The sequence below is a fragment of the Athene noctua genome, chromosome 11 (assembly GCF_965140245.1).
Source record: "Athene noctua chromosome 11, bAthNoc1.hap1.1, whole genome shotgun sequence".
In the NCBI taxonomy this organism is placed as follows: domain Eukaryota; kingdom Metazoa; phylum Chordata; class Aves; order Strigiformes; family Strigidae; genus Athene; species Athene noctua.
Genome location: NC_134047.1, coordinates 25,281,413 through 25,394,243, shown reverse-complemented (window position 1 = coordinate 25,394,243; position 112,831 = coordinate 25,281,413). Strand labels below are relative to the sequence as shown.

The 112,831-nt window shown below is 42.7% G+C and overlaps 3 protein-coding genes across 8 annotated transcripts; 2 read left to right on the top strand and 1 right to left on the bottom strand.

Moving 5' to 3' along the window:
• Positions 1–10,153: 10,153 nt before the first annotated feature.
• ZC3H12B (zinc finger CCCH-type containing 12B) lies at positions 10,154–45,692 on the top strand. 5 transcript variants are annotated; one of them, XM_074915410.1, is made up of 6 exons: positions 10,154–10,502; positions 30,529–31,303; positions 34,822–34,961; positions 35,676–35,910; positions 36,005–36,111; positions 36,683–45,692. In XM_074915410.1, the coding sequence occupies exons 2-6, from the start codon at positions 30,693–30,695 to the stop codon at positions 38,101–38,103; spliced, it is 2,514 nt and encodes an 837-aa protein (XP_074771511.1). In that variant the 5' UTR covers positions 10,154–10,502; positions 30,529–30,692; the 3' UTR covers positions 38,104–45,692. The 5 variants fall into 5 exon arrangements, with proteins under 5 accessions (XP_074771511.1, XP_074771513.1, XP_074771516.1 ...); XM_074915412.1 differs by lacking the exon at positions 10,154–10,502 and adding an exon at positions 10,767–10,837; XM_074915415.1 differs by lacking the exon at positions 10,154–10,502 and adding an exon at positions 10,895–10,978.
• A 153-nt stretch (positions 45,693–45,845) lies between these two features.
• LAS1L (LAS1 like ribosome biogenesis factor) lies at positions 45,846–77,415 on the bottom strand. The gene is made up of 13 exons (XM_074915416.1): positions 77,213–77,415; positions 76,460–76,585; positions 76,202–76,271; positions 74,946–75,027; positions 73,780–73,971; positions 71,832–71,878; positions 70,593–70,702; positions 64,447–64,532; positions 63,254–63,469; positions 61,937–62,072; positions 60,977–61,356; positions 60,080–60,221; positions 45,846–46,259 (listed from the first exon to the last, which is right to left on the bottom strand). Exons 1-13 carry the CDS (start codon positions 77,407–77,409, stop codon positions 46,169–46,171), a joined length of 1,875 nt encoding a protein of 624 aa, XP_074771517.1. The 5' UTR covers positions 77,410–77,415; the 3' UTR covers positions 45,846–46,168.
• Positions 77,416–79,906: 2,491 nt separating this feature from the next.
• LOC141964533 (voltage-gated potassium channel KCNC1-like) lies at positions 79,907–86,265 on the top strand. Of its 2 annotated transcripts, none has more exons than XM_074915069.1 (3): positions 79,907–80,356; positions 82,040–82,531; positions 83,135–86,265. In XM_074915069.1, exons 2-3 carry the CDS (start codon positions 82,040–82,042, stop codon positions 83,936–83,938), a joined length of 1,296 nt encoding a protein of 431 aa, XP_074771170.1. In that variant the 5' UTR covers positions 79,907–80,356; the 3' UTR covers positions 83,939–86,265. The 2 variants fall into 2 exon arrangements, with proteins under 2 accessions (XP_074771170.1, XP_074771169.1); XM_074915068.1 differs by having other exon boundaries at positions 79,908–80,356; positions 81,994–82,531.
• Positions 86,266–112,831: the final 26,566 nt, after the last annotated feature.

Here is a 112,831-nt window from a genome sequence, read left to right as displayed (position 1 = left end):
ACTGAATGTAAATAAAACTGTTGGATTGAGGGAAGTGACCATTTGTCTTTCTACGGACATTCTAGCCAAAAATATCAGAGCACTTCACAGAGATTGATGAATAGACTCACTGTCTTTCCTCAGCCAGGTAATTCTTTTCATTCAGCTTCTGTAATGCACTAAGTACTATGTTTTAAGTTATGAAAAAAACCTGTTGTATCTCAATACTTTGGAACGTCTCTTCCAGGCTCTGTCCTAAGGGACCCACAGTGTAAATTCATGATCCTTCACCTGTTTGCTGGGGTTTATCAGCTCTGATGATCATGCTGGGCTGAACGGTCAGCACATTCAAATGAATGTTAAGCTCGAGGTCTAGGCAGTCAGTAGGGAAATCAGATTATGAAACATAAACTTCTGTGTGTTACAAATGCACAAAGAGCAGTACCGTAGTCTTAGCGAATATAGTGGACCACTCATCAAGTCAGTAGTGTGAGGCTGATGAGAACAGGTCAATTATTCTGGAATATATTACATAAATGGAATATGGAAGGCACTGGAAGTACTTAACCTCTGCTCAGCACTGATCAAATTTGCTGGTGGTTGGTCTGGGGCTCTGAAAAGGAGGTGAAAAATAAAAATAGACAGAATGCAGAGAAGAGCAATGAAAATAGTAAGAGTTTTGGGGAATTTGGCTGAATGCAAGACAGTGTGGCCATATTTATATGGCATGTAGTAGATCTGCTTGAGTTAGGGCTTATGGTTGCAGAACTGAATGCCTTGAGCCAATTGTATCTACAGCTGCAGACTGAAGGGCAAGTGGTCCCCCTCATGTATGAATATCTGTGCCTGGAAAGCTAACAAACTGCAGTATGAGGTAATAAGCAGACAGTGTGAGCCGTCGGGGTGTTGTGCTCTGGCTCCAGCACTAAGCAAATAGGATGGTATAGATGTAGCTCATAATAATAATAATAGCCTTTCAGTGTGAAAAAGGTATTAGAGGAGCCATCAGAGCAAATAATCTGCTAGGTCAGCTGAGAAGGAAGTCTAAAAAGTAATCTATTTCCTGAGTAATAGAGAAAGTTTAGGACAGGTTTCAGTAAAATGTCCAACTACAGAGTGCTTCACTGGGAAGGGTCGTCTGGGAGGTGGAAGAGTCTCCATATTGCTTTTAAGAACTACTTAGGTAAAGGTGTCTTCATACTAATCCAGCTTCTGGAGCTTCTTGCTTTGAGGTAGGGGTTTTGAGCTGATCGGGGTTGAGCTATCCTTACAAATGGTAACACAGCCCGCCACTACAGTGACCTAGTCCTGCTTCTTCAGTGACCCCTTAACATGGCCAGGGGCCTGGGGACTGGATGAACTGCAACACATGAGCATGAATTTAAGTGTCTGCATTAGGTTCTCGGGTCAGAGAGTGCACTCTTGAGAAGGCTGAAAAATGAAAGAGTGTGGCCTGGCAGAGGAGGACCTCTCACCAGGAGTCACTGAGAATGAAAAAGGGTAGGCAACCAGGAGGGCTTGTCTGGAGAAGGGATGGGGCCTGAGTCTGGAGTGGCAGCTGGGAGGAAGGCAGGCAAACAGATCTGAAAATAAAGCTAATTTGGAATTTTTGTCCACTCAAGGCTTCAAAGGGGGAACTTCTAATTCTCTGTAAATATTTCTAGTCCCGTTCATTTATTTTAAAGAAACTGAGGTGTGTTCTCATTCAGTTGCTGATGCATTTATATCAAATCTTGACCATAACTTTCCCATTTATTGCCATGATAAGGAATCGGTCTTCTCTTGTGCACTCAGCTGAGCTAAAACTAACACTGCAATAAAAATATCACTTGCTACCTTTGGAAATTACATGCATGGTCTAAAACAAATACAGAAAACCTACTGAGAAACCAGGCACAAAAATGAAAGCAAAAAAAGAAAACCACTAAATGTTCTGTGTAACAAAAGAGTTTTAGGCCTGTAGAAGGGAATGTGACAGGCTAGCATTCCCTCTGCCTTCTCTGGAGTTCTTCTTAAGAAGGAAGAAAAGTCTTAAATTCCTGAATTCTGATACCAGGCCAGACTCCAAAGAACTTTTGCTAGCATATACCTTCTCTGCCCTGCCCTCTTTTCCCGATCATGATGTTTAAGCGAATGTTTTGTAACTGAGGTGCAAATGTTTATCAGTGAGATTTTGTTTTTCTTACACAAATTATACTGAGTGATCAGTGTAATGTGATGCAGATCAGACCCTCTCCCAGGCAGTGTGAGAAGTTGAAACTCCCCAGAGATGCAGTTTGGCCCTTTTTTTTTCTGCTTTCACTGATCATTGGAAATGAACGATTCAGGAAATCAGGTCAGCCATAAAAACTCTTCAGCACTTGAGGATGACATAAGAACCAATGCACTGCAGCTTTCTGCTCAGTTTTTTCCCCAATAAGAATAGCTTGAATAATCTTTCAAAATGGTTTTAATACCTAGTGAAGTAAACAGGAATTTGGAATGAATGCAGACTCCAGTATCAGACCCCCATTTATTTAAAAAATTGGGTGTTTTAATAACAAAAAATGATTCGTTTTCATTAAGCACAGGGAAGCAGGGTTTGGGGGTTTTCCCCTTTGGTTTACCTGTGTTCTCCAACATGCTTTTTTCTATTCTCACGTTCTCTGTGGCAGTCTGTTTTCTCTAAGTGCTTTTACTGCTGCTTGTATTTACTGATGGTGTTCCTTGTGCTGCTTTGGAACAGGAACCCCATTTTTGTATACACCTGTAAAGTAATATAAATTTGCATGAGATTATGAAGCCAGCATAAATCTCAGAAACTAATGCCGTGTATTGCTGCAATACTTGGTAACTGAACTCACATAGTCCTACGTAAAATGGCTGGTTCTGAGCTAAAATCTGTCTCGGAAACTCTTCGCATGCCACAGCCTGCAGCATTTCACATGGAAGATTTGCACAGTATAATGGGCTTCGAGGTCTTTGGAATCACCCTTACTAATTTTCTACCCATACGGGTTTTTTTTCAGGGAAGTTGTAAACTGAAGCTGTGGAGAGGCTTAGATGAGGGTGATGGAGTTGGAAGAAATAAAAAAGACAGAAAATAGGCTTCAGAGCTGAGCTGCTGTGACTGAGGTTTTCCCGTAGTCTGATGCAGGGAAGTTCCTAATGGCTGAAGTAAACAGCTCCGAACTGAGATTCCTGAATAGCCACAATTAGGGAAAATAGCTGAATTGTTTTTTATATGTCTTGCCTTTCACTCTCTTAACCATAATAAAGATAAATCCCTTGATGGATTGCTTTGGACTAGCCACTGAAGCACCTGAGTTGATACAGGATGTGAAACAAACCGCATTCTCTCAAGGATTAATAGTGGATAGTTTGATTACTTTTTTACACTTCATTGGTAATCTGGTATTTGATTTTTGAGAAATGTTTTTCATGACAGTAGCAGTATCAGCTCTGAGACAATGAGAGTTGTAGGCAGTTGGTATCTGAACAGTGAGATCTTCCCCGTCATGAATTTCATCACATTAGTGTCTGCAGTCTTAAACTATGGAGCAGGCTCCCTTCAAAATTAACACTGTAGAAATCCAAGGACAAATGCTGGTGGTTCCTGTTCAAAAAAATTTACCTATATATAAGGCAAGAACTAAGAAGAGAGAATGAAGGAAAAAAGATTAGGGCACTGGACATCGTAAGAAGCAGTGGCTGAGGCTCACCTAATGCCTGAGCAAGTGGCAGTAGTGATCAAACATTCCCCATCACACAAAAAATTATTAGTGTTGATAATCTATTTATCACTAATTGTTAGTCAAAGAGAGTTAAGAACTCTGATGACTTGCACAAAACATCTACCTTCTTTTTCCATCAATTCCACTAGACAATAAATTAAGAAATAACTTGAAGGTTTCAAGCATTATAAAAATTATTTCAGGGTCTCTTATGAATCTTCCAAGTAATGATTTTGAGGATTTATCTGTATTATACAAATCCAAGTTTTGCAATTGCACCCTTGCTGACATGGCAGAAGACATGTCTCTGGAACAGATAATGAATACACTGTGGTTGTGAATGGGGACGTGCTTTAGTTTTCCGAATTATTTAAGGACATGGTGCCGTGTTCTTCAATTAAAGAAAAAAGAAGATGAAGGAAAATGGTGATAGGCATCAGCATCCTTTTCATCATCTCACAGCTTTTGTAAAGAAATTAGAACATACAAGTTCTGATCCTGATGTAATTTGAGTCAATTGCAAACTTGCTGCCTTAAAAATTGAAGCCTAGGATTGAGCCCTAAGTGAGCTGTGTGCTCAGAGGGGGCAGGCTTCTTTGATGCATGATTTAAACAGATGAACTAATTGATTTGAGGGGGTAGGAGACAAGTTAGCTACAGTGGGCCAGTGAATCTTGTTGCTAGGACACTGAGGGAGTGAGAGAAGGCAGGTGTGAAGATAAAGAGAGGAAAAGAAGGGAAGTCCCCTCTAACAGGAGTGATGAGAATCCCAGCCAACATTTGCAATGTTTATCCTGTTTTTGATTTCTGATTTTACAGGCTAAACTGAATGGTCAAGGACAGAAAATGAAAATGCAGATGTTCTACTTGTTACTTTACTCTGCTTTGAACAACATAACACAAAGTGTTATGAAATATTTGGAAGTTCTTAGACAGGAAGTTAGCCTACCCACAAGCATTAGCAATTATTTTTCTCTCCATGTTTAAAAAAAGGACAGAAAATACTACATCTGCATATTTCAAAGTACTTCAAAGTACATTATATGGATTTAGGAATACTTTTAATGATGTAATATAGATGTAGAGATGTTCTTAATGTTATATAAACAACAACTGAGGAACAATTCCTATCACTTTTCTTCCTTACCTCTGGGATGGAATCTTCCAGTCTACTCCTTCATTGCTAAAATTCAGATCACTTGTCTGTTTGGGCTGTTCTTGGATGATCTTTTGAGGTCCCTTCCAACCTGGGTTATTCTGTGATTCTAATACTTCACCCCCTGTACTGGGTGTGCATGGCCAGGTGTTGGTAGTAGGGAGGCTACAGGGGTGGCTTCTGTGAGAAGATGCCAGGAGCTTCCCCCATGTCAGACAGAGTCAATGCCAGATGGCTCCAAGACAGACCTGCCGCTGGCCAAGGACAAGCCCATCAGTGACAGTGGTAGTGCCTCTTGAATAACGTATTTAATAAGAGGGAAAAACTGCTGTGCAGCAGCAGCCAGAGAGAGAGGAGTGAGAATACGTGAGAGCAACAGCCCTGCAGACACCAAGGCCAGTGAAGGAGGAGGAGGTGCTCCAGGCGCTGGAGCAGAGACTCCCTGCAGCCCGTGGTGAAGAACACGGTGAGAGGGCAGGCTGTGCCCTGCAGTCCATGGAGGTCCACAGTGGAGAAGATACCCACCTGCAGGGTGTGGAGGAACCCATGCCAGAGCAGGTGGATGCGCCCTGAAGGAAGTGTTGGACAGTTGGACTAGATGATCATTGTAGGGGTTATGGAAATGATGCATGTCAGCCACCATAACAGGGTTCGACTCCAGGTTTCTGCATAAGCTGAGAGATTTCTTTATGAAAGTGCTATTTTTGTTACTAGCACTGCAGCTTGAGCTGGGTGCCTCTGAAGAGGGACCCTGAACAAAGAAATCCCTAGGCAATTTACACCCTTACAATCTAAGTTCCCCACCCCTCACATGATAGTTTCAACCAATAGTAATATTAATGTCTGGGGTCTTCTTGTTTTTTTATTGGTTTGATTTGTTTGCTGTTTTGTTACTAAGTGGTTGCTACGTGGTCATCTTCTTATATGATAGCACATCCTCTTAGGTTGGTTTTGGCCAGTTCTGTCGTTCACTATTTGGCATGTTGTAATATGGTTGTTACAGTTTATATACCACAATCTATAGGCTTTGTCTACTCTAGCTATTAATGTTTAAGTTACTACCTCTAAGTTTCAGCTTTTTCTACCTCAGGTCCCTTCCAACTGAAAATGTTCTGTTCTATTATTCGATGCTGTGCTGTGCTGTGCTGTGCTGTGCTGTGTGTGCTATTCTATTAAGCTGTCGCCCTGTGGGAAGCCCGCGCTGGAGCAGGCTCCTGGCAGGACCTGTGGCCCCATGGAGAGGAGCCCACACTGGAGCAGATTTTCTGGCAGGACCTGTGGCTCTGTGGAAGACCCACGCTGGAGCAGTCTGTTCTGGAAAGACTGCACTCTGTGGAAAGGACCCACACGGGAGCAGTTCATGAAGAACTGCAGCCTGTGGGAAGGACCCACGCTGGAGAATTCCGTGGAGGACTGTCTCCTGTAGGAGTGATCCCATGCTGGAGCAGGGGAAGAGTGAGAGGAGGAAAGAGCAGCAGAGACAACGTGTGATGAACTGACCATAACCCCCATTCCCCATCCCTCTGCACCACTCAGGGGGAGGAGGTAGAGAAGTTGGCAGTGAAGTTGAGCCCAGGAAAAAAGGGAGGGGTGAGGAGAAGGTGATTTGTTATTTCTCATTATTTGCTCTGATTTAGAGTGGTAATAAAGTAAATTAATTTCCCCAAGTCGAGTCTTGTTTTCCCTGCAATGGTAACTGGTGAGTGGTCTCGTTGTCCTTCTCTTGACCCATGAGCCTTTCATCATAGTTTTCACCCCCTATCCAGTTGAGGAGGGAGAGTGATAGAGCGGCTTGGTGGGCACCTGGCAGCCAGCCCAGGTCAACCCACCACACCCATCAGAACATTATTGGAGCATATTTAAGACAGTCTCTTGGGCCTAGCAGGTCCCTGCAAGCCTTTCCCCTTCATTTCCCCAGAAAAATGAGACTTTCAAGGTTTTTATATAGCTTCATTTTTGTTTTACTTGTACAATGCATATCTATTTGTATAAAAGCAAGGTCAAAGAAGTACCACTTGTGCTCAATATGCATAAGGGTTAAAAGCCAGCTAGGTATGAGGTGTGTTAAGTCTCATATGAAGTAATTAAAAATATATGAATACAAACTTGATCATTTGTACAAAATTACAAATAATTAGGTGTGCAGAATAACAAGGGGAAGAAACAATACTTAAAAGCATTTAGAAGAAATGAAGGCTTGAGGTGAACTGTATTTCATGTCTGTAGGTAGATTGCCATTGCTTTCAGCAGGTTTTAAAACAGACTCTAGATGAAATAGTAGTCTTCTGGAGCATGCAGTTAGCTTGAGCTCAGCACCCACAGGAAATCAGCGCCTGCTTTGGGAACGTTGTGCTTCTCTCAGTTGTGGAGTCAGCATGTCTATTTTCTAGTGCTCTCTTCCCTCTGCTGCCTTTGAAGTACTGTGAATCTTTGCTGTTTGTATCCTCTCAACTCTCTGTAGTTTTGGTAACTCAGTGGCATTTTTTCTCCCCACCATTGAAGAATATAGTCCTTTATATGCTGCTTCTGCTGTTGCTGTCAAATTTCTGTATAATTGTTCAGTGTAACTTTCAGCAAAGTGACAGAGGAAGAAGAGGGAAGTATGTACTATCAGCTGAGGTAACAAGGTGAGGAAAAGGCACAATGTACCCTGGAGAGATGGGGTCAGTATTCTGATAGATGTGTACACTGAGATCCCTAGTTTCCAGAGGTTAAAATCTTTTTCCAGACTGCAAAGTCAAGAATCAGTACATCATAAGGTAGAGCAGCAGGCCAGGGGTCTGCACATTGGGATTGCTCTTTCAGCTCTGGTGCTAATAATTGCAGTTCAAGCACATTCAAATCGGTAGCATTCAGCTTCTGCTTCATGGCTTTGGTCAAGTGTCCATGTTTCACTTTCCCCTGTATACAGAATGGGTCTGACAGTTCTTTATATGATCTGAAATCACTGCACGGATGTTTAATGTCTATTCTGCTGCTATTTATAAAATTTGATATGTGGGATCTAAATAACAATCAGTTTTTCCCAGCATGCAGATTAGATTTTTCAAAAAGAGCTGAGGGACTTAATCATGAAACTGCCATTGAAAAAAGATCTTTCAGCTGACCCTGAAAAATTCAACCTTGTTTCTATTTGATCCTTTCTAAACTGAAAACTAATAGGCAGATACATTTCAAAACAAGTTGCAGTATTATGCAGGATTAAATCAATGCTAAAATACTCCCCTACTCCATTGAGCACAGGATTGAATTTTGTTGGATGAAAAAAACCTAGCCGCTTCCATTTAACAGTCTTAATATCAGTCCACACAGCCTTATCATTGTGACAACAAATCCGGTACAGAACAATTCCAACTGCACAAATTATTTTTCTTGCCCCCCCTAGGTAATCACCCCGTCTAGGGCAATCAATTCTACAAAACTGGATGTAATGATGAAAATTTTTCTTTCTTTGCTCAGTATATGCTAGATTTAACACGTTGATGTATAATTTTTTCCTCTTTAATTTCTTCACTATTTTCTTTGTTGTTGTTGTTGTTGTTTTAAAATCTGGATGTAGAAGAAATGACCCTAACAAAAGTATGCTGATGTTTCATTTGGACATTTCTTCACTATTATTTACAGAAAACGTGCCATGTTATAAAGAACGCCCTGATATAACAATCTATCATCAGAGTTTATTTAAAATAAGTCAGTATGACATAGTAATTTGTAGAATAAAAGTGACATGTATAGTAAGTAATACTGTATATTTTGTCAACTTCTGCAATTTTTTCATCAGAGTATCTGAAGCATCTTTACAGACAAATATCAGCAAGTCAAAGCAGCCAATCTGTATGATTTCTTTCTTTCAGATGGTAAAACTTTAGGTTTTAGTAACGTTTAGTATTTCATAAGGTTGCCCAGCTGGCAAGGCATGTGAAAATTCGTAAGCATTGACATTAAAATATCTCGAGCACTGAGCACAGTTCAGGCCCCACCATTCAAGGACCTGAAGGTGCTTGAAGGCGTCCAGGGGAGGGCAGAGCAGCTGGGGGTGGGGGGGCTGGAAGGCAGGTCCTGTGAGGAGCAGCTGAGGACTCCGGGTTTGCCTCGTTTGGAGAAAAGGAGGCTGAGGGGCCACCTCATCCCTCTCTGCAGCTTCCTGAGAGGGGGACGGGGAGAGGGAGGTGCTGAGCTCTGCTCCCTGGGATCCAGGGCCAGGACGCCTGGGAATGGCCCAGAGCTGCCTCAGAGGAGGTTCAGACTTGGCATGAGGAGACATTTCCTTACCCAGAGGGTGGTCAAAGCCTGGAACAGGCTTCCTGGAGAGGTGGTCGGTGCCCCCAGCCTGTCAGGGTTTAAGAGGCATTTGGACAATGCCCTTAATACGCTTCAACCTTTGGTCAGCTCTGAAGGGGTCAGGCAGAGGGACCGGATGGCCGTTGTAGGTCCTGTCCAACTGAACTAATCTGTTATAAAAAAATGTGTGCAACATGTTTTATGAAACAAATGGCATTCACAGAAATATTAAAGACTAATGGAGAAGAGCCCCCAGTAAAATACAAAACAGGCCTGAACCTTGGCTGAGGTAGTGCTTGAGGTGCTTGTGGTACAAGTCACCCTGAATATGATGGGTAGTGATGTGGTCAAGCCAAAGCATCAGAAAATTAATGGGTCAAAATGGTGTATCCCAAATTGTGAAAATTTGCTTTAAATACCCGAGTTTTTAAAATGGAAGTTTTGGTATCCTGTTGGGGTTTTGAGCCTTCAAAATGTACTCGAGTCACACGTGCAGGATTTTTTCTTACAACCAGGCCACCCCAGTTGTACCTGCCCACTTAATCTTTTAAGGGAAAGCTGGTGCTGGTTTCGGGGAGCTTTGGGAAGCCGGAGGCAGGCATCAGCAACACGAGCCTGGTAGGAGGCAACTACATGCCAGCCCTCAGCTGTGAAGAGCATCTAGTCTTTAAATGTCAGATTTATGCAAAGCCGGCAGTATTTGCCGGTTTGGGGTTAATCCCTCCACGCACACCATGTGTAAGAGCATCCCGGCGGGCTGGGGGCGCAAGTACCTGTGTACGTTAACCCCCGCCCATTCCCAGGCTGGGCCCAAACGAGCCCCCGTTCAGGCCCGTCCCCAGGCCCGGCACAGCCGCCGGAACGCGCCGTTCCCGCCGCCGCCCCCCGCGCGCGCGCACCGGGGGGGGGGGGGGGGAGGGGAACGTGCCGGGACGGGAGGGCGCGCGCCGCCGCGCGCAGGCTGCGCGTGCGCTGCCCCCGGGAGCGCGCGGGGCGCCGCCAGGAGCCGGCCGCCTGCAGCAGCGGGGGCCGCGCGCGGTTGCTAGGCGACGGCGCCCGGGCAGCGGCGCTGGCCCGGCTGAGGCGCAGGCAGGGATGAGGCGCAGGCAGCGGCCCCCGGGCTCCTGCGGGCGCTGAGCCCCGCTCCACGCCGCCCCCTTCCTCCGCGGCCCGGCCCGGCCTCGCTCCCCCCCACGCTCGTCCTCCTCCTCCTCCTCCTCTCCCCTCGCTCCGGCCTGCCCTTCCCCCTCCATGCGGCGGGAGCGCCCGGAGTGGGGCCCGTGCCGCGGCCGCGCCGAGCCCCGCCGCCCCGAGCCCCGCCGCCTCCGGGTCCCGCAAGCAGCCGCGGGCGGTGTCTGCAGCGACAACAGCAGGTGAGGCCCCGTCTGGGGAAAGGGGGTGCTGGGCGGGGGGGGGGGGGGGTCGCGCCCCGGCGGCTCTGGAGCCCGTTCCGGCCCCGCGGCCCGGCGGGGGGCGCTGCGCGCGGGGCGAGGCCGGCCGGGCGCCCCCTGCCGCCCCGGCGCGCCCTCTCGGGGCGCGGCCTCCTCCTGCCGCCGGCCCCGCCGCCTCTCCCGGCCGCTGCCCCGGGGCCGCCCGCGCCGCCCTGCGCCACCGGGGCGGGACCGGGGTCGGCTGCTCGCTCTCCGCCTCCCCTCCGCAGCGCGGGCGCGGCCCTCGGCGTGCTGCGGCCCGGCCCGGCCCGGCTCAGGTGCTGCCGGGCGCGGGGCCCTGCCGCCGGCGCCGTGCCCGCGGGAGCGCGCTGAGGCCCGGGGGCTGGTGCGGGCGGCGTAGGAAGGGCCGGGCCGCGGGGTGCGGGGCCGGGGAAGCCGGCGGGCGTCGTGTGGTGGCGGTGGGTGCCGGGCGGGGGTGCGAAGGCTGCGCGAGCGCGCTGAGGTGGTGCTCGGTGTCGGGGCGTGGGAAGGGGAGACAGAAACTTGCATTAACGAAAGCAGGTGGCGAGATAGGGAAATGACTTTTGTAGAGGGTACCTGATGGTCACTGCTCGCATCCTTCCATTTTGCTTCCTAGTGCAAATGTGAATAAGTAACTAGGCACTCACTGCAGTACACGTGAGCTTTGAGATACTTTCTCTGATCAGTTAATTAAAAAATGTTATTTTGCGTAATGTTCTAATTTTCTAATTGTTCTTTAATCCTTTGGAGATTATATTTCACAAGAGCTGTATGTCTTCTTCGCAAGTTAGGCAAACAGTAAAATTGAATCAAAAGCTATATTGTGTCTTAAATTAATAAATGTGAATCTAAATTAGTGCAGGTTTACTGAGATACGTGTGATTATTTTTTTTGTTGTTAATCTTGCGATGTGTGTCAGTGATTAGTATATATTGTCATAAATGAAAAGTAGGAATAGAAAGAAAATTGAAATACTGGTCGTTTATGAACTTCCATTATGCTTATCAGTAGTTTTGAGTGCCTGGCAGTGTGCAACGTTCCAGATCCATCTCATTTCTTATGCTTGGTGTGTTTGTTGATTAAAATGGATGTGTCTGTCAAGGTGTCATTTTTGTATAGGCGGTATCCTTTATTGATGAGATACATCTTTTGCTTGCCACATGTTATAGATAGACTATGGTACATAGAACTGAAAGGTGTATTTCAAAAATGTAGCAATGCCGCTTATGAAATTATCTTTGCTTCTTGCTGGAAAAATGGGTTAGTAGGAATGTCAAGGTCATCCTCAAATTTAGAACAATTTAACTGCCATTGGAATATGTCGTTTCTTCTTCGTGGTTCTGTGTTTTCCATATATTGATCCTGTGGCTGTTGACATTTTCTGGTCCTGTGATGTGTTTGTCTTTTAAAATGATCTCATGATAAGCGAGTTTTAACAGAAGCAATCTGTAAAGCTTCCAAAGTCACTTGCATTTGAATGACCTCTTTAAGATGTATTTAAAAATAAAAGAAAATCACTATTCAGACAGAATGGAAACAAAAGGTGTTAAGAGGGTGAGTGGATACCAGTGACATTTTATATGCAGATGCACTAGTATGAAAGTAAATCAGCTGTGAATGAGGCAAGTTCTCTCTTTCTGTTCTTTGATCTTTCTGGATGCCTTTTCCAATGCAAATTACTCCATTGTAGACATCTACTGGTTTTGACTTTCTTAGCCACTTTACAGTTTGCAGCTGAAATGTCATTTTGTTAAACACTTATAATTCTACTATAGATCTGTGAATAATAGAAATAAAACAAATTGCTTCTGTCACTGGCACTCTGTTACTGTTTACATCAAGAGCAGAAGCATTGGAGCTTTTAGGAGTAATAAAGGCAGCAGGTAAATTATGGAAGCAGGGCTTGGAAAGGTTAAGAAATGTAATCTGTAAACTCAGGAGAAGTTTCCATGTGTTGCCACAATATAAGTTAGTTTGATATATTGCTTTGTCTATCTCGTAATGTAAAAAATAAATAAATAAATAAATAAATTAAAAAAAAAATATATATATAAATGGCTGTAATGCTCCCTAGACCTCACACACATCCCTGAGAATGCGATCCTCTTTTGATCATGGAATATTCTAGACATAAAGGTCTTTGAAGAGCCATAGTGTACATAGCTGGACAAATATATATTTTTAGATGTAAAAACTTTTCTGTAAGTTTATTGTAAAAGGCTATGGGGGGGGGCATTATAAAATAGAGTATGTTTGAGTAATAGAGTATGTTTGAGTGGTATTTTGAATATTCTTTACATTTGTTAATGTGCTTTTTTTTAATTTCCTGAGAATTGTCACTTTTTGTTGATAAGCTGTATTTGATACAGTATATTAATCATGGGACAAATAATTCATCTGGAAGTAAGAATACCATGACCACCTTTACAGAGCTAGGCTTTCTGATGCCATGATATGTAGTATTGTGTTTGATATATTTCAGATTTAGGAAACCTATTTGGAAGCACAGACCTAAGCGGTATAGCATTTCCTAAGATGAAGTTTTATTCTTCTGAAGTGAACACTTTGTTCATGAGATTTGCCATAATAAGAAAAACTCTTCTTTAACTGGCAGTTTTGAATCAAATATATACATTCTTTCTATATTTAAACAAGTACTTCAGCTAAGTGTCTCTGAGTTTTAAAAGTAGCTATTGTATTTCATTTTCTTACATGAGTTATTTTTGACATTGCTTGGTAGCAAAGCACATTGATTCACCATGTCAAAATAAAACCTAGGCTTTCCATGGTTTGTTGTGGGCCTCTTATAGAATTCCACTAGGATATCATAGTGCAGTATAACTGAAGCCTTTTACAAATGCTAGTGTAAGCCAAGGAGCTTGTTGGTTACATAGCTGAAATATGAGTTCCACATTCAGTCCATCTGGAGAGTCCCCTCATCAAAATGAATATCTGTTCTGATAATCTAAGTCAACTTCAATTTCAGTTGGAGTGGAATGCCTCTGGAGAGGAATGCTATAGCAAGGACAGGGTAGCAACCGTAGGCTAAAGCCAGACGTTGCAACTAATTATTTTTAGTGAGGACATTCACAAGAAATTTAACATATATGCTTCATTAATGAGCCTGCAGATGCCTCAGCCAAATCATGTGGTCAAAACTAAGTCTGAGAATTTTAAACTAAAAACCATGTGCAATTTCCCCCTCTGACACTCCCTCTGTTTGGTTTGTTGGGGTTTTTTTTTGACATCAAACATTAATTTCAGACTCTTTGCCAAGTTTTTCCCTTTTCTGATTTCTAGGTTGTCCTGGTTTAAAAAGCGAACAAAACCCCATCCCTTGAAACAAAATAACCCGTCACACCAAAAACCCTTCCTCTCTCAGGCCTAGCTCATATATAGATTTACCTTTAGAAAGGAAGAGATGAAGCTGCTGGAGCATGGGGATGTGCTGTTTTCATTTTCCAAAGCAAAGCAGTAGGCTTTTTCTCTTGTTTTCTTGAAGGTGACTTTCCAGATTCTTCACCTTGAAAATGAGAAATGTTGTCATGATGAGAAAGAAGGATTCTTAGAATAAGAGAATAGTTAGTTTGGATTGGTCTTCAGAAGGTCACCTAGTTCAACACTGTGCTCAAAGCAGACTTGATTAATAATGGACTGACTTTGTTTTTTGCAAAAGCGAAGTAACAAGTGTGAAAATGTAAAGTCACGAGATGGTTTTAAACTCCTCTTGCTGCTCTGATACTGTTTGATGCTTACTGAGCAAGGTGCCTCTCTGCTTCTGGCATTTTTTAGTAGCTTCTAAGGTGGTCAGTTTATCAGAAAGTGTATGTCCTAACAGCTGAGTACATCCTGAAAGTTGGTTAACTCCATACACAAATCATATATCCTAAGAAACGCTAAAATGACACTTCCTCTATTTATAATTACTGTAACGACCATGTCCATCCTGTCCCTTTGAATTCGTACTTAGGAGTGTGACAAAATGAATGAAGTTTGAGGTAAGATGTTTAAATTCTATATTTTGCATTTCCCTTCAGTTCACACTTGATTTGTAGTTGACTCCTGCACAAGTGATTTGAAGTCCTCTATTTATGTGACATGCTAGACATGGCTTGCTTTTATGTATAGTCTAATACTGATATCAGGCATCGTTTGAAGATTTACTGCAGTTAATTTGAAGTACCTCAAACATTGATGCTGTGTTGTAGTTTCGTAGTACAATTTTTTGGTTTAACCAAACTCCACAATATGCTTCCTGCCAGGTTTTCTATTCTATAAAATTGTTTCTGTTTTATGTTTTGAATTAAATCCTATAGTCATTGCCAAGCAGTATTATTTCTTTGCAAGTTTAGGCTTGGTAAAACCTATAGATTTGGGCCTGGGGATTTATCACATATTTGCACAGCAAAGAATGCATTGTTTTATTTAATGTTCCCAATCTACTGTGATCTTAGTGTTTAAGAGGTTTTATTTTGGATTTTCAGAAGTGGCCATGGTTTTGCAAACTTCTAGCTAATTGAAATTCTTTTAGTCATTTCCCTGTTGTCTCTTAATGGGATCATGTTTTGCTTTTCCTGGCATTGTCTGAAATGGTCTCTAGGTTGATTTCTGAATCATTTATGAAAGGTTAGCTGTAGAAAAGTGCCACAAGATGTTCGGTCATACTCATTAAACTTGTCAGACAGTCCTGCAGGGCAGATACCTAATGTCTGTCATATACAATAGTACAGTTTGAGCAGTTAGAAAAATGAAGTTCTGAGCACCTTCTTTGTCTTTTCTGATGCAGCAAAGTGCTGTGCTTGTCTGTTTAGTGTCTTGCTTGTTATGGGGAGGTTGAGCATAATAGCATAGTAACTCAGTACCGTTTCTGCTAAACTGAACAAGGAACTTTTTTCATCAAGGTCAGCCAAAAAAAGATTGGTAACTGTGTAACCTGATGGAACTCAGTGGCAGATATGGGAAGTCTTTTGGGGTTTTTTTGAAGTCTTGATCACTAGAATTGGTGTAGTATTTAATCTAATTTTGCTCAAATAAAAAGACCACAAAAAGGCAGAGTTGTGCTCATTAACTTTCACAGCCTGGAAAGTAAGTAATGGTTCTTGGATGTAATTTAGCTGAATGTCTTGGTATTGCTGAATGACACTGCCGCTCTCTGATGCCTTGTTCAGTTGTCCACCCAAACACCAGTCCCTTTCCAGCTGGCATGTGTGCAGGGAGAGTCATGGACGAGTAGGTTCCTAGCTTAGGAGTTTTGTTTAAGAGTCTATTGCAAGATTGCTTGAATCTAGGTTTTCATACTCCCAGATATTCTCATCAGATTTGAAAATAAGTTGATCTGCTAGCTCAGTGGCTTGCCTTACATCATTGGCAGTGACCCTGAATTTCTGTAGTTCTTGCACAGCATTCATAATTTGTTTTAAACTGAGCCAACGGTGGTAAAGGGATTTCAGGGATGGTGGACTAGAAGTTGGTGAGGAAGAACAACTGTGTGACTTTGAGATTTCGCAGCATTTGGGAAGGAAGAACTCTATTTCACTTTTCTAAATTGGTCTGTGAAATGTATCAAGTGATACACTGACAGATTAAGAAGTTGTGTATATGTATGGGTGTATCTATCTATGTTTGTGTGTATGTGTATGGTGGGTTTTTTTCCATCACTGTCCGGTGTAAACAGGACACAGGTAGTCACAAAAAGATACAGAAGATCAGAAAGGTAAAGTTTAGTGGTATTTCTAAAGTAATTGCTAGTGCTATAGATTCTGGTGTGTGGATTTCTAAAATTCAGTCCTCTGCACAGCTGAACCGCTTCTACCATTACAAGAGTTCCCTCAGCATTTGTTAAGAAAGAATATCCCCTTCAAGGCTGGGTGATGATGATGATTACATTCATCTTAACTGGTGAGTCAGTGCTGAAAATCTTCCTTTGCTTTTTGCCTCTGTAACAGAAGTGTGCTAAGTCACATTCCTCATTGTTCTCCTTCAAAGGTGGTTAAGGGAGGGAGAGAGACAGATGCAGAAACAAAAATGGCAAATTTGCTTTTCTTTTAAGATACTACATCTGAATTGACTCAGAAAGGAGGAGGCTTCTAAATATAAGTTATTACTATCCATAGCCAGCAGGCTGTTTCTCAGCTGTGGCTTTGTTATTAATTCTAAGGACAAAGGTGTTCACTGCTGGTGTTACCTGCTTGTACTTTACTTTAGACTTAATATATATCAGTGTTTTATTTCAGAGAAGTCATAACGAGTAGAAAAAGTAAAATATTTTTCTTGATGTTGTTCTGAGTTTGGCTTGATAAAAGGCTATACAATATTAGGCCTTAGATTTGTGTAAATTTAAGGTTTCTCCATCAAAATGACAGTGTTGAAACTTCCTATTAATGTGTTGAGACTGACATTGCATAGTAAGGTAAGAAAAAAAAATCCATTAAGCTGAATCAAAATGCTGTCATTTATATGGCTCATTATCAAGGGACTAAAATCTGTGATTTGCCATTTTAATGCTTCTGTTAAAAATGCTATTTGACTTAGTGCCTACTCTGGGAATACTGATTATATGTGTCTCTAGATGTATAAATGAGCTGTAGATCTGTGCTCAGGTCTTTAGTTTTGACCAGCTCTTCTAGAACGGAGAAGCGAGTTGGTTTAATTTATTAGATTAAAAAGTACAAGAAGTGTTTGAACATGTGTTCATTTTAAGTATCTTAAAATAAGAGTATTCCTTTTAAATGAGGAAGATTCCTTGTTCCTCAGTGAGCTATAAGTACTATAAGTGGCTAATGCCAGATATTTGCATCAAAAGCACAGCTGCTTTTGTCTTGGTTAAAGACTGATACAGTTGTTTTCCTTCGCGGAGTGACTTGTATATATTTTGGACTTTTTGTGGAAGTTGTATCAGAATATATATGCTATACATCTATCTGTCAATTAGTTGATGCTTATATGAGTGTTGCTTGCTAAGTACAACAGCTCTTAGGACAGTCTTAATAAGACTATGTAAAATACAGTTTTAAAAGGTATAAAAGGGCAGAACTTTTTATTCCAGTTCCTGCTAGATAAATTCAGAGTGCTTGGTCATGTGATCTTCTTGACATTATCGAGAGGTGCACTTGAAACTGTGACTACAAATTATGAATATTGTATTTTCGCAAAAGCATCACGTGTTGGAGTTTAATTTCAAAATGGCCATCTTAAATAGGAAAATTATCTGCAAAGCCTATTTTATCCTGTTTTCCTACAGTCTTGCAACACTTGACACAGTAAATGAAAATGAAACATGCTAAGCTACCTCATTTGTTACATGCTGAAAATAATTCATTCTAAGGTTCAAAAAATAAATTGATGAAAGTGATTAATTCCTGTTGAATTGCAACAGATGTATTATTATGGTATGTGTGTGTAAACTGTAATGTATTCCGGTTATCTCTGTTTAAAATAATGATAAATATGGAAATCTAGTAGTTCAAAGTGTAAAAACACACAGACAAAATGTTACAAATCACTAATCCTTTTTCTTAAGGACAAGAGATAATTGCACATAATGTCACACAGGGCAACTCTTTCAGTTATTCTTTAATCCATTCCAAAATACTCAAATGTTAATTTTAGAATATTTTCTGCTTTTATTCAGTTGTGAATCTGTCCCAGCAGATGTGTACCACCTAACTGTATAATTAGAATGAGAAAAAGCTACCATTTTTATTTGTGACTCACATACTTTGTCAGCTTTAAGTGCTTCTTTCTTAATAGATAAAATAGTTCACTATCACAGAAAATATTCAAAGCAGTAATGTGTAATATCTGTGCCACTCCTGAAATAAGAATACAGCAAGAAGGTTGTGTCTTTAATGCCATGAAAACACCAATGTTTAGTTGTGTCATTTTTTTCACGAGCACTGTAGAAGTGCAATTTTCAAAATTAAAGACTAATCCAAAGTCCAGTTCCATCTGTGCATCTTGAGCTGCTCTTTGTCTATGTCCTCTGACAATAACAGCTGCCTAATAAATACTGTTTTGTCACATTCCTGAAAACCTGTGCAGTGCATTTCAGGGTTGGTGTTTTTTGTGCTGCAGGCCCAAATTGTCTTTAAAACGACAATTAGTCATATGTTGGGGAAGTTTTTAAAGATCGCCAAAAGTTCTCTGAGAACCTGTCGGTAGTGTAACCACTAGTCTGTGCTGTGGCACACCGCAGTGTTGCAGATCCTGTTGGATGTAGTGTCTCAGAATACTGAATAATTTTTAAAAATACTTCTCATTCTCTTTGTCTCTACTCATATTGTTTCCCTGGTTTTAGACCGTAATTGGTATGTGTGTAGCCAGGAAGTTGTCAGCGTTTATGTTAGTAGGCTTATACACCGTCTACACACTGATCATGAGGTGTAGTTGTAGTAGGTATATAGTATACCTGTTGTTTAGTTGTGAAGGGGCTGGAAGGGATTTCATTCATTCACGTGTTGTACAATAAGTAACCTGGGATCGTGGTAGGTTTACACAGTCTGTGTGGAAGTCCATGTTGTTATGATTTTGTTGCTCTTTGTGCCTGAGCTAGCTACATGAAAATTAGGTTATATGTCTTTGTGTACTTAAGTCAGTTTCTGATGATGTAGAAATAGCCACAGTACTCAAAAACTTGGCTGTTGTTTAGAACAGCCTTCTTCCAGAAAGGCGCCTCTTCTGTATGCCTGTCTTACAGGGAGGGATCTATACAGAGGAGCATGATAAAAATAGTTAGCGAAACGAAGAGAGATACTAGGACATCAAAATTCATGCTGAAGCCATGGAGGGAATAACTGATTTTTTAAAATAAAAAATATGCCAGGTTTTTTAATTCTTGTGAACGTGTTTATTTGACAGTTTAACAGATACAAAAGGAGAAATTTGCGATATTTATTCCTCACTGTGCATATGGAACTCCACTAGATGTTACTATTTCATGTGTTGCTATTCAGTTAGATTTATTTTTTTCCTTGGAGTGTTACCAAAAAAAAAATAATCATTAACTACATGTACCTCAAAAATACACAAGGGCAAGCAAACAATCTTCCCCCTCCTTAAAATAAATGCTATGGTATTGTTGTCATATGTATTTATTATCTGGGTGAGAGAAACGTTTGAGAAAGTACTTGGGGTTTTTGGGTTTTGTTAATGTATCTTGCATTTTATATCTGCAATGATAGAAAACAAGTAAAGCTGCTTAGAAGTTGATGAAAAATTGATGAAAGGAGTTAATGAAATACTTTTAGTTTCAGGATTCTTCCTCGTAATAGATGTGTGCATCATATAATTGCCCCTTTGAGGGGTATGGCTCAGAGCACACTGAGGTGGTGGAAAGATAGTGTCATAAGGGACCAAAAGAAGTTGTTAGAGCCATTCTTTCTCCCGTCTTCTTTGATTCTGTTGGTCCTGCTGAGGTGAACAGTCTTTGAATAGAGTATGTCTAGCACCAGCTCTTTAATAGTCATTGTAATTCAAATAGTAATTGTTAAATAATTCCCAAGTATATTTCATAAATATTACAGTACTTAGCAGACCTTTTCCTCTGTTTCAATACCAGCAAAATTAAATAGATGCTTTCAGTTTGGTCCTTTATGAACAAAATATAGATAATTTTGCCTCACTCTCTTCTCTGAATCACATTATCAATTCTACTAGTCAGTCGTGACTGTGCTGAAAGAGGTGTTTAGTAAGAAAACTTGGTTGCTTAGCAATGCATGTCATGAGAATTAAAATTTTAAAGCTGCAGTATATATATTTCTGAGTTATAATACCTTCAAATCAGGAATTGGTAATAGCTTTATTTTCTCTCCTTAAGTGTGTGTTCATGTTTGGCTGTCTTTGGAGAGAATGTAAGTTATACTGAATAAACACTAAAATTTCAGCAATACAATGTTACTGTTTCTGGTCTGTGAGATGAGCTTTTATTCTATCTTTGAGAAAATTTTGAGGCATGGTGACTCACTTCTCAATTTTGTAGTTATCAGCAAAATCAAGTGTTACTAATTATTTGTGTTTTTTAATGTTTGTTCTGGTTTTCCTTGTAAGTATATATTTTTTTCTTAAATTACTCCTGTGTGATAAACTCCTTAATGCATCTATACTGACTCTAAAAAGTGTACTGTATAAGCAATAACAACAAAAAAGTGGAAAATTATCTGCAATGATAGTTCTGTAAACTTATTATTGGTGCTTTTTTCCAGTAACTTTTTTTCTGTGCATATAAAGGCAAAGTGAGCATAAAAGCAAAGAGATAATAGAGAATTCTCAGTGGATCACCTATTGCTTCCAGAAATAGAGCTCAGCTAAGATATCCCTGACTTTGCCTGAAAGCTGTAATTTTGTTCTACGTGAGGCACGAATTGCTTGTGCTAGATTAAGTGTAATCCAGAGTTCACTCTTGTACTATTCAGTCTGACACTACCTGATAGAGACAGACTGTGTTTGCAGGCTGACTTTGTATGCAGTTGAGTTTATCACTTTTTGTCTCTTCACTTTATCCTCCTCTTCCCATCCTTCTTCCTTCTGTAAAGGGTTCCAGAGTCTCATCATTGTCTCCTTTCAGTCTTTATTCTATACCATGTTACTGGGAAGTTAAATCAAATGGCTTGAACTGTTTATTTGCTTCAAAAATTTCTCATCTACAGATCTTCTCTCCTTTTGCTCAGCCTTCTGGCTTGAATAGAATTTTACAATTCCCCCTAAACGTTCAGCTTCTGATTTCAACTGAAAATGGCTGAAATGCTGCTTTCATTTCTTCTGGACATGTGGGCCTGAAATTTAGGAGTCCTCTTAGAGTTGGCTATTTTCTTAGAGCCATGCAGCCAGACTACTTTCTGAGATTTCTCAGATGGGGAGATTGAGTCTTCTGTTTCTGTTAATCCACCAAAACATTTATCCAGGCTCTCGCTTCATACTGAGATCCTTTACTAAGCTGCTTATTTTGATGTGTATGTGTATGTTTGCACATGTGCATATTAAATGTATAATTTCTTTCCACTTTCCCCTTTAAAACCTCTCCATAAACTCCCTTAGTGTGCCCACAAAGTACTACCTTCTAAAGGTGTCTGAACGAACAGTAAACTGAAACATTACCAAAATGTTTCTGATATTCCAGTTATCACTTAAGTCATTCATAGCCTGTCATCATAATTCTAGATTGTATTTTCTTTTGGGCAGGGACTATAGAGTTAGAATCCCTAGGTACAGTTGTACTATCACTGCTAGATAACGTAAATCGAAAAGAAAAGAAATTCATTATTGTGAGTACTCTGCAAGATGACGTGTTTGAATTTCTGAGAAGTGCAGTGTGGAAAATGAAAAAAATTATACTGTTGCAGCTTTGAGTTTTTTTAGTCTAAATGCTAGTGAGTTAACTGCATACATATGTTGCTACTGTCTGGAAGTTCTCCTGCACATGTGGCGCTGATAATGGTTGTTTTTACATGTATCAAAGAAATTATGAACTTTGTCACTTAAAGTGGAAAGCAGGAGGAAGATTGATTGCCAGGAGTTGTTTTCATATGAATGTAGAAAATGTGAACTACCAAATCATCTTTCATTTAAAAAAACCCCCATATATATATATATATTTTTTTTTTTTGCATGTACTTTCTTTTAGAATATATGCATACAAATTATGCATATTATGTACAGGCTATCACTTCAAAGTTTGGATATTATCTTCATCTCTTTTATTGTAGAAAAATTTAGTGGTGACTTTGCTGATTCAAAAAATGAATCATGTGGGACCTGATGCAATTGTTAGAAAATAAGTTGAATATATATGTCTCTACCTGTTTCCTTTACAAAATGTGGAACTTTGCAGGTTTAAGTGCACCACATGTGTGCTTTGTACAGTTGCTAGTAACAAAGGCTTGTAGCTCAGAAACAAAGGTACATTAATTCAGATGTTAAGTTCTTTGCAATGTATTTTTGTGTTTTGTACTTTATTAAATAATTTTTTAGAAGAATTTAAAGGCAAAATTACAATATTTGGACAAAACGTGGTATTTAAGTTGAGAGAAATGTGTAATATTGAAGTAAGACTTACCATTTACATTGCAGTTCTTAAATATTAATAGTATCTAGCTTTTGCTGTTTGAACCTTTTCTAACCTTTTGTTTATGATGCTAGAATATTTGATTGTCCTTCAGCTGTATGGAAAACATTCTAACAAATACTTGCAACAAATTACTTAGCTCAAGTAGTGAAAATGTAGATATTTATATACACATAATAAAAAAAGCATCTGGCCTGAAATGTTTGAAATAAACTGTTACAGTGTGTGATAAAAGGCTCGTCTCCACCACTGCAAAGGAGGATGGGGTCACAATGACAGGCAAGGGATCCCCACCCAGCAAGGCAGTCAGAGGAATGGTGGCCCAGCACAGACTTCTCTGGGGGCTGTCATAGGAGAGCCATCAGCTCTGCACTCTGGAGGCGACACCCATCACAATGAGTTGACTAAGGGTTGAGGCTGTCTGGACCATCTCGGAGACTGAACGGGTGTGGGGCACAGTTGAGGGGTGCAAGGAAGGAGCATTTTGTGATTGCATCCAGCTTGCGAAGTCTGGGGAGGAACCAAACACATTGTAGGGGTCAGGGGAGAGAATGGACATTTCAAGATGATTTGTGAAGGAACCGCCATGGGAAAATAGAGAGATAAGGGGATAAAAGGGAAAGGTTGCCTGCAAAGGGCTTGGTGATCAGTATGCTTGTCTGGCTGTGTTATGAACCTGGCCAGCACACTGTCCTGTCTTCACAATAAACTGTTTTTGTAGGTTAGGGGCTCTCTAGGGACCTGTGTGTCTGTGGTGCAAGCAAGTGGAGGATATGCACGTTGGTGCATGACTGCTAGCAAATATCAAGCTGAACTAGCTGGCAAGATGTTTAAGTGGCTAGGAAGCCTCCTGTATGTGTGTATCTCTGGAGTGAGACAACAGGAAGAGTTGGCTACCAGAGGGAGCAGCAGGTCCAGGCCGACTGCTGGAGAGACTGTAAGGTCTGGGGGTCGACCGAGAGTGCTGGTTCTGTCTGTGGAGGATGTAACGGGAGGCTGAGAGAGACAGAGGTTCCACCAACATCGCTGATGGTTTCAGCTTTGGCTAGTGGCAGGTCTCTCTTGGAGCTGACTGAGACTGGCTTTGTCCGACATGGGGGCAGCTCCTGGTCTCTTCTCACAGAAGCCACCCCTGCAGCTCCCCCACTACTGAAATCTTGCCACGTAAACTCAATGCATATGTATGTATGTCTGTCCCGATAACGGACCTTCCTCTTTATCAGCAGAGGGAGAAGATGAGGCCATTGGTAGTGCTGGTTCTTGTGTGAGTGCTGAGTGTTTGTGTACGTCTGTGTGGCTGGCCGTGTGTGTGTGTGTGTGACACCTGGGATGACATGTGCAGCCTTGCTAATGGCTGCAGCTGGGGCTGTGCAGCTGCTCAGGGTTTCCTGAACACAAACCATAGTTATTTGGTGCAGTATGTGGCATGTATTTGACAAGTGATACTTAAGAATCTGTAAGTGGTGTACGAAGCAGGAAACAATGCTAGCAACTATAAATGGGGTTTAAATTCTTTATTAGGTTAGGCTTCAATGGCAACAGATACAAACAGTGAAGCAACAACCTCACTTTAGTTGAAGAGGTAGTGAGGGGAAGACAAGACAAGCTACCCATGAAAGCTTAATAAAATACCCAAAACTTGCTCAAAAATGAGTTAGAAATTGTAAGAACAGTAAAGACCAGGATTTGGATTTGACTTAATGTCAAGATAAAATGTTAATCTTCTATCTGCTTAACACCATTTCACCTTTCCTGTGAGAAGGTGTAAAGAGCAGTAGCCACAACTCTTCCTTGGGCCCTTCTTTTATTTGAGGTAGCAAGATAGAATCTGGTCAGTATCTCATTCTTTATTTCCTGGTAGCAGCAAGCTTCTCTTAAAGGAGCTTCGTAAGTTCTTATGTTTTTTAATCAGCAACTTCTTTAGTTTCACTGTTGCAAAAGAAAGAGTTGTACAGTTGAGATAGGTGGTGAATTGAAGTCACTGAGCTTAAATGCTTTGAACATACAGAAAATGCATTTTTCCCTGATAAGCCCGCATAATAGATTACTTCTTTATTCGAAGGAGAACCATGTGGTCTACTAAGAAGGAATAATATACTGAATGCTTGCCACACTGTAGGTGGAGAGGTAAGGATAGGAAGTAGAGGTACTTAACTGAAGTCAGAAATAAACTGAGACCAAATATGTTTTCAGACATAAAGTGGTACAGAGCAGAGACCTCAGCTTTCCAGGCACAGGGCATCTGAGCCTTTAGAGAGTGGTGGTACTGATTGATGGTATTGACAAAGGCAGTGACTGACAGGCTTTTTAGATCAAAATATTGACTGACTGAAAAGAGATACTACCTGTTCTGGGCTCCAGAACAAGATTGTAGATTTATTTTAAAAAAACATGACTTGAGGACAAGTAGTAGTCAGTGTCTGTAGCTATGCCTTTTCTCACTGTTTAGAGCTGGCTTGCTCAGGGACAAGGGTGTGGATTGTAGTCTGTGAACACACATAGTAAATCTGTAGTCATAACCATTGAGCTATAGGTTGTTCCAGAGCTTGCAGTAGGGTATAGATTGGACTCTTCAGGGCTGTGAAGACATGAGGGAGGAGACCATAGGTGCTGTTTTTGTAGCTGAAGGGTGGTATTACAAGTCTAATCTCTAATCTGAAGGGTGTCAAGAAAGGTGCTGTGTTAAAGTAGTGGTAGTAGCTGCTGCTGCTTTTTCTCTTGCTCAGTTCTTCATTCTACTATGTTTGCTGGCCTAGGAACACAATGGTTCTTCCTTCCTAGGTTCCTTCTCTCCATGGTCAGTGGGAAAACTTGGTCCTGTGCTGTAATTTTGTTGTTGGTTTTTGTTTGTTTTGGTGCTCCTGACCCAACAATGAGATGACCCTCATTGTTTGAGAATCTTAACCTTATGCATGTGGGAACAAGTCCTACAATGTCGTAACTCTGTGGATGCAGCGGAAGAGTTAAGTTGCACACATGGCGTGACTAGCTAAAGGTGGAGAGGTTTCAGGGCAAGCTGACTTGTTTCCTAGGAGCTCTTTGTATGGAAGTGTACAGGGTTGTAGAGAGAGGCTATGTAGACTGCCTGCCTCATCAACATGGCAGTTGATGCTAAAACAGGTTATCTAAACTATTTGGCAAAAATGGCCTTTTCAGAAATTGACTTTGTGTGCTGGATGTTTGAAGAAAATGGGAAAAACCTCCTTACTTTTCCAGAAGTTACAATGTCTTTTTTTGTGGAAGGTTTGTGATATATCTTGGTAGAAGTGACTACAGTTGGTACAGACAGCACCTTTTGACTTTCAGTGCTTCCCTCACAAGATCCTAGATGGATATGAAGAGAGGATTTTTATAAAATGCTGTGATTTATTTTTTAAATAGTTTGAAGATAACTAGAAATTAATTTCTTTTTTAGCAGATTTTTCATTTCCCATCTCAAGTATTTGAAAGATAATGGTCATCATTATGTCAGAGACCAAATGTTTTCCACTGCTATGCAAGGGAGGGGTGAGACAGCTAAAATTTCCCTAGTTAGTGGCTTTCAACCGAAGGCTGAAAGAAATTAAAAAAAAGGCAAGAAACTCCAAGATGAATCATAGAAGTGGGTGTTTCCATAGAGTGAGCTTTCATAATAGGTCCACCAATCTATCACTAGCAATCAAAGAATAGTAAACGACAGCATAACAACTGGCAGAGAGCAGTCCTAGATACACAGTACTGCTTCCTAACATGGATTGTTTCTGTATCTGAGCTGCTTCCTTTGTAAGCATGACAGAAGTGAGTATGCCAGCAGCAGTGATAGTAGTTGTTCTTAAGATTAAGGTTCCTTGTTTATATTTTAAATAATTTTTGATTTCACAATTATTCAGATCTGACTATAATAAAACTATATTTTTGTTAAAATAAGGTCTTACTTTCAGGGAAGGACAAATTAAATGTACGATAAATTGCTTATATGGTGTTAAATAACAGAAAATAGACATATGCATGTGGAATTGTGACAGTGCAACAAAATGGTGAAGTCAGTTCATATGCAGATAAGATATATTGTTTTCCAGCTAAGAAAGAGGGAAAGAAATTAAGAGCAAAACTTGTATAGTTGTCATTTACAAAAAAAAAAAAAAAGTGTTGAAAATCTAAATGTGGAAGTAGTAGTGATACTTTTAACCAAATTATTTTGTTACTGTAAAAAAAAAAAAAAAAAGTCTCTTTGAGTCAGGTTGATTTAATTTCCAGTTGGGAAAGAACATATTATGCTTGTAGTGTAAATTAATACTTGTTTGTAAGATAATGTAAATTTGGTCCTCTTATAGTTGGTTTAAATGGTTTACTTCTGGAAGATAATTTGCTGAAATAAAACCAAAGGAGAAGTTAACGGTAAATTTGAAAACCTAAACAACCTCCTTTCTCTTCATCATACTTTCAAAGCTCTTTCCAGTTCTGAGAGAACCTATGGGTGATCATTCTTATGAGATTTTTCACTGGCAAAGGTTTTAGGAGTATTTACTAGAGGTGGAAAAACAGGCATAAGTTTAACAAAAGCCAAAACCATTCTTGTGACATTATGCTTAAAGAAATGATGACAACTTGAGAAAAAGAATGGAGATCTTTAAACTTGGATCAACAGAATTACGCCATTCTTTGTCTGGTGCCAAAACAGTACAGCGTCGTAAATTTGAAAAAGTGAGTCTTACTGCAGATATTGTAAAGTGTTCCTTAGTGCAGTAGTATTTTGTAAGATGAGGGTGCAGTGTGTTGATAACTTTTTAATATTTTTAACTTTTTAATCTTCTTTTATAATAATTTTTATATCCTTTGTTTTAGTTTTGCAAGGTACAAGATTATACATGAGACCTAATTATCATCCATTCCAGATTAAGATGATTAATAAGTCTATGTTGGCAAGTACTTCGGTTGTAAATATACTGCTGTTAGTGCTATGTGAGAGAAAATCACCTCAGATGAAAATAAGAGAGTACTATAATAATAATAATGATATCTAAGTATTTAGAGGGATACTCTTTGAATGGATAGCATTAAAGAACAACCTAGTCTCAGTCTAATCTAAACCTAACTAATAAACACTGGAATTTCCATTCTAATGAAAATAAACATTTTTTATTCCATATTGCGTAAAGGACTTAGAATCTGGTGGTTCTTCATTAAAAAATAGCGTTGGTTGACTCAAAGCTTGGCCTTTTAGGTTTTTTTTAGATAAGCGATTAGCAGTTTTTTTTAATTAACTGGATTTCCGAAGCAAACTAGGCTTTTGACCAGCCCTCTCTGCATGCATGTTTGTGTTTGCATGTATGTGCATCACAAAAAGAGCATAAACAAGTGAGAGTCATTACATCTGGCACTGTTTGGAGTAATTTTGAGACCATTAATGTTACTACTGGCCAAGCTAGCCACCTTTGCTATGTGCTTTTCTTGCTTACTTAAGAACCACCCAGTTGTAGTGGAAAATCTTGCTGTTCATATTCATCAAAGAAATTTTCACTCAGACTGTGCTTCATATGATATGGGAACTAGGACTGTATTTTAGAATATTCTATTTTTTTCTTCTAAACCATTTTTTCCCATTGTACAGTTAATGATGGGAATAATTCCTTCTTAGCCACTCTTGAGAGGCCACAAGTGAATTGAACAGAATATGAAAGATCTTTATCCCCAAAGCAAACAAAGAGTGCAAATAAATAAAATTTCAGTCCAAGATTTTTACCCAGTATTGCTCATTTGTAAATGTACATATTCTTAAAATACCTACCTTTAGTAGGTAGGTAGGTACTTTCCACTGTCACTGGAAAGGCAGATTGAAGTTCGTTGTATTCTGGATATATACCTGCCATCTCCACCAGTATGTAAATATATAACTAAAGAGCACAAATTAGAGTGCAGTCTTGTAGAATGTTACTGTTTGGCCTCTTCAAAGTAATTAGATAGTACTGTGTAAATGTTTCATGGATTAATAATCTTTGTTTCACTTTGAGACAATTTTAGGGTTTTCTTGTTGTTATTGGGCCAATAGATGACCTGTCTTAGAGATCCTTTGATATTTTAATGGTTTTGATTATCAAATTTTACCACTCTTCCAGACCTGTTCTCTGAAATACTCTGATAGGCAACAGAAAACCACCATTTAATGTAGGGAAACAGTCAAGCAAGAAAGCTTTACCAGTGATGTATCAGGGGCTATGATTTTCAGCATCTTATGACCTAAAAATGAAGGGATACAAAACCTCAGACTGAATAAGCTTTGACTTATGTGCACACTGGTGGTTCTTTCATTTTTCTTCAGTGGTTTATAATGCAGAGTAAAATGTCCATACTGTTTTTTAGGAAACAAAAAAAAGCAGATCAGTTTTTCTTTTTAAAGACAGTTTTAATATGTAAGATTTTGGTTTTATGTTTATTATATTTGTTTTACATCACTAAATTAATATATCCATGCATATCAGCATTTCCATTATTATTCTCTTGATTTCAGTATCTACCAAACTTCATTCTGTGTTTAAAGTTTCTTTTTAGGAAGAAAATTAAGTAAATAATATAATAAACAATGTCAGAGATGCTCTTTTTGTGGCTACACTAGACACAACTTTTCCCCCAAGACAGATTCCAATACTTATTTTAGTACCTAGATTTGGCATTACTGTACATCAAGGGAGTTACACTGCTCTACATTAAGGGAGTATTTTTCCTATTATTTGCTGTTTTTGTAGACCACAGTAAATGGAATAAGAGACACTGTGGTCTCTTGGAGAGATAGTAATCTGATTTTTAAAAAGATTTTGAATCCAAGTGTATTTGATAATGTCCTGTATATAAATAATTCATATACTTGGTTGAGAGCTTATGGTGTTTTGAGGAAAATGTTGTCTTCTTTTAATGCTTGCTCATAAACTGAAGGAGTGGAAGAGACATGAGAGGAGGTGAAAAAGGTGCATGAAAGAGAGATAAATTTATTCTTAGTTACAATAGTGACCAACACCCCACCCCCCCAAATGTTATGCTTGCTTTTTTTTTTTTTTTTTAAAGTGAGACTTGCAGCTTTCTGAAAGTAGGCCTCTAGCTAATTACTTTGGTAATCCAATTTTCTCCAGTTACCTGCATTTATATCTAGGTCTCAGCTTACCACTTTATCTAAAACTTGCATTGCTGTAGATGCAATTCCTTTTTAAGAACTATTTTTCAAAGGCTCAGTTCAGCCCTTCACAGGTCACTTGAATCTTCTGGTTTGTCAGACCTCTCACTAGAATTCCTTGTACAGTTTTTCTTCTGGTATAGGACAAGAATTGTGAGTGTCTATCCTGACTTTCTGACAAAATGCAGTAATATCTACCCTTGATTATGGAATTTTCAGCACAGTAGGTACAGTAAACAGAGCACAAAATGATGGTCATATAGAACCTGCGTGCATCTTGTTATTGACCTTTACGTGTCCAGCAGCCAGCTTGCAGCAAACTTAACTTGTTGGTTCTGATAGTAACTTGCCCTTACTGAAAGAGGCTGAAATATTTGTGTTAAATTTTGTGCATACTGGAACTCCATACAGTTGTTCCTGATGTAGACAGGCTGTTCCTGCAGTAGAAGGCTGTAAAGATGTGTTTCTAGTGAAAGTGGTGGGGTCACCCTTTTCTGTTTTATTATCTTTAAATATTACTAAGATACTCCATTAATTCCAGCTGTAAGTTTATTGTGTGGGAAGTGTAATTTTGTGTGTGTGTATGTGTGTGTAGAGTAGCTGGGGGAGGGAAAGAGTTTAATTTGTGATTAAGGAGGCAACATAATTATATGCTTTATAATGTTCAATTTTTACACAGAAATGTGAATGACTAGGGACCTCTACTGACTTGTAAACACAATCATTGTAGTTGAGTATTTTGCAGAATTTGTCAAAAGCTAATTTTTTTTTTTTTTCCCCCAAAGGAACTTCATGTTGGTGTTGTTTATGCCAGAACATAGTAAGCAAGGCAAATTAACTCCAGCCTCGTGTAAACTCTTAATTGGCCAACACGATGCAACTGAGCATGAATTCCAGGTGGCTTTGGAAATGAAAGAGAACTGAGCTCTCTGGCTGGAAGCTGAACGTGATGACAGCCTGGTCTATGGTAGGGAAGCTGAAAATGGCGAAGAGGCACTCCAGAGAAGACAGAAATGTGGAACAAGATGCTGGGGAATGCAGTGCTGAATCTGAGGAATGGACGAGCTCAGAAAGTGAACCTGAGCAACCATACTTGAGAAGCAGCTGTAGCAACACTCAGTGGAGAGAAAAGGAGGTTTCCACTAAACCACATCGGCCACTCTGTCGGTCCCCTTGTTTGGATCGCCCAAGTTTTTCACAGAGCAGTATCACACAAGACGTGAAGCTAGACGAATGCAAAACAAATTTGGACAAGGAATACCAAGCTAAAATGGATTTTGCTTTAAAGCTTGGGTATGCAGGAGATCAGATCCAGGCTGTACTGAATAAATTGGGAGCAGATGCGCTCATCAATGATGTTCTGGCAGAGCTTGTGAGACTTGGCAACAAAAGTGAATCGGAGGGACAAAGCAGTGCCAGCAGTACCACTAGTACTCTGGTGCCAAGAGGCCCTTGCCCAAAGGAAATAGCAAGCCCTGAATTGTCACTTGAAGACGAAGTTGTTGACAACAGTGATAACTTGAGGCCAATTGTCATTGATGGAAGCAATGTGGCTATGAGGTGGGTCTCTCTGTCAAGACATTTGAAAAGGATAAATCACTAAAATACGAGAAAAATCAGTACTGATGGCAAAGTAATTTTAAGTCATGTAGTATATTTACACTGATAATACATCCATTTTTATGCACTCTTCAGTCCACGCTTTTAATTATGCCCTTACTCCCTTATATGTAATCTGTGTTCTAATTCACCTCCCCACTTTTCAAACCAAGTTCTCCCCTCGAATCTTTTGTTTGAGCAATCTAGCTGTAGTGTGCTTTTGTGTGGATGGGTTTAATTTTTTTGTCCTTGAACAATGTTGAAAATTATTTTTCTTTAATGCCCCGAGGCAACCAGAAAGGGGAGGAAAACCTGGTTCTTTCCAAAATGCCATGCAGTGTATGCTGATGATAAGTAGTGGACTTGAGGGTATTTGAGCTCCTGCTGATCAAGGCTGCTCAGAATTTAAAGCAATTTAGCTGTGTCAGGACAGGGATAGGCATGAGCTGAACTTGCTGACTCACAGCTGTGGTGCTTGTAGTTTCAGACATGTGCACTTGTCTGCTTGGGTCAACACTAGCTCAGGAGTTATCTGTCCTGTGCCACTTCTGAGCATGTCTGTAGAGTACACAGTTCAGCTAGCCAATGGTTTGTTTATCATTGAGAAAATATGATTTTCTATGAGGGAGTTCTTTAAACAGTCTGTTGAGTGTTGAGTGGATACGAAGATTTCTTCAGGTAGTGTTTGCACACTAGATTTCCTTTGGTATCATCTTTCTGCTCTGAAAGAAATTTGTGACTGGAATGATTTTTATTTTTTTTTCAATGTATTAAGAAAATTCAGATTTTTGTAGGTGTATTGAGGACTCTTGAGTTTTGAAATACATAAACCCACCCAAATCCTGTAAGAATATTTTATATACAGGATTTTCCAGTGCCGAGTTGTGATTACATCAATCCAAAAGCTGTGTCTCTAAAGCAACATCACCAATACCGGATTTAACTTTTTTCTTTCGTTTTTTTCTGTGCCTGTTCAATTTGCAGTCTCTGTACTGCTGGAGTTACTTCTGAGTGTAATGTTGTAGCAACTGGAGAAAAGTGTGTGTGTGTACTCTTACTGTTGCATAGCTTAGAACTGATGCTCTATTTATATAATTGTAGAATATCTCAAGGTGGAAGGGACCCCTAAGGATCATTGAGTCTAACTCATAAAATGCATATGCATTTGAAAATTTTAAAGGATATAAAAATCTGAAATGTACAAAAATCTAAAGAAAAATGCTTTAGCAACATCGTGACTTCTGTATTCGTTATGTTGAACGGATTTGGATTACACTGGTGATCCATAGGCCTTAGTTTTACAGATGGTCTTAGATCTGTCTGCCTTTGGTCTCTGTCAGTGTTGCTTTATGTAGCATTTTGAGCCAGGGAAGAGCATGCACCTTGCAGTAATGTGTGAAGTTGGTCAATAATAACAACAACACTGAAGTAAAATTTTGAAAAATGATCCATAGAATAATGCTAAAGACAAGTGTAGTAAGATGCAAATTTCTTTAATTATGCAGCATCTGCTCTACAGGCTGGGAACATCTGAAAAGTGCAAGGGTTATACACTTCTCATACTTAAAAATGCTGCGGTTATTGATGATACAAATGAAGGCCTTGCCTATATGGTAAAAGGTGTATGTTGTAAGTGAAAGGTGATATATATATGGAAAATGGAACCATTTCAATTTTCAGTGTTTAAATTTTCTTGAAGTAAAGAGTTTTGCGGGATGCTCCACGGAGCTAACAGCTTGGAACAGGATGGTGCAGCAGCTGGATGCCACTTTGTGGACAGTCGGATGCCAGCTGCTCTGAGTCATGGGAGGAGTACCTCGCAGCTCTGTGAAGCCTCCTTGATTACAGCTGGCTGCACGGACTGCCCCAGCGCTCCAGGGCTGCTATATCAGACCCCTCTCCTGTGTTTTTGCCCAACACTGCTGCCCTTGTGGGTTTTTTTCTAGTAGGGAGTGTCCCTGGGGTGTGTGGCCAGGAGGCCCTGCAGTGTCCTGTAACCCTCCCTGACCTGGCCACTCACCCCCTCTTCTGTGGTGAGGATTCCACTCCTCAGTACAGAATACTGAGGTGATTCAGTTAGCACCTTCTGCAATGGATGGAATGATTCGGAGAATTTAATAGATTTTCTTCAAAAATAGAGAAGTGTCTTTAGAAATAGTGACTGGTAGGTGCCAAACTAACGGGGCAGCATTACTTATATCACAGCTGATGAAAAATTGCAGCTGTGTTGAGAAAGGGGGGGGAAAAATTGTATCAACAAATTTTGAAGAGTCTGTATCAAGGAGCATGGCATTAGCCTACTAGTCTACCCTTTTCAAATGGAATTTTGGAAGCAGTTCACTTGCTAGCCACACCGAAATGTAACAAAAGTTGGTTTTCATTGTTTTTTGGTGTTTATTTAGTAAGAAAGGCAGACCATTTTTTCCCCTCAAGTAGTTACAATATTAACTGAAAAGAACCAGAACCCTTAGTTTTTTATTATTCGGTTATATGGTGTAGCAGTAATATATGCACTCAGTTTTTCAGACAGAGAAAATGTTGGCTTGAGTCTAAATATGAAATCCAGCCATACTGCAAAGATCTGTGTCTCTCTCTTACCTGTGTAGTTGAACTGCTAAAGTTATTATAATTGAATGTCATCTTTTTCTCCTATGTACGTCCTTATCTATTATTCAGGAGTTCCTAAACTACTTCCTGAGAGGATTTAAAACCCGATTCTTTAGTTTACTCTATGTTTAGCAAATCAAGATAGGTGCACCCATGAGGTAGACTGAGTAAGATACATAATTAAGGTTCTCCTTCTCTAAGGAATTTTTTTTTTCCTTTGCAGAAATTTCTTAGGCCATTTTAAAAGTTAATCTGAATTGTGTGCTGGTTTATAGACTCCTCTGTGTTTCAGCAAACAAATTTTTGATGGGGGTGGGGCTTATACAACTTTGAGAGTTTTTTCCTTCCCTTAAAAGAGTCCTAATAAATAATAATATAATAAAAATGCAAAACATAAGTATTAGAGAAACACATTCTTTAATCTAGATGTTTAAAAGCACCTGTCACCCATGACAGACAGCACTGTTAGTTCATTTCTTTTTTCATTATCAATAACATTTTATGGTAATATTTAAGGTAAGCTCAGTTTGTTGGGGAAAATGGTATTTTTCATTAGCTCAGCTTATCAAATGAAGAAGTGGAAAAACTTCATGTTTACTTGGTTTTGATTTTGGGATAGTGAAATTTCACCATCTCTACAGTTTTAAGTAGCACTGTCGCTGTAATCTGATGGCTGAATAGTTCTAGGCAATTGTCTCTTTCCAGTTATGCAAACTGGTCTAATAAAAAGATTTATATATCTTTACAGACTTTGTCTTCTTAGACCATGGCAGCTTTGGAAGGAAAAAAAACCAAACACCACCACAAACAAAACCTAAAACCAAATATAAATTTTGTTCTTGCTGTTTCTAAAACTTTTGCATGTTCTTCAGCCATGGGAATAAAGAAGGATTTTCCTGTCGGGGAATTCAACTAGCTGTTGATTGGTTCCTGGAAAAAGGACATAAAGATATCACTGTGTTTGTACCTGCATGGAGAAAAGAACAGTCTCGACCTGATGCACCAATTACAGGTGACGGATAAAGATTTTCTTTGACCCCTTGGTTAAAAAGAAAAAGAAGTATTGCACCAAGACACAACCATGTCATCTTTCTGATGGGTGTTACATACTGGGCTGTGGATGTGATGTTGCATGCTCACTTGTGAACACAAGAATTCCACTAGTGAGGAAACAAGCATATAAGTATGCACCTGTAAACAGTGCTGGTTTTTTGTAACATTACACTGTCAGCAGTTCTGAGAATTAGTTGTCTTAACTTTCCCATTAGCAAACATTGTCAAGCATGTTGGAATGGATTCTTAGTTGCTGTGCAAGTATAAAATAAGTAGTGTCAAGGCCAGGGACTCATTTAGTAGGATTATCCTGAACACTGAAGAGGCAGCATGTGTTCTGACCCATAGTACTTTTGTTTTAGTCCAGGCTAACAAGGTGGCTACTGTTAATGCAGTAACAGCTGAGTTCTTGACATGTTCAAAAAGGTTGAGTAAAGGTATTTGGTTGTTGGCAGAGGAGAAGAGTGGCTATGAAGCTTAAATATTATTTACCCAGTGCTTTGAAACCTCAGAAGTAAAATGGCGTTCTGCATTTCAGTATTTTTTCATGATAATGAGGATTGTATATGAACATAATGACAAAATACTTTGTCAGAAAAGAGGGCAAGAAGTTTGATATTTCAAAGGCTGCATTTCTTTCTTTTAAAACTGCTCAACTAAAATTATTTTACAGATCAAGAAATCTTACGTAAATTGGAGAAAGAAAAGATTCTTGTTTTCACCCCATCTCGAAGAGTTCAGGGAAGAAGAGTAGTTTGCTATGATGATCGATTCATAGTAAAACTTGCTTTTGACTCAGATGGCATCATTGTATCAAACGACAACTATCGGGATCTTCAAAATGAAAAACCAGAATGGAAGAAGTTCATAGAGGAGCGGCTGCTGATGTATTCTTTTGTGAATGACAAGTATGGGTTTTTTTCCTTCAAAAGCAAGGGAATTTGTTAACTCAGAATCCTCAGTAAAAAACTGAAATTAACAATTTAATTTCTCTCCCCTTAGATTTATGCCTCCTGATGATCCTTTAGGACGCCATGGTCCAAGCCTTGAAAATTTCTTAAGGAAAAGGCCAGTTATTCCTGAACATAAGAAACAACCGTGTCCTTATGGTAAGTGCTTAAGTCAGCTTGATTTGTTGTATCCAAAGGTAGGTGAAGCAAGCAATTAATTAACATTTTGTCATTATTGGGGGGGGGGGAGGGAAGAGCAGCCATTTTTTGTGTTGCCATCCAATCACTATAGTCCATTTTTATACCCTTCATACACATACTAATAAAAACAATATAGCAGAAAATTAAGGATTACCAGATTACCTTGTGGATAACACAGCTTTTGCTGTTTTCTTGTGGTTTGTCTTCCAGGAAGGAGGTTCGTAACTATACAAACTGTTGTATGCATTCATAACTATACAAGCATGTTGTCAGTACTGAAATCATGAGCCAGTAGGAAGAGAGATGCTGTGTCTTGCCCTTGGCGCAGTGATATATGTGGATACAGGTGGCAGAGTCTGTGGCTGCCTGTATATACAATATATATATATATATAATTATTCCTTAGGGGGCTAATATAGAAATATTATTACTGAGAAGTGGTGAAAGATAGATATAAAGAAAAAAAGATAGCAGCTGGTGGTGTCGATTAGTTTTTGGTTTATTTAACCTGAAAATACTTTTCTTCCAGGTAAAAAGTGCACCTATGGGCACAAATGTAAATATTACCACCCAGAACGGGCAAACCAGCCTCAAAGGTCAGTAGCGGATGAGCTTCGAATAAGTGCCAAATTATCTGCTGTGAAAACTATGAGTGAGGGAGCCTTGGCCAAATGTGGTACAGGGCCATCCAGCTCCAAAGGAGAAATCAGTTCTGAAGTGAAACGCGTTGCCCCAAAACGTCAGTCAGATCCAAGCATTAGAGCAGTAGCTGTGGAGCCTGAGGAAAAGTTATCAGTAGCCCGGAAGTCCGAGGCCAGCTCTGTCCCGTCTCTGGTTTCTGCATTAAGTGTACCAACGCTCCCTCCACCAAAAAGCCATGCAGCTGGTGCATTAAATACGCGTTCTGCAAGCAGTCCGGTGCCAGGTTCCTCACAGTTCATGCATCAGAAATCCTCACTGGAACATATGTCCAGTGTGCAATATCCTCCTATACTAGTCACCAATAGCCATGGCACCTCAGTTAGCTATACCGACCAGTATCCCAAATATGAATCCTTGGGGGACCATGGCTATTATTCCTTACTCAGTGATTTCTCCAACTTGAGCATAAGTAGTATCCGTAACACAGATTATTATGGGGCTGATATGGACCAGGGGATGTATTCTAGAAACTCAAGCCCCTGTCCTGACAGTTGCTTAAGCCATACAAGTAATGATTCTTATTCCTCTTACAATGACTTGTATCTGGGTGTAGCAGATGCCAGTCCAGAAGACAATGTGAAGATGCACAGACTGCCATCGCAAAATCGTCTTCAGCCTTTTTCCCATGGTTACCATGAAGCCTTAAATAGAGTTCAGAGTTACGGACCCGAAGAGCCTAAGCAAGCCCTTCGCAAACAGTCAGTTTCCCACTTAGGCCTACATGCCCAGCATCCAGTTGTTGGAGCACGGTCCAGTTGTCCAGGAGAATACCCTGTGCCTCAAAACGTTCATCCGTCAACTGCACAACCAAGCCGTGCCTTGGTCATGACAAGAATGGACAGCATTTCTGACTCACGGCTTTATGAAAGTAACCCTACAAGGCAGAGAAGACCACCTCTCTGCCGAGAGCAGCATGCTAGTTGGGATCCACTACCGTGTGCATCAGACTCCTACACCTACCACTCGTATCCACTGAGTAACAGCCTCATGCAGCCATGTTACGAGCCTGTAATGGTGAGAAGCATGCCTGAGAAGATGGAGCAGCTCTGGAGGAATCCCTGGATTGGGATATGTGGTGAGCCACGGGAACCTCATATCATCCCAGAACATCAGTATCAAACATACAAGAACCTCTGCAATATTTTCCCTCCGAGCATTGTCCTTTCTGTGATGGAAAAGAATCCCCACATGACAGATGCACAACAGCTGGCAGCTATGATTGTTGCCAAATTAAGAACAGGGCGTTAAAACATTACAGCCTCTTTTGGATAAATGGAGCTATATAGTGTATAGGACCTGGAGGAAAACTTAGATGAAGGAGGAAGGGGCCAATCTATTGTAAATATTTTCTACTAAGATAGTAGAAAATTCTGTACACAGTAGCAATCATATATATATATATATATATATATATGCGCTGAGGCACTATATAAGAGTTGATTGTATTGTAAATTTTAAGATTTTAAATATAGGGATTTTTAATAGTATTTTATAGGAAATGCATACCTTGCTGCATGGATAGCTCATTAAGAACTACAATATGTCACGTTCAGTGTCTCAAAGCTGTTACTACAAAGTTATTGTTAGCAATTATATTGCATGTATTAGCGTACACTTCCAATTTGCTTATAAATGCCTAATCGGCCTTTAAAAGTATGCTCTATACACACCCAGGTGACTTTCAGGGTTTCAGCTTTGTCATTCGACACTGCCTACTGGCATATTAAACACTGAAGGAAAAGTGAACTTGACAGAAATTAAAATACTCAGTTTGTAAAAGGAAGAACTGATTTCAGCTTTTCAATATCAGTATTGTTGTTGGTACTTAAATTTCAGAACTGTTCCCCAAGAGTTTGAGTATCTATTACATTGTCCAATACACTGGCTCAATCCAACAGAAGCCAAATACTTTTATTAAATTAGGACCAAAACATTGAGGAGTGTGAAGGCGTGAGCGCCGTTCAATAAACTAAAAGTAGTGTAACCGTAGCTTCTCTCTTCAGAATTGCCTCTCACCTGTGCAGTGAATAGCTGCTGGCCCGGATGACTAGACAAGCTGCAAGTAAATTGTCAGTTTTATGTAAACTGGATTACTCGACCTGAAGCAGCAGAAGCTGGATGTTAACATGGCAGTTCATCAGCAAGTAACTACAGCCCTTCCTCTGGGGGCGAGGATGGTGTTGGCACGAGCCTAACGCGCAGGATGGCTGCACAGGATCAAGTCGAGGAGGGGGTGGAGGGGAAAGGCTGCTTCTTGAACAGAGATGCTACGGTTTGGGTTTGTGGCAAAGCTGGCCCGGTTTTTGCTCTTCAGATCCACGCAAAGGTGTGCATTTGCCTCATGAAGGCTTTTAGAGTTCCTGTTTCAACAGGTGAGATAATTTTGTGTGGCATTGTTTGCGCAACTGATACCTTGCTCAGGGTGGGAACTTTGTAGCTAAATGTCTCCGAAAGAGGCGTTTATTGTTTTTTAAGCTGCACTGACTGGACGCCCTTTTTTGAATCCATTGTATATTGCAACATTCCGAACCATTACTAACTCGATAAGTCTCGAGCTAGGACTTGTTGACTTCTACTGTAGTTTTTTTCATGAAAGTTGAGAAGGCCTGGTTTATGGCCTTTTGTTTCTTCATGAGAAGGTGTGACACTGCCTAAATGTTTCTTACTGTGAAACACACGGAACGTGAGGCTGCAGTCAGGGTTGTTTCTGGTGTTTTGATAATGGCTTGCATGCTGCTTTCTAGTTATCTGTCTGTCTGAGGAACAAAGTTAATATAATTTCCTCCACTTGTGTTACTGTAATGGTTGGTTTGATTCAGAATATCTTGTGGGCTCTTTATCATGTGCAAAATACGGTCCCGTCACATTAAAAAAACCCCCAAACCAAACCAACAACAAACCACAATTACAGGTGCAACTACAGTTAATTTACTGATATTTGATAGTTCTATCATTTCAGACAGGATAAACATTCTTGTGTAGGATAGGTAACACAGATAATGACCATGTCATTATGCATTTAAAATTAATGAGCTTGAAGATGATTCTGTATTTACTTGGTGTTTAAAAATAACGTTTTAATTAGCTGGCTATCATCTCTGTTAATGGGGGGGAAAAAAAAATCTTCAGCCATTTTGTAATAGTCAGGGAAAATAGATTTAACTCTTGACCAGTTTTCAAAAACATTTCTTACTAACCAGCATTTTATATTTTTAATTTGCAATTAATTCTTATTCTCTTCTCTTGCATGGAATAAGCAGCTGAGAGCAATGCCTCAAATAACCAGAAATGACCTTTTGTTTGTTGATACAAATTGTATCTCTTTTTCTTGATTGTATAAAAACTGTATAAAAAAAATAAATCTCTAGATTAACTTCAGTATTACATTTTCACCACAATGTTTGTGACACCATGTGTCACAGGGAAGTAGCCCATGAGTAATTATGGATCTTTTTTATTTAAAATGGGCACTCGTAGTTTATAGACAAACAAGGACAACTTTTCAAAACCAGTTTATTATGTGCACAGATACTGTGTGTACACCTCAAAGCATCACATGGTTATCTTCAGTCTATTTATGAAGCAGATACATTCTTGCACTAAACTTTATGTAAAAATGTTGCTGTTAACTCATCTGCATGTGTTTAAAATCTAACAGTATAATAGCTATAGACCCTGCTTTATTCTTAATGGATTAATTTATAAATTATTTAGGTATAAAATGAAGTTTATTGTACACTCATGTTTTCCATCTTGCATGGAATTAAATATTTGTATGTAGAAAAATGTCTGTTCCCTTTTTCTCCAATTATAAAGATAAGCTATTTTAAGAGAGGCTTAGTAGGTGTTTTTGATGTTTTCTAACATGGAAAACTGAGCAGAAATTTCTGTATGAAGTGTTGGGTGGTTTATGGAGATAACTCATTTTTGTAGGATTTGTCTAGTCATTTTAATTTTCACTAACTTTTGTCTTACTGATAGAACACTTCCTTTTTAAGCAATGGGAATGCTGCGCCAATGCAAACCCGGCATACTATTTCCCTAAGGCACTTTGAAGGCACATTGTCCTTTTTTAAAGAAGCTATTAGCATCTATCATGCACAGATGTTACAGAACAGGCAGTGTAGCCTTGTGGAAATAACTTGCAAATTTTGTGCTTGTTTAGTCCTCATTAGAGGTAACGAAACTTTTGTATGTGATGTAGTCTTTCCTAATCAACTACTTTAAGTGATAATTCACTCATCCACATCTGTTCTCAGATACGTTTTACAAGCCAATTCAAAACACTGACATGTTCATCTTCAGCGCATAAGCTTATATTTCTTCTTACATGGAAGAGTTATCTTATGAACACCTGATCATAACTGTCTATACTGTAAATATGACTTTGTATAAATGCTCTTTTTGAGAGCATGGTATTTAAATGTTTTTAAAACTGTAAGAGAACAGTTCTAGAAACTATATTTTAATAAAATCCATGAAATTACAATTCTAGAAGAGAAAAAAAGTGGGAAGGTAAAATCCTGGCCCCCTGCAATCAGCAGGAGTTAAGCAGTAAATGTTAGTGCTTTACTGGGGCCAGAGCATTCTCTGGGAGTTCCGATTTAATGATCTTTCATATTTAGCTATATTGCTTTCACATAATTTGTCACTTAAAAGTGTATAACAAATTCATGAATCAAAAAATAAATGCTTTATGGGATGTCAGTCTAAGTTATTTAACATTTTTTGTAAGAATTACATGTTAGTAAGATACTAAATTGTACATATAGATGATTTCACTATTGTTAGTCCTGTTGTTGTACTGAGCTGCAGTAGGTGGCTTTATTCATTTGTAGAATTAAACATTACTGTTTAATTGTTGTAAACTTTTATAAATCTCTTTGGGTTTTTTTGGTTGACCCAAATATAATGTAAGTCTTAATGACAAAATGAGTGAAAATGGATGTTAAACCAGTATGTGGTATTCGTAAATCTCTGTAGTAATAAGCGTGCACTGCTCTAGCTGCTGCTGCATGTAATTCATTCACTAGCATGAGTCTGTTTAGCTTTTGTAAAAATGCTTTAACTGTAAACTTAAAATAGAAGGTGTGGGTATGGTTGCTTAGAACAAGCAGAAGGATCCTCATTAAAAAAACCCAAACCAAACAAAACCATCTATGTAGGTGAGTTCCCCCCTACATACTTTTAATGCCAGTTTGCCTCAAATTGTGAATTTTGGCATTTTCAAGTCAGAATGTGCAAAGAAACTGTCCAGATAATTCAGTTAAAAAACACTTGGTGACATGCATGTATACCAAAGCACAAACAGGAACATTTCAAGGGATGCATTTTGACTACTGCAGTTTTTAAAACTCCATGCTCAAGAGAAGGAATAAGCATAATTTCTGTGAGACTTTGCTCCACAGACTTGAAATATCACTTTGACTTGCCTGAAGTTTACCTGAAGTATTAGCACTGCAGGGCTCAGGTCACTGGATCTGTCACTGTTACTTCTGTGGCGAGTCCTCAGCTTTAGTACTCCTCGTATGCACCCAGGGCCTGTCTGTGTGACACAGCCCTCACTAACTCTATTGCAACCTTTCAACTGGAAAAATACAAGTGCACCATCACTTCAATTATTCTCATGCCAGTGGTGGCTTAGCTTTTGGAGAGCCATTATACAACAGCTATGATTTTGGTCTGTGGTATTTGAAGTTTGTAAATGTATTAAAAGAATGAAGAGAAGAATCTAAAAGAAATATAGGCTACTACCTACCTGTTCCCCCCCTGCTCTCTGTAAAAGGTTTGCACAATTATTTAATAATATGAAACATGTTATACTTTATATATATCTAAAAATTTGCTTATTTAATAAAACTGAGAGCCATTGGATTATTTGTTTCTAGCTTTTTATTTTGTAACTCTCTTTAGGCAAGAGCCCCCAACAGCTGTTTTGTCCAAAGCAACTTGTAGTCTGTCCAAATTATTTCTCAGTAGTTTTAGCTGATTTACTGAAAAATACCCAGATTCTGAAATCATACATAATTTTCCATCTGTGCTTAAATCTGTGAAGGAACAGGAAAAAGAGTTTTACTTTTCTTTAACAAGCAGATGAAGAAGTCCTGTTTAAGTCCTGCTGTCTTGTCATAACAACACCCTCTGTCAAGCTCTATTACACAGATTTTCTTTTGCTATTTAAACACTCATTTCCCTTACTAGGGGGGAGGTGATAGTGTCATTTATTACCACTGCTTTAAACTGTTGGGGGTGGGGTGGGACACACACACACACTAAAGCAAACAAAAGGAAAATGATACACAAAGATCATGTCTGTCCAGATTTGCCTGAACATCTCACCATTACCATGTTTGCTCTCTCGAGGGCCAGGAACCAGGTGATTCAGAGGACAGCACAAACCCAATCAAAAGCAATAAAATATCTGTATTACTAAGGTGCCTTTTCCTAATCCCAGGCCCTTTGTGCTTACATCCTCAAGTACACCACTCCTGAAAACGAGTAGTAATTAGATTCCACAGGATGTTCTTACTGTTCCAGTTTTCTCCCCAAAACTGTAACCCCAGCTGAGTCCTTATCAGAGTAGCTGCCTTTGGGAATGAGAAAACAGAATATTGAAGACTTGAATAGCCAGGAGCAATTTATCCTAACTGGTTCCACTACTCTGTCCAGTTACTTGAAAGACATTCAAGAAGTGGAGAAAGCCAAAAGGGGTCACAGGCCACAGAAGCTACGCACCCAGGCCTGAACTCCCTCAGCAACTCCTGTTTGCGTGACTTACTCCATAGAGTCCCAGCTTCTACCTCCAATCCTTCCGTTAGTTTCCCCAGGCATTAAAAAAGTCTGTCTGAAGACAATAATTTACAGGGAGAAAGCAGTCTCAACAAGTCCTGCCCAATGCAAAGGAAAAATCAAGTGATTTAGGGTTACATCAATATTGCCTCTCCTATCCCTACTCAGAATATGCTTCTAGCAAAGAAAGTAATTAGTCAAGTAAACTTTTACCAAAGGGGGAAAAAAAAAAATCTCACGTAGCACAGTATTTGGCCAGCATCACCCCTTTCCTTTTTGAACTGTTATGTCTGCACTGACAGACCTCAGAAGTACCAAATAGAATAGCTCTTTACTTACTTGCTTTGCAAGTCATTTGAACTGGCTGGCTTTAAACATTAAGGTTATCTATGCATTTATTATGTATTACTCGTAGTAACATTGTCAATTGCCAGGTACTTGGAAAAGTAGCCACAAAACTGTTACTCCTGTGAATTATTCAGATCAAAGACCAAGTCTCATAATCCTGAACAGAGCGATACATAATTGTCTACGTTTTACACTTAAATTGTTTTAGTAAAAGCTCTTTCTTCACTTTTTAAAAAATCAAAGCATCTATGTTTCTTTTCTCCAGCCATTCCCAACTTCTCCCCCCCCCCTCCTTCCTTGTTTCAAGCCTGCTTCCCTGCCCCCAGTAACACTTTGGTTAAACTTCATATCATTACTACGGCTTCTCCTCAAGTCTTGGTTTTGTTTTTTTTTTTTAAGCATCTGGCAGTTTTGTGCTTTTCTACATCATCCACAGCACTAGATTTAACTATTTTATTTGACTCTGCAGTTAGATCAAAGACCAGGATTTTCACCCCGTAATTCAGTGGATGGGTTAATGGCAGATAGGCAGGGCAGTAACTACAGCTGACAAAGAAGCTACAGTAGCATGTAATTTTACCAAGTAAACCTTTACCAAAGTGAAAAAGGTGACGTAGAGCACAGTATTTTCCAGCATCACACTTTGGTTTTTGTTCTTGTTTGCACTGATAGACCTCAGAAGTACCAAATAATAATTTAAGTAATTTTACATTCTGTGAAATTCAGTAATAACAAATCCTCTTCACTCAAACTTTCCTTAATAAGCTTGAAGAACTGCTGGGTAAAAGGAGAAATTTCTAAAGATACTAGAAAGAGGAAGGGTTTACATGAAAAATCCCTCCTAACAGAGAAGTTTGTTTTCTTTTGCATTAGCACTGCTTGTTTTAGAGAAGGAAATGTACACGGTATCTTCAGTTTTACACAACTTTTGGCTCTCTGGTAGAGGGTAACTGCAGTAGAACAGGATGACAAAAAGTCAGAACTAAGAAATAATACTGACACCATTGACACTGACCTAACCCTTTACCTGAGAGCCAGCCCAAAGCATCCAAGTCGTTGTTCTAAACTTGCAGTTCAATCCTATCCAATGCTCTGCTGAAGTCGTATGTCCCTTTGTGTATCTTTCTACAGAACATCAGCACGTAACACCAGCAGCAGTTCTACAGAACTAAGAAGATTCCATTTCACAATGCTGCACTGACATGTTCCTGTTTCTGTTTAGTTTGTATATAGTGCAAATTGTTACTGACCTGGAGAAAGGCTCTGTCTTACCCTCTAGTAGATATACTCCCACAAATTCTTACTGGAGAGTCCTGCAATAAATATATGCTTAAACTCTTTCGACAGGTAATTGCAGAAGCCTCTAAGTTCCAAAAATCTTCAATACAGGTAAAGAAAACAATTTAGGAAAAAGGAGCTGGAAGTGCTTTTTCTCAACAACCTTCCAACAAGGTACCCAGGACCATTTCTACAGTAATTGCACTAGCTCTCAGCAGAGACCACAGTATTAGCTACCAACCTCAGCAAAATCCTGAATATCATCAAGCAGAAAACTTTAATTTAAGAGACAGTAGTGGCCTCAAGATTATGACTTGGAAGAAAACTGAGAAAATAAATTTTTGAGGATATTTAAGCACTACAGTGCATTCAGCCACGCTGTAACTAGGCTTAACCCCTGAAGCTTCCTGTGAATCCTAGCTAGATGAAAATTGTAGCAGTCTCTTCCTGGCAAAATCATGCAGAGTCACACAGGACTGTCACCGCAACAGGAAAAGCTCAAGAGTCTGGCCAGTGGGGACCAGAGGACACCTTCCAGAATACCTGAGTGAAAAAGCAAAAACAGGATCCAGAAATAAGGTTTCCCTTCGGCTGGTTGTATTTATTAACCACAAAAAAAATAATCAAGGAACACCGCGGGATTCCGAAGTACTCTCACTGTATTTGGCAAACATCAACTAGAGCTAAATGTTCCTGATAGTGGTTAAGCAAGACAATGGTTTACTACACATGGAACTTAAAAAACACCACCTTTATAAAATATTGATTTTACATGGTAAAAATCAGTAAACCTTCACAAACAAACAAGCAAAAATCCTAGAGTGGCTACTTCCCTATCACCATTACTAGTTCTTCCGTGCCACTTATCTTGTGCGATACAGAAAGCTGCAGAGCTGTCCTAGAAAAGTTGAAGGCCACTTTTTATCTTATGGAAGTCATTCTGGGTCCATAACAATCCTCCTGTCACAGGAATATTCAATTCTGCAGAGCTGCAAGAGGAAGAGAAATAAAGCACATAAGCACTGAGCTGATTTAGAAGCTCCCATCACCAAAATAATTTTGATAGCACTTTAAACTTGGTAACAAGTTTTATTTCCAACACAAAATCTTGTTTCTCATTTTTAGCTCTCAACATTTAGCTGCTGCATTGTCCTTAGATTTTAATGAGTTTGTTCAAGATAGGCAACAGTCCTGAGGTGCCAAAGCACAGGCCAAAGGAAAGGTCACCAGCTACTAACAACTGTGAGGGAGACATGACTTCAGAAATAACCACATGACAATTTTAATTTGAACCCTCATCTGTCCTGTGCAGCTAGGAAGACAGGTTCATTGGGTTAAATGCTAACACAGCACATAGTCAACATGAAAATGGTCTGTCACAAGTTACAAATGGTTCATTGCCTCTTCACTCTGCACACCAAAACCAGCCCTTCCTATGGCTTTGCAAAGAAGTGCAGAAGCTAGTGCATTTACAGAGAGTTTAAAGGAAGTTTTTTGGTGAAGCACAGCATACTCAGTAATTTCTAATTTTAGAAGGAGACTCATTCTAACAGGCGTAAAATCCCTTTTCATTGCAGAAGTTACCCTGTTAGGGCTGAGTCCCAGGAGATCCCCCAAATAATGACCCATTTACATGACTCGCTAACACAGAGGAACATGTTTTATGCAGTGCACTTAAGGCACTGTCAAACACAAGGCTCAAAGAACAGCTGGAGAACATCTGTAAATCTTTCCCTACCCAAAGGTTTACTATGTGAAGGAACATAAATCACTACCATGTCGTGAAGCAGGTCAGATATGGATTTGTTTTACAATTTCTACTCATTTTATGAGAATGGTGAAGTTATCAATAAAACAAATCTTAAAAGGGAAAGTCTGGTTGTCTTGTACATGTTTTTTACTTTCTCTATTCCTTATGCCCGAGGAGAGCTCATGCAATCCTAGCTACCACTAGCATCCTCTAGGATCATAATACATTCCCTGCCTACTCACTGTCTTTACCCTTCAGCACATATTAACCATCCCTCTCACCTACCTGCTTATGCAACTCATCCTTAGGACGACAGAGTCCAGTCACTATCCATGACCATCAAATGATGAATCCCATTTCTGAAATGTCAGTGCAACTGCTCAATGCAATCCCTAAAGCAATTGCATGTCTGCAACTCCACCCTCACAAAACTCTCCAAGTGGTCGTCATTTGCCAAATTCGCCCCTGCTGTCAAATAAAACTGACACTGGGAGTAAACAAAAAGCACATATGCTTATCACAAAAAACAAAATGTCTGCCTGAGGATGACAGCAGCTATTCAGAGCTTCAGAGGCTGCCACAGCAACACTAAACACACTCTGACAACACACATATGCCAGGAAACCCACCAAAGAACAGTCTTTTGGGACCAGGGAGGAGGGTACTGCAAGCTCTTCCAAAGAATCCGAGCATCGCAGGAACTTATGTCTCACGTTAAAACAAACCCAAAAACCTCTGATAACAGTAAATAATCTCTGCAAACAAGACTGAGATGTTTGGAAAGATTCATACAGCAACTTCAAGCTCTACACCAAAAAACTCAATGCCTTTCCCAGGTGTTCAGTACTGGAATAACTGGCTAATAACTGGCAGATGATGTACTCAGAGCTCCTAAGAGACAGATAATTTCTCCTTTAAGGTCAAAACACTTCCTAGACACTCCTTGTTCAGATGAAACACTTCCAGGGGCCTTGCAGACAAAGCCAACACAGAAACATCACAGCTATCACACCCGGTGTAATGACCGACAGTCTTCCTCTGGCTTTTGGAAACTGTCCTGAATTCAGCTTGCTAACGGGATAATTTTTCCTTGTGATGTATATTCCTCATCATTCATGACTTCACAGACAGGGGCTCAGGGGACAGACACTGACATCATTCTCTGCCTTAACTGTACTGCAGGAAGGTTGCCAAGAGCAGGCTCATCACCACAGATCGACTGCCAGAGTACTGCCACCAGAGTAACACAACTTTATTACTTGGGACACATGGGAGAAAGTGCCTTTTCTGTAATCAGAGCTACTCTGTCACCCAGCCACTTGCCTGTCACTAAAATTCACTGCTTTGTGTTGGATTCAGCTCTCTTTGAACTATTTTGCTTCTCTGAGATTCAGGCCTCTGGACAAGTCAGAACCTTTCTGATGCCACGTGGCCCCTGGCAAACAGAGAAGCTTATGTGCAAGAGAAATGAAGAATGAACAAGCTGCCGTTGTAACACTGATGAAACTTGGATTGTTGCCAGGCACAGCTACAGGAATGAATCAGGTTCTGCTCCTTTTTATTTGTGGTAACAACAGGTTTTTCTCATGTTTCTTTCTGAGCTTTTTTTCCTTGGCCTCCTGCCAGGCTGTGATCCTAGTGGCAGAAACTGTCTGCCCCTTTCACCCACACAAAGAGATACAGAAAACTGTTACTTTTGGCCTGGTGTGTGCTTTTTCATTTTCTACATGGGTATTTCCCAGTAAGACAAGTCGCATGACACACTGTTCAAAAACCAGCAAACTTGAAGCAGTACATGAGGAGAAAAAGAAAACTGTATATAAAATATAAATGAAACCCTTGCAATTGCTCCTCTCTGCCCCTTAGGCCACAGGGAAAGCAATTACTGGGGACAGAGGGGAAAGCAACACCTGCTGGCTTTTTCAGAGCCTGCACAATGAAGCACTGAAATCTCTTTATCTGGCTTGCAACTTTTTAGTCTGCAGTCAAAATACAATCAGTCCTCACCATGACTAAATCATATTTCAAAATGCAGTCCAGGCATCTTCCTCTAAAGGAACCCAGTGCTACTGGTAAGGGAATAAAACATTAGTTGGTCAATTAGTTTGATCTAGACCATTGCAGAATTTGATACGCCAACAGGAGAAACAGACTTTCCTTTTGACAAAGTATTTGCTGCTTGTGACCCCTTGCCGAAATGGTTTACTGGCAGGCCTAGAGAGAACTCTCAGCCAGAGATGAGGGGACAGCATAATACTTGCTAACCTATGAGAACTCTACCATTTAATGAAAATAAAAAATACTTAAAGACTTTTTTTTTCCCCACAGTCAATCACAGATCAAAAGATGTTCAATTCTGAAGCCAATAAAGAAATAATCAGTCTTTCAAAAATGAGGAAAAAAAAAAAGAGACTTATCTGTTTCTTTTGCAGGGTATGAAAGACTTCAAATACTGTTAAGGTGAACAGAAGTTGCACAATGAAATCAAATCCACAACCTAAACACTCCCACGTTTGCACTCTGAGTAACCAGAACTAGGTGCTTCAGCAGACAGCACAAAAACAAGCAGAAAAATAGAATATGTATTACAAAGTTGCTTTTTCCTAATCCCAGCCCCTTTGTGATTAACTCCTGAAAAAAAGTACTAACTACATTTCACAGGTTAGTCTTACTATTCCTACAAATACCTCAAATTCGTTTTCATTTTGGATAAAGTTACATGTGGAAGCTTCTTTTCAGTTAGTTTTTAAATTATTTCTAAAACTACTTCAGCAGTTTATTACTAATTTTCACTGAGGAAGTAGGAAGAGAAGTGAGCAGAGATATTTTCACAGAATCATTAAGGCTGGAAGAAATCTCTTAAGACTGTCTAGTCCGATCCTCCTGCTGGGGTCATCTGGAACAGGCTGCCCAGGCCCACATCCAGCCAGGTGCTGACCGACTCCAAGGACAGAGACTCCACAGCCTCTCTGGGCCATTTATTCCAGTATTAACTACCTTTAAATTCAGAGTGACCAAGCTCAAACAATCTGCTGGCAGCTATGTCTTGTATGCCCTTCTTCTTAAGGATAAGAAATGTCACCTTTGTGTGCTCACTCCTGCTCTTTGAGGATGCTGCTTTCTGTAATGCAACTCTGCCCCAGGCCTTTCTACTACAGCAGTGAGACTGAATTTCTAGAAAACAAATCCAGCTACACCAGGTCACTGCATACTTCCCATGTCATGATATTATTTTTACTCTTTTTTTAAAAAAATAAACAAATTGAGATGGTTCTTTTCTTTCATTGAAAGTTGTTCTCAGTGCCTACCACTAGCAGTGATCTTGAACAGTTTAAGCCTTTAAGCCAAGTGAGAGCCATTCCATGCCTGTGAGTAGTTTAAATTGTGTTCAGTGCTGCTGCATCGATGGATTTATTCACACTGATTTGCATCATCCAACTGCTCAGTTTTAAGAGAAGGGGGTAAAAAAAAAAGAAATATATCTCATGCAGCAACATTTAAGACACTGCTTCTAATTGAAATGCATTAATTCGACATCTTCAGCTAAATGCCCTTCCTTCTGTTTCAACACCACAGTTCTCAATAGTACTGGGAAACCACGAGGCAAACAGTATCAAGCAGTATCAGAGATTATCTACCTTAAGAAGCAAAGTATGTCACACCACTGGAATGTGTGCAGATAACCAAATTCAACTGCAAATACAGTCTTAAAACACACCAGACTAGGGAAGAACAGACAAACTGGTCATCCTGAATCCCTCTGCAACAGACAATGCATTTCCAGAATTTTATCTTCCACTTTACCTTTAAGCTGCCTCCATATTTCCTCTGCTCCCTTGCTGTCTTCTTGGATTCCAACTATCTCCTCCTGTCATTTTCTAATAAATCCAGGAACGTCCCTCTTTCCTCAAAAAGGGGTGAAGCCTTCTCCAAAGGAAAAAAACCCACATGCTTCCATGCCGGTAAGGCCCTAACAGCTCTGTTGTGGTAGCACAACCAACTTTTGCTGTGCACCACAACACTACTTGTTTGAAAAGACTGTATTAAATCTGTAACAGTACAGAACAGGGTAGGCAAAAACACTGCTGTGGGCTCAAAGGAATGCAGATGTCAGAGAATGTTTTGAGCCTAATCTCAGTTTGTTTGCTAGTTTAGGACAGACAGAGCTTAAAGTCAAAACCAAAACTTTCTTGCTTGATAGAAGACAACCCAGGGCAGATAGAGCTGAGTCAGCAGAAGTAATAAGGAGGAATGAACCTTTTACTCACCAATTCAATCCTATTTTCCTAGTATAGAAATCACTGAGACTGCCATGCTAAACCTTGACAGCATTAGTGAGAGATTCTTTACTCTGGCCTCTATTTCCAACATTCAAAAGCAGGCTAGAGCCATATTTTCCCTTGAAAAGAGCACAGGTCTCCCAGATTCTGTTGTAACTACTCCAGCTCACTCTCCATCCCCATCTCTGGCAACAGGGGAACACAGGTTTGTCAGTGAGAAATGGTTTGTCATCTTTCCCCGTGCCTCTTCATGCCTAAATAAATACAATATGAGGAAACATGCCTCCAGACATCAGACCATGCTCCTTTCCCACATGTTTGCTTCTTCTCCAATAGCAAAAGCAGTTAACAACAATAAATAAAAATTAATCCATCTTCTGGATTTGCCAGTGGGTTCTGATCCTCTTTCTTGTCTTTCAGACTAGAAACACTCTTTGAACCAGCACTGCCCTGAATAGCTTTACAGTCATGACACCACTGGTGCCTTAAGGCACTTCAGTACCTTCCTGCCACAAACAGGCTCAGCATATCAGCATAGAAGCCAAGGAGGTACAAACGAGAAGAACGATTTGAAGCAAAGTCTCAGGTTCCTTCCAGTCAACAAGGTCTTACATGATTCTTGTGTAAGTGACAAGAGCAATTTTAAGTCTTGTCACTGCTGTTATTAAAAATTAGGTCTCTTCAAAGATGACAGTAGCAAATTCTGATTAAAGCAAGTTTCAAAACTATTTACAAATTTGTAGAAGCAATTAATGACATACCTCTATAGCAATTTCACCATTGAACATATGTTGAAATTGTTTCATATTAAAACATGAAGAAAAGGCATGCAGCAATCTATGCAAAGACTATTTTCAAGACCATATGAAAACAACAGCCTACAGTTGAGTAGAAACCAGTGTGACGTTTGGTATTTTTAAGTCTCCAGGATACTACTTTTCCAGCATACTTCTGCTATGCTTGGTCTTAGCTGCTACCATGTTCCACCCAAGATGTGGCTGAACTTTGGGGTTAGCAAGATGATTCCTTAAGCACCTGCTTTGTAATAGTTTTGGTTCTCTCTGCAGTGAGAGTTCAAGAAGTACAAGCAATTCTGTGCTACACAGACCAGCAACACACTCTGCAGGTCTGCAATGCAGCAGTTAGTGGGGACTCATTCTGCTTCTGTAACATAATCATGAGGCACTGCACTGCAGCAGAAATCAGCTCTTAGGCGATTTCTTCAGGAAGGCAGCTACATCACATACATCACTTTCCCTCTTCTTTTATTTCCATGCTATATGAAGAGAACCGAGTACTGTAGGTAAAAAGTGAATGATTCCCTCAACCTTAACTGCAAGATATTTACTGGTGGCTCAGGCTTCCCCTCCCTTCTTTAAAGCAAGGTTTCTAAACTGGCTTTAAACTGGTTTCACTGATGACTAGTTCCATGGCAACATCAGTACAAGCCTCTCTGCAAAGTGCCACCACAGAAATTCCACCCTTGCCCCCAGGACAGGCATTGCAGAAACAGTCTAATTCTCTCCAGGACAATGTATTACTTTGCACTATAAAATGAAATGGCAGCTTCCTTCTAACCTTAAAACTATGAACAATCTATCTACACCAAGCACTGTCCTGAATTCCTTCATGTCACTGCCTATTTTTTCATATCCTTGCAAGCACTGAATAACTAAGCACTACGTACAAGAAAAGCACCAAAGAAACTGGAAAAAACAGGTATTTCCAGCTGTCCATCTGCAGATACCAAGAGGAGTGGCTTGGCACACATGAGAATTTATGATGCAAATTAGGTCTCCCTCTTCCAGAAACAGAGGAGCTGTGTGCTTTGGCAAACATTTCCGTTCTGTTACTGGCAGCTTATTCTCCAAGTCAGGGTAGGGGCCACAGTCAAGTGTGCAGACAAGTACTACCCTGAAGATAACCCGCATTGTTCTGAGGTTCTTGCCTCTGCTACGTATCTTCAGCATAATTTCCCATTACACAAGTATGGTATAGAGCAGAAATTCCTCAAAATTTATATACTTCAGCAAAGCCTTGAGCCCAAGAACCTCTTGGAAATCTTCAGCTGGCTGGCAGACAGCTTTTTCTGTCCTACAACAATATATCTGCTCTTTTGTATACAGACAGGTTGACCTAGCATTTCTCCATAGCCATGTCTGTTCTGTATGCTTCTTTTCACATACCCAGAAGCAAGGATCCCTTATTTCTAATTTGTAAGTAATGGAATCATAAGCAAGTTCTAGAAAGTAAAACCTAGAGATCATTACCTAAAGTATGGATAAGTAACAACTCGCCTGCAGAAAATCACTGAACACTACATTCCAAATAACAGCTTACAAATAAAGAAAATGGTTCATTTGTAACTATGAGATTCCATTTCAGTATCTAATTAGCAGTATAAATATTTTTCTCATTTTACTTTAAGACTAGAGTGACTCTAAAGCTATGCATTTTTTTTTAACCTGCATGTTGCAGGTTGTTTATGACCAAGTAGAAATCTGACTTTCCAATGCTTTTTACAGCACAGAGGGGAGAAAAATACCCCTGACAATTTCATTATGAGAGAAGCCTTTTAAGAAAACAGCCATACGATTTTCCTAGACTATTAACATTCAGGGAGAAGAGAGGATGAATGCATCCTAGGAGAACTGCCAAAGCGTGCATCATGCTGTTAGGGTCCAGATTTGGCTGCACATTGGCTCTACCACGTAAAAGTGTTTGCACTGGCTGAGACCAAAGCTCTGAGCTGCCCGTCTCCAACTATGTGCAAAAGCAGATGCCTAAGTAAGCACACAAGCACAGAAGAGCAGAACCATGTTCCCAATTACCCTCCCACCTGCCAGCAGTTTGTGAGTCAGAAACCTGCTGAGCCAAAGGTCAGCCTTGTGTTTCGATGCTTGTTAATGTGTGGGTGTTTGTTTTGTGTTTGTTTTTTTTTCTTAAGATCCTTTAAATGTCTTTGCAGACTATTCCAGCAAGAATCTCAAAGCACTTTCACAAACATCATAACTTGCAGAAGTACAGCTCCAGCTTCCATGTTAATGACTCTGTGATGCAAAAATCCTAACAAGTTTTACCTCCCCAAACTCTTTCCTACTACTACCCTTATGTGCCCTCCAAATCCACATAATTAGATGACACTTATTCTGAAGTCACAAGAGGTGATATTAAGTCAGGGACAGACTAGGAGCTTTACCAAGTCACCATTTAATCCTAACACTCAACCACTGCTTGCCAGTGCTGTGAAGCTGCCGAGACTTGAACTACTTCCCATGACTCAGTGCAACAACTGAGCATCACAAAAGCAGCTACAAGTGTCAGGGTTCAATAAGAAGCAGAAAGGAACATAACACTGAGCGTACAGCAGGACCAGGTGGTTGCTTGCTTCATGGTTCTGCTTTCTAGTTGTCAGGAACTACCATGGAAACCTAAACCCTGAGGACTTTTTCTTGTTGGAACACAACAAAAATACACTGGAAGCACTGTCTAGAAAACATCTCCAGCTGCTACCACCCACTGCTGAGCCTTTCTTACGAAGGGCTAGCAAGCAAAACTTGTAATGGTAGTAGGAAGAAAGGTTTAGTGGGGATTAAATGAAAGCAGCCAAAACCAAAGCAAAAGCAATGAGAAGACGCTTAATTACCTTGCTGATGACAAAGCAGTAGAAACTGCAAGGTGTTTTGCCAGTGGCAGGAGCAGCTAGCAGTATACTGATGGCAGACTTTTGAGAAATTCGGGATATGGGAGAACGTTGTCATGGTGATAAATCTCAACTCTTCCCCTTCCCTGTGAGAGTACAGGAGCATATTGCCACTGTTGGCACTGGTGCTCAATGCAACAAATAACTACTACCTGCTCACTCTCACCACCACAGATGCTGGAAGCTGCAACAGAATGACTGCTGGTACAGGAGGGAAAAGGAGGCAAAGCAGATGGAGCTGGGAGACCAGTAAAAGAACGAGCAGATCATCTCTCCAGCCACCTGCGACTAGAGGATTAGAGGCAAAAGAAATAGACACAGGTTACCGAAGATCCCAAACCACTGCTGTTACCACATAACGTGTGGAATAAAAGCAACAAGGATAAAATACAGGTAAGCACACCAGCTGCAAAAATTGAGCAGCACCATAGCGATAGTTTCTGCTTGCTATTTTCTCTCCAAAAATACTTTATTGTGGATTTTTTTCCTCTTCTGATGGTCTTTTGCTCTACCCCTCCTGATACCAAGCTTAGCCTGTTGATAAGAGGAATCTGGCAAGGATGGAGTCTGTATAATCTCACCTAGGCTCCCTTTCCCAAGGAAGGTTCGACCAGCTGATCTTTCGAGGTCCTTTCCAGCCTGAGCTATTCTATGACATCATGTTACCTGGAATGTAACAATGATGCACATAGATGACTCATATTCCATGATATTTTGACCAAACTTTTCTATTCTTAATTCTAGTCTAAATTTTATTTAACACAGATGTTTGCACACTCAGAGTAAAGCTGTCAATAATCACACTTCAATAGTAGTATTCACTTTTAACTCCTGCTGACACTAGCAAAAATTTTGTTAATCTCCAAACCAAAATGACAAAAAAAAGAGTAATTTTAGTAAATGTTTATTAACAAATAAATTGAGTAATATGTGCTGTGGATTTTCAGACAACAGACTTCAGTAGGGCCAAGTTCTAGCTCCCCTAAATCTAAATCAGCGGTATGATATAAAGCTTATATCTAAGGGAATTCCTTTGCTTGTAGAGCAGGACCTGGAATCATTAGGTGATTTTTAATTCCCATTACTCTAGAAACCACTCCAAGAAATATACTGGGATTACAGAACACCTGAAGCCTACAAGTCACAAAGGGCACATGCTACAGCTGGTTTCAAGGAGCAGCTTACAAACAAGCCGGAGCAGTGAATCACACTACTCCATGTACACCTCATTACAGCCTCTGTAATGATGATTCCAACTACCACGCTGTGAGAGACGAGAAACCAGGCCTGTGAGAAACTAAGACAAACAACGTGGGAAAGCAAAAGTTGAGGCTGATTGAAGAAATGCCTCAAACACTCGCAAGACAAAACTCTGAGTCCCAGGGTGCATTCTGTGGAGGCCGAAGCTGATAATGCTGCCCGATGTAGCTGGGGGAGAGAGCCCTGTGGAGACAGGACGGCTCTGCCCTGGGGCACCTGGGCAAATTTCAAGGGCCATGTGTCCGGTGAATGAACTTTGCTTCATTATCCACAAAATGCATATTAAAGTTGACACCCCTCAATATGCTAACGAGGGCTGTCATGATCATGCTAATGACATCATCCCATGGAACACCTTACCCCTCCCTGTACACGGGATACGTAGCTCTGTGGGTCGACCTAGGGGATGGACCCAAGGAAAATGGGTATAAATCAAAGGGGGGAAGAAAGGACTCGCTCTCTGTCTCTCTGCCCCTCTCCCTGCCCCCCCCCGACCGTCTGGAGAAAGCAGTGAAGCGAAGAAGACAAATGCCAGCGAAGAAGACGGCCGCCTCCTGGAACCCTCGCCGGCGGGATCAGCGCAGGAACCCAGACCGGTGATCTGTATTCCCCCATTCTCTCTATCTCCCTCTTTTAGTTTTTCTATTAAGAAATGCAAAGCATATTACATTGCTCGCCACAACTTGCTCTGTACTTAGCCAATTTTCGTCTGTTCAATTAGTACATTGTAGGTAGTTAATAAATGGTTGAACTTGGAGACTTGTTGTCCACTCCAATTGGGGATTTGCGAATCTGAGTCACTTGTCCCCCTCGTCGGAGCGGGACGTGACACACGCACAGAAAAATCAACTAAGCCCATAAAGATCAGATTAAAAAACTCCACCCATCTCTTGTTAGACCCTGCTGGCTAGATGCCAAATGGTGCTGATTACTTCAGCCAATTAGAATTCTGCTCTAGGTCCTTATTATCAGTGGTCTCACATACCTAAACATCAAGTCAAACAGCTTTATGTTTAAAGTCTCTGAGATCAAGTGTTCTATCAAATGTGAGTCTACAAATGAGGGTGTCAGGGCTCTGTAGACTAGAAGCAGATATGCAGATTCCAGGAAACATTGATTCATGGCTGGCTGACATCAAAGGGCCCTTCTGCAGAATCAAAAGGGGTTTCTTTGCACCTAGTAAAGACTCACTTAACTTTTGGGAATGAGAAACTATCAGTAGACAAATAGTTACCTGCTCTCCTCACAGTCCGAGAGAAAATTCATGCTGTGCTCAAAGCATAGGTCTTGTCAGTGATCAATATCATTCAAGAGTACTCAAAAAGGGTAATCTATTTAACTTCTCAATATAGAGACAGACAGGTTTTGTTCTGCCACTCGTAGAAGTGTTGGAACCAAGGACTTCATTTCAGTATTTGGACCATTAGAAAGAGAAGCAGTAGGAAAGGATAGTTTCTTTTTTATTACCTAGCAATCTCTGAGATGCTAATTTTACATTTTGATTGGATAAATCAAGCAGAAACAAAACCCTCTCAGGAGGCCTGAACTGACAAAAGAGCAGACTAGTCCCGGGAAAGATGACCAGAAGGATGGAGGAGAGTGGAAATCTTGCTCTTTGGAAGGTCTGGAACTGGAAGCTAATCTGAGGACAGCTCTGAATATGCGAAAATATGAATACGTGCAAGAGTTCTTCCCAATGCAACACCCAAGGCTGCATGACTGTTACTGTTGTTCACATTTTCTGGAAGCTACTAGATTGGGCCCATCAACTACAGGGAAAGAAGCACTGACTGTAAAGTTATCCTATGAAGTGTTTAAGAAAGTAACTGCCATGTATGTATATTCTGAAGTGTTCTTTGGACTAAATACATAAACCTATCTTCTGTTGATGAAACTGATTTGACAGCTTTACAGCATTCAAGCTCCTCTGACTTCAAAGGGTAAAATAATGACCCTATTAAAATGTCTTCAGTGGGGTGGTTTAACTGGGTAAGTTTCATTTAGTAATAGAGGTGACCTATCTAAAGTTTTAGAGAATGCTACCATTATTTCCATGACAACCTGTCTTTCTTTACTGAGGTCAAATCTGCAGCTTAAATTACTAGCTGCAGCTCTGAAAAGGTCACTGAGCAATGCCAACATACTGTGGCTGAGGATCAGAGCCCTAGTTAATAGAGACAGTCTTCAAGCCTGCTGAGGCTGTGCTAATAACTTCCAAACTGCTAAACAGCAGTCTCTCATAATCCTTGCAATGGTTTCTTTTAGAAAGAGTAGGAGGAATGAAGATGGTAAGATTATAAACTGGCTTTCTCAAAGGATACCATGGAAATCATATATTTGATTGCCAATTATGCCACTGTATTTAACTTTCAGATAGTGCAAAAGACCCAAGGAGTGAAAAACAAAGGTACACTCCCAGAGAGGAATGGGAACAGCAGCAATTACAAATAGCAGCTCTCAGACTCGATGACAGGAAAAGACAGGTGACAAATGCAGAGAGGTAACTGTTGAGTATATTCTTTCAGCTTTGAAGGATGACAGCTAGATCTTCATGGAGTAACTTTGGATGATAGTGGTGAGTTGTCACAGCAATACAGGCAGCAGTAACTTCTGTCAGATTGCGTCCATCAATAATCACAGAATCATCTGTGTTGGAAAAGCCCCTGCAGCTCCTCCAGGCCAACCATGACCCTCACCCTGACCGTTCCCAACTCCCCCAGATCCCTCAGCGCTGGCTCAGCCCGACTCTTCAACCCCTCCAGGGATCCCGGGGACTCCCCCCTGCCCTGGGCAGCCCATTCCAACGCCCAACAGCCCCTTCTGCACAGAAATCCTTCCTCAGAGCCAGCCTGACCCTGCCCTGGGCAGCTTGAGGCCATTCCCTCGGGGCCTGGCGCTGGGGCCTTGGTTCAAGAGACTGTCAGACTAGTAAAGCATACTGTCAGACTAACACAGTACAAACAAGCAGGAAGAGCTTCCTGTTGTGGTGGAGGAAGGTGAGGAGAAGAGAGGTTGTCTCATGCTGAGTTAACCATAGGATGAATGACCAAGACTGCAGTGGCATAGACCTTACTCAGGAAGTACATACACTATAGTCTCCATTTCACACATACAGAAGAGACACGTTTGCATTCGCTGATGTGAAACTCTCAGCATATTCACCACCCCAGTTACGTACAGCCAATTCCTTCCTCAGGTGTTAGGAAATAATCTGCAGTCAACCACCTCCTGCGGCTACTTTCTTTCCTCATCTCCAAGCTTTCCCACTAATGCAAATCAAAGAGCTTCAGCAATCCACTGTGCATTTTCAAATGACGACTCTTTCCTACACAAGATTAGCTAGTCTGGGAACTGATGCCAGGGGAGGCCAAACGACTTCCAAAGGCTTCTAGTCCCGAACACTTTAATTGGACAGTTCTTCCCATTAAGGTTATTCATCCCAGTGTATCGCCAGGCAGATCCTGCACCAGCTTTCAGTAGCTTTGTTTTAAAAGTTTACACTTTCAGACTAGTAACTTTAAGGGAGTAACAGACTGTCTCTTACTAACAGCATCAGGCAACACTGAAAGTTAGCACAGTCTGAGAGCAGACCGTTACATTATTACACCAGCACTGCAAAGGTCCTTCCAGACACGCACATTACTGGAAAAATTGGTGAAAAGTGCAGTTAGTAGATATTAGAGATAGGTACTTGGGTCAAACTACTTAGAAGTAAAAAGGAAACCTCATTTTTAATTTTTTACATCATACAGTACAAGGCAGAGAGAGACAAACGCACTTTGTGGTTCAGGGCAAAGTCCTGTCCACAGAACTTACTTTGTGTTGGGAGACTTCCACTCATCTCTCACTGGCTGATCAAGCAGGGACATCATGGAATAATTATCCAACATGAGACCATCAGGGTCATCTGTCTGACCTGGGAGTTTCCCAAGAGGAAAGTCTTTCCATCGTACTTCATCTGGGTAAAAACAGTACACAAACAAGAAGTCTGCAACAGTGGGGTACAAGAGTTCCTCGTCTTCTAATGGCTGCTCTTCTTCCTTTAAATATCACTTTGCCTTCAACTCCTCTCCACCAGCCTCCTCCTCCTGTCTTCAAGTCCTTCCATACATCACTCATCCAAAAATCTCAGCTACAGAACCCTCCACCCCAGCAAGAAAACACAGCTACCATAATAAAGATAACAAAATACTGGATATATAATTTATTCCCTCTAAAAACCCTTGCCTTTCTGTTTTCTTTTGCTTGCCACCATGTCATAACAGTAATTTTTCTGGAACACAGAACTTACGAGCATGTGACTGGTGCTTTCCAGCACAGCCAAACTGTGCTCTTAAATACCCCCAAGTCTGACAAACAGAAGTCCAAGAAACATTCATATTTTCTTTGCCACTCACAGCTGGCATATATCTGCTGTCCCATCAGCCGAATACACTGAACTTTTAAACATTTTGGAAAAGCCTGACAAAAAAATTTCATGGGGCAGTAACAATATGCTCCTGGAAAAAACACTCAGAGTATTTTAAGAATTTAAGAGAGATAATTCCTGCAGATGACAGAAGACTGGAAAAAAACAGTTTTCAGTGATTTGGCATTTAGATGATTCTGAAGCACACTTTAATTCTGGCCAGGCCCAGAGGGTTGAGATGCCTCTGCATTTCAATTAACATTTGCCAGTGATGAAGACTATCTTTCAGAAAGTCATTTTTTTACCTGCAGTGATCTGCCAGGCAGACCCTTGCAGTGCTGCCCTCTTCTCAGCAATAGCCACCATGTTCCCAGAATGAGTAAGTCCTTCCAAAGGATTTGTTTCAGTTACCATCTCTTCTTCCTCTTCCTCCACCTCCTCTACACCATCATCTCTCTCCAGCACATCATCTTGTTTCTCTACAGTTTGCCCTTGATTTTTAACCTGATTTTCTTGCCTGGCCCTCCACTGTAAGCTCTCTATAGTGTAAACTGGCTGTTCACTGCAGTCTGAAGAGAGTCCTGGACTGGACAAAGGGCCACCTCCTTCTGTGTAAACAGAAGCAAGATAGAGAAGATTCTTCCGTGAAGAACGTGGCAAGCGAGGTCTCATGATTGTGAGAATCCTAGAAAAGAAAAAGGCAATGTAAGTCTTAAAAAACAAAAAAGATTCCAGACCAAGGCTTATTAAGCTGAGCAGCCTTTTAAGTGTGAGCTTCCTCTAGAACAGCTCACTCCTATATCTTCTCTAACAGGCAAATCTGATTATTCCCTGGTGGGTGGATGGTGGAATACTCCCTCGAGATTAAAATTAAGGACCTGGCATACTTCTAACTGAATTCTTGTTTTGTTGTTTTCATGGGAAGGTTACCACCTGTGCTAAATTGGTAACACCTGTATAAGCAATTACACCTCTGCTACCAAGTCACTTTTCTTCTGATCAGGTTACCACTTGAATATCTCCTCAGATAATATCTGCTTTCATTTTGAAGGTGCAATGCTTTTAAGTTCTTCTTCTCTTTGTAGAATCAATGGGGAGATCAGCAGCAACAAGCAGGGCTTTACATGTACCTGCCACAATTTCTACTGGATGTAAAGGGAGGGAAGGGAACGTGGCTATAGCTCAGCATGTCACAAGGGAGCTGGCCTCTGGGGGTACAGAGCACCGTTTGCTGTCCCTCTTCTAGGTCACGAGATCAAACTTACAGCTGAAGAAGGTGTGGGGTTGCCCAGCAGGGAGCTTCCAAGCAGTTATCGGTTAGTCTTATCCACTGCAAAGGAACTTTATGGAGGAACAGCTCCTTCACAGACACCTGTTTGTTACAGTGCTGCCTTTTCTTCCCTTCAAAGGAGATAATGAAAACAACAAGGTGCTTAAAACTCATTAAAAATACGTCCTTCATCCTTTTGTATTTTTACTGGAACACTCAAATAAGTTGGCATTCCAATCCACGTCCAAGACCAGTTGTACTGACCAAATACATCAAGGTTGTTACCAGGGTCTTGCCAACGCACTGTGACCACAGACGTTCCCAAGCTGGTTCTGTACATGCCATCCCAGACAGGAAAGCCATAAGATGTGTTTGTATAGTACTGTCCCAAATAAATGCAGTGTACTGCTTCTGGGACCTGAGATCATTCCAGACAACACTGCAGTGAGCAGACTGGGAGCTACTACCATTCAGGGATCTTGGTACACAGTAGATATGCTCAGCACTGACTGAAAGCATCAAACATTAACTCACGACTGCCACAGATACTGGCAAAACCTTGATGCAGACTGAGCCAGACTGGCAGAGGACAGAAGAGGTGGCAGAATTAACCAGCTGGAAACCTCCTCGGGGACCACCATATCGCAGTATAAAAGTCCTGTTGACAAAATTCCTGTGACATGCTTCGAATAATTAAAACTCATCTGTGCCCCTGTCTCTGGAGTGAAACATGCAGTTTGACAATGTAAACAGTTCTACAGAGTTAGGAACGGAAAACAAAATATTACTTACTACTTTTGTGTAAATTCAGAAGGCAAGAAAATCCTGTGATAGGATTAAAAAAGGACAGCAAGAGTGCCTAAGTATTTTGTAAAGGCAGGCTTCTGGGAAAAAACTGGGAACAGGGAACTTGTAACAGGTTGCATGTAACATCTTTATTTGTTATCTGCCACCGTTCTTTCCTGCAAGTACTAATATCTGGAAAAAATAGCACTTAAGGGCCTGATCTTTCATGGGAGGGATTGACTTCTATTTTGAGGAGGCTGCAGCAGAATTGCCATAACAATTTCAATTTTTTGATAAGAAATGCATGACATACATAAGCTGCAGGTTGAAAAGTGTAAAAAATGTAACAATATAAGCTCTATGTTCACATGACAAAATGTAATAAGTACGTTACTACACTTTCCATCTGAAGGTCACACCACTTTTTTTGCAATAGCACAGAAAAGACTGTTAGGTTTGTTTGGTGTTTTGTTTTTTGTTTTGTTTTGTTTTTTTTTTTACACACAGAAGTTCCACACATACTCACCAGCGTTTACTTTAGCAATGCCAGTCAGCATCTCAGAAATCCAGTTGATCAAAAACTGAGGCCGGAGTTCTGTAGAGTCAGAACATTCCTTCAACTCCATAAACATTTTCTCAATTAGGATCTGTGTAAAACTTCGGGAAAGGAGGCCTGTCAGTAAAGGCTGCCAAAAGCAGTAAAATGTCTGAGGAATTTTGAACTGCCATACCTCTTTATTTGCTGCAGGAAGAAAAAAAAATAGAGAAGCAAAAAATCACTGTTTTGTAATTTTCTGTGAACCACAGGTGTGACACTTGTTGCAAATTGAAGTAGTTTGTTCTGAGATCACTGGTTCCAGGGTATTTCATGGGATCCTCACTGAACCTGGAACTATTATTTTCTTATGCTAGGGAAGTAAAATAAGCAGCAAATTGGTAATTAACACAAAAGCTCAATGAAAACAAAAAATACAAGGCCTGATCTAATCACATGGTAAACCACTGGAAAATCTACCTGTTTCGCTGTTCCTTTTCCAGTTTCAGCTTATTTCACACATAATGGAGAGAGCTACCCTGTCCAAAAACATACTGCAAAAAGAAGACGCATGGAGCAAAGCAACACAGGATCAAAAAGCTCCTAAACTTTCCCTACTGTAATATAGTCACAGAAATCTGAGGATCTTTCTTGGAATGATCATTGGCTGGTGTTTCCAAGAGGCCCCAGGGAAAGAGACAAATATTAATTCTCACTGACTCTAGGTATCCAATACGCTTGCAGAAAATCCATGCAACTCCACACGTACCAGCAGCAGCACAGAACTAAGATGTAACTGGTGAGTGAAGCTCAAAATAAACCATGTAGATTTGCTTCAAATCCTCAGTGTAGAAAAGAAACTAGTGGGAGTTCATGAAATCAGTTAACTATTGCAGATGAGAGCAGAGATGCAAGCTTCAAAACACGTTCTGGTCAGGCAGCATTCAGTGCTGAATGCTTCAATCAGTGCTCAATCCTTCCACGGTAAGAGATTTATGCAAAAGCAATGGCTAAGCATGGCCATAAAGGGGTCTGGAGAACAGGTCAAAAAATGTTTAAGGACTCAGGTATATGAAAAATATGTAGAGAATTACAGATTTCAATATAATGACCAAAAAAAATAACAGACTTGGACATAACACTAGCTATGCACTTTTTACTTACGTGGTGCCCAAAACACTAACCTTCATACTTGATATTGAGCATCTTCAGACAATCCACCTTTGGGATGAGAAAGCCATCACTGAGAAGAGCTTCGGCCACTGTCTCCCTAGAGCAATCAGGGAGTCTTATTAATGCCATTAATCCTTTACATATCAAAACACCACCTGCACCAGTTCTGAAACAAGTTCGATAGCCAAATACCTGGAACTATGGTTGGAGGTGATGTAGCTTGTGACCATTCACACAATAACATTTAATGGAGAATTCCCCTTAAAGAAAGATAAATCTGCACTTAAGAGAAACCCCATGCCATATCACTGTATTTATATTGCTACATAAAGACCAATGGAAAACAGAGTGGGATAGGGTCTCCTTTTCAATACTGTTAACATGCTATTACTAATAAACAGAAGTAAAATGTATGAATCCCTTCTGGGAACCGCTTTTAATCATTTTGGGTTCTCAAAAGAAAATGTGTGGGTGGTTCTAACAAGCTGGATATAAGCACGGCCTTCCATTAACTATAAATACAACAGCTTGTGTTCTTTAAAAATTGCATCTGGATGCTGGAATAAAAATAGCATGAGACGAAGTAGGTGCTCAAGGATGAAATATGGGAGTGCCAAATCCTAGAGCTTGCTCTAGCATTCTGAGGCTTCCCCCACCTCTCTCTCCCTCCACAAGACAAATGTACTTGTGACTTGTCTGACTGTTCAAGCTCAGCCTGCTCAACTTGGTTCTGTCTGGGATTTAGTATTTGTCCATAATAACACTTTTTTTATATAAGCTAGTGCAGTATGTGTTGAGATGCAATGTGGCCTTTGTCCTGTTATTACTCCGAAATAAGAAACAAAACGGAAGGCTTCCAGAGGACAGCTTCAGTAGAAAACACAGATTAATTGAAAAATCATCTTCTCTCTCAAGCAGAACTGTTATTCAAGCAACTTTCTAACATTAAACAACATAAAGGCCTGGAATAGGATTCTTTATTAAGCCACCTGCATGTTGCAAAACCAATAACTGCATGATAACAAGATTCTTCCTTAAGAATCCAGATAGGAGAACAGGGGAAGTTGGGTTTTGAGATCTGGCTGCATGAGGCAAACTCCAAAACTTCCTAAATAAGTCATCACGGTTCTGTCAGCAGCCTGCCAAGAAGACGCCAAGAGACAAGTGGGAATTCTTTACTTTTCTCCTCCCTCCCAGCTCAAATTTGACACTCAGTCAGGTGTTTTTAAAAAAGTGTAGTGAAGGTAGCAATCTCATTGCAGTGCTAGTCCCAGACTTTGCTATAGTAGATACATGTTCTTGCTGGGGGGAAAGAAAAAAGGAAAAAAAAACCCCAACAACTGTATGCTTGTAGGTTGGTTTGTTTGTTTTAAATAGCTGGTCTGCAGAAAGGACACACCAGCAAGGTTCAAGGTGTTAATTTTTATTATTTTTAAGCCTTAAACTGATTTTTCAAGTAAGTAATTTTCACCCTGAAGAATTAAAATGGGGAAAGTAGGCAGAAAGAAGGCTTAAATAAGGGGAAGCATGGCAGCATCCGGCCTACATTCCTTGAACCAAAAACAGACCATAGAGAATGGATAAAACGGCTCTTTGGTATGACAATAGTCAGTGGAAAAATTACTATACCTCAATGCCCTGCTAAAATCTGGTTCCAGTGACTGCTGCCTCACACTGAAACAACTGTGGAGTTGAGCCTGTACTGTCACTCTGACAAAACATACCCATTACATCGCTATTATTTCAGGAACTTTAGAGAGAACATTGTGTAAGTGCAACAAAACTCCTGCAGAGCTACCAGGTGATGCATGACTGGATCTTGCCTGGGGGCCTGGAAACTAACACCATGCTCAAGCAGTACCCGCACCAGAGCCATGCCCAGCACTTGGCTTCCAGCTGTGCTAGCTAGAACAAAGGAGGCAAAGGTTAAGGGTGACCTATTTGACTTTGAAAAAAGGTGTCAATCAAGTCCCTTGTTCCACTTCTTTCTATCTTCTGATAAAGGAATGAGAAACCCACCAGGAGAAATAATAAGCTGAGTGGCGAGACTTCCACATTCTCCTGTAACACATGCCCCTTCCCTGCTTGGGCTCTGCCAGCTCCCAAGAATAAATACATGTGTGAATATAATCAAACAACTCTGCCCAAATCAAGGAAAATGCATCATTACAGCAGCTGGCCTATCTGACATCTGTCGTTGACAACAGCAGAAAAATACAGAAAAGCACCAAAACTTAGCAGTAACCTGACACTGCGTTCCTGGGGCTTTCTGGAGCTAATACTGCTTAAAGAAGCAAAAGGAGTGGAGAGAGAGCCTGTAAAGTAAAAGGAATAAAGCTTTGGAAACTCGCTGCCAAAACTGTTCCAATGCAGAAAGACGTATGTTTCCTTTCCACAAGTTTGGCCCAAAGTCTGGAATTGTGGGACCAGTATTCACTAGAAATAATTAGGTGTATACACACACACATAAATAAAAACATGCTTGCCAAAACTTCTCTCTGAACAACAAACACACAAGGCAGTTAAATGCAATTGCAAAATCTCTGCAGGAGTGTCACTCCTGAAGGCTTTGGCTCTTCGCTGGTTTTCAAGCTGTGAGTTGTGAAACAGTCCCCCATTCTTGGCTGCTGCAAGTGGGGCATATTTTAAGGAAGCGGCTATTTTAACGCAGTTGCCTGATCGTTAGGAGTCACTCAGGAAACCATGAAACAGCTCACAGAAACAACACCCACCAGACAGAACATACATTTTTTTAGTCACAGAAACCAGCTTCCTCCCCTCTGTTCCCTTTGTCTTATTTGAAGCCTGTGCTTAAGGGAACCATCAAAAAAGCCTTATTCAATGTAGCACAATGCAGTGAAGACAAAGTTCTTATAAAAGCGTTTGATTTGGTTTGATTTCTTAAGAAATGACAGATATCCTACAGATACTGTATCACCAGACTTTTTGGTTGGAACAAATAATCCAGTAATGCTGTTTTTCACAGATTGTTTGCCCCATTTTTGAAGTTCTTCAGGACACACCTAGCATCTGAGTTTCATACCCTTACCTAAGTTACTGGGCTAGAATTTCAAACAAAGCTCTCAGAAAACTGATAGAGAAAGCAGGAAATGGAATCAGGCTCCCGGCATGTGCCACCTAGTTCTAGGACTTCCCCAGACAGATGACAAACTTTTTAAACTGCTTTAATTTTGGAAGCAGTATCTCCTAAGCACACCAATTCACTGGTGCCCTGTAATCCACGCTATCACATACACTTGAAGAAGGAAGAAATGTATAAACAATTCCGTCCCACTGCCACTTTACTTTCTACAGAAATGATTGCAAAGCTGTGAAATTCCCAACACACTGTGCAGGAATTAAATGTTTCATTTATAATCTGCAGCTATCCTAAAATATTTCCACAAGTAAGTCTTTTTGAAAGACAGGAAAAGTCTAACACTTCCATCTGACTTACCAACTTACAAGGGCACAAGCCTACACAGTGCACTAACAACACTGAAGCGCTGTAAGTGCTCATCCACGGTAACAGCCTTCCAGAAGAAAAGACTCACGCACAGGCACTTTTGGACTAACAGAAGCTGCTCAACGTGACAACTGCACACATTCCTTCCAAGCTAGAGGTGGTGTTGGGGGCAGGATGGTTACTTTTCAAGTCTTCTCTACATCTGCCAGACCAGAAATTCCTGTAGAAACAGTAATGCAAAAAATGCTGCCTCGTTCCGCTGACAGCTCCCCGTATAGAACAGCATTCCACTGAACCACCTTAAAGCTTGAATTCAAACCTGTTAAACTGTTTCAGGAGCGCCAGGCTGACCAGGGGAAAGCATGGTTATGTGCCCACTGGCCAGCTACAGCTCTGCAGGCTCCCCCGCTATGCTGCTCTCGGAATATTTGCCACTTGCTCAGGAGCACCCTTCAGCAGCAAGTGGAAAAATGTAACCAAGCGTATCAGCAGAAAAGCTGTTTATGACAAGCTGTGAGAACTGCTGATAACCGTGATGCTGTACACAAGCACCACTTCGAGTCAGACTACCAGCACTATCCTGGAGCTGGGAAATGCTCTGGAGACATTCAGTCCTCTGCAAAGCAGGAAACTGCCTGTTGATGTCAGGGGGTTTGGGTTTTTTTTGTTTGTTTGCTTTAAAGTTACTACTTCCAAAAAGAGAACAGAGATTCCCCGTTTTACCGCATGCTCCTGGGTCAGCAGTGGCTCTGTATTTGGATCATGCGTTATAAAATTAATCACACGTCGCCATCTTTTCACTGAACAGGGCTCTAAAGAGGCTTCCCGTCCTGACCTATCTGCCCTCCAGCCAGCACACAGACCGGCACAGTAGTGAAGGTTTCACTGACAGCCCTGCCTCAGAATCCTATCCCACTCCCTTGCTGTCCATCCTAACAGTTTAGGCACTGCTGAGATAGTGAATTCAGACTAAAGAGTTCTTCTGAGAATCACCCATGAAAATATATGAAATATATAGTGTGATGTGCTGAAGATAGAAACTTGAGATTGTTTAAAGGGAAAAATGTTAGCATGGTTTGGTTGTGCTAGTAGTACAGAGGCAGCATTGCTGAGCCCTGCGAACTGGCTGGGTATTCCAAGGGGTTGTATTCTCAAACATGCCACTAGTTTCGAGGGTTTCAAAAACAAAGCTGCCCCAACTCTCCTCTTCACCCCTCAGGACGTGGTATTTTGCAGTTTGATGAGGACAACGACTCTGAAACACTGTTGCCTCAAAGGCCACAAATACAGTCATAAGCATATGAATTTTGAGTATTCTGGAGGAAGATTTGATTTGATAGACAAAATAGATTCTTGATTCTTTTGGAAATCCACCCAATTGGGACGGAATGTACGTTGTGCAGCTGCATGGAACAAAGAACAAGAGCTGACGTTACAGGTGCTTCATACAAAGATGATGACAAAGAACTGCTAGAATGGGATTTAACACATTTTCATGGGACACCACAAGCATGTTTTGCAGAATAAGTGCACAGAAAGTGAATCAAAAGCATAGTATTTTCCGAGTCAAGAACTTGTTTTGATTGTTCAGTTACAGGACAGTTTTGCACAGACATGAGCTAATAGGAGAGCATGCCAACAAGGCAGCATTAGAAAGACCCCAAATACATGGTTATCTTAAGATCTTCACTACTTCAGTTTTCCTATATGCAAAGGGATTTCCTATGATCTTTTACCTGTTACCAATGCATTACAACTCTTGCCTGAACGCTTCCCACAAAATCCATTTCATATAAAGTGAAGTCTCTTGTTCTCACTCAAACCTTTCAAACCCCGTTTTGTACTGTGGCAGCCCGTCTCCCCTCTACCATGTAGCTGATGCCAGGCTCAGGTACGTATTTCTGTATGAAAGCTGCTGCACCAGGTCCATTCGTGTTCTGACAGTGGCTACCAAAGGATGCTTAGGGAGAGAGCAACTGAATCACAGGGAAGTGCAATGGCTTCCTTCCACCAGTACCTTCCAACCATCTAGCAACAGACAGCTGAAGTGATATAGATAGAAGTCCCATGTTCAGTAAAGTTATGCTTCTCATTACTGAATCTCCACGCCTTCTTGCTCATTACTCCATGTTCAGGAACCAATGGGCAATGCCACCAAGGCGCAAGTTTTTTCCTCAGGGTTTCCTTCTGGCACAACATCTGATAACCTCAAACCAATCAGCAGCTTGCATGGCATATACATTTATACTCAAAACACCAGGAGTTACAGCTCCTATCTGTAATGTGATAGTCTCTCCCCTCTACAGTTGCACTGATTACTTTTCTCAGAGTGGGACAAGATCTCAATGCAAATTTACACAGTAATACTGAAGACTCAATGCAAGGGGTCCTAGAGGCCCTTTAGTAATAGAAAGATAGAAAGTATAGAAGAGGCCAAGTATTACCCTGCAATTTTGAAGAATTCTAGTGTGAAATCTAAGTCTACACAAGGTTGTTGGGAGAGCTCTTGAAGACACTAAAGATACTGACACGCCTCAGGGCCAGCACAGTTAAATCAGGGAAGACACTTTGGAGATTGTCTGTCACAGGAAACATCGCTCACTAACACAGATTAACAACTCAGTCCTCAAAGATGTTGAGGAAATCAACCAGCACTGTACCTTTCACCTCAATTCCGTATCAGACATGTACCTGTTCTCTTGCATCAGGTCTTTGATCTGAGCCAAAATCCAGTCCACTTCTGAAGAGGAATCAGACCACAGTTCTCGAGACTTTGAAACAGACTGTGCAGTCTGCATAACCTGAGTAGAGGAAAAACCCAAATGTTAACAGGAAATAACGGAAAACAGAGGTAACTCACCACAAATAATCAATTTGTCTCCTTTACAATGCAACACAATACATACAAAATATGCCAGTACCAACTACAGAAAGGGAAGGATGAATAAAGGAGAATCACGTTATATGCTCCAAAACCAAGACAACGAAGGAAACTGGTTGTTCATTTTCAGTAAAATTCCTGACCCTAATTCTCACTGCTGTTTAAGTCTACACTTCACTGGAATCTTAGCATACCCTTGCCTTTAGCCCCTAGCGATATTAACAGAAATAAAAGTGAGAACAGCTCCCCAACAACAGCAGTACATTGGTGAGGTCACATCCAAAGACTTTTACAGGGTCTGCAACCCAGCTCTCACCTAATCTTGAGAACTATCCCATTATTAAGAAGGGGTAACTAAGCAGAGATTTCTGGGGCAAATTATTTCACAAATCTGAACTGCAGCACTTCAGCCACTGGGCCACTGCAAAAATAATATGATGGATGATAGAAAACATGAGCTAATAACTTCTGAAGGACGGGCCCCAATTTCCAGAGACACTAGGATGAATGAAATCAAGCTGAGCACTATCCATCTGGACAAGGAAGGCTTGGGATCTCCAGCAAAGACGTGTCTCATTCATAAACATGAACAAAGTATTCACGTTAGAAACCACTACAGCTCCACTTGCTTGTTCTCCACAGTGAAGCTTTACTTGGCAAGCCATGTATGATGACCCTAGGAGAGTGATCTGAAGAAGTCACTAACCAAGCCCCTCTCCACACACACAGCAGAGGCATCAGGCAGGAGCACACAACCGAGGAAGCACCAGCATCGCTGCGGACGCTGCGTGCTGCCAGCCCGGTGGCACCGGCACACGCATCGCTGCGGCATCCCTGACGCTTCTGGGAGGATCTCACTGTGGGAGGATGCTACAGGGAGAAAAAAGGAATCCCTGCAGTTGTGTGAAATAAGCTCCTGGAACAGCGCTTGGTCGTGCTAACACTCAGGTATTTCAAATGAGGCCTGGCCAAGAGCACCAGTCCTAAGACTCATTGCCCCAAGCAGGAAACAAGAATCACCAAAAGTGCTGGTGCCAGACTGTACTTACCCGAAACTGCTCATTCTTGTAGGATATCAACACATCTCTGACCTTTTCTAGAATTAAATACAAACATAGTTTAAGCAGGGAATGGATCAACTGTATAAGGGAATTTTGTATCTGGGCAAGCTCCTTCGTTCTGATGAACACACATTCAAGGAAGACATCAGTCAAATTAAGTCACAAATTCTGATTCAGACAACACTCTGAAGACTCCTACAGCTCCCAGACTTTTTCAGCAACATAGATTTTATCAAGTGGGACTGAAACAGGAATTCAGTATTTTATCACTAACAGTGGCCAAGGACAGGGAAGCTGGATAAATGCAGACAGCTCCAAAAAAAACCCCCAACCCTAAATACATCAGTTTAGGAAGAAATTGTTCCCATAGGCAGTTCATGTTCTGATCCAGATTTGTATTCCTCATTTTAAATCTACTGCAACAGCACTGTGGCTATTCACAAACCAACCATAGCCTTACTGGACTTTATTCAACTTCAATTTACCATCTACCTGAAATGTCATTTCTCTACCTGCGGACCACGCTTACTGTACCTGCAATAACACCCTCTTTCAAAGCACTTTGTTCAGGTGTCCCTGCCACGTGCTATCGAGTGCCTACCATCCAGCACCAGCTAGATACAACTTCAGATGCACCCGAGACTGAGACACCACTGCCATTCCATTACTCTGGACATATAAATCACAGAATCTACTGTACCATTCTGTGGTTCTCTCTTTCAGCAACTGGGGGTGGGATAGTCTTTTTTTTTTTTTTTTTTTTTTTTTTAAGGGTACTCAGGGAGGGGAAGGAATGGCACATTCTTGTATCTCATCCAACACAAAGTCCAGACAGAAGCTCGGACATACACTCTGACAAGAGAAGTGGTAAGTGCTGCTGGGTTCCAAAGTTTAGCACTGCCTTGAGGTTTGGATCGTTCTAATAAAATCTGTATTAAACTCAAAGTGCACAACAAATTAGCTAACATTTTCTGGATCACAGCTACTCTATCTATGTATGAGTCTGTTATAAAGGAATCTAGAAAAGACTTGCAACAAATCCATAGATCCTAAAGCCAGAATGATCATTACAGCCACCTAGTGTGACCTTGCAGGGAGCAGCAAGGGTCACTTCAGCATTTCTGCACACTCTGGGCCTTGGATTGGGCTGTTGTAATCACTGGGTGAGTTACATCCCATAGCATGGGGACAGTGACTAACTGGTTTTACTGTTTGAGCTACTGTTTGATACCTCACATATGCTTCAAACTCACAGACAAGCCACATACTCTGAAATCCCACTTCCTCCAGTAAGTCATTCAAACCAGAAGTCCACTTTTAAGGAGAGAAAAGCTCCTTATTTTGGGTTCAAAGAATTCTGGTGATGGAAAGGCAATCACTGGAACAGTTTACCAAACTGTTTTCTCCCACTGTTTTGCACTTTGTATCTTAGATTATCACAGGTTGAGTTACCTGTGACTTCTTTTTTTATACTATTGGCAGCTAGCGATTTTTCTGTCTACATGCAAAGTATTTTGAAACTAGCTAAACTGCCTTTATCCTGCTCTTGCTCAAGTTATGAATCTACAGAGTTCTGAGGGCTATAAAAGGACCACGACCTTCTTTGTCAGTAGTGGCCTCAATACCAAAGCTGTGGCTGTCAAGACACTGTAACTATTTTTTACAACACTCGGTCCCAAACCATCCTAGTATAACTGTAGCTACTGATTAGCATTCTGCATATTCAACAGAACTAAAAGATTTTATGCTACAAATTCAGTGAGCTAATACCAAAAAAGTCAGTCACCTCAAGAATCGACCAAGGCCCAAAGAGGAATCCCAAAATGTGAGCTGAAGGTGTATCTTTATGCATCGGCAGGGCTAGAAGATGACGTTGCTTTCTCTAGCATGGGACATATCTAATCCTTGTATCTGCCATTGTTCTAGGGACACCCACCGTGGAACTCCTTGTGTTTCTGACAGGCCTCATGCTGTGGGGTTTGAATCTCCCATGCATCATTATCCAACTCCGCATCTGCTTCCATCCCTTCTTGCTCCTCTTCCTCATCCTCACTTTCCTCGCACAGGTTATTACCCAGCTGACGGCTCCAATACGTCTTCCGTAGCCAGTCCAGCACAACATCACAGCCTAAAGGAGAACAGAAAACATTCTCTTCTCAGTGAGGCTTTCTTTGTTATTGAAAATAGATAGATGGCAGACTGTTAAGTTGCATTATGAACAGAAATGCTGTTAACAAGTTATGAACCCTGAAATCACATACAGCTCCGTTAATGAAAAGATGCATGAGTTTAAAAAAAAAAACCACCCCAAAACACCCCATAACCCAGTATCATAGGCCTGGTAACACCCATCACCCATTGTGTTTCTGGCAACAAAAAAGATCAGATACTGCTACAGCACCATTCCTTGCTCAAGCTAGGCCAAATTTAAGTGGAAACTAAGTCCCAGCAGGGGTGTTCTGATGAGAAAATGAGTCAATTCTTTAGCATCACCATGTTCAACATAGTGTCTGTAACTACATTATTTTTTTCTGCAGAGAGTACACTAGGCATACATTAGATAGAATGGAAAAAAACCCCTTTTTCTCCCAGCGCTATTTCACTACCCAACTTGATTTAAGGACCCTGCTGAAGGTTGTTTAACTGGCTTCTCAGTGCTAAACCCCAAATTCTCAGGAATCCCTTCAAATGCCACGAGCTGGTCATTCATTCAGGCTTGCAGCACCTACTGCATTTATGGGATTTTTTTTTTTAAGAGTCTCAGGTATCTCTAAACAATCAAGAAAAGCATCTACCTCTTTCCCCAAGATAAACTTCCAGTGCTGTAAAGAAACAAGAGGGCTGAACTACTGTTTCCAGTATTTTTTTCAGGGGAAGGAGAAAGTCTCTGAGCACCTGCCCTGTGATGCACCAAGAGCCTGGAGCCAGTGGACACACTTCAACCACCCCCCCAGGGCAGCAGCAAACCCTCCTGGTGTCTCACACCGCAGCTCTCCCTACCAGGACGAGTCTGCTGCCTGCCCCACAGCACCCCAGGACAGAGGCAGGGTGCTCCCCACAGGGCCTGCAGCACTGGCATGACACCCCCCCCCCAGCACTCACCCTTACGGCAGAGGGCCAGGCGTGGCAGCTTCCCGTGGGTCAGCTCGTGGCGCAGATCTACGACCCAGACGGGGATGTCCACCTGGAAAAACAGCCGTGGCGTCACCCCACAGCTCCCACCGCATTGCCCTGCAGCTGCGGGCACCCCTGCGAGCTGCACAGAGCCTCCACCTGGGCGGGAACGGCCTCATGAGGCCACTCCTGCCCGCAGTCCCCCTCTCCCCACTCCAAGGGCTGGCTGAAATCCCCTCCTCTCTGATCCACAACTCCTGTGGCCCAGGATCCATACAGACCCGGGACCTTACCGTTTAAGATATTCAATGTTACTTGCAACAATAGATGCCTTTTTAGACAGAGATGCTATGTATAATTTAATGAGATACTGAGAATCAGTTAAATTATATTTAAGCTGATGAAACCCTCTGGATGACAGTTTGTATATCAAAGATACAAAACACACTGTATATAATACTCAAATTATACACACTCCAAGTTGTATGCAATGTTTTGCAACTTTCCTAAGGACAACTAACTTTAACTATGCAAGACCTCTATTTTTAAGCTTGATCAGTTTTTAAAAGGTGAGAAGCAGCACCTTTCTTAAAAACCCAGAAAAAAAAATCAATTCATTAATCTCACATAGAAGCCCCAGTCAAGGCTGCATGTACAGGAAAGCCTCATAAACTGTCTATTCTTCACTTTCAACACTTGCTGTTCAGACCCATACACGATGCTCAGTGCACCTGGCAACTCAAGTTGGTCCTGCTGCTAGAATTCCACCTTGAGCCTTCCCTTCTCCACACAGAAGTGGACAAGCTCACCTCAAGCAAGAGAATGAGATGAAAACGCCTACAAATGTGATGAAGTGATTTTTATGTATAACCTTCCTTGTCAATTTATAAACCACAGATTTAGTTCTTTTTCCATATCTCAGCAGCTAAGAAACAAAAATATGTGGTGCATATGTCAAGTGGGACTATTTATATGTAAATCAAGACTTTTGATCACACATGATTCAAAATGCTTTAATGATCACCAGCCTTTTACTCCTGATCTGACTTTAAAGAACCAAGTTGTAGATCTAGTTACATCAAGTCTCTTTAAATTTCACAGCTGAAAAGCACTGGAATCTGTACCCATTATTTTGGTTACAAAACAATGACACCCCACGACTTCCTCCACCCGGTGTTGCTGACAGACAATGCATGTGCTCTCTGTATACACATGGGTTACTGAGTAACTTATCAAATATTTACCTCTTTGGCTAATTGTCTCAGAGGAATGCTGACCATTTTCTGCTTCCTTTCTGTGATCAAGTTGACAAACCTGCATGCAAGTTACAGAAAAGATAAATGAGAATTGAGAGCTGCAGAGAAACTTGGAACCACAGAGAGAAATCCCACACATGCTGTGTAACACGTCGGTTCCAGAGACACAAAGTGAAATTAGAGGGCTGAATAACACCATCTGTCCAGGTTCCCCCTCCCACAGCACAACGGACCTCAGAGCCCCACCTTACTAGAGCCAGCCCGTAAGAGAGGATGAGCTCATGCGACTTCAGTCTGCCAGAGGAATCCAGGACCTTGCAACGAATCAGTTCAGCGGTGCAGTCCACTGCAAGAGGCATTTTGGGACCATACCTTGAGATAAAGGAAAAACAGGTGAGCAGTCTCACAGAAATAAACTCCCTCTGCGAAAACGGTGGCTTTCCAGCTACTTTCTGTGCCCTATGGTACATAACAGCCTGAGAAACGTTATGCAGAAAGAGAGCACCAAAGGCTCTTATTTAGGGCAGAGCGATCCCACGGCTGCTCCTACACAGCCAGGCAAGCACTACGGGTATGCCGAGCACACGCACAAGATGCCACTGCCCGCCCTGGCCGCGTGTGTGGGTGCCGCTACACAGGGGAAGGTGCTCTGGGGGCCCTGGATACGCTCACTGCAGCATCTGCCTCGAGAAACCACGCAGGGCTTCTACCCGCCCCGGGGCCCAGGGCCCGGCCTGCCGCTGGCGGGAGTTGCCACCCCGTGCCTCCTGCACAAAGGAGGCGCCCTGCAAGGCGGAGCCGCCTGCCCGCCCGCACCGGCGGCCTGCCCGCACCGGGGGGCTGCGGCCGGGTCCTGCGGGCCCGAGACGGAGCGCGGCGGGAGCGGCCCGGGGCGGAGGGGCCGACAGGGCCGCCCCGGGGCCGGAGGAAGCGGACTGCACGGCCGCGGCGCCCCCACAGCCCGCCGCGCGCTCCCCGCCCGCGGCGCGCGGCCCGTACCGGCTCTTCCAGGCCGAGACCCGGTCCAGCGCCTCCTGCTGCAGCCGGCTGTCCCCGCAGTACAGCCCCACCATCACCTGGTCCCACTCCGCCCTGCCCCGCCACGCCACCACGGTCCGCAGCGGCTTCAGCCGCCTGCCAGAGGGCGACGGGCATCGCCGCCCGCGCCGCCAGCCCGGCCCCGCGCGGCCCGCCATGGCGCCTCCCCCGCGCCTGCGCCCCGCGCGCTCCCCGCGCAGGCGCCCAGCGGCCGCTGCCGCCCCCGCCCTGGGGCGGAGCCGCCGCCGCCGCTGCCCGCGGGGGTCCCGGCCTGCCCGGGGGCCGCGGGGGGCCCGTGTCTCGGGCGCGGCGGGCTCTCCTCAGTGGTTCGCCGCGGGGCCCGGGGCTGGGCGGCTTGAGGCCGGTGCCGAAGAGGCGTGGGTCTCCCCGTCGGTAGCGGGGGGCTGAGGGGGTGCGGTGGGAAGGGGCGGCCGGACCGGGGCCGGCGGCAGTGCCGGGTTCCGCCTGCGTGGCCCGACGGGAGGAGGCGGCTCCGGGGCCCCCGTCCCTCCCCTCAGCCCCGGCTCCGTGTGCCCGCGCCTGCGGGAGACTCGACCCCTCTTTCTGGTGGCAACATTTTACAGGTTTTTGCAGTAGGCTGAAACGATAAGCGATCCAGGCTAGGAATAATTTCGGGAGGATTTTTTAAACGTCTCTTTTCATTGTTCTGTTCGCATAACCCCAGGAATGCGCTTGTGCTAGAGGTCAGAGGAGGGTAGAACTGAAACGTGGGATGGAGAGAAAGCGCAGAAGGTGGAAGTGCACAGGAGCTGCTCACACTGGTTTTGCGGGCAGGAGAGCTGAGCTGTAGGTTCTGGTGCTATCTCCAGCACCTCAAGAGCCTTTCCCCAAGGCTGTCAGAACTTTAAGGTAGCTTAAGCTTTTTTGTTCAATATTCCGATGCAAGATTTTGTTTGCAAAACTGTTAATCATCTTCACTAGCTCTTTATGAACGTTCTCTGAAGAAATGCTCATTCTGGAAAGCTAAAGCTCCATTTATATCCTGTCACAAGTGCAGTCAACAAAGCCCCCCCCCCGCCCCAGTTGAGACTAACATGAGGGTGCCTGAGTGCACAGCTGAGACTGTGTGCATCTGAATATGAGTGAACAGGAAAAAATCACAGAACTTCTGCACTGAACAGAATATTTATTACATACCAAAGACTATGGGAAAGAAATGCTGAATGAGTTCTGTTAAAATGCCATCTCTGAAAACTGTTTTCATTCATTTACAGATTCAGTCTCCCCCCAAAAAAGTCTACCTTGTTCTTTGGTGTTAATAAATGTAGACCAGATTGAAATGAGTTTACTCAAAAGAAGTGTGAGGTTGAGGGAATGGATTTGACCTTTGTTGCCAAACTCCTGTGGTGCCTCATACAGTGAAAGTGAATTCTCAGAAGACACAAGGCAGGGAGAAAACTTGGAACAGGGCCCTGTTCTCTGGAAATGGAGTTGAACTTTTCATCTGCTTAAAAAATGTTCTGAAAGGACAAGCTGTTTACTGCAATCAAAGGGTCTTATTCAGAGCATAGGAACACCATGTGTCACTTTGCTTGCCAGATTATTTCTGGGTTTCAGAAATCAACTGCAGCGCAAAGGTGGTAAAAGGCAAATACTGCAGTGCTGTGGAACAGATAGGATACATCAAACTTGATCAGAACTCCTGCTTCCAGAGCCTCAGACATATCAGAAATCAAATTAAAGGAGTGGTCTTCATTCCTACTGTCTATGGGGAGGGAGAAAGATGTGATGAGTTTGGTCTCTCACAGAGATGGAGCAAGGACTGAACTGGGGTAGTTTTCACATGCTTCACCTGCTTTCAGAATCTGGATGTAAGGGGAATTGTGCTTGTGCTGCTCCTCTGCTTGTGATGCTGGGCTGGGAGGCTGCTCGGTACAGAATTGGGAGGTAATGGGCAAAGAGGGCTTGTTGCCCAGAATGCTCCCGCAAGATTGGCAGCAATTTGCCATTCTGGTTTCTGCAGCCTTGCGGTGGTGTTGGCTGAGAGAAGAGGCTGGGATTGTCTGTGGAGTCCCTGTGGTGCTTTGGGAATCTGGATGGTTGGGGTGAGTGAGGTTACTTGCACCTGCAGGTGAAGTGCCAATGAGGAGTGAAGAAACAGACTGCTCTCTAGGTGAAAGGCCTCAATGGAAAACCTGTTTTTTAAAAGAAAAGAGATTTCAGTGTGTCAGGGTAATACAGGTGGCAGGTTAAAAAGAAAAATCCAGCAGGTAAACTGTGATACTTCCTCTAAAGAGCCATGAATCTGCTTTCCATTCGTATAACTGAAAAGGAAGCCCCCAGAGCCTCCCTGAACAGCCTTGCTCTTGCTGGGAACAAGGAGATTCATTTCCCTACTTCCCAGAGAGTTTGAAATAAGCAGAGGTGATACCTAGAAATGGCCTTGGAATGTCAGCTGAAATTTCACATGCAGCAAGCCTTTCTTCGCTGGGATTAACAACTGTGTGCCAACCTTCTTCCTGGAGTAATCACATAATAATGACAAAAAAATGTATAGAAAATCAGTGGGTGCAAAAGATTAAGCTTTGAGTCCTCCAGAAATGAAGAAAAAGCCCTTTAAACCATAAAAGGAGAGAGTGTGACAAGAAGATGGGTGGTCAGGTGGTTGGTTGGTTGGTTGGTTGATTTGTTTGCTCCTGTTGTTTTCTATATTATTTTTTAACACAAACATGAATAAGGCACAGCCAAGAAAGAACAATACTCTGTCTGCCCTTCTGTGGCTTGACAGTTTAACCTCTAGTTGGTCCTAAGATGGTTGAGCTCCACGTATTTCGCAACGGCCCTTTGAGAGCGTGGAGCAGTGGGAGGCAGAGTAGCCAGAGCGTATCTGGCCGGGCGGTTGTTGCCTTCTGGTTTGAGTGTTATTCCCTGGAGTGGGGAGAGCGGCTGCTGATAGGGCAGGGAATGAGAGAGGGGGGCCTCTGCATCTTTTCAGTGCTATTGGCTGGTTTTGTTTTCTGGCATCTATGAGACTTGAGCTTTGGAGACTAGCCATCGAACATCCTGTTTTCACTGAAATTGTCTCTGTTCTTCCCAGTCTCTTCTCCTTTCTTCTGGTTGCAGACTTGCTGCAATAGCACCAAGGTAAGAATATGAAATGGCACTTCTTGGCTCATTGCTTATGTGGGGATTGTTATGTTTGAGCAAGGGGTATCCAGTGTTCTGAGCAGATAAAGGCAGGTTTAGCTGGGATCTCAACAATCACTGTGCTTTTTAGAGAGCTAGGCAACAGGGTCAATAATGCAACTCCAGATTTGCTGAGTGCTGAATTAATCTAACCTGCTTAGAATCACGCTGTGTAGATTCCTGTGCAGCAAGCCTGCACGCTTTCAGTCCTTATGCTCAACCCTGCTCTCGCTGTAGTTAGTGGAAGTTTCAGGATGAAGCTGCATTGAGCCTCACATGTGCTGGGATTGGCAAGGACAGCAGATGGGCAGTAATTCTCTCATGCCACAAGCGTGTGACCAAGCTGCAGCTTCCAGCCTTTTCTGGTAAAGCTGAGTGAGGAGCTGTATGTAGTTCTTTACTTCTGGGAGCCCCCCTGGTGCAGGGCTTGGTTCCCTGCTGATCCTGGATGGAAACGTTTGTTGCAGAAGTGACCCAACTCCCATACTCAGCACTTTCTGCAAAACAGGAAGGGAGGAGGGACAACTGGAATTTCTGTGTGCATGGTCTCAGCACGCTGAGCAGCCATCTCTGGGTGAGACTCTGAGCAGGAAAGATAGACAGGCTTGCTCTGCTACAAGTAGAGAAGGGTCAGAACTAGAACTGCAGGCCGTTGGATGGAAATGTGTAGGAATGGAGGAGGAAGGTGAAGGGGTACAGACAGTCAGAAGTGGATACGTGTGGTTGAAAGACAGCCCTAGTCACTTCCTCAAGAACACCCTGCCCATATTGTGCACCTCTTCTATATGCTCCTGAGGCTATAGAGATCCTTGGTTTCCCTCCCTTCTTAGAATAATGTTCATAAAGAAGGGCTCGAGTTTCTCCCAGGTATGTTGCACTTTGAAGAGCAAAACAGGGGATGTATTACAGGAAATAAGCAACTGAGCATGCTTTCCAGTGCCAGAGGCCATGGCAGCAGGTGCTGGTGCTATTCTGAGATGTCAATTCTGCATTTCTGTCTAGTCCAGGAATCCTGTGTAGAGATCCCAGGTAAGGAGCAGCTTCCTGCAGAGGGAAAGGTGATTCACCTCAGTGAGACTCTGTACAGGGAGACTCAAGGAAAAAACATAACTCAGACAACCTAAATGTTCCCACCAGGCAGCAGGGTCTCTTGTGAAACTTGTTATGCCAGGCTCAACACGGGAGGTTATGGTTAAAGGCTTCTTTGGAGAAGAAGCTGCTGATAACTGTTTTGCCTCTTTGGTACATCTATCATCTATTATCTGCAGTGTATGAACAAATGTGGTGAAACAGACTCTGGACTGTGTGCTCTGTCCCCATGGGGAGAAACTGAGAGAGAGCAACACAAACCAGATGTTTGTCATTTTGTTTGATGCATCTCCTGAAAAGTGCTCAGACAATATGATCATGGAGTAGAGTCTAGGAATAGGCACTGAACATGATGGGGAATGGCCTTCCTCCCTATAGGAGTTACAGGTTTCAGGTACAAAATGTGCTTTAAAAGCACTGGAATGAGGTACCCTGGAAAACTCTCCTGTTACAAAACTTGCTTTGCTTTACTTCTTTAATTTGTGTTCTTCTCTTTTTGACTGAAGATAAACAAGAGCCTATGAGGACTTGCACCTCCTTCCTCCCTCACAGATGGAAGGCTCCAAGGAAAAAATCACCCTGAATATTGGGGGAGTCAGATATGAGACATACAGCAGCACCCTCCGGACCTTCCCAGGGACCAAGCTGTGCAGCCTAACAGAGCCCCACGCCCCAAGCATCTACGACTATGATCCCACCACCAAGGAGTTCTTTTTTGATAGGAGTGCTGAGATCTTCAGCTATGTGTTGAACTATTATAGGACCAAACATTTCCACTGCCCCACTGATACCTGTAGGTCAGTCTTAGAAGAAGAGTTGGCTTTCTGGGAAATAAATGAGGCACAGCTATCATCCTGCTGCTGGCTGAAGCTGAATAAAAAGGAGGTGCAGCCAGAGGAGTTAAACATTTGGGATGAAAACGAACAGATGGATGACCAGTGCCTCATAGTCCAGACAGAAAGAAGGGATTTCAGCTGGCGAACCAGGTGGCAGCCAAAGATTTGGTCTATGTTTGAAAAACCCTTTTCGTCTTTCAGTGCTAAGGTAATACTATACGTGGAGATGGACATAGCCTTTGGGATTACTGGAATGAGTCCATGAAAAATGTTAATGGGTTTGTAGCTTAGATAAGTATGCTTTGAGTCCCAGCGTAAAAATGAAAATAAAATTCTCCTCATTAAGAGACACCTCCTTCTCTCCTCCTCTTGCCCCTGGTCTCTGTACAAAATGCATGCCCTGTGCCTCTTTAAAATGTCAGGCATGCAGAGCAACAAACGCAAGTCAGAGACTGCAGAGGATGTTTTCTGTGCTGCTGGTATTTCTGGAGCCAGTATTTCTTCAGTGCTGAAGAGGCCCTCAGTGTGAATCTGGCTGTGTTACTCCAGCTGTCCGACATTTCCCCTTCCCTACAAACTCCGATATAGGAGTTCAGGTGTTTTTTCTTTGACTCCACTCTTCTCTATTATTTTTCAAATCCAGAAGAAAAAAATGCATTCCATGTGAGCAAAGCAATGGTAATCTGAGAAAGATTAGTCTGGGACTGTACAGTGCCTGTGGAGGGGATCCTGGGGATGGGTTGGGGCACGGAGGTTATGCAATACCTGCTTGTTGAACTCACTGCATGTGTGCCCTTTCCTCCCTCTGCAGTGCTTGGCTCTTGTTTCTCTGCTGTTCATCGTTGGAATTGTCATCATATTCTGCGAGGAGACCAAGGCGCAGTTTGAGTTCTTTACTGCTAACTTCTCCTCCAGTGGCCATTCTGAGCTCTCCCACAACGACCATGACCACTATTACCACCAGGCTGCCTACTTGCTTCATCTGGAGCTTTTGTGTGTCCTCTGGTTTACTTTTGAGTTTTCTGTGCGATTTTGTTTCTGCCCAGACAAGAAGTTGTTCTTCAAAAATCCCCTGAACGTGGTTGACTTCCTCTCCCTCTTCCCAGTTTATATTGAACTCTTTGTGGCTGGGCAGATTCAGAGAATGCCAAGCCTGGGACTTTGGTTGGGCTTTGTTCGCGTTGTCTATCTCCTCAAACTCCTGAAAATATCCAAGCTGATAGAAACACCACTGATCCTCAGGGTTCTGTCCTACACCCTCAAATCTATCCTCAGAGAGATTTTCATTCTGTTGATGATTTTGGCCTTTGAGACTCTCTTCTTTGGCTCTCTCTTCTTCTATGGGGAGTTGCTGGGTAGTCATCCTTCCTACACAGGGGAGCTGCACATTGCTGACATTCTTGTTTGCTTCTGGTGGGCTTTGATCACACTCACGACAGTGGGCTATGGAGATATTATCCCTCTCACCACATTTGGCCAAGTGACAGCAGCCTTAGCTGCAGTATTTGGCATGTTAACCATTACCATCCCAATACCCATTTTCCTGGTGAAATTTAAAAGCTATTACGACATTGCTATCTTCAAACAGAAGCTGAAAAGGAGCAAGAAACCATAGTGCTTCATACCCTCTGTTCCTCTTTGCTTTTGGCAATAAACCTTCAGCATGATTTATGCCCTTTGGTGGGAAGGGAGTGCAGATAGTTCTTACTGAATTTACCTGCTGCCTCAGCGTATCTCAAACCACTGCTGAGGCCTCAGGCTGCAGTACTTGATACACAACTGATCAGACCTGTCAAATCCCACGGGTCTTTCCCATGTTGTACTTCATTCCATGCTTTTACATGTCACAGTTTCTCATCTAGCTGTTTGGAGACAGGCTGTGATGCTGCATTACAGCCTGAATGTGCAACGTATAGCTCAGTTGCACAACCTGGGGCCCCAGCACACTCCCTCAGCTGGCACACAACCCGTGATGCCAGCGATGCCTCCATCGCCTGACAGACAATAATCTCATTTTGCATGCTGGGAAAAAAGATTTGTGCATGGTCCTGCTCTGACAGTGAGGAGCATTGGTTTTTTTAAACAATGTTCTGTTCCCTCATTTTACCCAAACAAGCCCTTGCATCTGATTTGCCTGTGCTCACACACAGAGGTAAGGAAGGCAGCAGGCTGAACTGAGTACCTGTGGTCCCGAGAGCCATCACTGTTTGATAACCTACTTTGCGAGCTCACAGGAAACCACAGAATTATAGAATCACAGAATCCCAGACTGGTTTGGGTGGGAAGGGACCTTAAAGCCCCTCCAGTGCCACCCCCTGCCCCGGGCAGGGCCACCTTCCACCAGCCCGGGTTGCCCAAAGCCCCGTCCAACCTGGCCTTGAACCCTTCCAGGGAGGGGGCAGCCACAGCTTCTCTGGGCAGCCTGGGCCAGGGCCTCACCCCCCTCACAGGGAACAATTTCTGCCTTAGATCTCATCTAAATCTGCCCTCTTTAATATCTAATCCAAATCTACTGTTTTTGTTGTGGCACTTGGGAGGCAGCAAGGGAGGCCTCCAACAGCAAATCCTTTTTGCTGTGCTGAAGTCAATAGCAACCTTTCCTTGACCTCAGTGAGATCAGCATTTTATTGGGCACTTCCAGTGGATCAACACATTTCAACAGTTCTTGTTCTTTATGCAACAAAGTCACCGAGCTATTAGCCAAAATATCTGGTTTTTGCCGTTCAAAAGGAAGAACATAAGCTACAGTACTCAACATCATTTTAATGTCATTTACTTTCTTAGACATAAATGTAAACTAGGAATATTTGCCTTTTAACTGGATAGTCTTAATTGTTACTTATGGTTAATTTTGAAATAACAAATACTGTCGAGCTATGAAAAACCCCACATCTCACTGTTTATATAGCAGGATGATGTGCTAAGATTGTTCTGTTTAGTAAGTATAAATTTCTGTATACAATAACGCTTATGTATTTACATTTCATTAAGGCTGTATTTTAATTGCAATTTTGATTGTTTTGTCTGTCACTATGATTCTTCTGTTCAGGACAGCATTTTAAGGCTTGTTTTTTTAATTGAAATACCAGGTAACTTCCCTCTATTCCAGTGCAATTACAATGAACTAGTTTCTGTCTAAAGAGGAAGGAAGTATTTCAGGCACAAAGCGGATGGGAAGTTGGAGACGCCCTGACAGTGGAAGGAAGGTCTAGGTGGGCTCCTGCACCTGCCTTTGCTGGCTGTGAAGTTAGGAGGTGGTTCAGAATGCTGCAGTGCTTACCTTTGTGTTTAGCCAGCTCTGCTGGTGTAAGTCCATTCTTCAGCAGGTGCTTCCAGGCTCTCTGGGCCCGCCTGTGCCGGTGCGGCTGGCTGAAGGCCGTGCTGCCAGGTGAAGGTGAGCACAAGGATGACATGGTCCCTCACGCACGAGCTCACCTGCCACATGCTTGGTGCAGGAAACTTAGCCTCCGGCGATGGGTCCTGGAGCTAGAAATCATGGAGGAGATGACTTTCCCAGCACACGTTGTTCCTTGGTCTGGCTGCTGTGCCAGACCCTTTCTCACAGCTGGGCCACGGACACACAGTCCTTACAGAGGGCATGGCAGGCTCGTCCTGAAAAAAGAGGAGAGGAGACAAGCTTTGACAGCAGACTGGAAAAGCCTCCAGCAGGCTTCAGTATTGATAAGGCTGGGATTCACAACAGGGAGTAAGAGACACCAGTGGAATTTTACATCAGAGCTCTGCCCCCACCCAGACCTTCAGCCTCCCAGTGACCAGAGCACGGGCGTTACCAGGCGCTCTGGCTGCCCACAGGGGATTCAGGCACCACTCCTCCCTGTACAGTGCTTTAAGGTAGACTTTGTGAATGCCCATCCCAGATGGGATCCCAGCAGATGGTAATGTGCTTTTATTTTGAATCAGAATAAAAAGTCAAAAAGTGAATATCTCTCAAGAATCTGATTGCCAGGATGGAGTGCGGGCCAGTGGCCCTCAAAGGGTCAGGGAGCCGGGCGCCAAGCACAAACCCAACGCTAGAGCAGGGTCCCTGTCAGCCAGGACCCAGCTACACAGTACCAAGGGAGGTGAGGGGAACAGGACAGACCCGGAGGTGGCAGCCAGGTTCATCCAAGACTTCTGGTCATGAGGAAAATTTGTAGTGATAAGAAGTGATTCTGCAGAGCAGAGTCAGGCTCACATCCAGTAATGGTTACCAGGGCCACACAGCCCACTGATCACCAGGCAGGTCCAGTGTGAAACAATCACTTTGAGAATACCAAACGGTTTCCTTTCGATTCGATAAAACCATTTGATTGCAATAAAGGCAAAACAAGAGAAAACGTCTATATGTGTTTAACATGCAAACACAGTAATGTATTAATACAGATGTAAGATCCAAAATAAGAAAGATGTACTGCAGCATTTTTAGCTCATCAAAATCCTTCCATCTTTATTGATCAGAAGTAAAAAACCTACTTTTCATAGAATTATAGGATCATGGGGTATCTCAAGCTGAAAGGGATCCATAAGGATCGTCAAGCCCAACTCCCTGCTCCTCGCAGGACTACCTAAAACTAAATCATATGACAAAAAGCACTTTTTACTTCTTTCATGAAAATATCAGTTAAAAGAACATGTTCCTGCAAAACAGCTTAGGCTTTCCCAGCAGAAAATTCCCTTGCACATGCTGACCAGTGCTGCTAACTTGTGCTGACCTCTGAATCGTCTTGAAAGATACAGCTCCGCCTCCTTTCATGTTCCCAGTGCTCCCCAGTGTGGAAGGATGAGGAGTTGCTTGTCACTGGGAAACACCAACAGCTTCACACGGTGCAAAAGAGATCGGAAAAGGGGCCTGTTCTTGGCAATACAGCTTTGCCAGAGCAGATGAGAAGAGTCCCTTCCCCTCCCTAGATCACGCTTCCCTTTCTCGTGTGGAGGCTCTTTGCTGCAGATTTCCCAAGCAAGCAGAGCTCTGCGGGGAGTTAGTTGTGCTTTAGTGAGTGATAAGGGTGACTGTAGCCTCTGATCAGCTTTCAGTCTCCTTTGCAGTGCTTGGACAGGAGCAGGGAGTCAGGGCTCAAGCCACAGGTGATCTAGGAGTAGGTGAGAGCAAAGTCATGGGGATGGGTTGTATTGACACCTGACGTGGTTTTTAGGTGGGTGGTTTCCTTAACCATCCGTATCATGTACTTTGTGCTCAGAAGTCACTATCTTCCTAGGTTGCTACATTCACCCCCAAGGTTTATTTTCTTACCTTATTCGAAAATTCTTTCCTCTTTCACTTAAAAATAAAGTATTTAACACAAATTGTCTCACAGTGGGTTAAGGACCAAGTTGTCTCTGATGCTGTGCATGATAAATAAATTTGTGCCATGAGGTCTCTGCTAGACCCCCACACCCTTTGGCACCTCCCTGTGAGCCTGGTTTCCAGGAGAGGTTTCTAAAGGAGTGTGTTTTGTGGTTCGTCCCCGTCACAGCCCAGCACCTTCAGAACAGCATTGTCCACTCATCCGGAGCAGCAGAGAGAAAGAATAAAGCCCCCTGTGGTAAGACAAAGTGAGCCATCTTGGTTATCAGTTTTCTTGCTCAATGAGATTTTGAGGTGTAATTGCACACAGTGAGGTTCTTTGCTGCTGCTGCAAGTGGGAGCCTGACCAAGGCAGCCAAGTGTGCTGTATCCCACACCCTTTTCTTGCATTGATTTGCAGCCAGCTTCATGCTCCATCTCCCTACCACTTTTGCCACAGAGTGGCAGCAAATTAGCTGATGCAGTTTGATCTTGTGTCTTTGAGACATGTGCAGGGCTTTTGAGGTGAGCAGGGTTCAAACTGAGGTCGAGGATGCTCACGGTGGCCATTCATCACTCTTAGGTAATATTAACTCCTACTTCTTCCCAGCCACTGATAGCCTGAAAGCAGTTTAGAGTTCAGTACTCCTGTCCCTCTCCTCTGAGTCTGTTTTCTTACCATTGTCTACATTCGATGGGCTGACTTTCCAGTGATTTTAGCTGTGTTAACTCCATAGCAGCCTCAAATATTCCAAAGCATGTGCTTTTTGAGGTTGTGACAACTCTCTTCTCCCTGTGCATTGCACATGGTGCAGTTACTGGACCCAAACTGCTCAAGGCTGCAATGAAGAAGCCATAAGCCCCTTCAAGAAATCTCTTGGTCAAGTGTTTCATTATGGGAAGGGCCAAACCCCATCCACTGTTTCTCTCATCCCCAAACAAAGGCTGTTACAGATGCTGTTCACAGAAGGGATAGGATGTCAGGACACTTCCTGAGAAACAAGCCGTGTTCTTGGCTACCCTGAACACTGCCCACTGCCAGCACCATGACTGGCGAGAGCTCGTGCCAGCGAGGGCACTGACTTTCCTGGGCCCGCAGGGTATGGAAAATTTAGGGTCTGGTGCAGCACACTCCCACAGTCATTTAGCTTGCATGTACAGGGAATCTGCACAGCCTGGCTGTGGGCAGTGACTCAGCAGCAAAGGGAAATTCAGTTGTGGATGATGAAGTCAGAGCCTGGTGAAGCCCCAGGCTCTGACTCACAGAAACCAAATGCATTTGGCATATGAGGGAAGTGAATGAAAGTTCCCAAATCTGGATCTTTCTCAGGACTCAAGAACAAGCACCCTCAAGAGATAAACTGACTCTCAGATGGTCATGCTATTAAACCTCTGCTTGCTGTGCCCCTTCCAGATATTTATGCCTTTCTGTGTTTCTGTGCAGTTGTAGCACTGCTCTCGTGGACACACGTAGATTTGATGTTGTTGTACTTGTCTGAAAAGTTTTTCATTCGTATGCCACAAAGTTTGCAAAGAAGTGATGGGAAATCCTGTGAATGGTGGGAGAGAGTGTGTGTGTGGGGGGGGGGCCCTGTCCACTTGCTGTGGCCAGGCAGCTTGTAACCACTCTTATGCTACTACATGTTGAACAAACCTTTTTTTCAGTCTAAAGGTTGTGCCTGGAAAAAAAGCTGCTTGCAGTAAGGCTAAACCCTTCCTACCTAACACTGTGTATCCTTCCTTCAGCCTCACCCTGCCTGCAGAGAGCACTGGAGGAAAACTTGTGAGCAGTGACTCTCTCTCATAATTCTCCACCAAAAGGCTTAATTGCAGCCACCCTCCCTCCTGGGTGACAAACTGCAAAGTCATTCTCCAGTGAGGCCACCTCTGTCACTATTTAAGAAGGAGACTTGAATAAGGTCGTGAGGTTGACTTTAATTGACTGCTTGCTCGGGTTTCTTTGAAACAAATCCCCACCATTCATTTGGGAGCAAAATATGAAGCGAACATCCTTCCCTTGCCCCAGCCTCACATGAAGTGGACCCTCTGTGCCCTCTGTGTTAGCAGCACTAAGAGTCACATCCATATCCACATCTATTCACATGGTTCTTGGAGCCAATATGGTTTCATAATGTAGATCAGGTTGTAGTTTTTAGGCTATTGCTTTTTGTCTGTTACAAAGCTTGTGAAAGAGTGCACTCTGCTGCCTTAGAGTTGTGTTTAATAACAACAGAGCATACAGGACTCTTCATCTTTAACGTGCTTCCTAAAGATGAGCCGATTAGTCCATATAACTTACCAGCGGGTAAGCCCAATTTGTCTTTGGGATTACTAAAGAGGGGAAAGCCTCAACTCCTCATTCAGCAAAGCATTTGAGATTGTGCTTCAGTTTAACTGTGTGTGGGAGAGAAGTACATGTTTAGGTGGGCTTAGCATCCCAGCTACCTGCTTGGGGCAAAAGCTTCCTGTTCATTCTGGACTAGGAGAGACCCAAGCTGGAGGATGAATCTGTGAGCATTGCTAGATTGGTCCTTCCCTCACAGCCCCAATTAGCCGCCTCAGGTAATAACACCATTGTTAATAACATTGAGGACATAGCACCAGTGGCTTTAATGCAGTTTGTATCACCTTGTCACTAATCACAGGGAAGTATTTGAGTAACTCAAAGCGATGAAGTCACATCTTCATTGGTTCCTGTTCCTTCTGCTAACTGCTGTATGTTGCACTTCACACTTACAGCATAGATGCAGGGTTTAAGTGCCTCTGACTATTTTTTTCTAAAAGGTTTTCCTGCCTTTCTGCTCTGGAGCTTTATGAACTAGAAATCTGCAATTTCTAAATGTCAGTGCATTAGCCATGGAGCCTTGCAAAAGGCTTCCTGCATCTTCATAGTTTTGCAGAATGACTGTCTCAGGCTTTTTGCTTTTCCCTTTGGGAGATTTCTTGGCATGATTTAAAGCTGTCAGTGTTGCTGATGTTGCACGAACAGAGAGAAATAGGCAATAGACAGGTTAGAAATTGTGCAGCCTGATTGTACAGCCTGCTGCTTCAGTCTTTGTTTCTTTATGTTACACACCATGGTCCTTTTCACCTATAAAAGGTCCAATTCTCTCCTGAATGGGCAGAAATTCTGTAGTCTCTCTTCTGTAGTGATACCCTATGTCAGGTTAAATTCATACTGTGCTAAAAAAAATAAATCTTTAAAGTGAATTGGCTTTTCAGTTTCTTTGGGTACCTTGTCTTGTGACAAAGTGTAGAAAGAAGACTGCAGCTTATCTTGAGGTATGCTTCTTTTACACACCTTTATTTACAGAAAACTTCTCTAGTATTTGCCATCTTCCTCATCTCAGACTTTTTTCCACATTGCTGTAAATGACCTGTCTATTCACACATCTTCCTTCAGCTCTAGCAGTCCTGACACCTGCTCTGGAGTTAGCCACCCCTCGCTCCTCCTTAGCGTCCCCCCACTCCGAGCTGCCGTGCGTGCCCTGCCTAGCCCCCTGCAGTAACACGAGCTGGGAGGATATAGTCATGTTGTGTCCTTCAGGGAAACATGAACTGCCCAAAGCCAATTAGTCTAGCAGTGCTCCTGCTTTTCCTCATTGGAATCCCTTGTCTTCTGGATAGTTCCTTACATCTTCCTCCTTCTTCCCTCCATATTAGCACGCTGGAAAGGACAGAATATCTAACATTCATGCTGTTCCTAGTCCAAGCGGTGCCTGAAACCCAGCCCAAACCCAGCACCTTCACCCACCTCTGACTGAAGCCTGACGTTGGCCCCAAATTGCAGCAGAGCCTCTGGGTGAAGTTCACTTTCATCCTTCTTCTGACCCAAGCCCTGAAAGTGTGGCCTCCTCTTCCTCCTCCTTGGAGTCCATCAGCCTATGCCATGTATTTTCAGATGTGCCTGTGTGGCAGTTTCCCCAGCCATGGGGAAATTCAGAAGCAAAACTTTGCTGGGGAGATCTCTTCTGTGATTCATCTGTGCTAGGGAGGGGAGAGTTTCTTCTCCATTTCTGCAGCTTGGAGAGGTACCTCCTCTAGTGCCTCAGCAGGCCAAGTTTCTGACGTGTCTGGGCTGCTGTACTAACATGGTGTGTGAGGGGCCAGGGGTGGGGAGGGAGAATGTGCTCTGTGTGAGTGATACGAAGGGAATCATCCTCTTAAAATATGCCTTTCTCTCTCCCTCCCCCACTTTCCTTTTTCCTCCGTCAGTGTTGTCACCTTGTAGTATTTTAATCAGAGGAAGCAGATACATCAAGGAAGTCAATGGCAGGGGCGAGGTGGGCGGGGGAGTGGAGAGGAAGAGGTGGAAAGTCACATCACAGCCCAGTCTGCCAGTGTAAACACTTGATTTCCTGTTATTGTAGCCTAAAATGTACCATGACATCATTTGTGGGCCTCCCAGAATCACCCAGAAGGAGGAAAAGCCAGCATTCCCAGCCCGCCCTCAGTGTGAATCCAGGGGATTCAGACCCTATAAGGCAGTGAAGCTCTGCAAGCAGCAAAGACAGAGTTTCAAAAGCTTTCTTGTTCTTGGCAATGCGGAGATTTCACAAACAGGAAAAACTGCTTTTACTTTTCCTAAAGGGGAACCGTTTATGCCTCATGAAATACTGATGCCTTGAACCATGGTTACTTTAGGAGCAGAGCTGAAATACAAGAAAAGCTCTTAGCTGAGGACAAGCATAGGGGAGTCCCTCACCAAGATCACGTCAGTTCATCGTTCCCAGACATCCACTTTTTTATAGTACCCACTTTTATTCCTAATCACTCTACAAACAATGTACTTAAGCCAAAAGCTGTGGATTATATAAAACAGTCTAATATGGAATTAATTTGATAATTTTGAAAGGTGAAGCGAGCCCTCACTATAGCAGAGATTGTGAGTGAAATGTTCTTCCTCCTTGCCTGAGCATTAAATCAATAGAGACATTTACCCGGAAAGTTTAGAGCTGAGCTCTTCTGAGCCTGGATACACGAACTATCCTGGAATTTGACCCAACGGGTCAGATTAGTGTCTCAGTTACAGTTAATCCTGAATCACTGCACACAGTCTGTGCCACCACCTCTCTGGTCACAGAGATGGGCTCTCATAACTTTTCTGAGAGGGATAATAACTAGGCAGATTCCACACCAAACCCTTCAGTTATGATCTCTTTGGGCAGCCTTTCAGATAGACCATGGTGGAGTATCTGCAATTTTTTTTTTTTTTCCCAAAGCAAGGAAATAAACTTCATAAATACAGTGCTGCATTTGTAATAATTTGGACTCATACCCTCCCTTGCACACCTACCAAATGCTTGTCAAACATCAGTAATTGTAGTGTAACTTTTTGTTCTTGAAACAGGAGAAATTAGTGTTTTCATGTCATATGTAAGGAAACTGAAGCACTGAGATTAAATGAACCTACTACCTTACAGAATAGAATGTATTCTCTTAATGCGGGTTTAAACCAATTCTCTACCTCCAAATAGTATCAGAAAATTAGATTTGTCATACCATAAAGTAGACTTGAAATGTCTGAAGAAAGTCAGCCTAAAGAAGGCAAGTCTAGTAAATAAAGCACGCTTGGGACTGACATTAAAAAGAAACAGAATGGTCTTGCAGTTTACTGGACAAAACCTAACAATCATGTTTAAGCTTTGCTGTTACTACTCCCACTTGGATTTACTGGAATACGAAAGTGGGTTGTTCCCTGTGAGCTATTTTTGGATAGGAGAACTGAGCCATTCAATTCTTCATCATGCTGAGCTCTTTTCAAAGCTACTATGCAAGATGCCTATCACCCATTAAACAGTTTTCATTCCCAATGCTGCAGGGTGCAGCACTGGGAACTGAACTCAGATTTATGCACAACTATGTCAGGACTCTGCATCCAATGAAACCAGGAGCCAGGTTCTGATGACAGCAGCAGGAACCTGCATATTTATGCCCAGCTCTGCTGTGAGCAAGGCACCAGGAGAGCGATAGCTGCAAGGTGTTGAGGCCTTGAATTAACTTCTATGATTTTGTGTCTCACCAGAGCGCTGAGGTTATCACATGGCTTGGCAATGGAGCGGAGGTGCTCCTCCTTCTAAGCACTGAATTTGCCAGATCTAGCGTGCAGTTACTCTGTCCCCGGGATTTCTGCTGACTCACGTGGGAACACGTGTGTGCTCAGTGACGGGAGCAGCAGCGGGGCTGGGCCCTGGCCACAGGGGGATGGTTGAAGTTTGGGGTTTTGTGTGAAGTGAATGCCCAGCTAAGATGCTGCCTTGCATGTTTCTAGAATATTGGTCCTTGTCTGTGCAGGAGAAGGTTTGGGTCGTGTGCTGAGTCTCTCCCATCGCATTCCCAGAGCGCGGGAATTGCCTGCCCACACAAGACGGGTCGTCACTTTACGGTTACCCCTGGCAGGCCGCCTCAGCTCTGCAAAGGGCAGGTGAGCGACACATGGCTTTCTGACACAGCTAGCCTTTGGTGGCAAGCATTTCCCATTCTGCTTTTATGGTATGACATGATGCCGTGTTTCCTGGATACGACAAAGATAAAAACAGCGCAGGACTGTGATGTATGACTGAGGTTTATGAGAATACTTCATCTCTATGACTAATATGAAGTGGTGTAGCAAGAAGATTAGTAAAGATGACACAGTAGAAATGATAGCAGTTTAAGTTATGATGACAAGCTTGGGAGAGCATCAAAGTGTGCTTGACTCCCACTGATTTGTACAGGATTATCTCTGCTTATAGCCAGGGTGAATCATCCTGGAAAGTTTGACTCCATTTACTGTGGAAATCTAGGCAAAAACAAAATGGAAGAGAATCTGGAAGAGCACTCATTCATCGGGGCAGTAAAACCAGGTTTAAGACTCCAAGTATCAGACCAGAAACACATTGGTCTGGTGATACAAGGAGCCAGTCCAGAGGTGGCTCTTTCTTCTGGTTCAAATTTATAAAAAAAAAAAAGCTGAACTTGTTCGCTGTTTCCATGCCCCTATAGATTTATGCCAGATCAAATCTCATCTCTGCTGAAGTGTGCTAGCATTAAAGCATGAAGTCAGCAAAACTCAAAATGAGCGAGCTAATCAGACTGAAATGTCCTTGCCCGCTCCAGATGAAAAGTTTACTGTCAGCGATCCAGAACTGTGTGGATCCAGTATTAGTGTTCACAGAAATACAGCCTGTGTGAAAGGAAATCTCTAAAAAGAAATAAATACCTTATTTGTGTTTTGTTGGTCTACTTCCTCTAAAGAATGGAAAATGGAAAATACAAGAAAATGCAACTGAAGGGAAACTGATATGCTTTACATACGTGGTTTGGCAAACCAGAAAGTACTAGACAGTATTTAATGCACTTTTTTCCCCAAAGGATTAAGGCTCATGATGAAAGACATTACTCCAGTGTTGCAGATGTAGTGACGGAGACATGGAAAGGATGGATGGCTTCTTCAGCTTGGGGCAGAGTTTGGATCAACACCCAGAGTGATGCTTTCTGCAAGATGAATGCAGAACTGGCTCTGTCACCTGTGCGACAAGCAATGTGTGCATGTATGTTCTGCAGCCTACCAGTATTCCGCACAGTGTGGATTAGATGATGCTGCATGATATTTGGAGGCCCCTCATAAACCTACTTTCTCTGTTCCCATGACTCTGCAAGAGAGAACAAGAAAGCTACTTCCTGCAGGTAGGGAAAGGAAATAAGGTTATTTACTTCTGTAATATACGGCTCTTCTATGCAACAGAGCAGGTAAATTTGTACATCTCCTCTGGGAACACCAGCAACCCTCTGGTTTTCTTACCTCCTCTGAAGTACTGTGGAGCAGCCCAGTGTGCACCCACCTGTACTGTCAGCAGTTCCTGCTGCAGAATAATCTATGGCAAACACAACTGTGTGGGGGAATGCCAGCAAACAAAGAAAAATCTAATGGGCTGTGCTTTCTACTCTCCTTACTATTGATTTTTCCTAACTACAGCCAAGTAAAAAGGAAAAAATGGTTCTTGTATGGTTAGCTGTGCAATTTTAACCTTGCTGTTGTGAATCCCCTGAGGAAACAGGCAGGATGGGTGTGAACTCAGAGAAACCCTATAATTACAGCAGCATTAGAGTTTTGCTGTGGCCAAAGGCAATAAGGCCTAGGAAAGTTTCTTAGCTCTTCATGTATCAACTCAAGCAGAAGATGGAAATCTGTCACAGTGGAGGATCAACCCAACAAGCTTCTATTATTCATTATTCAACTCCTAGAGAACGAAGTGGAAAACTTATGATTAACATCTTGGAGAGGTGAAGGTAAATTGCCCACTTTTCTGCTTTTATTATCTGAAATAAAAACCTTAAACACCCAACTGATGGACTCCCATAACCAGATCAGAATCTCAGCCTCAGTTTTGAAAAAATACAGCTTTTCATCTTCGTAGTGCTGATACATGTCTCATACTAAGGTGAAAGAGCCACCTAGCAAATGACACAATGACGAAACGAGCCAAACCTCATGATTTATGCATGATGCATGATGGTTTACTGGAGAGGCCTGTAGTTTCGGAGTACTAAATACAGCCAATAGTGCGGACCAGATCTTCAGGGAGTATATCTAATATAGCATAAAGCTTAAAACTAAATCTTCTTCCAAAGGAGTGGTAGTTTAATCACATTGAGAGATATGGAGCCAAAATTTCTGTTATTGTACCTCTGGAGCTGTATCAGTAGAGAATTTGGCATCCATTGGGTTAAAGTGAAGCAATATTGCCAGCTTTCATGATTTAATTTCGAGTTTTTAATATCCTTTGCATTTTTTATGAACCTGAGCTCCTGGAATGGGATGTGAGTGGGTATCTCCTTTTTTTTAAAGTAAATTTAATAATAATAATAATAATAATAATAATGCAAACATATTCATTAAGCATGAAAATAGTGATTTGGATACAGCTAGGAAACAATGAAGCTCAAATTTCGCTCTAGGTCTCAGTCCATTTCAAAACAGGTAGACTGTTCCCTGACTTCGGAGGTCTCGCCATGAGCAACGTGACGAGAAGGAAGGGAGTGCAAGCAAGGAGCAGCTGAAACTCCTGGCAGAGCAGCAAGTGCCTGGTGCCTGAGTGAGGCGCTCCTCTCGCCGCAGGCAGCAGAGGACAGCCAGCCAGTGTCCACGGTCCTGGGCGCTCTGCCAGGGCAGGTCCCTCCTGCCTAGAGAGGGACAGACACTCAGAGTCACGGACCCGGGGGCTCCACCGGCAGGGCCAGTAAGTGGTGCCGCAGGGAGATGCTGCGCCCCGTTACCCCACACCCCCAGACGGGACGGGGCGCGCTGAGTCCGGGGGGACCGACCCGTGGACCCGCTCGGGGAGCCTGGCCCGGGCTCTGCGGCTTCTTCCCAGACCACCGCAGGAAGCCAGAAGGCACATGCACAAACACACGCGTTCAGGGTGCTGCAGCTCGGCCCCCGGGACTCTTGGAAGGCCACTTTTCTCCTTGGCTTCAGTGGGGACTTCTAATACCTCCTGTGCTCTTGAGGAACCGTCCTTTTTCCTTAATGATTATTTTTAGCTCTGCACTACCCTTTCACTGAGACGGACTGGTATCTTGATGGCTGTGCTGTTTCTAAGAGAACCACCCAGACACCTTTTGTGTTTTCAAAGCAGTGTACAAATATGCCTAAGCTAATCCTCCATGCCTCCATGCTTGCTCAGGATGGAGGTTTCTGGTGGGGAGGGGGAAAGGCTCCCGGGCTTGGGGATCTTCTCAAAATGTGTGTTTGGGCATGAAAAACTAGTTTTGACATTGGGGGCTTTTTTCCTTGTCATTTTAACTCTGGGGATTTTCTTAAACAAACAAACAGAACAGGTTGAGTGAGAGAAAAAGATTGTAAAACAAAGGAAAAAAAGTTGTGACTGTCTTTTAAAAGTGGAAGTCTGTGTTCCCTATGAAGAGAGAAAAATTCTCCTGAAACAGAACAGGCATAACTGGGACTGAGTGTCTGGTGTCTGCTGCTGAAGGCTGCCATTTGCGGGACAGAAAACAGCAAAGAACACAGTTATGTACTTATGTATCTGTCTACCTATCTACCTGTTATCTATCTGTCTGTCTGCTCATTTATCCATTCCTTTTTTATAACATACTCGCTCTGCTGGTACAAATCCTAAATGCCTTAATTCTCTGCATTTTAGGATCAGAAATGCCATGTGTTTAGCAAAAACTTAGGAAAAATAAATGATGCCATCTGTCATGCCTGTGTCTAACTGGGCAGGGGGACAGTGTGTGCGGTGTGGTGCGTCATCGTGTTTTGCTGTGGGGAAAAGAACTGGATGCAGAGTGTGTGGGGGAGTTAGGGTTGCCCCGGGGTTCTTGTCTCTCACAGTCACACAACCCTGAGGCAGATCTCGCTGTGTAGTGTTAACAGTGTGGGAGGGAATCCCCTTCTCTTGTGAGTGAATCAGCTGGGTGGGAGAGGTGACACAAACATTCCCAGATTAGACTCCAACTCTAGGCATCTCCCGTACAGTAACGTTCTGGGTGTTTTTGAGTCTACTTCACGTTCTAGCCCAAAACCAGCTGTAATACTTACCTAGACAACATTGTCATGGGTCAGGGTTTGGTGTGCACCTGGAAAAAATCTGCCATCCGAGCAGGAGCCAAGAGTAGTGTCTTCAGTATATAATGTTCCTGCATTGGAATAAAAATGACTGGCAACTCCCTGTATATTTTTAAGATTTCCAAAAATAGGTCTAAGTCTCAGGCAAAATGAATGGAGCCAAGACTTAGATGGAAAGAACTGGTAAACTTTGTCTGTAACGGTTAGTGCTGAGATCATTGTACGCCATTACCTGGAAACAGGGGCCAGTTTTCTTTTCCCTCCTCGTGGCTGTCTGAGGCGTTTGTGCCAGTGCATTGACTGACCTGACCAAAGTTCAGAGCAGTGGGGAGAACTGGCTTGCCGTCAGTGGTATTTCTAATAAACTTGGAACCAGTTGCCAGAATAATTTGCTGTCATTTCATTATTCTCAGTGGGTTAAATTCAGCCCTGGTACAATTCTGCTGTTTCCACTGAAGATACAAGATAAAGGATGAATGTATTTTGCAAGGTCTCCTTCCTCCCTGACTGCAGAGCTCCTCCTTTGTCATCCCATGAATGAAACACAAAGCCCTGCCAGTGGGCTAGAACCTTTGTGAGTGAACACTAAACCCCACCACGCTCTGCCCAGTGTGTCACAGCACCACTGGCCTGCCCCCACGGCCTCTTGTCATGACTGGGCTCTGTTTGCAGCTACAGACTCTTGCTGTGACATGTCATTTCGGGTGTTGGTGATACACATGCCTTTGGGAGGTATTTCATTTTAAATAGCCAAACCATATTGACCTAAAAATCCCTCTCAAAACTGGCTTCTCCCTGGTACCTGTTCAGTAATGCTCGGTTTGGTCCTTCTATGGCCCTTTTTCACTGTCTCGGACTGACCCTGTATACAATTACTCCTGGTTATTATGTGTTTAAGCCTTCAGAAAACCCCAGTGTAAGTCAATCCCTTCCTGATGGACTCCTCTCCAGTGATTACCTCTATCAGAGCCACCTGGAACCCTGTGGTAAAGATTTCATTTTGTGCCTCTTTTTGCCTATGTGAATCAAACTAAATTTCTTTCAGCCCTCTGAAATACACCTTCTAGTATGGGACACCTTTGCTTTGTTTTTGGTTTTGGTTTTTTTTAATTACATTGAGGCAAGCTGGATGGAATAAGAACTCTATCTTTTATCAAAGCTACATGAAGGGCCGTTCAAGTCACCCAGCACTAGTCCAAAGAAACTATATGCTGACAAAACGGCCCCTTGTTTAAGTGCTCATGCTAAATAAATCTGGTATTTCAGTCCAAATAATTTATGTGCTTCTTCTGCTTAAAAGGTAATACAAAAGCTTTGATGTAGATGAAACCAAGACAATAAATCCCCATTGAAATACCAGACCTCCTCCCAGAAGAACGTTTAATGTCATCTTGGTCTAATCTAATTCTGAAATACTTTAATATTATTTGGGCTCTGAGCAGTCTGGAAAAAACAGCATTTTTGAGGCCCTGGGTAATGTTACTCATCTGTACAGACTCCTGCAGGGAGGGTCTGTAGTCATCTGACACTTTTACCCCTTGGAATCTCATCCTGCAGTTGGGGAAGGGAGATAACCCTTGCCTGTGGCTCTCCAGGAATCCACGGATGTGCTTGTTCTCACACAGGGCCAGGCAGGGAGGGCTCAGCAAAGCGGCTGCTCGGTACCATCCCTCCTCAACAGCTGGCAAAGGAGAGCCTGTGGGGGAGGTGAGATCTTGGTGCAGCACCTCTGCAGCAGGAATTCCACTGAAGCACCATGTTCAAATGCTTCAGATGTCTCGTTCTCCTCCTCAACAGGGAAGGGGAAGAGGGAAGGAAGAAGGAGGAGAGGAAGTAAAGTGTAGAGCCTCACGTGTCTGTCACAGGAACTCTTGTCTTTCAAAGTGGCATGAATGGTATTTTGTTTGGCTGTTGCTACCCCTAATAGAGAAGAAAGACAAGAGAAGTGGCTGGGGTGAGAAAGAAGTGTCTGTCACGCTGTAGAATTCACTTCGCTTTGCCTCAGCCCTTCAGAATGTCTGCAGACTGTTTGCCAGGTGTTTGTGACTCTCTGTGTGCAGGCCCCTGCCTGGCACACTGTGAGTGGGAATGCATTTGCTTTGGACCTGATTATTTCACTAGCACAGGGCTTCGCTTGCGTTACGGCTCCTGTCCTCAGCACTAGGAACAAAACATTAGTTCCCTGTATGCTAAACTACGGGTCCTTACATTTGGCACAGAAATTGGTAAAGTTTTATCATCTGAAGTTTCATCACCTTTGTGAAGAAGAATGATTGAATCCTCCATCAGATACCTCAGTGTTAGAAGTCCCAGCAGAAGCAGAAACAGGCTGTCCCCATCATGTACAGTAATGAAGAACTCCCTAAAGAGGCACCTGCATTCAGTGAGAAAGCTCACACCTAACATTCCTGGATCCAAACCTGGCAAAAATCATGAGCACGTGCCTTTATTATTCTGAATCTCTTCCATCAATATTGATTTCTGTGGGAAGCAAGTGGAACTCTTTCATGGAGCAGTCTTGTTTGGCCTAGTCTAAGAAAGTCTCAGTGTAAAAATGGTTCAGAAAAGGAAACTTGTAAAATAGGCTCTTAAGGACCCTGTGCCTTTTTGTGTAGAAAAGTTACACCAATTTACATCAATCCAATTATATTGATGTTTTTTCCTACGTAGACACAGCACAGAGATTCTAGTTTAGGTGAAACCTGCATATTCAGATGAAGCAAACAAAGCTTATGGAAACAAACGTTTCCATCTCCTGCCAGGTGGGCACAGGATAGTTTTATTACTCTCTGTAGTATCACTCCTGGTTTACTCTGGGATGAGGCAAGGCCTTGTCTCTTATAAACTTCATTTTTCTGTTTTATAGGGCAAGAACTATACTGGATTTTCTCTTCCTCACATAATGCTGCATGGTGAGGAAACATCACATTGAAAAGCAAATCAACCCATTTTATCAGTTTCTCGTTTAAAAATTATTTGTGTTATATTACATATACATTTACAACAGCATTGTAAATTCCCCAGTTCCTTGGGGAACAAAAGAGAAACTTCCTTTCTGCAAAACCTGAGGATTTAATTATGGGTATTTATAAGCCACTTTGAGATCTTTTGAATGAACTGAAATTTTTAAAGACAAAGTGTTATGATGAATATGATGTCAATTCCCAACATGCCTCAGTTTGATATAAACCTTGTAAACAAATTAAAGAAAACAGTTTACTCACCAGGAATCTGTGCTGAACTGCCTAGTAGAGCTTGGCTTGCTCGCTTCCTATTTTATATCTGAATGTATGTGTTCTCATATTAACACAATCTTCATTTATTCAATATACTGGGAAAAAAAGTAGGTACGAAGTACAGCTAGTCTGCATGGTCCTTCCATCAAACAAGATGGCTTAAAGATCGACAGTGTTTTAGCAGATTTGACAGGAAGACGCAAATTCAAGAAAAAATGGAAGATAGGTTTCTACTTTCCTTAGAAAATAAGACATCGGATTTACTGAGAACATTTCATTTCCTTCTTCTGGACACATGTTGTTAACTTTAAAATGAATGACTCTTTCTTTTTCTTGGAGGAAACGGGACTTGGGTCGCCATTTGAGAGCCATGTCCAAGGTCCCAAAGGAGATGAGGTGGTTCTTTAGCTCCCGGTGACGACGCTGGGCCGAGGTTCCCTCACACAGGGCACGGGAAGCTCTGGCCAGCGGCTCCCGCCGCCTCGGAGCCATTTCCACCCGCCGACGCGCTCAGTGACTCGCGTGGCTCTGGCGTTGCCCGGGAAGGCCCGAGGGCCGGCGGGGCTCTGCTTCGCCTGCCCGGCCCCGGGACCCGCGGCCTGGCCCGGCCTCTGCTCGGTGACGGGCCCCGCGCTCCCCGGGCCGAGGCGGCCGGGCCGAGCACCGTCCCCGGGCGCGGCCCGAGAGCCCTCGGCAGCGCTGCTCTCCCGACAGCACGACTTTTTCAAGATAACGCTTTCGGCAAGGGCCAGAAGTTCCAGTGACACCTGATGCGCAAATAAACGCCGGCGCTCAGGGCTTTCTCGGCACGCAGTTTCGGGGGCCGGCAGCCCCCCCCGGCGCTCGCCCCGCTGGGCCTTCACCGCTGCCCCAAGGCCGCCCCTTTCCAGGCCGCCGGGGGGGCCGCAAACCCTTCGCCCTCCCCCGCGCCGAGGCCTCCCGGAGTCTCGGCGGCGACACGGGCACGGGCTCCCCGCGCCAGGCCGCGGCCGGGCCGGGCCCCTTCGCACGGCCGGGGCGGGGTGGCCGCGGCTCCAGCCCCGGGCGGAGGCGGCCGGGGGCGGTCCCGGGGGCGGTCCCGGGGCTTGCGGCGGGGCGGGCAGGCCGAGGGCGCGGCGCCGCGTCCCGTTAGAAGCAGCGCGGAGCCCGCCAGAGCCCAGCGGCGCCGGAGCAGCGACCTGCCGTGCCCAGTCCGCCGGGAAGATGCCGAAAACGGTGGGTGCCGCCGCGGGGGGGGGGGGAGCTCTGGGGATGGCGGCGCCATGGCGGGTCTCTTCCCGCCGGCGACCCCGCCCGGGAGCGGCCGGGGCCGGTGGCGGGGCCCGTGAGGCGGGCGGGCGAGCGGAGGAAGGGGGGAGCCGTGGGGGGCGCGGCGGGCGGGAGCGGAGCCGCCCGCCCCTCCATCTTGTGCTGCCCCGCCTGGGCCGCGGCCGGTAACGGCGCGACGGGCAGCGCCCTGCACCCCCCCGGGACTGCTCCGCGCTGGGCGAAGCCTCCTGGAGCCTGGTGGAGAGTTAATGAATTCTGTGGCCGCCCCTCATGTGCCGTGCAAAGAGGAGAAGTTGGGGTTTTCGCAACTTGCAATTAGTCAGCGTGAGTTGCTGGGGAGCCTTGTCCCAGCTTGACTCGAAGTATTTCTTGGCTGGAGAGATCTCGGTACTTCAGAAAGTCTGGTCAAGTCCGTACTTGACTCTCCTTCCCACAGCAGGAGTTCGGAGGCTAATGAGCAGCGCAGGGTTTTTCCATTTCATTTCTCCTGGCTGGGGTAAGAGAATTGGTTCTAGCCCTTCATTGATAGAACAGGAAGGAGCCGGCTGGAAGGCTCTGGATGTTTCCTCACTGGGAGTGATCTGAAGGCCTAAGAACATCCGATGTTTAAGCTAAGAGCCTGTGGTTTATGTAAAGAAGAGAAAAAAAACCCGAAATCCCCTAAATAAAAAGCTACCCCCATGCAAGTGAAAGTTGAAAGGGAATCCACCCTGATTTTTTTCTTTTTTACAGATAACTTTTATTACTTTAATATAAATATTAAATGCCTGTTTGACTTCTGCTTTTCCTGCTGTCTTAAATGCTAGCTCTCTGAGACAATAGCTGGATTATTTTTTTTCTAAACAGCAACATCTTAAATGATATCAAACTCAAGCCACTTAAAGGTTAAGACAGTATTTTCTGAAGCTTTTTAAAGGCCTTTCTTCAAACATCAGCAATGATTAGTGAAGATTTACTTCAAAACAAAAAAAAAAACCCCAGACAACAAGTTCAGTAAGATTAACAGAAGTAGTTCAGGTTAGGGAATTTGTGTCTAAAATACAGTTGAGACCTTCTAGGTAGAGAGATTACAGTTGTGATGAGTGACTTCTTTAAGCGTGAACCAGCCCAGAAATCCTGGACATATTGCAGAGGCATGTGCGACCCTGAGTTGCCACTAATAGGCCGAATCCAGATGTGCGGGCACGGTGCTCGCTCAAGGTGCTCGCCGCAGCCTGTCTGCAGACACGCCCTGGGCTGGATTCATGTTCTCAGACTGCTGCTTTCTGGTTCTGACAGAGCAGTTCTGCTTTTAAAGACTGGAAGAGATAAAGAAATGCAGGCGCTTTCCTGTGACACTGTGTATCACACACCGCAGATCCCACAGATGTTTGTGCCTGTTGAGGTGCAGAGCTGCTGGCCGCCTGCTCTATCAGCCTTTGGTTTCCTGCCCCATCTGCCCTTGTTGCAGACCCAACTGAAATAATATTTTAAACATTATTTCTTGAGCTGTGGTTTGCAGGAACAGGATATGCCGGCATAACTGTGTAATCAGTTCTTCATGTGAAAGAAACATGACTGCTAGTGTGCTAGTTTAAGATTTGTTAATAGCCACTTAATTAACAAAATGGTAAAATGCAAGTGACTCCTCAATGAAGGTCAAACGTGGGTGAAACTTGAGCAGTTAGATGTAGCTATATGTGGGCTTCATCACAAAAATAAATCCATTGTGAAGAAGACAGATGGAGGAAATGTTCCTGGGAACAGTTCTGGCTGGGCAGGAAAAACACTTATGTCTAGAGTGTTTGGTAGCTCTTATCATTCATCTCACCAGGCTTACAGAACATGCTGCTGCGTGGCTTTAGCAGCAAAACCTGTTGAGTTCCGAGTCCCTACTCCTCATTAAGCTAGGGTAAATGTTAACACATCTAGCTAGAGATTGCTATTTTGTTACACAAGGTTTGCTACAAGTGGCACTGTGCTTTGGTGCACTGTTAATAGGAATCCAAGATTAACTCTGATAACCTTTGAACTACTGGCTGTCTAGAAAGTCTATCCTGGGTAGGCCTGCTGATCCTGCCATGCTTGCCACAGGGAAGCTTCACTGTTTTTTCTAGAGTGATTTTTATAGTTAAGCAACCAACTCTGGTTTTTTTGGTTGGTTGTGGGTTTTTTTGTGTTTTTTGTTGTTTGTTTTTTTTTTTTTTTCCCCTGAAAGGTTTGCAAGATGTAAACGGTTAAAGATACACACACCAAAGAGGGCATGTAATTCCCCTCACATTTTGTGTGGCAGAGGAGTGGAAGTCGTTGAGTGCTGAAAGGCCTCTTGCAACCCATTGTCAAGCTCTGAAAAGTCTCAGCCATGAGTAGGCTCTGATCTCATGCTAACTCAGTCTGCTCCGGTCTCTCCCTGAGTCATTTCAGGCTGGGCGTTACAGTTCCAAATCCTGGTCGAAGTGACTGAGCTGTCATGGTGATGGCTATTCCAAGCCCATAGTTAATCACTTGAACTTTAGTATTACAAAAATCATCTTAGTTGGGTGAGTGGGAGGGAAAGAGACCTTTTTTTGTACTGGTGGTGCCCACTTAATGGACTGATACTTTACTGTATTTTTAGCGATTAGAAAAAGCAATGCTTCTGAATTGGGATTCGTTAACTATTTTGCCTATGAATGTACTTACTTTGTAGATACAATAATGGATAGGCTAGTGAACTTGAAACCTGAGCATCTGTCATGTATGAGCTGTGCATTCAACTGTCCTATCACAAAGTCTTGAGCAGTTCTGTTTTAGATAACATAGTCTTTACTCGTTGGGGAGAAATGGGTTTAATCAGAACTAATCTCATGAATACAGAAAGCTTCAAACTAAGGTGTAATAAAGTTTGGACTCCCCTTATTGTATTAGCAGAACTAAATGTTTCCCTCTGTTCAGAACGTAAGTGTCCAGGTTTCTAGGGCAAAGTGTTACTACAGAGAAAATCAACTTGGACAAGCATGAAGTCTTCAGCACAAAAGAACGGTAAGATCCCAAAGTCTCAGCTCTATGATGCTATTTAAGATTTTTAAAAAGTCTTTTCTGCTGTTGCTTTTCCCCCTAATACTTCTTAAAACTCAGTTTAGTAATAGCCATTGGGGCCTTCAGGGACCCTCTCTGTAGCTTAAATTGATGGTCTTAATTCTCAGTTGGACTCCAAATGTCCTTGAAGCATATCTCCTGTTGTTCTTTGGAATGGCAGAGGTCTGATTAGAAAGGTAACTGAGAGACTGGGGTAGGTATCGGGAGGTTCCTCCAGATAATACATTTCTGGATATGTAGCTACTTCCTACCAAGGGCTGCAACGAGATGGCAGCTATGAGTGTGGATCTTTTTTTTTTTTTTTTTCCTTGGGGAATTTGATAGGGGTTTTGAAAGCTGAGGGGTAAGGGTGGGCAGTGATGAAAACCATCACTTGTAATGGATGGACACTTTTCTCTTGGTGCCCTGGGTTTGGATCCTGCTGTCCTATGAAGGAACACCAGAAACATTCCAGATGCCTTCTGTTGTATCTGAGGACCAACCCTTTGGTGTTCTGTCTCCTTCTCTCCCTCACTCAGTATAGCTTGGGAAGCACTGATCAAAGTTAGACAGGCTTTGTACCTTTCTTCTAGAAGTATCAGATGCATGGAGTTGCTGTAAAAAGGTGAGAGCTTCCAAAGACCTTGCTGTACACAGAAGTGTTGTCCCTGTGGGTGAATTTCAGATGACTTTGTACTTAAGAAGCAATGACAGCTAAAACACGCTGAGTGTACAGTGGGACCAGGTAAACTATTGAACTGGTGTATGATGAGTTAGGTGTAGCTTTATACCTATCATGGAATTTTACAAATCAGGAAAGGCCTTTACACCCTGGCTTGTATTCTATTTATCAGCTTGGTTCCTAGATTCTGCAGGAATAGCAAGGTTCTAGCTCTTGTGCAGATGAAGCAGTGAAGCCTGAGGCTGAGCAAAAGCTTCTGTCTGGTACTTCTGGGCCTTCTATGTTAAACAGAATTAAAGAATACCATTGATAAACTAGCTTTCACTTTGTTTTTACATACTGGTAAAATCTTGCTTCCTCATCTTATGGCAAGCCTTGCACCTAACTGGCAGTGTTGTGCAGAAAACATGAGTTATAGCAGCTTCACACTGTAGTGAGCAGGAACTATTCTGAGTGCCTGGTCTGAATTGGTAGTCATGATCCAGTTCTTAAAACTTCAATGTGACAGTGTTAGGCCTAAGAGTGCTTATCATACCAGAGGTTCTAGAAGATTAAAAGTGTTAGTTGAGTCCTTCTGTTTTTGACCTCTTGATTTGTTGCTTGAGGCAGATAAGCAAGGAAGCGGGTTGGTGAGGTGCACACAGTAAAAGGAGCCTGAGGAAAGCTTTAGATCTGCTGCCTCTGCTGTAAGAATCCTGTGGGGAGAAGAGTGCCTAATGCCAGGGGCTGGTCATCGCTCACTTCTTGCAAATATCCTGTCCTCTTAACATCTACAGGCAGCACCTTTTTTGGGCCTGCAAGGGGTTGCAGCACTTTCCTTGGGGTGACTCTGCCTCATCTGATTAATCACCCATGAAGGTTAATGACAATTCTTGCTTTTCTTGTGACGATAGTTTGTAAGATGTCTTAATATGGACTCCTTTTTTTGACAGGAAATGGCATCACTGCCTCTAGGGGAAACTGGTTTCAGTTGTTTTATGGGTAGTGTCTGGTCTGAAGTGAAATCCTCCTGTACAGAACTCCCTGAAGTCCCTCGGTGGCCGCATGAAAGACCGCTGATGAACCGGGGCGTTGAGAGACCTTCTGCCCTTGCTCCTTGTGCCGCTGGGTGTGCAGGGGGCAGGACCCTTCCTGAGCCGCTGGGCTCGACAGGTCCCTGCGGACAGGCCGAGGGTGTTCCCAGAGGCTCCCCTGGAAGAGGTGGCCTAGGCCCTGGCCCTGGCCCTGCTCCAGGTTAGGGAGGAAGCTGACTAAAAGCTTCCTCCAGCTACGTCACCTCCTGGACGCTTTCCTGGCCTCTGCAGCTCAAACAGCCTTATTTGGCTGACTTCTTTTTTGCCTTTTTTTTTTTTTTTTTTTCCCCCTTCTGCGCAGGGAGAGGGCCTCCCTGAATTTGCACAATAAAGCTGTTATCTGTGCTTAATCGCTGTTCTGAGGGCTACAATGGGGTCTGCTTGAAAAAGAGTTCCAAAATCTCGACAGAACTCCTCGCTCCCCCACCCCCACCCCCTCCCACTGTCTTGTTTGTCTGCTAAATGATTGTACTAGAAATCAACATCACCCTGTGAGGAGTCTCTGCTGTTGCAGACGCACTGTTGGAAAAGAGGAAATCCCTCCTTGCCCAGGAATAATCCAGGGCAATTAACTGATGTAAATTAAGAGCACTAGTAAACAGCCAGTTAATTGCTTGCTTTTCCCTGGGGGTGTTTGGGAACAGCAGAAATTTGCGTAGTGCAGCCAATAAACTGCATCAAAGGGGGTTGTTCTTATCCCATCAAACTTCTCAAGCAGGCTGAAGTATCTAGATTCATGGAAGGCTACTCTTTTGGGCAGACATCTTTGTAACGCTTCTGTAGCTGTTTCTAGGTGGAGTATTAAAGTGTTTTGGAAGTTGAGGACATAAAACCCACCCTTCTGACTCCAGTAGCTAATGCTGACTTACTGTAATGTTTAAAAGATCATACAGCCAATGCTTGGCAGCGTTGTAGGAAGAGACAGTCACTGGCAAGCTTGGTGGTTATAAAACCACAGGATCAGCTGCAACTGTTTAGAGGTTTAAAACCTGAATTTGCAAAGGGCTGGGCCTTATGTTGACAAGAGACAGTTAGGGCTGCTGTGGGACAGGGTAAGCAGGTGGTCTAGTGCTGCTCACCTCCTGTGCAGCTATGAAAGGGTGTCTTCACTTGTGCAAATATGTGATCCTCCAGTGGAGTACCAGGGCGGTCAGAAACTCCTGGCCTTTGTATAGCAGTTTCTTGAATTTGTATTAAATGGGGAGAAAACACTCTTTAAGGAGGCTTTTAATGGTATGACTCCTAAAAAATGCTTTTTCCTAGTTGTTCCAACATCTCTGAAGCTGTAGTGATTCTGAGAAACCTATTCAAAAAATACAGACTTAGGATGAAGGAATGATGCTGGGTTCTTATCCCATTCCCAGTGTAAGAAATGGGAGTGTTTGGCCATGCTAGGCTTTTCCCTTTGGCTGTTGCTGGTTGACCAATAGCTACAGACACAGGCATGGGGGTTGCCCCTAAAGGAGGAATGAATGAAAGAGCTCAAAATCTGATCCATGCTGTAGAGAAATGTGCAATTGGACACAAATGAGACTGGGAGGGGAAGAGACAGACTCCTTTCTCTGCCAGCAGTGATTCTGTGTAGAGAAAAGTAAAATCTCAGATCAGAATGAGGATAACTGAAGTGATGAGTAAGAATGGCATGATACACATGGTCCAGACTGATCTATAATCTTGTGCAAGTTTCTAGCTCTGTTGGTCAACTCCATTTGTTTTGTAGAGGAAGGCAACTCAGGAGAACAGACTTCACTGCACTTGAGTGTGAATACTGTAAAACCTCAGTATTTTTTTCTTTTTTTGGCGGGGGAGGAGGGGATTAAGTTGATGTCAGAGAACCTTGCATGCAGCATATTGGAGAACTGCTATTCTGCGATTGTATACCTTCCTGTGCTCTCCAGGTATTTTTAAAGCAAAACTGATGGCTTCCTGCAGCCATGAGCCATTCTTGCCTGTCTGTGTATCACTGATTTGGCCTCTTCTCCCCGGTAAACTCTAATGACTCACAACTTTTTTGTCTCTGGATTGGGAGGCCTAGTTATGGTGGGGAAGTGACTAAGTACAGGAAAAATCTGCCATTGCAGTCCGATCAATCACTTAGTCACACATTTAATAAATGTATTTGGTTTTATGTAACACAGGGTAATAAATCGTGGAATTCTGGGCTAAATCTTTCCTTGCCATAGTGTTTAAACTGTACTGAACTTAACTCTCGAATGTTAATTCTGTGCTTGTTTACAGTGCAAAAAATGAGTTGCTGGACAAATTATTAGGGTGAAGTTTCAGGGCTCTCAAATCCCAAATCCCCCACCCCCTGGAGGTGTGGCTTTTTGTTTATAATATCACTAAGAATAACAAGGTATTTTTTTACCTTATGAATAGGCTATTCTGGAATAGTGAATTAAAAAGAATATATATTTCCTCAATACACTAAATGACTTTTCTAGATAGCTGTTGGATGGACAAGAGGGTTCTCATTGTGTGTTTTTTTTCTTTGTTGCAATCCAGAACTTGGTATCATCCTAAAATTATCATAATTGACAGGACTTGCAGAATGGCAGCAAATGGTTCTGAGGGCACTCTGTAAGGAAGTAAGGCCGTTCTACTCATGACGAATTCAAGCAGTATCAAGTTGACCAATAAAAAAGCAGTGATACAAAACCCACACAATACTTCATGGTCCAACATATCCTTTTACATGAAAACAATCCTATTAATGCTATTAGTATGATGATTTAGTGGTAACCTTGGAGTTTCAGTTAGAAATGGTAGAGAAGGATGGACTTGTACATATGTATTAAAAGTAAAGGTTTACTTACTGACCCATTAAGCAGACACATTAATGATGGTTGACCTGTTCATTTGCAAGTTAGCAAGAAGTATATGGCATAGAAGTCATTGTATAGACATTTTTAGAAGTGCTTCTTCCCTGTGTGCAAGAGATGGTTCTTGCAGAAGTTGGCTAATGGTGTATATGTGCAGGAAAACTAAGAACTGTTGCTCCAGATACCTTTTAAATTTTTTTTTAACATTATCAAAGTCATGCTGACCACTGATCAAGAAAGGGGTAGTAGATCAAAATTTTTCATAAAATGGTAATATACTTTATTTCAATTGTATGAGGATGTTAAAAATTGAGCTTAGGTTAAGAGAAAACTTCCACTCTCATCCTTCTCTTTGCTTTGTTTTAAGCAAGAACTTTAATCTGTCAGCATGTTGGATATGGGAGGCATGGATATTGTTTCAGATATGATCACTTTCTTGGTGAGTTTCTTGCTTTCATCTTGTATCTTGAACATATAACTTCAAGTTTGTTATGAAGGGTGGAAACTGGAAAGTTAAAGGTTCTAGGAAAGTTGGTTTCTGTACCTTCATCCAAAGGAGATAGTGTTTTTCTGTGTTAGGATGGGTAAGAGCTTCTAACTTTTGAGGGATTTTGTCCTGTAATGAAACTACTGTCTGTTCAACATGCCTGCAATATATAAATAGAATTTTTATCTTTTTGTTGGGCTCTAAAAGAAGTAGATGGGACTCCCCATCACAACCTCTACTTAGAATACAATATTTCAGTTGGACAGGACCTACAACGGCCATCCGGTCCCCCTGCCTGACCCCTTCAGAGCTGACCAAAGGTTGAAGCGTATTAAGGGCATTGTCCAAATGCCTCTTAAACCCTGACAGGCTGGGGGCACCGACCACCTCTCCAGGAAGCCTGTTCCAGGCTTTGACCACCCTCTGGGTAAGGAAATGTCTCCTCATGCCAAGTCTGAACCTCCTCTGAGGCAGCTCTGGGCCATTCCCAGGCGTCCTGGCCCTGGATCCCAGGGAGCAGAGCTCAGCACCTCCCTCTCCCCGTCCCCCTCTCAGGAAGCTGCAGAGAGGGATGAGGTGGCCCCTCAGCCTCCTTTTCTCCAAACGAGGCAAACCCGGAGTCCTCAGCTGCTCCTCACAGGACCTGCCTTCCAGCCCCCCCACCCCCAGCTGCTCTGCCCTCCCCTGGACGCCTTCAAGCACCTTCACGGGACCTGGAAATGAGCTCAGTGCTCGAGGTGAGGCTGCACCATTGCTGGATGCAGCAGGACAGTCCCCGCTCTTGGCCACTGGCCGTGCCAGGTTGGATGCCCCCAGGTTGCCCTCCTGGTGCCAGGGCACACTGCTGGCTCCTGTGGAGCTGCTGCCCACCAGCACTCCCAGACCTGATTGCATTGTCCTTTCAATAGTGCCCAATTACTTGGTTAATGAAGTTAATATCTGACCACTGAAACGGATCATTTAGTAACTACATATCAAGAAAGCAAAATTGCCTGAGAAGTTGGGTGGATTGAAAGAAACTTGCTTGTGTTGTACCTTATAGTGCAGCTGAGACAATAGAATACTCAGTGTCTAAGCAATAACAACATGTGAAATTGTGACAGGGTTTGGTGTGTGCGCCTTGTTTGTGTGTGTATTTTTAGTTTTTTTTTTTAAAACAAAAGTTGTCATTTGGGGATGATATTGGATTATATTACTCATTATGTTCTTATGTTCCACTAAGTTCTGTTTGGCAGCATTCATTCATGGGGACACTGCACAGCATGCATAAGCAAGGTGTTGCTTTTATAGTTTGCTGTTTGTAACTACTAGATACTACATACCAAATGTGAAGATAATTGCTCTCTGAGATGAGATCTAAAGCTTAAGCATCAGTAACTATTTTACCAACATCTGATTATTTCATTTGCCCTTACATGTAGCTATATATTAAGAAAACTTAAAATCACTTTTGGAAAAATGGACTGGTTCACTTTATTTGTTTTATTGGGTAGATAATGAGAACTTTAGCTGAAATGTATAGAGTTCAGTGTCTGGCTGTATTCAGCACTCTGGCTACAGTTGTTCTCAGTGAAAAATCCAAATCTGAGCTCACCTCAAGCTGAGAAACCTTTCTTGCATTTCTGAAAATGTCCTGTTTGCAACAAAAACCCAATTGCTCAGTATCTGTATTTCTCACCAAGGAGCATTCAACATGTGAATTTGTTTGCATTGGTAAAATACAGGAAGCAGAGAGCAGTAAAATGATTACGTTCTAGGCAATATCCACAATCTCCTAGAGAGCCAGAAGCTGCTGTATGAATGAACTGTTACATGTGACTGCTTATTTTGTGAGCAGTCTCAAAAACGTTAAGGTTACTAGTAGCTTGAATGTGGTCAGAAGAGCCTACTATTACTTATAATACCTGAAAGTTCTGAGTCCATATTTGGGAAGGTGTTAGACTTTGAAGGTTCTTATTCAGCACCATAAAACACTTTATCACTAAACCAGGAAAATACTTGAATAAGCAAATGTGCTTTAGTCCTCCAGTCTGCGGTTCCGTTGTGCTG

What these genes read in the sequence shown, in the direction of transcription:
- ZC3H12B (XM_074915410.1), top strand. Translation starts at nt 30,693, where the DNA reads ATGACAGCCTGGTCTATGGTAGGGAAGCTGAAAATGGCGAAGAGGCAC. An exon ending in GGAAGCAATGTGGCTATGAG is followed by an intron (nt 31,304 to 34,821) that starts GTGGGTCTCTCT and finishes CATGTTCTTCAG; the next exon opens with CCATGGGAATAAAGAAGGAT. An exon ending in ACCTGATGCACCAATTACAG is followed by an intron (nt 34,962 to 35,675) that starts GTGACGGATAAA and finishes ATTATTTTACAG; the next exon opens with ATCAAGAAATCTTACGTAAA.
- LAS1L (XM_074915416.1), bottom strand. Translation starts at nt 77,409, where the DNA reads ATGGCGGGCCGCGCGGGGCCGGGCTGGCGGCGCGGGCGGCGATGCCCG. An exon ending in TACGGGCTGGCTCTAGTAAG is followed by an intron (nt 76,272 to 76,459) that starts GTGGGGCTCTGA and finishes ACTTGCATGCAG; the next exon opens with GTTTGTCAACTTGATCACAG. An exon ending in TGCCTGGCAGATCACTGCAG is followed by an intron (nt 60,222 to 60,976) that starts GTAAAAAAATGA and finishes GTTTTTACCCAG; the next exon opens with ATGAAGTACGATGGAAAGAC.
- LOC141964533 (XM_074915069.1), top strand. Translation starts at nt 82,040, where the DNA reads ATGGAAGGCTCCAAGGAAAAAATCACCCTGAATATTGGGGGAGTCAGA. An exon ending in TTTCGTCTTTCAGTGCTAAG is followed by an intron (nt 82,532 to 83,134) that starts GTAATACTATAC and finishes CTCCCTCTGCAG; the next exon opens with TGCTTGGCTCTTGTTTCTCT.